Raw genomic sequence first — 113,195 nt, forward strand, 5'->3', positions numbered from 1 at the left:
CACCATTGAACATGGTTCAAGCTTTAAAACCTTTTTTCCAACCAAATGTTCATAATAATATCCCTAAGAGATTTACAAGAATAAAAGCAAATTAAAAATAAAGAACTGAACATTATGCTGAAAAATAATATATTTTTCTTTGATATCTATGAGTAGTGTATGAGCAGACCTTCATTCAGTACTTTTTTGTTCAATTAAAGAAGCAGCTCTTTCCTTTTTTTAAAAATTTTCCTCAACTACTGTCATCTTTCACGATGTTTCACGTTTTTAGTTCCTAGCAGATAAACTTTTGTTATCTGATCACGAGAATAATATTCTATCCATGCAACAAATGTAAACTAGACCTCGTCTGCAAATACTCCGTCAACCGTGTTACGACAATACTGTGACCCTTGGGTGACAACAACAAAACTGTGCAATAGACTAGACTTTAACCCTCTAAAGAATCTCAGTTGCTAATCCGGATTTAACCTAATTTAGATCGAACAGACCCTTCTTACAAAACCAGATGAAGATTAAGAATATTTCTCTTTTTCCTAAATTTATACATTTTTTTAAAGTCTTCTTGTTTCCCGAGAAGGGGCGTTCTTCATCTCTCCTGTCAGCGTTCACAACCATATTACAGTTCTTAACTTCCTTAGAGTCTAACTGGAATCCAACGTCTCCTTCTGATCAAAGTGATCATGGCAAAAATTTACGAACCCATCTCCCCCCCCCCTATAGAGTTCAAATCAATTCAATCGACAGACTGTGAGAGTATATCTGGGAAATTAGCTTTTATTTCTAAGTAAGTTTCGTTGATCCCACAGCCAAATTTGATATATATATTCCAATGACTACATTTGACCTCCTCTCTCCTCTAAAGAGGAAAAACAGGTCCTAAGTTCTTGAAAAAAACTAGGATGATCACTGCTACTTCTCAATTCGGGGTGAGATTGAAGGATCACTGTTGGTAATTGCTGAGACGACAAGATTTTATGGATCTCTAAATGAGATCCAATAGCTTGTTTTTGGCAGATCTAATGCTGAACAGACATTAGCCCCCCCTTCCTCAACAAGGATTGGGTTAGTTACGGACATCAAAAGATAAGACAAGCATACTCTCGATTTCAACCAAGTTAGTTTCAGTGTCAGCTGTTTCTTGTAGAAGTCATTAGGGCCCAAGAATTTGGGCTCTCGCTGGCATAAATGTTGGATTGCATCCAGATATCAATTAGCGCAACAGGGACGATAGCTGTTACTTCCTACCAACTTTGGCTGGGATTCAATGTCCTTTTTCAGTCGAAGTGCTGACAACAAGAGCTGAAGGAGCCCTATTTTCTGCACGCAAAGAGGTCATAACAGACGCAGACTCCCAAAGGTCCCAATTAGGGAAACCAGTTCTTACTCCCCGTTGAGATTTGTTAAGATCGACGATCTTTTTAGGAAAATATCTGCAACGGTCCCTGACTTTAATTAAATTAAAAAAAAACAATTTTTTTAGCTGAAAGTAAGGAGCGGCATTAAAACTTAAAACGAACAGAAATTACTCCGTATATGAAATGGGTTGTCCCCTCCGCAATCCCTCGCTCTTTATGCTAAAGCTTTTAATTGTTTTAAAAAGTAGAATTGTGGCAAAGAGTCAAACTTTAGCGTAAAGAGCGAGGAATTGCGGAGGGGACAACCCATTTCATATACGGAGTAATTTCTGTTCGTTTTAAGTTTTAATGTCGCTCCTTATTTTCAGCTAAAAAGTGTTTTTTTTTTTAATTTAATTTCTGAACGTTTTTGATTTAATGCATGTTTGGTTTTGGCTCTCCGCACATAAATTATTAAAATGAAATTTTTATATTAATTCTTTTTTTGGCTAAATGGCTTTCTCTTAGTTTTGATCAGACGATTTTGAGAAATAAGGGGTGGGGAAGGAGGCCTAGTTGCCCTCCAATTTTTCGGTTACTTAAAAAGGCAACTAGAACTTTTAATTATTAACGAACATTTTTATTAGTAAAAAATATACGTAACTTAAGAATTAACTTACGTAACAAACTTTCATAATCTTACATTTTTATTATGTATACGAAGGGATTTGTACCCTCGTTAATACCTCGCTCTTTACACTAAATCGTAAGCTTTCTCCCAATTCTTTAAGAATGACCCCCTGAATCAGAAAGGCCTTAGAATAAATAGTTGAAATTACTAAAAATACTTTAGCATAAAGAGCGAGGTATTTATCTCCTCCTAAATACCTCGCTCTTTATGCTAGAGTATTTTTAGAACCCCTCATATGCGTAATAATCTCTGTTCGTTTTAAGTTTCAATGCTACTCCTTCCTTTCATTTGAAAAAACGTTTTCATGTTTATTTTTCATTGTTTTCTTATAGTAATGCTAGAAAATCCTGAGCCCTTTTCATTGAATTTTTCTTCCCCCATGACAGATTCCTCCAAGGAAAGATCCTCCAACATAGCCCCCTCCCCTCAGCCCCACACCCAAACAAAATAAAATCCCCCTGAAAACGTCTGTACACTTCCCAATAACCATTACTATATGTGAACACTAGTCAAAGTTTGTAACTTGTAGCCTCTCCCCCAGGGATTGTGGGGGAGTAAGTCATCCCCAAAGACACAGTTATTATGGTTTTTGACTATGCTGAGCAAAATGGCTATCTCAAAATTTGGATCCATTGACTTTGGGAAAAAAATGAGCGTGGGAGGGGGCCTAGATACCCTCCAATTTTTTTGGTCACTTAAAAAGGGCACTAGAACTTTTCATTTCCGTTAGAATGATCCCTCTTGCGACACTCTAGGACCACTTGGTCGATACGATGACCCCTGGGAAAAAGAAAAAACAAACAAATAAACACGCACCCGTGATTTGTCTTCTGGAAAAAAATACAAAATTCCACATTTTTGTAGATAGGAGCTTGAAACTTCTTCAGTAGGGTTCTCTGATACGCTGAATCTGATGGTGAAGGTTTTCGTTTGATGGTTTTCGTTAAGATTCTACGACTTTAGGGGGTGTTTCGCCCTATTTTCTTAAATAAGACAAATTTTCTCAGGCTCGTAACTTTTGATGGGTAAGACTAAACTTGATGAAACTTATATATTTAAAATCAGCATTAAAATGTAATTCTTTTGATGTAGCTATTGATATCAAAATTCAATTTTTTAGAGTTTTGGTTACTATTGAGCCGGGTCGCTCCTTACTACAGTTCGTTACCACGAACTGTTTGAAAGGCAGACTTATGGTATCAAACGTATATCAGGTAAATTCTCTGTTATTGTTCTAATAGCATAAATTCAGACAACCCTCTTTCTTAGCTCCATACAGTTTGGATTCGGTTGTTACCCACAGGAAGTATAACTAGGACATTATCTCTAAATATGCCGATAACAAGTATTTAGGGAGCCCCTAACCCCCCCCCCACTAGCATGGTTAGGTGTACACTCCCAATAGGCGGAAGTAGAACATTTACTCTTACTTCAAATAAGCTTGGTTGAGACCCAGCAATCCATTGTAACAGATAACGTGACGACAAAAACTTTAGAGACCCTTTCCCGCACATAATGGATATGTCCAGCAACCTGAAAAATCAACCTAGTGCACTTGCTCTCACCTCCCTAAATATTTGAGATCTAATAATCCTTCTCCGGAAACCATTAACCCAAAGAGACAGGATAAGGTGTCCAACAACTTTTTCTGTTGAATTTCGTAACGACAAGAATTCATTGACTAGAACACTAGCTTTTACTTGCTATCAAGTTTTGTTGAGACCGTGCCATCCCCGTCTGGTAAAAGTGTAAATGGCAAGGTGCAAACATATTACAGCAAAATATAATTTATTAAATATGAAAATTCTACGACGAATAAAAAAAACGATATAAGCACGTTACATATTTTGGATAATAATATTTTCATGTAAAAGCTTGTGATCACAGATGTTTTAATTCAGCGAAAAAAAAGGATAGAGAATGGCGTGACAGCCCTTGACAAACTAGAGGTAAAAATAATGTTCTTCTTAAGCAGTTGCATGCACGGAACTTTTCCCTTATCACGTTTATGAAGCGTTTTTAGAAATATGGAACAAGGGAAAGGTATTAAGAAAATAACAGTTTTTTTTTACAAAATAGGGTTTTTACGGGAAGAACAGGGATAGAAACAGAAAACATTTTATCTTTAAACTATCAACAAATTTATCAATGCATAACAAAGGAAGAAGAGAAGAAAAGTATATATATACACAAACATTATAAAATTGTTATTATGTCAAAAGAATGAAACAATGAATGACGAAAAAAAGAGCTAGGTTATAACTTGTGACAAGGAGAAGCTCTTAATCAAAGGGTAGAATCCATCTGCATACTCTTGTAGTGAAGCTAAGACTGATGTTAATAGTACCCTTCTGATCGTTGTTAGTTTATTACTATTTAAAAAAAAGATTTTAATTCTGAAACATGTTGATTTTTTCAGATGAGTTTCAGAAGAGAGTGCGGTTATACAGCTTTTTCTGTAACAAGCCATGTTTCACAACGGCTGTTACAACAAAGAGAAAAAGAAAATGACTAGCTGGTAGATTTTGAAGAAATAATTTTTTTTTTAACAAGGGTGGTATCTAAATACATTCTAGAGAGGGAGAGAATTTGGATTGAGAAGCTTAATTGTGAGAAGCTTAAGTGTAATTCTTTACACTAAAACTTGAATTTTCTCTTAATTCTTTAAGAATGACCCCTGAATCACAAAGGCCGTAAAATAAATAGTTGAAATGACTAGGAGTACTTTAGCGCGAAGAGCCAGGTATTGAGAAAGAGACAAACACACTTATATACGAAATAATTTCTGCTTGTTTTGAGTTTTAATGCTGCTCCTTACTTTCAGTTGAAAAAATTTTTCCTATTTATTTTTTCATTGTTTTTGTTTTAAATAATAGTAGAAAACCGTGTGCCCCATTCATGCAAATTCTCTTCCCCCATAAAAAATTCCTCAATTGAAAGATCCTGCCTCGTAACTCCTTCCCTCACCCCTACCCCCAACCAAAAAAATCCTCTGAAAACGTATGTATGCTTCCCAATAATCATTACTATAGGTAAACACTGGTTCCCCATTCGTCCCCAAAGACATAGTGATTAGGTTTTTCGATTACGCTGAACAAAATGACTATCTCAAAATTTTGATCAGTTGACTTTGGAAAAAAAAACCAGCGTGAGAGGGGCCCTGGGCGTCCGTTAGAATGAGCCCTCTCGCGACATTCTAGTACCACTGGGTCGATACGATCACCTCTGGGAAAAAAAAATAAAATAAAAAAAAACACGCACCCGTGATCAGTCTTCTGGCAAAAAATAAAAAATTCCACATCTTTGTAGATAAGAGCTCGAAACCTCTTCGAGGGCTCTCTGATAAGCTGAATACGACGGTGTGATTTTCGTTAAAATTCTATGAGTTTTAGGGGAGTGTTTTCCCCTATTTTCCAAAATAAGGCAAATACTCTCAGGCTCGTAACTTTTGATGTGTAAGATAAAATTTGATGAAACTTATATACTTAAAATCAGCATAAAAAATCCGATTTTTTAATGTAACTATTGGTATCAGAATTCCGTTTTTAGAGTTTCGTTTACTGTTATTACCACGAACTATTTGATCCTGTGTGGTTTGGCGGTTGATATAAAAGAACACAGCTTTTTGATATGATACGCATTTTTTTAATTAACCACCAATGAATTCAAAATAATTAAGTTTAACACAAAAATGGGCAAAGCCTTTTCCGATACTAACTACTCTAAACGAGATAGAGCAATGTTTATCTTATAGTTCGTTATTGTCATATGTATGCACGCTGTTTCGGTGGAGGCACACTCCACAAAAGAAAATAAAGTAAACTTTTTCGCATACTGACCAATGGTCTGCATTGCGCAGGTACCGGTCTCCTCATTCACTGCCTTCGGTCGGAAGTGCAATGCGTGGTTGGAGCAAATCACCCGACGCTTCCCATGTTTTCCCCAGGTACCCATTTAGAGCCGGGTTGCTGAGCTTACAGAGTCATGCCTCTGATCCTTGGTCCAAACCAAATAACCAGCGATACCATGACTGGAGCCCCTGTCATCAGGATTTCACGTCCTGTGCGCTAACCACTCGGCTAAAAGATAAGCTTTCACCGTTATTCCCTCCACCACATACCCTCAAAATAACTTCCTGCTTACCGACCCAATTAACATACTGTTTTTCGGCTCAGGCAAGACTCCATCAAGATAGATATAAGCGCGAAAATCACTCTAATATCAAAACAAGCAGACAAAGAATATTATAGCAGTTAGTTGACAGAGAGGAGACTCGAAACAATTTATTTAAGAGAGAGATACTTAATTTGAGCTGTAGCCGTGTTCCACTATTTATCCGTCACCTAGTCATGCATTTTTGTTTAAAAACAAAATTCTGCATTATTCTTAACATACGTACGATAATTTAATTATTATAGCCATTTTGTACCTAATAAAGGAGTTGTAAATGTCGCAATACATCTGCCGATCAAGCGTTTATTCAACAATCACAATAAAAATGTAGGAAAAATTAGAAACCTAGCACCCGTATCGTTAAAACTAAATGAAAACTAACCCAACTAAACTCAAAAATCAACAATAAAATTCAACAATAAGAACTTCACATCACTGGCCTTTTGACAATTTAAACATTCACTCTTAATAAGGCACAAAACAAAGAAGAAAATGCCGGAAACTAATGACCCTCCAGAGCCTAAGCGCACAAGAGCGCAAGCAAAACTTGAGCCAAAATAAGTCTTGGTGTCAAAGAGTATGGGTAAATTATAAAAGTGGAAACTGGCACTAGAGTCAACAAGAAAAAACTATTAACGCCATCTAACGATTGACGATATTTCACGTTTGTCACAAGCTTGGTGAGATTAGACATTTATTACTGTACTAAATTTATTAATTACACTAATTAGATTAATTATTTTATCATTATACTGAAAAAATGGCAAGCGTTGCCAAACGCTAGATGGCGCCGATATTTGTTTTTGTACAAACTAGAGCCAATTCCCATTCTTGTACGTTACTCATAGGCCTACTCTTTGACTGGGGCCTTCTCTTTTTTATTAGCCATCTGTTCAAGAACTTTTGTTTTTTCTTAGGAAATTTTTACCCTTGAAAATTTTTTCAAAAGTCGAACTCAGACAATGCAAAACTATGCATTGTCAAATTTATGTCCAAATGTAGATTATCCTTACTAGAATATTCACAGCCGTTATGGTTCTTTCACACTATACTGTAGAACCTTTCCCGTTATCATAATGCTTTCTATTACATTGTGAGCACATTTTACAAGTAACGTGAGCAACGCTAAGTAGTCACGCTCTCTGTAGAATTTTATTGTGCACAAAGCTTATGCGCAACGGAGGTTCAATGTAACAGCAACAAAATTTAATTTCCGATAGAGCAAATAACGAACTTTTTAAATAAATTGATATACTTTTCTGAAAAAGCCTGTCACGGTTGATCAGAGCTTGAATCTTCGCTTCCATTCCACCTGTTTAATTTTTGAATCGTTTGTTAATGATAATTATGACAATTTTAGTTGATGATTATTATGGGTGTATGGAATTTTAGTTAACCTAGTTTGAAAGGACTTAATTGTCAAGATTTATACTTAAGGCAACGCAAATTAAAAACTTGGAATAAAAAATCCCGTGTGTAGTACGATAGCCACTTTAACCGTTAATTTCGTGATTTTACATCGGTGATTTACATATTTCTTCCTTGAGCAAAACTAAAATAACACTTTGAAGAGAATACAAAAAACGAAAGTGTTTGACAAAACGATAAACGAACTTCGATACAATAGAAACCAAAAACTTAATATTGCCATAAATTAAAAAAGCAATTCAACGTAGTAGACTACTTGATAAACGTAGAAATTCTCTAACTTTATTTTAAAGTAAAATCATGCTCCAGTTAAGAATATCAAAAAGAAACTGAATTTTGCTTCGATCTAAAAAGTATTCATCTTCTTTTTTCTACTTCAGATAAAAATAATCGCCTTTTATCTTTAAATAAAAAGAAAAAAAGGGAAGAATAAGTTGCCTAATCGTTACTTTAACTTGTTTTGTCATTCCCACTCATAAAAATATTTCCCCTTTAAAAAAGATTAACCAGCCAAAAAACTCCACTCATCAAAGTGATAAAAGTGTATTTACATTCAAATAATCAGAGCAACTAAAAAAAAAAAAAAAAAATAAACACGGTATTAGATATTGAACCAAATTTAAAAAAAAGAACGCACAGTTAGTTCCCGACAGAGGAAAAAAAGCAATCACCTTTAATAAGAAGAAGACGTATATAACAACCAAAGAATCCAACGAATGCCGCAAGCAGTCACGTGATTATTAGGATCTGTTGACGAGTAGAAAACAAATGATTTAAAATTTATTATTAGTCACTAAAGGAAATGTGGCTATCGCTTCAGTATTACACTAACTCAGTTAGTTTCCCAGAACTGATTGAAGATGAAACAGTTTGAGCGAGTCAAATTACAATTCAAAAAATCGTGGAGTACATTTTTAGAAGAAACATTTACTTAAATATCTCGCTAAATTTTCCTATCCCAATGGGCATAAAATAAAATTTAAACGGGCACGTTAAAAGTTTATATGAACATTTATCCGATTTCCAATAATAATATAAATATGCCTATTTAAATGTTCTCCCAACTTAATTCCCTTGGTACCTTGCTTAATTTCAGATCCACACATAAATTATTTAATACGTGTAGCCCCAATTTTTAAGGAAAATGCAATGCAAAACTTTGTGCTGATTCTAAATATAAAATTTTCTTTTATCAGGCTTGAACTTGCATATGGACAGCAGTTTATTTAGAAATTTTACATTTAATAGAAAAATCGTAACATGAACAGGTAGCAACTAAAATCATGTATACCTTAAAACAGCAATTTAATGGAATATAGAATCATGGATGGATTTTAACCTCGCGATTCCGTTTATAACAGTTCCTCATGGAAGGATTTGTAATCAATATAAATCCTAAGTTGTTACACATCTGAAGTTTAGGGTGGGGCAAGCAGGAGGGCAAAAAAAACGAAAAAAATAAATTTTCAGGACAGAAATTATATATTTTTCCACGTGGTGGAGTCCTTCGAACGAACCTTGCGAAAAAACTGAAATTGAAAATGGCAGAGCCTGAGGGCTAACATTTCCATGCGTTTTTATCACAGTAATGTAAAAAAATAATAACAAAAAAAATCATAAATGGCACTGGTAAGAAACTGGATTAAGTCGGGACTGGGACAATTACGTGATAGCATTGGGCAACAACATAATCTTAATAAGAAAACACACTTAACGCACCATTCCTAGATTCAGTTTTACAGGGTCTCGGAAGTATGCACTTTGGCACATATTTCATTTTATTGACGTATACATCCTTGTTTTTAGTTCAATTGAAGTCAAATGACCAGCGATTGAGTATTGTGATGTCCAACAAATAGATTTGCCTAGTAGGCGAGGCACACACTGAGCCACTTCTCAACATCTTCAACGGACATCTTTTTACGGGTGGCATAATCAATAACCTGAAGGAAAAACAGACAATGAGTTAACTGACAATTTCAACTACTTATGGATATCCATCATTATAATACAATACATTCATCTTACTAACAAGAAACCCCAGCCCTTTGGCCATATGAATTGATTTCCTTAATTTTACTGAGATAAAAGAACAAGAAAAGAGCATGGTATGAGCTCTAGACGGTTACCCTTGTCCGAGAAACCCACGACTTCACTACAACAAATCATTAGTTTTACACTTGAATATTTAATGGTGTGAGTGTAAATGCTGAAAAATGAGAACCATGAAAGAAATTATTGTTTTGTCGTTGTTTATTTATATACAGTTAAGTGTTGGATATTAAATTTGGCCTAACGAACCTTAATTTGTTTAATTCGCATGTAAAAAAATTATACTCCTGGGGAAAAAAAGAAAAGAAAATACAGTTTATAGAAATATAACAACATACTATCCAACCTCTTTGTTTCGAACTTAAAGAATTTAAATTAAAGAATTTTTCTTAGGAAATGAAAAAGTGAAGGTTTAAAGATGCCATGGTACCTAACAGTCTTTTTTGGCTATTTGCTGAACATGTGAGTTTTCTGTATGATAGGTGGGCTGTCATGAGCCACAGAAGCCTCTTAGAAAACAAGATTTTACAACTTATTCTTCTTCCTTATGGAGCTGTTGACAAAGCGGTTTGCAAAATTCATCCAAGAAACTGCAATAAGCTTAAGGAAAAAACTGGTGATGTTCTGAATCCAGTTACTCACGATATTCTCAGAAAAAAAATTCATGAATAACGTACCGTAAAGACACTCGAGTATTTGACTCATGAGAGGAGAAGGGAAGCATTATTTAGCATATTTAGCATAGCATATCATTATCAGGTTGCAACGTAAAATAAAAGAGACTACTATATAAAAGACACAGCAAGAATTTGAGCTGTGACCAATAATACGAATAATAATACGAATATAATACTATAATAATAATACTATATAATAAACATAATATAATATAATATAATAATATAGTATTATATTAATATTATATATATTATTATATTATATATTACTATATATTATATATATATATATATATATATATATATATATATATATATATATATATATATATATATATATATATATATATATATATATATATATATTATATATTATATGTTATATATATTATATATTATTATTATATTATTATATATATAATATTATTATATTATATGTAATAATATAATATAAATATAATATAATAATATATAATAATAAGACGAATAATAATAAACCCTGTGACCAAATAAATACGAATTCGCCAAATTTATATTAAATTTTCACCCTACTGGTTCGGGTTGCAACATAAAATAAAAGAGACTACGTTATAAGAGACAATTTGAGCTTGATAATATTTTAATCTATCGGGGAATTTAAAGAAAACTGATTTTGCTTATGAGTTTATCACCAAACAGCATTTCCTAGTTTTACTAGAAAAGTATAAAGAGCGAATAAATTAAAAAGATAGCAAACGCTCACCTGATCCTTTTTAATTTTACCAACAGCGAAGTAGCTTGATTTAGGATGAGAAAAATACAACCCTGAAACGGAAGCTGCCGGCTCCATAGCTAAAGATTCACTAAGGCGAATACCCGTCCTTGGCTCTGCTTGCATCAGTCTCCACATTGTGAGCTTCTCGGTGTGGTCCGGTTGACTGGGATAACCAGGGGCCGGCCTTATTCCCTATAGCGAAAATAAAATATAAACAGAAGAAGATTTGAAAATGCTGATACACCAATCCATATCTTCTTTTTCCTAAGAGTTTCTCTTTTAGTGATGTTCCAGAACTAGTTAACCAAAGTCTTGCAATATGTTAGTTTGTCTCTTATTTTTTCCGTGAGGTTTCTTGGTACCTGTCATGTTATGGCAAGATATTGCACACGTCATTTTTTCTTTTTTTTTCTTTCTCGGCGTTGAATGGATATCTCGTTTTTTAGATATAGCACCTTTTTTCTTTCCGAGTTCAACAGGATTTTAAGCCTTGTCAAAAACGAACTTTTTAGAGTGCAGCTGAGGCCTTCCCTTACGCTTTGGATAGGTTCATGCCATGGTAATATCCCACATGGGCGATTTCTGGTTCATTTTTGGGATTCTGTAAAGGGATAAACGGCAAGCCTAGGATGTAGCCTAGTAAGAAAATATGCTGACTTCCCTAGTTACTACTTAGAAAGAGAAATAAAATAAATGCAACATTTTGGGAAAATACACATTAGTCTTTTATTACCAACAGACTAGATATTATTGCCTATAGAGGGAGGGTGGACAAGGACTTGATCCTGTGCATCTTTTTTGTCACGGAAAAATGATACAGTGTCTGAAGTACACCATTTATTTGATAACCTCCTTCTAAATTTAAAAAAAAGGTCCATCATTGCTGTTTGGAAAATTAGCCATTATGACAGAAAATATACACATTTTTGTTTTGAGGAGGGGTACAAATTTCTTGTAGGTCATCTTGGCACGATGCCCCCCTCTCCATTTTCGGGACGGTGTTTTTGTTATAGTTGCCTACGGACATGATAACAGAGAAGGTGCCTTTTTTGTCGCTACTGCACCTGTTAAATAATCTATGCCCGTTTCCAAATTTAGACTTCAAAAAAGAATTTTCAATTCAGATTTTTTTTTTATTATTATTATTATTATTATTTATTACATTTATCAAATCAAGTGCAAACGATTCCTGAGTTTTTACATCTACTTTATTAGAATTCCAAGTTTATGCCCATGCAGATATCAAAATCTGTAGATACGTATTTCTCTGAAAATTAAATAACATTTTACAACGGATACCTAAAGCCATCCTACCCTAAGAGTATTTCCTGTGACTCAGTCAGTAAGAGATCGTTCCTCACAGTAGTAAATGCTAGGTTCTGCTACTCGTATCCGACAGGCTTTTCTGCTAGTAGAATATTTAAGAACAATAAAAAAATGATACAATTTAAATATACAAATTTGATTGAAAATGACTTCACATATTATGAGACGAATGGCCCTTAACAATGAACAAGTACGTAAGAGGATACAAGTCAAGCTGCAAAAAAAAGAATAATGTTAAATTCCTTTTTAAGAAGCTAATTATAGAAGACAATGAGAAGCAAGCAACAAAACTATGCATATTCTTATTAGCCTTCAAAAACTTGCACAAAAAAAACAACAAATCTTAAAACAGTGATTTACAACTAAGAATCTAATAAAAATAAATAAAGTAGAATAGAATTGTCTGGCCCACTTTGTTATGCTTAGCAATAATCTTCTTAATTCGAAAATATACTTAAAGATCCTCGTATTTTCAGCATATACTTTCCATTCGATTAGAAAACAGCAGGAAACGCTCCTAATTCGTCCCAGTCTATTCAAAGCTCAGCTTTTTCTCTCTCATATGAAGTTCTGATTTCTTTTAAATCCCTTCTTATGAGTTCTTCTCACTTCATTCTGGGACTACCTACTTATTGTTTAACCTCAGTTGAATGACCAAAAAGTCCAATATGTGGCAAAACTATCATTCTTCCCCCGTAAGAAATGGCATAGCCATCATAACCTTCCTTTCACTATCACCCTAAAAAGTAAGATCAAGCCACAATTTTCAGCATATTGTTTAATATAGTTGAATATGGTTTAATATTGTTTAATATAGGGTCAGTCAAACGAGAAACTAAAACTATCCTTAGGCAAGTCTACTGGACAACATTTGACAATTATAAGCTAAGTTTTAGTTATTTAGAACCTAGACAACTATTAAAATACAAGTTGTTATTAGTTGTCGTTTATCAGAAATCATAAAACATACGACTTACTTGATATTTGATTTTCAGTAAGTCAGCAGGATTTAAATCTTCATTTTTACTGTAGCCCCAGTGTTTCAATCGAACATCCCGATGGAGTTTCTCGGCAAAAGCTTCTGCCAATCGATCAGCCAAGGCTTTTACCAAAATTGAGTTGTAATCATCAGATTCTTTTTCGTATCTGAAACAAGGACCTCAGAGGAAATGGCAAAAGATTTTGAACATTTTTGCGGACACATTGCACTAATTCATGTTTTTCAAAGAAACTATTTAATGACGTCACTAATAACTTCAGAACATGTAATACTAGAGTTTTAATATTTTAAAAACAGCCTGCTTTTTTACAACTAACTAAGGAAATTAAATTACAGGTTAATGGAAAATATATGGAAACTTAATTACAACTTAATGGCAACTTAATTATGTTACATTGCAACTCCAACTTTATTTCTCTTCATTTCTTCATTCTACTAGCGACATCTTAATTAGATTAACTTATAACTAAATAAGGGAATCAAATTACAATTTAATGGAAATACATGGCAACTTAGATAGAACTTAATGGAACTAATGGTAACTTAAATTATAACTTAATTAAATTACATTACAACTACAACTTTATTTCTCTTCATTCTGCTAGCTACATCTTAATTAAATTACATTACAACTAAAAAGGGAATTAAATTACAACTTAATGGAAAATATAAGGCAACTTAACTACACCTTAATGGAAAATATATGAAAACTTAATGGAGTTAATGGCAAGATAAAGAATCAACTGAGATAAACATGAAGATTAGAAACTTTTCTTAAAACTAAAAAAAGTTGATTGGCTGCCAAGCGTTCACTGGGCTCAAAGCAGAACATATACAGAAACTTTCTAAGAATTGTTTCTTATTCTACTATTCTTTAGGCATGAAAGTTGAAAGAAAAAGGATGCAACTAAAAACTAAAGTAATAATCGTTGACTATGATAATCATTCGCTGCATATTTTTGTGTGTATAAAACAGTCCGTCATATTTAGTCTTGACCAGACTTTAATGTGTTTTTCAAATCTTTATCGTAGTAAATAGCCCTTTCGATTATAGACGTTACGGCCTCGTACGCTCCAAGGCAAAACGTGAATAAGGCAAGGCATTACTTTCACATATACCCAATTTCAAGGATCTGAAACATCTGAATTAGAATTACCCTCAACAATCAGTCGAACCTTAGTCTAAGAAAAATTTACGAACTTAAGCCTCAAATGCATCTTTTTCTATTTTGAACCCTCCTCCCCTTAAAGTCTACTGGTACCAATTTTTCCCCAAACAATTTATATGAAAACGCAGCGGACAAAGATAAAGAAGCGAGAACACCTCAAATAATAGTTTTCGTTTTCTACCCCCCCCCCCCCGAGAAAATACCCGATACACGATTCCCTTGCAAAAAGAATAAAAAAGGTGGGAATGGGTGAATAACAAATGCAATATACTTAGTAGAAAGCTCCAAGGCTCCAAAACCACAGGATACCCCAAAAATTCCAATATAGTCGTTAACTTCAGATTCTACAGGAGCTATAAAGTCAGATATACAGAGATAAGGATCATCTGGTGCCACATCCTTCTCGGCCTGCTGTCTCAGTCCATGGAATGTAGCAATTGACTCACCGCGAGGGAAATAATCCTCGTCAGGGTCATAAACCTGAAATTTGCAAACACTTTAGATGTTTTTATCCATTAGACATAGGTCATCCAATATGCGAAAATATTGCAATAACAAGATAAATCTATAAAGATGATCTAGAAGCTTATAAAAAATATTGAGAAAAAAACAAACGATAAATAAGCGTAAATACTTGTGACTTTATGCTGCTTATTGTTTTGCTATATTTCCGCTCTTCCCAAATCTTTCAAAATAAATGGAATACTAATACAAATCAAATCCCATGTTAGGAGGCCATTAACTTCTCGTTGCTTTTTTTTTTGTTTTGTTATATATATATATATATATATATATATATATATATATATATATATATATATATATATATATATATATATATATATTGCATTATCGACTATTGTAATAATTGGCAGGAAAAGGGGTTTATTTGACAGACAGTTTGGCCACAAAGCATAGTTCTACAGCAAGAAGTATATAATATTCACACTTTTGACCAAAGTTTTCGGATTGGTGGAACCAACTCACTGGTTGTGATTTTCTTCGCCGTATTCAAATTACAATCAACCAACAGTTACCTGTTTTAGGCTTGTTTATTTTCAAACACAAAAAGTTTTGCTCACAACTGTATGCGGCCCCAAGAAGTGACTAAAGTTTGTACTTCTTCTGTATTTCTTGTTAAGCGAAAATTGAGTCACGAAGGAAACTCTCCAACAAATTGACAATGATATACCGATAAATATAATCAAATAGAAAAAATAAGCTTGACGTAAAATCGCAACACGCAAGTCGATATTTCTCTTCGACCAAATAACAGGCTCTATCTAGGGGTTTACCAGCCCCTTGAAACTTAAACCATTTGCTCCAAAACCAAGAGGAAAAAAAGCAGAAAATTATGCTTGAACAAAAACGTCACGAGGAACGTTGGAAAGAGTCTTAGTTCAAATCTAATATGGGTGGTCTAATATGATGAAAATATGAGTATATAGAAATTCAGTAAAAGACAAGCTTTACTAAATACTGGCAATAATTTATATTTATCAGAAGCTTATAGGATATACACAAATGGGCTCAGGCCGATATATAAAAAAAGTAAATAAACAAAAACAATCCTATTGATAAATCTTCATAAGTTCTCTTTTTGGTTTTATCCAAATTTGAGCTAGATTAAATAACCCTTCAACTTTAAAAGCGATATATGAAGATAAGGCAATTTATCTCCTCATAAACAAAAAATTAGGAAAAAACATAATATATTGAATGTTAAAAAAAGTTATAAAAAAAATGATAAAGACAACGAGCACTTAAAATTAACAGTACCATAGAAAAGATAGGAAAAATTACCAAAATATCATCGCCACTTCGACTACAAGGGTAAAATGCAAGAACACCTTTTGGTTCTAACAATCTCTCTGCAATGATTTTTGTCAACATTTCTTGAGCGTCGTCGAAAAGTTTCTTCGCTTCCTCGCCTAACAACAAAAACACACTTGAAGTATTAGTCTAAGAAACAAACATTCAAGACATAACGAAAGAATTAGTCTGCTTATCCCCCCCTCACCTTTTCATTACAGCAGTGCAAGAAAAGTTATAATTACAAGGCTGCCAACCGTTCTCGTCCTACATAAGACAGTTTCCTGGTACGATTTAAAACAAAATCACACTATTTTGTCACGCGAAACAAGAAAAAGGAAAAGAAATTGAAAAGAGAATTAATAACAAAATAACTGTTGATGTTTTTGACGAAAATTTGACATGCCATTTTCGAAACACTGACACTTTCAGGAGTAAGATCGATTACGAAGTTTCTTCCAATCAATGCAATGTTAATTATATAAATTGTAGAATTAATTCAGATCTAAATATAGATTTTTTTACTTTTGTATTCCTATTTTTGTTCAATTTTTATTACTTTATTCCTATTTTTTAGATTTTTTATTCCTTTGTTTACTTTTTATTACCTAGAACTCTCCTATCCTTCATCTATGTTTCGCTGTTTAAACTTTCTTTTTATAAAAATAAAACAGACTAATTTACAAACACAATCTTAAATCTTTTTAAAAACTTTATTTTGAACGCAACAATAAGTGATCGAAGCTTCAAATATTGAACAAGTAATCAACTTTAAAAAAAGAAGGCACTTCATTTAACAATCAGACGTCTCTACTGCAGCAGCATATTATAATTTTCGCCAATACGTCAACAGCACACTATAATTTCCGCAGGTACTTCAGCAGCACACTATAATTTTCGCAGATACATCAACAGCACACTATAATTTTGGCAGAAGTTCTTATTGAAATCCTCAAACAAAAAGCGGATACCCTAAAAAGCTCAAAGACCTCATTCACAAAACTCGAAAATATGAGTTATAATTTTCATTTTGGGCCCGAGAACAAATAGAATGTTACCAGCATGAGTGGTAAACCTGAAACATCTTGGTAAGCTATCAAAATTATTAAATGTCATTTGAAAATGAGCCAATTTCAAATAAATTTATGTATATATTATATATAAAGGTAAAGGATAAAGAATACGGCATTAGACTTTACAGTCCGTACCGGCGGTGCTGATCTCCGTTTCTTGGCCCTTCAGCCAGAAAGTGCAATGGGGGGTTGGGGGCCAGCCATCCTGTGCTTTTGCACACCCTTCCTGTTTACCTTCCCCAGATTTCTCCAGGTACCCATTTAAAGCTGGGTTAACTCTGGCTAAGCTTACAGAGTCACGCCACTGACCCCCGTCCCAAACTGAAGAATTGGGTACACTGGGATTCGAACCCGCGTCCTCTCAGACGAAGGATCCCGAATCCAGCGCACCAACCCACTCGGCCAGGACGACTAAAAGGTAAAGGATACGGCATTAGACTTTACAGTCCCTACCGGCGGTGCTGATCTCCGTTTCTTGGCCCTTCAGCCAGGAAGTGCAATGATGGGTTGGGGGCCAACCATCCTGTGCTTTCGCACACCCTTCCTGTTCACCTTCCCCAGATTTCTCCAGGTACCCATTTAAAGCTGGGTCGACTCTGGCTAAGCTTACAGAGTCACGCCACTGACTCCCGTCCCAAACTGAACATTATATTATATACATATATATATATATATATATATATATATATATATATATATATATATATATATATATATATATATATATATATATAATAAATATATGTGTGAAATGTTGGTGTATACAGGGTCTTTGGTTTGTCATTCTAATCGATTTGGAAACCTTGAAAAAAAAACGAAGAACATTTTTTCAACTTCTATATAGAAATATACAGTTAAAAGCGAACAAATTCATCTTTGAAATATGAAACAGACCAGAAAGTGACAACACATAACTTGTCACCCCAGTACAACACTAGTTCTGGAACACAAAAATTTTGAACATATTTGCTTAGCATAAAAAGAAAAAAAAAGTTATTACTCTTATACTTGAAATCCTATGCGAATACTAGTGATTTGTTCTCTTGTTTTTTTACAATTCCAAACTAGATCTTAGATTTAAACTGACGCTGACTAATACAAAAATTTATAGCAAATTCATTTGTTTCTGCTTGTTTCATTTTTTAAGTTAATAAAAATCATATTTAACTGCAGCAAATTTATTATTCTAGATTATTTAGATAGTACTGCGCACATTAAGAATCAAGGAATAGAAAAAGGATAATTCATACCAACAGTTTTATCATTGAAAATCTTCGGATAATTCCTATTTGGATATTTTCCTCTTAATTGCCAAGTATCGAAAAACGGCTTCCAGTCAATATAAGGTATTAAATCCTCCAAATTCTCACTTATAACTTTGATCCCCAAAAACTCAGGTCTTTTAGGTGTTAAATCGTTGACAAATGTGCATTGAAGAGCTCTTTTCCTCGCTTGATCCAATGAAAGATAGCGCCTATCTTTAAGACTTGCATAGTGATCTTGACGAATATTTGCGTAGTCTTCTAGAAGATCTTCAAAGAAATCATCGCGACCAGATGAATCTAACAGGTTTGATGTCTGCAAAAACAAAAATGTAGTATGTGAAAAATTAAATCAAAACTAAAGATGTACCATAGGAAGCAACGTGTTACAGTTACAGACCACAAGCTCTGCTAGTGTCAGAGCATTTGTACAGACAATGGAAAAGTATATTCTAAGAGCCACCTTCAGAAATTTTCTTACACTGTCAACCAACATATCACTTAAGACATGATAGTTGGCAATTTGATTGTTCTTAGGTAAGACATGGCTTTTCCATTCAAAAAACTATGCTAGAATTTTTCTAAATTTTTACGACCTTTTCTCCTCTTTCTCTTTCTCTCTCTCCCTCTCTTTGTCTTTCTCTTTTTTTTTAACCAACTGACTCAGTATTGAATGTCGATGACATATTTGAAGCTAGATTGTAATGTAGATGTATTTTGTTTTCTTGTCAGATACATATGAATTTATTTAAAAACCTTTCCCAAGCCAAGGCCACCCCACCCCCTAGTCCCCTGGCTCTGTCGCTGCTAAAAAGGGGCCACTTAACATATGCAACATCAAAGTTCAATGTTCAATTTTTTGAAAACAATTTTTTAAAATTTTAAATACCTTCAATTATATCCCGCTTTCTACCAATTGAGCATTACTATACAGATTTTCATGATTTCTTCATAAAGCTCATATAAGTTTTTTCTTCTTTTTTTTGGGGGGGGGGGGAGACGACAATCGTTATCTCTACTTGGGGGGACGACAAAGATTATCTCCACTTTGGGATAATCGTCAGGAGCCTTGTTTGGCTCCTGACAATTCATTTAGTAAATTATATACATTATTTATCTTGTGTTGTGTCGAGAGTATTTTCGATATATTTTGATCTTATGATGTGTTTTTTGTGCATTATAGAATACTGCTTGTATGGCCTTGTTTAACTTATAGTGAAAATATTTACATCTTAGAATATTTACATCTTAGATAGATCCGTATCAAATCCGTAAGGGATTCACGCACAAAATGTAGCAAATTATACAAAAATTGTAAAAGCCTTAAATTTAAGTGGCGAGTATCTCAGCCCGAAGCCTCCTTTTTCTATATACCTGCCTCGCTACACCATCTAACTTTAAATCACTGCGACACAGGCATACATTTTGCTTTGTGTCTTGAAAAAAGCAGATGAAATATAAAAGGAATTCGCCCGACGCTTGGAATATGGAGACATTTTTGCTTCAAAAAAAAAAAAAAACAAAAAAAAAAAAAACATTTTGCTTTGTGTCTTGAAAAAAGCAGATGAAATATAAAAGGAATACGCCCGACGCTTGTAATATGGAGAACATTTTGCTTCAAAAAAAAAAAAAAAAAAAAAAAAAAAAAAAAAAAAAAAAAAAAAAACGATAACTGTGTTTATGCTAGGATTTACTTATGTTAAAACGAATTGTCATTCATTCTTATTATTACCTTCCCTAATAACAGGGGTCATCAAAGAATTTGAAGCTGACGACTAAAAACCATGGTACATGGGACAAAAATAATGGGATTTCAAAATCCATAGCTCTTTAAGAAATGAATTGGTTTTTATACCCTCCTTTATGTCCTTCTTTGTCAAATGGTAAAATGCAAGCAGATAAGTTGTCTCTCATTATTTTTTCCCCTTATGTGTAATAGGCAATAAACTTTTATAGCGAAATTATTTTGCTTGAATATTATCAGTTTCCACATTGATCAGTGTGAAAAACGACTGAATTTTATGAAGCCGTTGACCGTTTTATTTTTAACCATATATCTATTTGACGAGACAGTTACTTCTACATCAAAATGACCCATATAAAGAGGGATAGAACACAACCCTAATTAACTCCTGATTTAATACAAAACCAGTTGCTAACCTTATTTCCTACTTTAACCGCAGCAGTATTATTCTCGTACATAGCACAAATCACTTTAATGTATTTTTCTGGTATACCATATAAGGATAAGACCTTTGCAAACACTCTTCTATCAACAGAATCGAAAGCTTGCTCATAATCGATAAAACTGAGGACCGAAGGTGTTTGACAACGAAGGGACTTCTCACTTATTAACCTAAGAGTGAAAACTTGGTCGACACGACCTCTACCTTTTCTAAAACCGCATTGTTCTTCCCTTAAAACTTTGTCTACAACATCTCTCAGTCTAAAAAGTATCATATTACTCAGTAATTTACTACCTACAGAGACCAGACTAATGCCTCGACAATTACGACACTCACTCTTGTCACCTTTCTTATACAGTGGTTTAATTAAGGTTTTCCTAAAATCATTGGGTACTTCCCCTTTTTCAAAAATCATGTTCATAATCTTCAGTAGCTTATTTCTAACCTCATAGCCACCATACTTAAGAAACTCATTAATCACACTATCAACACCTGGGGCCTTATTATTTTTTAATCCTTTTAGTACTGTCGCTAATTCTTCCTCACTAAACAAATCTTCCTTCACATCCAAGGTATCACAAACTTTTTCATTTTCATCTATATCTTTTCCTGTAACTGTGCCTCGGTTTAGCACATTCTCAAAATGTTCCGTCCATCTTTCTTTAACTTTTTCTTATCACTAATTATGGCCCCATTTCTATCTTTAACTGGGACTAGTCCGGATTGGCTACTCCCTTTCAATTTATTAACATGCCAGTATAATATTTTACTATTATGCCGTCTAGCCGCATCTTCCAGATCCTCAGCAATTTTATCCATGGCCTCCACTTCACATCTCCTTAGTTCATATTTTAATGCTTTTTCCACTTTCTTTACATTCCTTTTGTTTTCATACGACCTATCACTCAGATAATTCTTATACAAACCCCTTCTACTCTCTATTAAACCTAAAGCTTTTTCACTAATATTCCTAGTTCCAGTCTTAGCACTCTTTTCTAAGACACTATCAGCAACTTCACAAATTGTTTTTCTGAAATTATTCCATCCATCTTCCACATTCTCAAATTTTAAACACTCAAGTTTAGTATTCAACTGTTCCTGGAAGTTTTTTCTCAAATTTTCATCCTGGAGTCTAAAAACATCATAACTTTCCGGGAGGTAGTTACCCTTCCGAATTTTCAGCTTTAAATTAACCTTAGACACTACTAGATGGTGATCTTTACTTTTAACATCAAACACCCTGGGGAATATAAGGTTTTTATAGAAAGAGTGGTCACATACACTTCGTTCCGGGCTCATCGGATTGGTAATCAGAAGTTCAAGTCCCTTTTTATAAAAATCAAAGTGATCGGAAGGCAGTTACCCCCCCCCCACACACACACACGTCGTATTTTCCTGTAATGCATCCAAAATAAATTTCGAGGTTGCAAATTTATTCAAAATAGTTCAATGATGATATAACAAGGCTTTAGGGGTTAAAACAAACCCATAGATCCTGAGGGCAGGGGTTGTAAGTTATGCCCCGGGGTAATTAAGTTTTTTATAGAAGGGGTGGCTGTATATGATTTAGAGGAGGTTCATTTGGTTGAAAATTAGAAGTTCTAGTTCCTTTTAAAGAGTCGACAGTGATGGAAGGCAACTACCCCCTCTCCGCCCTACTACCACTCTTTTCACCAAAAGAGTGGAAATTGTGAGATAGTCATTCTGTTCAAAACAGTCCTAATAACATATACCAATGTATCCAGGGTTGAAACAACCCCCTAGAGTCTTGGAGTAAGGACTGTCAGTTATGCTCTGGGGGAATATAAGGTTTTTATGGAATGGGTGGCCGCATAAATTTCCAATGGGGCTTTAGCGTCCTTTTAATGAATCAAAGCGACTTGAGAGCAACCAGCCTCCCCCCCCTCCAGTTCCATCATTTCTCAAAACAAGAACCGAAACAAAGTTTTGAGACATCTATTTTTTCAGAATTGTTGGAAGTTTCAGTAATCATACGTTTGGGGATGTCAACCCCCCACTCAAGGTCTCAGGACAAGGGCTGTAAATTAGACAATTCGTTCATTGTTCACATATAGTATGTATTATTGAGAAAAAGTAAGCATTTTTGACTTCTACTTTCCCAAAATACGAAAGGCATTAAGGTGAGTCTTTCAGGAAATGTTGAGGGAAGTGTTGAACTAAAAACAACATGTTATGTGCATATGGATTGCCAAAAGGGTGTAATTCAGAAATGACTGAGTATATTAATTTGGAAACTTCAGGATATGATCAGAGAGATGGCCAATTGACCAAAAAGGCAACATTTGCACGCTACTACTATTACAATTACCACTGCTTCTACTGCTATCGCAGCTACTACTCCTACTACCACTACCACCACTATTACTAAAACTACTACTTATGTAACGAGTAATAGTAAGGCTGAGGATATTGAAACAGACATCTGAAAATATGATAAGGGGAAAGTTAAACTAAATCAAGATATAGTATTTGCATACCGATTGCTGATGCGGGCATATCAGCAATATTTTTGGAACACTTATCGTATCAAGAAGAAACTTCAGGGGGATCATGAGTGGGATGTTCAGCTGACCGAAAGGCAAAATGTACTTGCTACTACCTCTACTACTGCTACTACCTTTAATAATAATGTACTATTACTGATCAATTGACAAAAAAGTAATATATATACCAACTCTACTACCAGTGCCACTTTTACTAATACTACTGCTGCTACTAAACTACTTCCATTGCAACACCTAGTGAGGCTTAGAGTATTAAGGTCAAGGGAGTCAAAAGAGGGCCAAAATTGCACATCAGCAATATTTTTAGAACAGCTTATCATTTCAAGTTGAAACTTCCAGGGCGTCATGAAAGAAATATTCAATTGACCAAAAGATAAGATGTACATGCTACTACCGCTATTAATGCTGCTGATACTAATGTTACTCCTATTACGAATACAACGCTAAACCTGCAACTACTTCTGCTACCACCAAAACTGCTATGATACTTGTGCTTTTAATAATATATTTTTAAAGTCTATGAAGATAAATTTGAGAGAAAACTGAAGGCAAATTCGAACTAAAAGAAGACACTATGTGGATTTAGATTGTCAAAATAGCGTATCTTAAGAATTGATTTATGTATTAAGTTGGAAGTCACAGAGAATACTTAAAGGGAAAGATCAATTGACCAAAAGGCAATATGTGCACACAGCTACTAGTATTACTACCACTGCTACATTTACTAGTTCTACTACTACTATTACTATTGCTCCAGCTAAAACATTTATTGCAACTACTTGTAAGGCTAAGAGCATTTCGTTGAAAATTTCAAGAAGCCTATGAATATACCAGCTATCAACAGACGCATCAACAGTGTCATAGCAATGGTTCAATGTATTAAGTTAAGGACTAATACTACTGATGTGACTGCTGTTACAACTATAGCTAAGGATATGAAGGTGAAATTTTCCGACATTTTTAGGGGGGAGAGGTAAACTGAATCACAACCAGTCATCCGTATGCAGGTTGTTAAAACTGCATATAAGCAATATTAGGAACAGTTTTGAGCGTGAAAATAAAATTTACGAGGCTTGTTGTAGGGGATGTTTAACTAACCAAAAGACAATATTAACATCATAATACTACTGCTTCTACTTCTACGACTAGTACCACTGCTGTTATTACTATTACTGCTGCTACTACTAAAGTTAAGGCTACTACTATTAATTCTATTGCTACTACTGCTATTACTATGGCTACTGGTGCTACTACTACTGCTACTAAAGCTAAGGGTATGAAGGTAAAAATTTTGGGCAATATTGAAACTGTATTGAATTAAATCGAAACATACTATGCCCACATAGGTTGTCAAGAGGACGTACCAGAAACTCTTCAGGAACAGTTGATGGTATTAAGTAGAGACTTCCATCGTTTGTTGAAAGAGATGTTGAAAAAAATACACATATGCTATGTGCATACTGCTACTTCTGCTACTACAACTATTGCTACTACACAAGCCAAGGGTATTAAGGTGAAACTTTCAAGGAGAATTTAGAGGATTTTGAACTAAATAAAAACGAACTATGAACACGTAGGTTGTCAATAGGGTGACAAAGCAATATCACAATAACGGCTTACATTATTAAGTTAGACCTTTCGGGGTAAGTTGTGGCAGATTTTGAATTAGCCAGAAGACACTGTGTGTATACATTTACTACTGCTTCTGTGACTACTGCAACTAACGACACTAACGACATTAAGTTGAAACTTTAAGGGAATATTTCGGAGGAGTTTCAATTAAACAAAAAACTATATGTATGCAGATATTAAAAGGGCATATGAGCAATATAGGACATATAAGGACATAGACAGCACTGCTTTATCATAGCTAGTAATATCATTGATATTTTAAAGGAGCTAATTTGATTGGAAATTAAAAGCCCTCTTTACAAGTTAAAAGTGAATGGAGGGAAATCAGCCCTTCTCTTTAGCTCACAATTTTCAAGACACTTCCAATAAAAATTTCAGGACAGCCATTTTGTTCAGCATAGCTGAGCCGTCTAGAAACTATATCTCTAGGATTGTTGGGTAGATGTTCAACCCCCCACATGCTATGGAATTCGCCCATTATGCTTCAAACCTAATGCTGCGTTAAAATTAAATCATAACGCACTGTGTGTATGCTGGTTGCCATTAAGATATTTTAGCAATATACCAAGAACGACTGACGGTATTAGGTTCAAACTTTTGGGGCTAATATTTTATTTATATATATATAATATAATATTATAATAATATAATATTATATAATATTATATTTAATATAATATTATATTTAATTAATATTATATTATATTTATATAATATAATATTATATTATAATATTATATATAGCTAATATATATTATATTTAATTACTACGTCTGTTCTTAAAACTTAAACTAATAAAAAGAGTGGAAGTATTTCCAGATTGTCAAAGGGCATAGATATAATTTATTGGGAATGGTATCAAGTTTTATTTATCAGGTCAACTAGAAGATTTATCCGACTAAATTAAACACTACTATGTGTATCAAGATTTTCAAAAGGGTGTGTTGCAAATCGTAAAAAAAAAGTTTCTCCACCATACAAACAGCAAGCCAAACTATAAATTCTTACGACAAACCGGAAAGATTTAAACTATTATTTTCTTTTTCCCTAAAAAAGACTAGGTGAATATAAATGAACAGAAATTAATTAAAATATCTCTTTCCACAAAGTAAGTTTTTCAAAAAGTACAGAACTCCCAACCAATATGAGCAAAAATAGAATCAAATAATCTACCAAGCGTATAACTACCACAAATCAGCATCGATAAATAAATGACACCGAAAAAAACAGAAATTACAATAAATAACCGAGTCCACCTCAAAACGAGCAGAAATTAACATCAGTAAGACTCAAAACCCCCTATGTTTTCTAAAAACCAAAACATAATTTCCACTTTACTCAGGAAAAAGTTTAAGTTTTTTTAACTAAGATTTTAAGGAATAAATATCAGCATATGTATATTAAACTAACAATGAACATTCATTTCTATTTTTTTCAGTAAAGTGCAAATTATGTTCTGGTTAGATTATTTGATTCTATTTTTGTTCATTTTTAGTTCAATAGTGTTCTTTACTTTTTTTTTGAAAAACTTATTTTGTGGGAAATTTTATTTTTTAAATCAATGTACACTAGAAACCAAATGTGCTACTAGTGAGAAGCCTACCGATAAGTTCAACACAAAACTACTAGCCCAGTAGTTACTTAGGTTTTACACTTAAACATACATTCAGGAAGAAATAAACTTAGCTGAACACTCTTAAAATAAAAACATAAAACAAGAGAATTATACTAAATTATCAGCTGCAAAAAAAGAAGATAATAGATTAACCAATTTTGAAATTCTAGAACTCATTCTAAAAAATGCCTCATTTAATAAAAAAAACCTTCAAACTTGCTATACTTGTGATAAGTTACTATTTAAATTTTAAATAAGTAAACATCTTTAAAATTAAGAATTACAAAATTTGGAAATTAGTTGCAGGAAAAAAAAAATGAACGAAAGAATAGTCCTAATATTAGAGACTTCAGACACTTGTTTTGCTCCCTGGCCACATTAATGGAAAAATGTATTTGAAAAAAAAAAACTTACAACAACAACACTTTTAGAAGCATCTAAGACGTGAACAACGGGAGCGCTATAACAAGGTGCAATTTTAACAGCAGTGTGAGCTCGAGATGTCGTTGCTCCACCAATAAGAAGGGGCACTTTCAATCCGAGACGTTCCATTTCTTTTGCCACGTGCACCATTTCGTCCAAAGATGGTGTTATAAGTCCAGAGAGGCCAATAACATCTAAGAATTTATAAGCACATCTTAATAAAAAACAAGAACTGAATTTGAGCGAAGGCAATGCTATGAGTGGAACATAGACACTATTTTAGCTTGTGATACACAAGAGTTGAGTTGATTCGAATCAGGTTTGTAGTCTCAATCCAACTAGATTTATTGATTTAATTTTCTCCTGTGATTTCTTTTCCTTGATTTCTAGCGTTAGTCCTGCAATGTTTGTCGAATGAATAATTGGACTAACTCAAGAATTTGCGTTCCAAAAAAATGTTTTTAGGTTTGTTAGGCAAAAGGGTTAAACTTGAAACTACTCATAAGATAAAAAATTAAACTTTTAAATAGGGCAGATACTGAAAAATAAAAATCCGAAAAATTCTAAAACGAAAATCCGTTCCTTTAAACAAGTTTTGCCACTTAAACGCAGGGCGATATTACAATCTCAAAACGAACATAAATTCCCTGTGTATGAGGGAATACTACCCCCGCAATGTCCCCCTCTTTACGGTGTAGTTTAAATTACGTTTTTATAGCATTACTACGAATCAAACTGTCATGAGTTTTCGATGTACAAGGGCACGAATATCTTTGAAGGCAATAGTTAAAAGGAACCTTTCTACTACTCAATTAACTGTGTCTTTCAAATTCTTTCAGATGCAAAGTTTTTAGTAAAATGTAAGTTATTTGTCATTCACCCACAACTCAAATGATCTCTGTGTATAAACAAGGACTTGAACTTAGCAAAAATGTTTAGCCTAGCTCTGATTCTGCTATTTTATCATCTGGGCAAACATAACTGGACTACACGGATTAGCAAGTTATGAAATGAATTGAACTCGTTTCAGGTTGAATTATTCAATTCAGGATTGCCATGAGTAGATAAAGAGAGCTTAATTGAAGCGCTCTTAAATTGAAGCGGCCCATCCGGAGCATTAACATTCACGTCTTTTCATTTAAACTTTTTACTTGAGAGAAGAGCTTGACACCATCAATTTACTTAGTCAAAAGAATCAAAAGTACTTTGAAAACCTTCAAAATAATAAAATCATATTTTCGCAAATTACCCAAATGCAAACGGTAAATTTGTAGATACATGCCTGGTATTAGAATGGCGTCCCCTTACACTAAGGGTCAGAAAGCTGGAAGGACAGTTTTTTGGAAGGAAAATTTGCAGACACATGTATGGCATTAGAATGGCGTCCTTACCCTAAGGGTCAGAAAGTTGGAAGGAAAGATTTTTGGAAGGAAAATTTGTAGATATATGTCTGGTATTAGAATGGCGTCCTTACACTAAGGGTCAGAAAGCTGGAAGGAAAGTTTTTTGGAGGGAAAAATATGCAGGTACATGTCTGGTACTAGAATGGTATCCTTACACTAAGGGTAAGAAAGCTGGAGGGAAAGTTTTTTGGAAGAAAAATCTGTAGATAAGTGTCTGTCATTAGAATGACATCCTTACACTAAGGGTAAGAAAGCTGGAGGGAAAGTATTTTGGAGGGAAAATTTGTAGATGCATATCTGGTACTAGAATGGCGTCCTTACACTAAGGGTCAGAAAGTTGGAAGGAAAGTTTTTTTCTTCTTTTAATAAAACTACAAATAAAGGAAAAGACGAATTCTTAACATAAAACAGAAGGAGACTTAAATTTATTTATTTCAGGGATGATGGATATGAAGCAGGCTTAGCAACTAGCGATACCGGTCGTACTTGCAGCTTTAAGATCGGTGTCACCAATTTTGCTTTTCTTTATTAAACTAAATGAATTACAATCCAAGCAACAGTAAGCAATAATATTGAAATAAATAACGAAACCAGTAGGGGGGGATAGCGCTAAACCAAAAACAATAAAATTAGCACTAGAACTTTGTTTTCGCTTAAAAACCGGTAACTAAATAGATAAGATACAATGAATAGATAAAGGCGTAAGTACCTGCTTTTACAGCTATGGCCTTTTCTAATATATTATCACATGGAACCATAACGCCAATATCGATAACTCTGTAGTTATTACAACCCAAAACTACGGCAACGATGTTCTTTCCAATGTCATGAACATCTCCTTTAACTGTAGCAAGAAGAACAGTGCCATTGTACATATCCTACAATAAAAGAAGTTAAGCTGATTTTTATATAGGTTTGAATAGAATGATACCAAATGGGCAGTTTGGAAGCCAAAGCCACTTTTCCTTCACACTTTTTATTAGAGTATGATTTTTATTATAGATTCTTATTAGAGAATAAGTTTTCGTATTCACGAAAACATATTTCACTGAGACTTGTGCGAGGTTTTGCCAAAGAAATTTGACCCTATTTAACTCTTCTGAACATGATACTCAGAAAATTTTGTCAAAGGTACAGTAAAATAAACAATTGTATATAACTCAGGAGAAAAAGAGGAACTCCATATTTGTAAAACAAAAAAAAATTCTCTTGGACGACATATGCCACCGTAATTACGTACTCGTATTTGTTTATTATACTGTTTTAAAACTTCAATCTAGAGTTCATTTAAACCAAATATTGAAAAGCTCAACATCACTGTTAAATTTGAAAAATTCTCAGCAGTTCATTCGGCAACCAAAAAGAAAGGCTCAGCAATTTGTTCCTTTTGGCAATTTTTCAGTAAATTTGAGAGAGGAATCGAAACGGCTTTTACTGACTTTAGTTCACTTGTGTTTTTTTTTTTTTTTTTGAAGTGTCAGAGTACTACTAGGGGAACTCTCATTTTTATAGATTCATAAGGAAGTCCCACATATATTTCTGTCAATGCCCAAAAGTGACAAAAATTTCACATAAATTTGTCGAGAACATCCTACTAAATCAATCCAATCTGAGCATGAATTCTTAGAAGAGATCTCCGAGATTAATGCGCGTTAAATGAAGAAGAACCTTGAAAAACCTGGACTCGAGGAAGTACTGTTTTCGGGGTGCAACACCAGCTAAGCTAGCAGTTGAACGTTCACAGGGAATAAGTGTAATCATTCCTTTCCTGATAGTTTAATTTTCCTGGTTTAATTCAAATATCCCCAAACACATATCCCCTAAAGAATTTGTGGATCTCACACATACTTCCATAAATTCGTTCTCTGCACATTTTAGAATATTGACTTTTCCTACAACGATTTATATTACGCTACCTTTACATTACTCTTTATTCTTTTATTAAAGACTAAACTGATCCAAAAGTGTTTCCATTTGCATTCAGGCTTAAGTACTACTCATTACAGTACATAATACCTATAATTGACAATTGGAAGCAAGCCTTTGGAAGCTAAGGGCTCACATATCGAAACTATCTTGCTGATATTAAAAAAACATTTGATAATCTGAACTGCCGAATAGTTGTTCCTGAAGATAATAAATTAAGGGTATGTAAGTCTATACGGAGAGGTTTTACTATGAATTCTAATTCCTAATGGGGAAAAATTCAATTTTTCATTTATATTTTGCGGGACTCCTCAAGGTACAAAGGAGTTGTTCGTCTTGCCTTTATCATCGCTTTATAGTCTTTATGGGATATTACAATAAGCTTAAAATTCGCTCGTGACTTAACTTTCTTTGACCTCCGAATGACAGCTATCAGGAAAAATATTTCCCTCAATAAAAGCATTACCAAAAATGACCTTGATAATATTTACCTTACCTCTCTTTATGCACAGCTAAAAACACTTTAATGTCCTTTAGCTTTCTACGCAATAGTCTCATGGTGGACGGTGCTCGTGAGTGAAATCTACCATTACTTTCAAGATCCTCGGTTTATTGTTCGATGACGATATAACGTGGTGGTCCTATGTTCCAAGCTTGTTTAAATCAGATAAAGTTTAGGCATAAATATTTACAACTTAAAGGTAACCTATGCTTATCATGTTCACTCTGGTCTTGAAGTAAATATATCTACTCTTGGCACCCTTCTTTAACGAAAACTAATGTTTAGCCTTGACATGATTCAAAAGAGAGCTATTGAAATTATCCTTGGACCTCACTTTTCTAGTTACGACTATTTTACTAATTTGACTATTTTAGAGACGGAATAGACGAAAGGCTCTTGAAACCCGCTCGGGAAAACCCGAGCTGATTGCCTATCCAACTATAAAACTCCCAGGTTCTCAGCTCGATTGTGTTATGTTTTCAAAAAAATTAGACATTAAATGTCTTTTTTTTTATTAATTGTCATGCTCTATGTTACCCATCTATTTTTGCTGGGTATTTGTTCCATTAGTGTTTTGGGTTACATGAATAATTCAACAATAGCTTAACAGATGTGTTCTATTCTGTTTTGACTTACTTGTATTAGCTTACTAGCTTTTGTAGTTAATAAAGCTACATTTAACTCTATTATAAGCGTGTTTTCTCTCTCTCTCTAAAAAAATATCAAATAAAATGACTAAATTCGTAGGAAATGTAGGTCTCAATATTCTCTGCAAAAGATAAGAACAACTAAAAATAGAAAAACAAAGATATTACAGACTAGCCCCCACCCCGAAAAAAGATTAGGTGCGGATACATTTTATTTCAATCTGTCAATATTTATTTTAAAGTACTTGAAACTTACGATCTGCTAGTAACGTAATGAAGGAGTCACTCGCTGTGATTGTTGATACTTTTGTTTCTCAAACTGGCATGCTTTATTAACCAAAATTTTAATCAAATAAAAAAAGAGCATTCAAGTCTAATTTTGAAGTTCCTCAAAAATGGTTAGATTTCCCCATTATTTAAATTCTATTTATATTTTCTTTAATCCAGCGTTTCCACTTTTTCACTAAATAAGATGCTAGAAACAAACGCAGAAAACTGAATGCTACTACTAAACACATATTCAAAATACTGTAAAACTTACAATTTATAGAAGTGAATAATTGAGAACCATTTTATGATTTTTTTTTCTCCTGTAATCAGCCCTGAAAAACTGTAAATCAAATGCAAAAATTAAAAAGATAAAAAATATTACTCCTTCAGGACTATCACTAGCAAGCCTCTCAGCCTCCATATATGGAATTAGATGGGCCACTGCTTTTTTCATCACACGAGCGGATTTGATAACCTAGAATAAAATTACAATAGCCACACTATTATAAAGGATTTTTAAAATTACAGTTTAAAGACGCAGGGACCTTAGTAGTCAAGAAGCGTCTTTAATCTGATACAATACAATACGCAGATGAAAAGGTATAGTGTTGTTTGCAAAGAGCAAACAGTATGGTATTGCTCGTTTTTTTTTATATATAATGTGTTCTGTCACCATAAAGAAGAGAAACAGCCCTGCAAATATAATTATAGCGTTCTGTGATAAGAAACTAATAAACTAATTAAACTGATCAGTTCATATTCAAACCCAGATTGAAGTATATATATATATATATATATATATATATATATATATATATATATATATATATATATATATATATATATATATATATATATATATATATATATATATATATATATATATATATATATATTGTCTTTATGAACGAGTAATAATTGTTTATTTATTTATTTGCGTATGTAGGCATTTTTTCTCAAAATTGACTCAATATTTTTTCAGGAAAATTGGCATCTTCGGATATTTTGGCCTAAAATAACGATCTAGATAGATCAGAAGTTTGAAAAAATTCGTTAAGAGCCTTAATTTCAAAGAAAAGTAATTATGTGAGTGACATCATTTTTATATGCATCAGTATGACAACAACGTTGTCAAGCTTGTCACACTTATGTGGAGAAATCGAAGATTTTCATGTATGGAGACATTTATATTAAATTGCTTAAGAGGAAAAAACTGATAATTGCAAAAATATTTGCATATATTTTGACAAGGAATTACAACAATTCAAAAACCTTAAAAAAGAAAATTTTTTTGAACGCAACCAGGTATATAATGTCAGTAGGAAGGCCCAAAAAACGAAAATTTGCAATTATTACAAAAGACGATTCTCTATTTTGACAAGAGATTACAACAATTCAAAGACCTTAAAAGATCGAACCAAAAGTTTGAAGCTTAGTACATATCGTTTTTGGAAATCAGACAAGCTTCAATAATTAAATATCTTTGAAGAGATCAGAGTATGAAAACACATCAAATTGCATAAAAACCTAAAAATTGGTAATTGTATTTACTTTAACAAGGGATTACAACAATTCAAAAAACTTAAAGAAAACCAAAAGTTTGAAAATTAGTAGAAATCGTTGTTAAAATTTAGACTTGCTTTAATAATCAAACATCTTTGAAAAGAACAGTATGAAAAGATATTGCTACAACAATTCAAAAATCTTAAAAATAAAAGTTGAAGCTTAGTAAAAAGCGTTGTTAGAAATCGAAATTACTTTAATAATCAAATATCTTTGAAAGAAATATCTTTTCAGTATGAAAAGACAGCAAATTGTCTGCGGTTAGAAGACAAGCAACAGTGAGAATCTATATATGTAGAACCCAGCCAAGTGCCGGGCTCCGGTGGCTGATAATTAAAAAATATTTGTATATATTTTAATAAGGGATTACAAAAATTGAAAAACCTAAAAAAAGAAAACCGAAGTTCGAAGCTTAGTAGATATCGTTGTTAGAAATCAGACTTGCTTTAATAATCAAATATCTTTGAAAACTCTGCAATATGAAAACCCAGCAAATTGTCTCAAATTGTCTACAGTTAGAAAACAAGAAACAATGAAAATCCATACATAGAAGCCTACCAAGTGCCGAATGCTGGGGCTCAGCGGCAAAGCCACCATATACATATATATATATATATATATATATATATATATATATATATATATATATATATATATATATATATATATATATATATATATATATATATATGTATATAAATATATATATATATATATATATATATATCTATATATATATATATATATATATATATATATATATATATATATATATATATATATATATATATATATATATATATATATATATATATATCAACAAATGGCAACAAAAACGTACAAATTAATTATTAGAACTATATACGGGTCCGTCAAGAAACGGGGGGGTGTACATTGTCAGGACAACGACTATTATATTGAAAAAGGACATAAAACAAAGACCACAATGGTATTAATTTAAAATCTGAAGCGCATCTAAATGTAACCAATAATACATACGGACAAACAGAACAACAATTTGGTTGGTATCGGATAAATATTTGAATTTCACAATGACTGATTAATGAATCTTGGATTCTGTCTGTTTTTTTTAAAACAACATAGACTATTCATACCTGAGGCAAAAACATTTTTCCAGCTCCAAAAAGATCACCAACAACACTCATACCCTTCATCAGAGGACCTTCAATAATGTTTAACGGTCTGGGATACTTGTCTTTCTGAAGCCGGGCTTCCTCTGCGTCCTCAACAGCGTACTTATCAATGCCCTTAAAAGGTAGAATATTTGATGTATGATTAGTGTCATCAATTCTTAACCTAACACGGCTTTGATTCACGTCAAGGCCAAACTTATTTCAAATTTGAGGAAGCGGTGGTGTTCGCGGGCATTTACTTCAGAAGGATGAGGAACGGCAGAGAGCGGCTATTTTACTATAAAAACATCGATTATATGCAAATGAAAATTACATGCAAATATAGTACTAATAAAAACTAAGAGATCCTAGTTGGGCCAAGGCCACTCTCCTACTCCCCTATGCATGCATCAAAAATAGTTATAAAAATAAACTCCTGCAATCCAGTTTGAATTTTTTCCTTTCTAGAATACTTGTCCTTCCTTTTCATCTATATATCTGATATACCTCAAGAAGACTTATTTCAGAAACCTGGAGCTCTTTATGATTATTCAGAAAAGATCTGAGAAACGATGGAGTAGAAATTTGTCTCAAAATATGGATACATTACAATTTGATTTCAACCCGACTGACGGTACCTTTCTCTAAAAATAAAACAGTGTTTGTAATAAAAAAATGAAAATATCTGTGCACATTGTTTGTAAAACAAGCAACAATAGATGCAACAATAGACATTGAATTATCTATAAATGAAGAGCTTGGCAGCCAAGAAATACAATTTCATATGTATCTGAGGTTATATCTTAGCTTGGATTTAACATAAAACCAAATTATAATTAGTTTTCAATTACGTCTAGGTTAGACCTCACTAGTCTAGACCCCGCTTGTGGAGGCGCTGATTTCAGTATCGCTGAGCTCCGGCCCCCTTAATATTTACATTTTCGACAACAAACTCTATTAATTTTTTAAACCACGGCCCCACCCCATGACACTTATTTTACTACCTGGGTGAAGAACAAAACTGAGTAGACACCACCAGGGTAGATACCTACTCCAGCAACTCGCATACACTCTAGCATTTGGTGTACCTGACTTGTCTGAAAACATTTAATATGAGAAAAGAAGAATATTAACAATAAAACGAGATTAATTGACGGTTAAAATGGCACAACTGAAAATACAAATTCTAGCTTATCAGGTGTAACAAGCGAGCCGTTGGAAAGCCAAGTACGTGGAAACCCTTTTTATGCTTATTTTTCAATTTAATATGAAAACATCTTGACCGATTCTCAATTTCGTACGTTAATAAACAGTTCATGTACGGTTTCATACAAAAAACTAGAAATACGACAAAAGAATAAAAATCTAACAAAGAGATTTTAACCATGTAGTAGTAGTAGTAGTAGTAGAACAATTTTATTAGAAATAAACATTTCTTAATCAATAGCACAACATAAGCGAAGCTTGCGAGGCTGTGCTAAATTCAAAGAAAATAAAGAGACAATATGGAGAATAAGAAAATATGGAGAATGAGACCATATACCGAAATAAACAAAAAATTTGCAATGCAAACTGTTTTTAAGATGATTTGACCGAGTTCATAGCAGCACGCGCTTAGATAAATTTTCTGCACTCAAACCCAAAAGTAAAAATCACACCGAACCTGAACGTTTTTTTTTACTATACAATTGTTTGTATTAAAATCAGTACCCCTCTCATGTTTCAACGTTCTCTAGTTTACTTCCTTCCTTGTTTCCTTTTCAATATCTTACTTCATAAGCTTAATTGATTTCACTTTTGAACAGGTTAAACCTATTTTTGACAGATTTTCACAGACAGACATTCTTTTAGATTCTACGGTTTCCTGTGAATGAGCACTGTTCAAATGAACTCATTTAACTGAACTATAGGTTAAGTCAGCCCCCCTTTAACTCAACCTGGTTTAGCTCCAACCCATTCAACTCAATCCCCAACAACTCGAACACCATTGAACTGATTACCATCTAACTCAACCCCCATGCAGCATAGCTTCATGTAACTCAACCTCCAATGGGCTAAGAATTTGAATCAATCCCCCTCCCATTAAACCTAATGTGGCAACCATGAAATTCAAGTGTGTTCGGGCCCTGGGAATGAAGAGCTTTTCTAGTTTCAAATGTATGACAGAAGGGTAAATTGCTCTTTTTTAGAGGGGAGAGGAATAGTTTTCCATTGTAGTTGCATAAAAAAAAAAAAAAAAAAAAAAAAAAAAAAAAAAAAAAAAAAAAAAAAAAAAAAAAAAAAACAATGAATAAATACCATTTAATTTGACTCAACTTTTATCACTTCCAAGAAAGCGGGCTGAATTATAAGTTCTAGGTATAGTGTTGATTTAAGAAGAGTCGGGCTGAATAGTGCTGACACAGTGGTTGGGCTAGACGGGGGTTAATTTACATGAGGGTTGAATTGAACGGAGGTTTATTTGAACGGGGATGAATTAAAATTGATTGAGCTACACGAGGGTCCAAATTAATGGATCCAATCAAACGAGGGTTCAACTGCAAGGGCACAATTTATTTTAACTTAGACGTAAACACCCATTTTTCGTCATTTCCTTTTCTTGACAAATAAAAGAAAATACTAGAGTAATTCAGTTAATGATACATAATTCCTTTCCTTGCAGAAAAATGTGATAGAGCCTCTCCCAATGCCATACGACCATTGGTTCAATACGACGATTCCTAGGGAAAACAAAGGCAGCAAGTAAATTAACACCGATACCTGAACACATACGGAGGGATTCAACCTCATCTCCAAATATCCTTTCTAATACATATACCTCCTTCCCATAAGTAAGATTAGCAATACAGCAGAATTCAAGTATCAGGGGAAAATAAAATGTTAAAGTTGTTAAATTTAATTCCCTTTGATAATGGTTTTGAACAAGTTTTTGGAAACTTCATTCGTCATTGGAACATGTAACTGATGAACCAATAGATTTAAGCACCTGTACGTTATCTTCCATTCTACGCATCCAACAAAACACTCTTGTTTTTACTTTTAATAAAATAAGATGTAACAAAACAAGATGAACTCTTATTAGATCATAAATATTCTGATAATTATTATGATTAAAGCCAATGCCAATAAAAGTTACCATTACGAAAAGAAAACTCACCTGGGTAATGAATAAAACCGCATCAAGATTACAAAAAAGAAACAAGTACTCCTTTCTATGCCCTTATACTGTGGTGGCCTTATCCATGTCTTTGAAACAAATGAGGATAAAAAAAGTTATCTGCTTCAGCCAACTTACTTTTATGAGTGAATGTTCAAGGCGTTCTTCTACTGGCCTTGTACGCCATTCATCAGTAACAACAGCAGCAGATGCAGTCTTGCCGTGTTTCTGAGCATATTCCAAAAGTTTTTCAGTAGCATTTGGGTCTCTATTCCACATAATATCTTCAGCTAATTTCAACAGCTTTGGATCAATATCATCATACACGGGAAGAGCCCCAGCATTGACAATACCCATATCCATTCCAGCCTTTAAAAGAAATCATTTTAGCTCAACTTATTTAGAGCGTAAATGCAAGATAAAAAACTTGAGCTGACTTGAGCACCTCTTGTGATTAATGAGATTAATAAATACAAAAAAAAGAACACTCGTTGCGTTGTACATACAGAATCATTGTAAAATTTAAGAGCCTTGTATTAAGAAATTATCTTCACTATACATTTTTTTGGCACATTATCTTTCTGCAGTTCTGCAGCTTTGGTATTTCAACGTAACACCAAAATTATGCTATAGGTCAGTAGCTGAGAATCAGTTTTGTTCACCAATAAAGTATTTTTTTAAATTTGCTTTCCATTTTCTTTTTTAGACTGAAAATATGTCAAAATGACGTTAAAACACGAAAATTTTGCTATAGTTCAGTAGCTGAGAATCAGTTTTGTTCACCAATAGAAATATATTTTTGAAATTTGCTTTGCATTTTCTTTTTTAGACTGAAAACTACGTTAAAATGACGTGAAAACATGAATAAACACGTAAATTTTCCTATTTTTAAAAAGATTTAGTTCATTTTCAAAACAAAATCAAAATAAGACCATAATTCCGGCATGTTCCACAGATATATGTGGAGCTAATTGATCTAAAGATAGAAATATCTTCTCATTTCGGTACAAGTTAGAGCTCTTGACTCGTCACGAAATCAAATGCATTACAGGGAACATGCAGCTTAATGGAATCTTTCCAAAACAGAGCCAGTTCGAGCTGCGTACCCCTTTATTTGTCTGTAATTTAGAGTTTTTACTCTCATTTAATATAAAATATAAAACACTCAGAATTTAAATTTTAATTTTTCAAATCCACTAACTATAATTAATGAAAATGAGTTCCGACCGCAAAACTATAAATGATTATAATTAAATTAAAGGTTTAAAATAATCAGACGATCATTATAAGTAGTTACAGGCGTATATTGCAGCTTAGGGTAAATTTAAAGTTAAAAATAACCTAAATTTAAATCAACAACAATCAACAAATTTCTTCTCGTAATATGGCTTACTTGTGTCGTTGTGCAATTACGCACTGCTTCATTATTTTTCAGCTAACGGCAAAGCTTGTCAAACAACAAACACAAAAAAATTGTAGCGTACATATTTCTGTTAAGACCGGAGATTTTTTTTTCCCACCCTTCTGACACCAAATTCGAAATCACCACTTACCCCCTCCTCCTAACGAAACTGTCACTGAAAGTCACAACTTGATCTCCATGCCAAGAACAAAACAGGGAAGACATAACTTTTTAAATGCTCACTTACGAAGAGAAAAGATATTTTATCCTTTAATCAAATCCCTTATCTATTTGCACGCCTAAAATGTCTAATATCATTTTTTCATAAAACTAAAATTTTAGCCGAAAAAGCAATATCCTCTATATTTGACTTATTTACTGACGGAAAAAAAAGCTTAAAACCGGACTCAAGCCCGTAACCTCAAATATTGAGGTTTTTAATGCTCTACTATCCGAACTAGCGAGGCTTGGTAATTGGTTTTACATTTTTTATAAATTAGTTTATTGGAATAACGGGTTTTCTACTAACTGGTTTTATCTAGAGTAACTGACACTTACCAATTATATAAAGTACGGTCAATCTAATCTTCCTTATCCTTGCAATGAAAAATTAGTTTACAATATAGCATAAATATTACAATAAAAATTACTATGAAAAAAAAGCAATTCAACAACAACGGGAATAACTAGATAAGTTTCATTGAGCTTGACAAGAATATTTGATTTCGTGTCTGTTATTCTTGCTTCCATCTAAAACTACCGAATAAAATGAGAATTTATGGAAGCAGGTATAAACAAGCTTGCCAAGCCTAAATATTACCAATAATCATCAGAAAGAAAAGATATACGCGACCCAAAAATATTGGAAATTCTCAAAATATAAGCTCGAATTATCTACTGTCCTAACAAAACTGTTAGCTAACAGTTTAAGCCTATAATACCATATGGATCCATTAAGAATCATTCGAGTAACCAAAGCACAAATTTAAGGATTTCCTTATCAGAATTTTTTCCGAATACCCCCGAAGTTGTGCAATAAATTGGCTAAAATTTCAAACAAATTCCGCAAGTCTCGTAAAAGCTAGCACTCCCTTTTCATTTATTAGTTACTTTCATATATCCGCTAGCATCCCATTTAGAACTGGCTTCGACTTATTAAACCAGTCTAAATAAAATTCTAATTACAACATAAGAAAGAAAAAAAAAAGCTACTAGATTTTTAGATACTATAACAAATATTCATTTTAATGAAAACAGACACTAAAACGTTTGTGTAAAATAACCCCTAAGCTACCTCCGATCTTGCTAATGAAACAATATATTAATAGACAGTCATCAATGGGTTCAGTCCGGGTTAAAAACTGAAGGGCTCCCGAAAGGGCTCCAAACCTGAAGCTGTTATTTGATTATTTATTCATAACAATATGGATTTGATTAAGCATGGGCACTGTTTCTGTTTTTATTTCTGTTCCTGTTTCTGCCAAAAAAAAAAAAAAACAACAGAAACAGGACATATGTTTTTGTCGGACCTGTTTCTGTTCTATTTTTTGTTAGCCTGTTTTATTCCGTTTCTGTTTCTTTTCGTTTAACAAAGTATTTGCAGTGACGCTATTGTTAAGGCTTACTAATTTGGGGGGATTGAAAAGTCTTCATGCTATGATCGCCTCCTTCAATTTGTGTAACCAATGAGCAAGAGATAGATGCAGACAAAGACGATCTATCCGACGTCATAGATGGGGATATTGCTAACACCGCGTCTGATATGGACTACCCTCACAAGTTGGATGAAGAAAGTGTATGTGATGAGTGGGCTGAAACTACATCTGACTATGGAGGCAGCACTAGAGACGTATTTTTTACTTTATTTAGCTAGCTCTTGTAACTAATGCTTTTTCAGCTAAGAAGAAGCTCTAGTCCAAGAACAATACATCCTCCGGAGATTGAGAACACGTAGCTTAATATGAACTTTAAAGCTGGTCAAAAGCAGAGCCAGAAGTTTGCAGTAGTGTTACCTTAGATCTTAGAACAAAATAGAAAAGGTTGAACAGTTTGAAAAGAAGTGGAAAGGCTTTATAGTGCAAGTCGATAGAAAAGGCTCTAGTGATTTATCAGTGTTTGTATTCAACGAATTTTAGACACTATGGATACATCAGTAGCTGCAATCTAGTAAAGAGCAAATCTCAGCCTATAGTAACCAGAAATTTTAAAAAAATGAGTTTTTAGAAAAAAACATTCTATGCAAAAATTATTTGATACTGACTCAGCAATGTTGATTGCCTCCATTAAACTTCAATATTAAGACTAGCACACAAAAAAGATTTTCCTTAATTTAGAAAGAAAAGCTCAAAATCTCTCAAAAATGGTATTCGACCGAAATAAGACACCACAGAAACTGCCACGGGCAAAAACCCTGACCGGAGGTGCAAAGTCTCCGCCCCAAAAACCAAAGAAATTCCAATTTTAGCATGGACAGTGCAAGCAATCCAATGTGCAATAACAACTGATGGAACACTCGAAACAAGAATGTTTCTAAGTGACAAGTTCAAAGCTTGAACTTCAGTTTGTTTTCCATGTTATTCAAAGCTCTTGTGCTTTTGTATTTAAAAGAAAAAATTATTCCTTTTATTTCATACTCTGTTGTTCAACATCTTGAGGTGGCAAGAACGAAATCCTGCTAAGCCCAGGTCCTCTAATAGGTTTTAGAATCGCCTGTGCAGTCGGGGTTGCATTCTTTGCGCATGCAGAAGATTAAAAATAAGGTGGATTAGTGGATTTGGGATATGACATATGACTCGCTAAGATAGATGACAGGATGCAACATCTTAAAAAAGAGGAAGACAAACGAAAAAACAGCTGTTAAAGCAGCTGTTTTTTATAAAAACAGCTGTTTCCTGTTTTTGCAAAAAAACAGAAAAGAAAGTAAAAACAGGTCACCTGTTTTTGACGGACCTGTTTCTAATCTGTTTTTTTTTTTTTTTTTTTTTCGTTTGACAGTGCCGATGCTTCGATTTGATACGGGTTAGTTCAAAAGGCCATATTCCATATATCTAAAGAAATACATAGAAAATAAAATTCTACTTTTAATCTAATATGTTTTACCTTAATAGCATGATAGAGGAAAACTGAATGCATTGCTTCTCGGACAGCTTCCATGCCTCGAAAACTAAAAGATATGTTGGAAACGCCTCCACTTATGCGACATCCCGGACAAACTTCCTGAAAAGAAATAGCATGAAACAGCGAAAAGGAATAATAAAAATGAAACATTAAACAAATCCCAAAATGTAATTCACCACCGAATTATTAATAGCAGTAAAAATATAATTTCGTCAAAGAATTTTGTTAACTTTTACTTATGACAATTATCGTTAACTAGGTCAAAAGCCTGTTGGACGACAGGCATATAAAAATAACATAAAATCGTAGCGTATACTCTTCTGTGAGAATTACGAAAAATAGGTGTGTCCCTTCCCCCAAGACCAAATCTAAAGTCTCGCTACACCCACAGCCCCACCCATAAAAATACTTTGTTTGAAAGTTTCAGGTCGATCTCAAGCCAAAAATCAGTAATCATTTTTGTAGTTACTATCTCTCCTTACCACCACCCCCCTCTAAAAAAATCCTAAGTTTCAGCTAGCTCCCCAGCCATGCGATAAATGTGGTGTACTCTGGGGGAAATAATGTATAAGATTCATCACGATTTAATGAAACCTACTGACAGTGAGATGATAAATGGTTGTTTGGCTTTGGGCTTGAGGTATCGCTGCAAAACATCAAACGATTGTTTCCAGATTTGAAGATCAGTGATATAGGCACTTATATAGATGGACATATTTCGAGCTATTCTGGGCAATAATAGTATCAGTGAGTTCTGAGTCTTTCTTTAACAATAAATGTTGTTATTCTTCACTCCTATTTTTGAGCACAATCTAACCATAAAGGATTCATGGCTAGTTCAATTTTTACTCTGACGAGGGCCAGATCATAATAAAAATCTAAATTTAATAACAAATAATAAAAATAAGATAACTGTTTCCAATGATTCACTTTCTAATCGCTGGGAAAATCATGAAACATGGAGCTGCAGGGCTATGCTTGGAAAAAATAATCCCGAATCTTTTAGTTGGACTACTAGTTCAAACTTAAAATTCTGACGAGGGATATAAGATAATAAAGATAAAACAGAGAAGATGTATAGCTTTTCACTACTGAAAATTTTCAAGACAAAGAATTATTATTAACATTGTATCTGTAACCGTCAAAATGTTGATTTTGGAACCTAAGTTTTCCAAATATTTCAAAAGAGGTCTTTCTGAATAAACCTTTATCTCTATGGAGTTGACGCATATAAGGATTTAGGATTCTATTATTTTCGGTTATAATTTGTATTCTTTTTTAATGTGTTCTTTTCTTCCTAATACTTTACGGTGTGAACATACTTACACAAAAAACATACAGATATAGGAAGCAGAACTTCTTCTAAAGTTTTCAGGGAAACAAATATTCGCAGTGACCAAGTTATTTTTTTACAACTCAATATACAGTTTTCAAAATCTACATTCTCCCCCGGAGGGTTTCTTTTAGATCTTAAAAATTTAATGAACTTAAAATCATTAATCCTCTAAAAAAGGTAATAATGGATAAAACAATTTATGCCTTAATCGGCGTATATTAAATCTACATTATAATAATAATTTATTTCAACCCTATTTACATACATGAAATGCACTTAGAAGAGGACAAACACACGGAAAAATAAAATAAAATGGAAACAATAAATTAAAGGAAATAAAAAAAAAATAACATCTCAGCTTCTTAGGCAACATACTTCAGCTATACAGTTAAGTAGAAAGTGGACAATATTTTCTCAGCACTTACGGAACCTGTCCACAAGCTGGTCTATTTTTGAAGAAATATAAGAAATGCCAAAAACGCCAATTATGTGTCATACAAGCCTGGCCTCAATTCTTCCTCGAATTCGAAGGAATATTTCACATTGTCATTTTAAAAGAAATTGCCAAGTAAAAATCCGCTATAGCTTACCTTTATTCGTTTGGTCGCTTCAATAAAATTGATAGCATATTCATTATGTTCTTCCATTCCTGTTGCAATTGTCAAAATATTAGGGTCAAATATAATATCCTTCGGGTTAAAACCAACTTTTTCAACTAGGATATCATATGAGCGTTTACATATCTCCACTTTTCGCTCGGTATCTGCTGCCTGTGAAAGAAAATTTGAAAACGTCATAAAATAAATCATTCAGCTTTAATATATTACTAAATTAGGCTTTAATATATTACGTTAAATATTTTGTTGTCACATAACGTGAGTAAAAGAAAATCGTAAAATAAAATGATATTAAGAATAAATAAACAGCAAAATGATAGGCCAGTTAAAAGGAGAACAACAAAAATGAGAAAAGAAGAATAGGAAATTGAATACTAAAGTTATTCGTAAAGTCTGGAACGAAGAAGCTGATGAGCCTGTCAATTGATGTGGCCGGACGGTCAAACAGCTCGAGTTCTATAGCCCTTGTGATACTGAGTCGTCCATGAATATTTGCGACTACCTGTAGGGGCAAAAGATCCACTACGGAATTCGAAGTCAATAAAGTTTAATGCAAGGGTCATAGTCAATTGTTGATGTTTCTATAACCCTTTTCTAAACTGAGTCGTGTCCTATGACTGTTTTACGACTACCTATAGGGGCATAAGATCCACTGCGAAATTCAAAGTCAATAAAATAAAAAGCAAAGGCCATAGTTAATTGTTGGTGTTTCTATAGCCCTTTTCATACTGAGTCTTGTCCCATGAATATTTTACGATTACCTTTAGGGGCAAAGATCCACTGCAGAATTCAAAGCCAATAAAGTTTAATTCAAGGGTCATAGTCAATTGTTGATGTTTCTATAGCCATTTTTATAGTGAGTCGTGTCCCATAAATATTTTACAAAGATTTTCTATATGGGCAGTAGATCCACAGTGGAATTTCAAGTCAAGAAGAATCATAGTCAATGGATGATGTCTCATGCCTACGGGATTTGAGTTTAACTGACCAACTATCCTTCCACATTTTTATATTTTCAAAGTACAATTAGTTGCGCTCTGCACCCAATAAGGGATCAAAATAATGTTCCATACTTCGTTTTACTAGCAGGGCTTAAAGCAAACTAGTTTACTTGAATTTTTTGAGCAACCAACTGAACGGACAGAAAATGCATTTTTTTTAAACTTAGGGCGTCTAGTATCCAACTGAAAACAAAATTGGACATGGCTTCGAAATGGAAATTGGACATGGCTTCAAGGCAGGTGCGCGCCCCATTATATTGTTGAATTTTAATACCTTCAAAGGCTTTATAAAAGTTTTATTTGACAATTTAAAACGTTTTCTTCACGAATGAAATAGTTGACATGAACGTAAAAACAGGATTCAAGTAATGCCAAATTGACTTCATTGTCAATTTTCTTTACGCTACACCGTAAACGGCGTTAGTAATCCTGATTCTACACCGTAGCCCCTGCTACATTCTATTGATAGCTATAGGAAAACGCTACTTAATACAAGATCAATTAGAAGACCTATGCCTCCAGAAAGTTCCTTTTTCTCCGTTTAGATATCATTAATATACTTTAAATACATGCTTCGGTAAAATTTACTATTTTACCAAATTGACTTCAATTCTACTTGAAAAAAAGCGTTTTACTAAATACAAGGCAGCTTTCCCATTTAGCCGAATTCATCCTTAGTGTCCGAGCAATAACACTAACGATGAGTATAGCTGTTATAAACTGGCTTAGAGATGATCGCACGGAGTGATGCATAAAACGAGAATAAAACATAACAAGAACAAAAACAAAGACTTATATTGAAAAAGCAAAAAGAAGAAGACAGCACTGGACCAGCATGCTTGACTTCATTGGCATTCTGAAACACATACGTCACTTTTAAACGTGCGTGCCACGTGCCAAGTCCCATAAGAACTGCAACAAATCACATTTTTTTTTATTTACTGAAATTTGACATTCAACTTCATTCTATTTATATTTTCTTTGCATCTTCCCCCATCTCGCTCAAAAGAATACCTTTTTTAGTAATCTCCACTTCCCTGAGAAAATGACAACAAACTTCCCTAATAAAATTATTCCCTTTGCGGATATGTACATTACGTCCCCCATTTTTAGTCTTCAAGAACTACGAGATATTTATAATATTTTACAGTTTGCAATAAATAAAGAGAAGAAATTTATACTGCAGTAGTATAGATTTTATAATGAAAGGCCCTTGCAGAAATGGCGTAAAAAACAAGCCATTGGGCACTATTATTTTTACTGCAGTTTGATTAATTTATACGAAATTTCGATGCACATATGCCATAACATAATGCTATGTTAATAGACACTTTTTCAACATTTGATATTTACTACAGTTTTACCAATTTTACTGGAGTTATATCGGCTTTTAATGAAGGGTTTCAGCAGATGGCATTAAGAAGCATCCCAATAGGAATCGATACCTTCTTTTAGTATTCGATATTGACTACAGTCTTACCAATTTTACTGCAGTTAGATCGACTTTTAAGGACAAACCTTTGCAGAAATGACATAAAAAGTAACCCAATAAGAATCGATGCCTTCTTTTAATCTTCGATATCTACTATAGTTTTATAAATTTTTTCTGCAGTTCTAGCAGTTTTATCCATCAATATTCGATTTCCTTGTGGTTATGTCCCCCATTTTTAGCCGTCGAGAATAACGAAATATTGATAATATCCTACAGTTTGCAGCAAATAAAGACAAGAAATTTTTCTTGCAGTAAAAAAAATATAGACTCTTTAATTTCTTCGCAAGATTTCTCTTTTAACAACAGAATGAATGATAAAGCCTCTGAGTAGGATGAAAAACAAATTCGTACATTTAAAAAAAAAAGACACAGCCTATAAAAAATTTCAAAGCAAACATTTAAAATTTTAAAAGATATTAAAGAGCCTGTCTATAATATAGAAACATAAAAAAACATGAGATTATATCCACCAAATCGATAAAAAAATATGCTAAATACCTACATTGGCTTTAGAATATTTTCTTAAAATTCCAAGGACAACAAAAATGGAATCTAATTGTTTGAGGTGGTTAAGTGAAAACTTACACAGTCACATACATTTAAAAATAGGACTGAACGGGAATTTAATTTTTAATAAGACCTCAAAATCCAGTTATACGATTTTTGGTAGTAAAGACGCAACATTAGAAAAAAAAGCGAAAAATCAGAAAAAAAAACTGAAAACACGCGACAGACTCGTATCCAAAATTTTTTTTCGTGGAAAGGGGTTATTTTTTCGGCGCAAAAAAAATCGTTGCAAAATGCATCAAAAATTTGTTTATATGCATTTCTGTTGATTTTTTGTAGGTTGAATGAAATTTTTCATTCAATCTACAAAGGGTCCTAACTGAGCACCCCCCCCCCCGGATACAGCCTTATATGGCAGAAAACAAATTTAAGAAGGCGTTGCTTACCGTTTAAGGTTCAGTTGTATTTAAGAATCAACGGACTGCTAACGTTCAAATTTTAAGGGTATTTAAATAATCTTTTGTTTATCAAATAGGTTATCTGTTTTAAATCCATACACAGACGAAAGACCGTTCGCTAAAAGCTGACATAGTTATTTAAGGTAGACAATGGAAAACTGATCTCAGTTCCCCCATGCCGATTTTCATAGCCTGAAAAGTTACTGCAAGGCTTTATGTAGTTTGTATCTCAATAACTCATATTATTTAAAGACTTTGAACAACGTAACCCCCCACCTGAAATCCATGTTTCCAAGTATTCATTGCTTTTAAAACATTTAAGCATGAATAAGTATACTCACTTGACCAACTTCATCAAAGGCCATAACTACGACTGCTGCTCCATGTTTCTTTACATATCTGGCCTTTTGAAGAAAGTCTTGCTCACCTTCCTTTAAACTAATAGAGTTGACAATGCTCTTTCCTTGACAACATTTTAAGCCAGCTTCTATGACCTGTAACAATAACAAACATACAAAGTGTAATAATAATATATATCGTTGCGTTGCAATAATAACATGCAATGTTTTTATTAAATAATAAAGTTGATAATACCCTTTCCTTGACAGTATTTTAAGCCAGCTTCTGTGTCCTGATAAAATAAAAAAAAAACGTAATAATAATACATATATTGTGCTACAACAATATCGCGGAAACTGGAAAGGTGCAATAATGAACATATATATATATATATATATATATATATATATATATATATATATATATATATATATATATATATATATATATATATATATATATATATATATATATATATATATGAATTTTTTACCAATTCTGAATTATCTGTATCGTTAGAAAGTATAGGAAAAACTGGTAAATAAGAAGAAAATTAGAAAAGTTTTTCTTTTTTAAGTAGCCTACACATGTGCTTACATATGTGTTTTCTTAGAGCGACACAAGCGAAAAAGAAAAAAAAAGGTGAAATGAACAAGGAAAATAAATTTTCAATCTCTAGTTCTCTAGTGGTTTCTAGCTTCTACTATTACAATCCTTAATTAAGGAAACATGTGCATATAGAAGCGCCTTAAATTAAATACAGTTCGATTAGTAAATATCTTTGCTATTAAATATAGATATTAAAGAGCCTGTCTATAATATAGAAACATAAAAAAACATGAGATTATATCCACCAAATCGATAAAAAAATATGCTAAATACCTACATTGGCTTTAGAATATTTTCTTAAAATTCCAAGGACAACAAAAATGGAATCTAATTGTTTGAGGTGGTTAAGTGAAAACTTACACAGTCACATACATTTAAAAATAGGACTGAACGGGAATTTAATTTTTAATAAGACCTCAAAATGCAGTTATACGATTTTTGGTAGTAAAGACGCAACATTAGAAAAAAAAAGCGAAAAATCAGAAAAAAAAACTGAAAACACGCGACAGACTCGTATCCAAAATTTTTTTTCGTGGAAAGGGGTTATTTTTTCGGCGCAAAAAAAAATCGTTGCAAAATGCATCAAAAATTTGTTTATATGCATTTCTGTTGATTTTTTGTAGGTTGAATGAAATTTTTCATTCAATCTACAAAGGGTCCTAACTGAGTACCCCCCCCCCCGGATACAGCCTTATATGGCAGAATATAATGCTGTTTCTGGTTTCTAGCTTCTACTATTCTGTAGTCTACTAAATCTGTAGTGGTTTCTAGCTTCTACTATTACAATCCTTAATTAAGGAAACATGTGCATATAGAAGCGCCTTAAATTAAATACAGTTCGATTAGTAAATATCTTTGCTGTTGACAGGATATTAAAATGAAGCAAACAGGTTACTCTGCCTTCCTTGACAAAGTCTCGGGTTGTCACCTTTGGTCTTCAATGCTACACTTGCCCAATCAGCTGCCCAAATCAAAAAGCACCAAGTACATTCCGTTCAAAACAACATCATTTTTTTTCTATTCAATTGACATTTTAAGTCAAACCTTTTGATGTCAATTATCTAGCCTTATAGTGCTTGTACTTATAAAAATTAAGCTGAAACTCTACAAGAGATTATCTAAAATATCCAAAATAGCACAAACAGATTTCCAAATTATGATAAAGAGGCGTTCAGGTGCATTTTAAAGCAAGATCAAGCCAGGGTACATTTTCGAACATCTATCCGCGTTACAACGTTTATTTCCAGGGAGACGAGTTACAGTCAAGAATTCAGTTCAAAAGCCTTAATCTCATCCAGACAATCAGGTACTGTGTTTACTCCTATCATCAAATTTTATTTTGTTAAGCCGTGTGCAGATACATGTCGAACTAGACTTCAATGCCTAGATAGGGTTATCAGACCAGATATACACCTGGGCCTGAGAGTATAGCTAGATATCATAGTGAAAGTTACTTATAAAAACGAAGAAAATCAAAATAAATACGAAATGAAGAATGCTTGTGACTCCAAACCAACAGTAGATTTTAAAATCATAATCTCTAAAATATAGAGTCAAAAAAGTGTGACAAGTTCCCTATTTACACACCAACAATAGAGGCTATCCAAAAGATTGATAAATTAAGTAAACATAGTAAAACTAACTTACTGAGAAATTGCTCGAATCGATGCATATGGGTACTTTTGAGATATCTGGTTCGCTAGAAATGAGATTCAAAAAGCGAGTCATGGCGGCAACGCCATCTAACATGCCTTCGTCCATATTTACGTCTATGACTTGGGCTCCATTCTCTACCTGAGTCTTAGCAATTTGAAGAGCTCGCTAAATAAAAAGAAGTAATTTAATGTATAACTTAGTAAAATTACTGAGGCAGAAACAATGTTTCTGTCTCAATAGTATCAAAAACCTTAGTAGAAATACACTTTACACAAACAGTAGGCATGTCGGATACTATTGTGGCTTCTGTGGCTTAGCTGAGACCTTGAAAGTTCATTTAAAAAAAAAGAATATGTCCTGCAAGATTTCAAGTTTCTAGCTTGAATAGTTTAACCGACACAAATGCTTCCACTTGATTCGATGTATGTTTATTAACTAGCTGAAATCTCCAAAAACTACCTCACACCTCTACTCATCACTCTTCGAATCAGATCAATGCCTCGCATCTGATTCTCAGCCCTATTTTAATAAAGATTTGATAACAATATTTGATTCTAAAAAATATTTGGACTATTTGATTGCCATTCTTAAATATGATCGCACCAGAAACACGTAAAAGGAACTTCTCTACTTGTTCTTAACTGTCTGCTTTCTCTTCCCCTCTTTTCCCTCTTTCTTCTTTCCCTTTCTTTCCTCTCTTTCCCCTTCTTTCTTCTCACTCCCTTCATATGATTGCACCACAAATACGTAAAAGGAACTTCTCTACTTGTTCTTAACTGTCTGTTTTCTCTTTCCCTTCTTTCTTCTTTCTATTCCCCAGCTTCAATACAAATATTAATCAAAATCAATTCTAAATGTGAGCTAATCATTGGCAAAAATGTTCTTGAAGCAAATGAAAATTGCAAGTACCCCTAGATTCAGGTTGAAAGCCGTCAGGAGTAACGATTTTAGCCAAATTCATAATGAGATTTTACCAGCCCTAAGATTAATCAAACTCAGAAATCCGTTCCTACCTGATTGTATTAACCAGATAGCTTTTAACTAAATTTCAAAATAGAATGTGCCATAATTTCTTATTTTGATTTCGAAGATACAAGCTAATCATAAAAAATAGAGGAATATTCCGTTTCGTCAGCGTTAACAAGTTCGGATCAACTGACGTTTGATTTTGATTAAACCTAGATGAGGGAGGTATCACTGGGTTTGGATTCAACTGGCTCCAGAAATTAGGTCTAGCTGAATCTTTTTGCTACTAAAAATTTTCCTGTAAATGGGCCTTTATATTATGTCAAGCGCTATTGGCTCCAAAGCTAGCAACAACTTTAATTTCTTTCTCTCGTCTTCTAGTTACATCAATTTGGCATTTTAATTATTAACAAGATTTAAATAAAATGATTTAACCTTTTCCTTTATGTATATCCGATCGTGCTATATTCACCCTTCTGGTGGCCATGGAAATTTAGCTTGCTCTGTATTTAAATTCATCATTGACATCTTCGTCTTAAAAACAAAATATTTCAAAAATGGATGGAACAAAATATTCTTGGAATACTTCAATTTTGGTTTCCATAAACATCCAAATAGGCCGGTAAATGGCATACGATTGGAAGCTCAAAAGATACTAGGAATAGTAGATAATAACAAATAAGGATGAAAGGCAACTTTTATTGTACTTTTTAATATTTAAAGGGATAAATTCAATATGTATTCGCTAAAGACCTGCAGTTTGGAAATAATGGCAAGCATTTTCAGGGAAATAAGATACTATTCGCTTAATTATTCCAAAAGATGGTAATTCCTACTAAAAGATGGCACTACATGCATGTTTCAGTCTTAAAGCAAAATATAAAAAGAACTGTGAAAGTGTAAGATCCCAAATTTATGGTAACAGTAGTTCTACTGCTTGTCATTGCTTCAAGGTTTTTAAGAATAGCTAATTTACTGTTGAGCTCAACCGAAGACCTTGGCGTATTATAGACACCAAGCGTACCTACCCAAAGGGATCCCAATGCGTCTTTTCTTTATAGGCAGAATGCACCCTACATAGATTACCAACCTTAAAAGAGAGAAGGACGACATTTTACCCATATAGCCAATCTTGTACATTTCGCTCAAAGGGAATTTTAAATAACTCATCTTGGCTACGTAATTTCACTCCCAGTCGAACGTTTATTTTACAAAAAAAAACAACATGATGAATGGGTCTTGGCGTTTATCCAACAGAAAATACCCCCCTCCCCCATATGGACAATTTCTCCGCATGCAAAATTCAACAGCCAAAGAGAAAGTACACAATAGGTACCTCAAAACGTCAATCAGATGTCCTAAGGGGTAACAAAAGAATCAGATGTCAAAAATAGTTATAGGACCGGAACCGGTTGGTTTCCAATCGCTTTCGACTTATAAAAAAGGACTAAAAATCCCAGTTCCGGATCAAATTTGCATCCTCCGAAGTTTGTACGACATGAGGCGGAGGTGGGGATGAGGAAGGGGCAGTCCCCCTCCCTATATGGAATAAATTCTACTCAATTTATTAGTGACAATTTTTAGTGCTCACAATATTGAAAACTATTATTTACGAGTAAGCCAGAATTTCTTTAATGAGTCTTTAGTTTATTATGAAATGATTTAACCTTTTCGTTTATGTGTATCCAATCGTGCTCTCTCCAACTGTATTGTATCACCGAATCCTTTAAGACCTAACAAATATTTTCGATTACTTGAGTCAGAATTTAGGACGATTAAATAAAACTGAAAGTTATTAAATAACTGAAAGTTAGGAGCAACATTAAAATTTAAAACGAACAGAAATTACTACATGTACGAAGGGAGGTGCCCCCTCCTCAGTGCCTCGCTCTTTACGCTGAATTTTTTAGTACTTTTAAAAAAGTTTATTGTTCTAATTAAACGACCGTTCTGTTTCAGGAGTCATCTTTAAAGAATCGGGACAAAATTTAGACTTTAGCGTAAAGAGCAAGGTGTTGAGGAAGGGGTGGCCCCCTTCATATGCGTAATAATTTCTGCTCGTTTTAATTTCTAATGTTGCTCCTTACTTTCAGTTGAATTTTTTTTAACCTTTTTTTTAAAAAATGCCAGAAAATCTGGCCCCACCTCCGTGGAAAATCCTCCTCCCCACGGAAATATCCTCTAGATAATTGAATCCCGGTGAAAATTTACATCGGACAATTATCCTTGACAACTCCACGCGTAAAATTGAGACGGAAAAGTGAAAGCAAGACATAAAAAAAGGAATTGTATAGGAATTCTGTCAAATTCCCCCAGTGTATAATTTACTTGACTTTTTCGCCCCCTGGAAACTTCCCTTCCCATAGAAAATCCCCCCTTGGAGAAACCTCCAGTAGAAAATTCGTCCCCACCACCCACCTGAAAATGTATGCAGACTCCCCAGTAACAAATACTATGCGTAAACAATGGGTAAATTTTATAACTTAAAGACCTTGGTGAGGGGGAGAGGGGGGATATGTTATATCCAAAGGCATAGTTATTGATTCTTTCAACTATGATGAACAAAACGGCTATTTCAAAATTCTGATCAGACGATTTTGGGAAGAAAGGAGCGGGGGAGGAGGCCCAGTTGCCCTCCAATCTTTTGGTCACTTAAAGCACGGCACTAGAACTTTCAATTTCCGTTCAAACGAGCCTTCTCACGATGTTCTACGACCAATGGATCGATATAATCACACCTGGGAAAAAAACCAAAAAGAAACACGCATCCGTGATCTTTCTTCTGGCAAAAAATACAAAATTCGCATTTTTGCCAATAGGTTTGAAACCTCTACAGTAGGGTTCTCTGACGTGCTGAATCTGACGGTGTGATTTTTATTTAGATTTTATGACTTTTAGGGGGTGTTTTCCCCTTTTTTTGAAAAGCAGGCAATTTTCTCAGGCTCGTAGCCTTTAATGGGTAAAATTAAGCTTAATGAAATTTATATATTTGAAATCAGCATAACAATTCGACTTTTTTGATGTATCTATGGGTATCAAAATTCCGTTTTTTAGAGTTTAGGTTACTATTGAGCCAAGTCACTCCTTACTTACAGTTCGTTACCACAAACTGTTTGATTAAAGACGTTACATGACTGGTGATCTAAAACGTATTGCATAAATTATTACCGGTACTGCAAATTTCTTTTATATCTATCTCGTTCTTACCGGAATACAAAACTGGTTAAAAAGTATTATGCGACAAATATTACTGGTGTTTTCGAAAAATTACCTGTCAAGCTAGCTATTGAAGCGCTTTATAGGCTAGGATGTTTTCATCGCCTTGTCCGTCATTTTTTCTCTATGTGATTAAATTTATTTCTTGTTTTACTTTTGCAGTTTTTCTTTTGTATTTACTCCACTTAACCTCTGTTTTGGGAAGTTGGTGACAAACAAATTATTATTATTATTATTATTATTATTATTATTAGAATCATTATTGCTCCTTAAGTCCCAACCATTGCAAATTTTACTATTATACCAATTTATATTTTAACTCTGACTGAATTTTTTTGGTTTACCATATTCAAAATAATATTATGGCATTTTTTTTTTACATCACATCTGATCCCTGATCTATTTCTGACGATATTGCAATAGCTTCTGCTAAGTTTGTAAATGTCCATGCATCATATACATAACTGATATTGAAAATTTCAATAAATTTATAGGAGTAGACACCATTCATGTAAATATACAAGTAAAAATCAAGGACAAAGATCCTCCAGTCACTGATGGCACACAAGGCGTCGGCAATTGTATGAGTAAACGTCATTCGTGTACATATACAAGTAAAAAACAAAGGCGAATATCTTCCAGAGCCATAGATGGCACACAGGGTATCGGCAATTATCAATGTTTCAGTTGCGAGGTCGTTCTAGCAGAGATACTTAGCAAGCTTGACGACCGACTACGCGACAATTAGCATCGAAGTCCGTATTGCCTAGCAGAGATCAATCTACTACGGTACGACAGGATAGATATACATGTGAATTAACATACAATCTTGCTATAATTCTGACATCCACATTTGACTTAAAAGTGTTTACGAAGAGGTTTATGTTTTCTTTCTTTTTAGTAATGGATGCTAAAAGTACTTATTTTAATTCCGGAATTTGGTTTCCAGAAACGTCTTACCGATTAAATTTTGATAAAAATCCACAATAAATAAATTGTATATGTTTGTTGTAGATATGCACAACAAGGATGTTGGATAAAAATCCAACAAAACAAAAATAATTATAAATAAACAAAATAGGGGGAGAAAGGGCATTCCAAAACACGGCCCAGGCCACCTTTGAATACAGCCTACCAAGCAAGTTGGGGTAGTTACATATCGGCCGTCAAGCTACTAGTGCCTTTCTCTTGCATTTTTCAAAGAAAAAGAAATTTAAAAAAAGTAACAAAGGAAGGATTTTTATTTCGTCAATGAACTATTGTCTGAATTATTGGGCATTATTCTTTTTTTGCTGTTAGTAAACTCATTTCCTCAAAAAAAAAGTACTTATTTTAATTCAGGTATTTGGGTTCCAGGGACATCTTCCCAATAAAATTTTGAAACAGAACTGACGTCTAAATAACAATTCACCTTAAAACTACTTGACAATAATATTGAAAGAAAGCATAAAAGCACAGAAAATGATTTTCTCTTAATATTTTAGTCTTTATAATAAAAAATAAGGAAAGTGTTGCAAGATGACCTTTTTTTTCTTTGTTTAGCACCCTACTGCAAGGGTAGTTAACTCTTGCATATCCAAGCATCCGATATTTGATTAAGACTATGGCACTATCCAAATTGAATCCTTACATAAAACAGTACATCATGATATAATTCCTAGTCTTATTTTCACGAGTCTTTAGTTTTCAGTGGCCTACAGAGTATACTTGATATAATTATCATTACTTGTGTAAACTTAAAATTGGACCAAGTAATTACGAAAGAGCCGGGTATATCTAAGATTTATTTTTTGAGACAGTTAGTACACAGACATATGCTGTCATAAGTATTACTCAAATTAGTTATGGTGAAATAGGAAATAAGAAAATTAAAGCAATTTACCTCATAATTTCCTTCTTTAATCAAACGAGCAAATAGTCTGGAGCCAGCAACATTACACCTCTCACCAATGTTGACAAATCGACTAGTTTTATCTAAAATATATTGAAAAACGTAATTAAAGAGAAAACACAACATGAAAAAAAAAGTTACTCGGTGCAATTTTAAACATGAGAAAACAAGAGAAACAAGAGAAATGAGAAACATGAAACATGAGAAAACATGAAAAAAAGTTACTCGGTGCAATTTTACTGACATATTCCTGTAAAAATATAACTAGAAATTATTTTTAGAACAACAAAGAACTGTTTGAACAGAAACAATATACTTGGAGAGTAAATATTTAAAGATCTTTCAACGAAGCATACACAATTATGAGATAAAATTTCCTACTATCCCTCCACTTTTGAAATTATGTTTGGTTAACCTTTTAGGGAAATTTTATGTGTTAATACATAGCAAATTTTTGCTTACAAAAGTGAATTTAGAAAAAAAGCTTTACCATGTTAAAAATTGTTGATTAAGAAATATATTTCAAAAGCGCTTATGGATAAGATTAGACCCCATTTTCCAGAATTTTCCGCCTAAATAAATGATTCTAGGGATAACAAGTATTACATTTTTTTTCTCAACAGCAAGCTAGGGAACGCTCAAGGTGGATTGATTTAGAGAATATTTATGCTATGTTATCAAAAACTACTTTGCATTCTTGTTTTTCTCTTGGTTTATTAGAGATCATTATTTTTTTTTTTTTTTTTAATTCTAAAATGTAAATCTCGTCTACTTACTCTTCATTGCTAATATTTTCATTTATAAATGACTAAACTCCATTTCAACTCTAATTTGTATAGAAACGAGTCAGTTTTGGCACCTTAGCTTTTTTATTATAGGACACAAACGAAGCGGCAACACAAAATCTATATCGAAATATCTTAACACAATAATGTAAAAGTTAGACAAGCTTTCCTCTAAAAATAAAAGATATTTTTATTCTACAGAAATATTTTTTCATATATATGTTACCATGAATGTCCGAAATTGGTGAATGTCGACATTCCCCGCTGAATTTTCGAAATGCCTTTTTTCTCCTTGGATTTAGTCAGCGTTGCCAGTTACCTTTTTCACTTTATTGCAAGATTTGATGATGACAGGTTAGGTTAGACTAGGTTAGCTTAGCATATATAACCCATTTCTGTTATTTATAACAAAATTTAACCTATCCTAACAGAATCTAGCCTAACCTAACTTTAACTTTTACCATCATAGCTTGCATAAGACTGGAAACGCTGACTCGCATACCTAATTGAATCCAGGCAGAGAAAAAGAAATTTCAGGTATTCATCGGTGAATGTCGACATTAACCAGATTTCGGAGATTCACGGTAACATATATAAATCATAGATCTGATCTGACAAAGACCACTACTGTCTTGCGAAAATAACACAAGACACTTCGTTACACAAAAAAAAACCATTAGGCTGAATAAAAATTACCAAAGTGCAATTCTATATTTGACCTTTTCCCATCTAAATATTAAACTCGGATCAGATAAAAGATTCCACCTGTGGCCTTTTTTTAGTTTTGAAGCTACAAAATACATATCGACTAGAATACTTAGTCTAGCCGGTGCGAAAAAATCTTGCCAAAATCCAAAACCCTTTCAGGAAAAATCACCATAGCGAAATAAAAGAATCACTAGAACTAGAGATAAATCACAAAGAATCAAAGCCTGTAACCAGCAGGAAGGAAAAAACATTATATAATTATCATTCTACAAATAAATTATTAACAGTTACACCCGTTGCTGAACATTCTTTGACATAATTATCGAAAATTAACCAGCTAGTAAGTTAACAATAGGTTCACTATTTCTTATTTTACAAAATATTTAATCGAAACAATGCCATTTACTGTTAATACAACATTGGAAATAGGTCTAAAATATCCGAAAGACTACAAAAGGCTTTTAACTTCTTATGAACGCAAGCAAAATTGAATATAAAGTTTAATAATTTTTTAAATCAGCATATAACAATATTTTTAAGAATGAACAAAAAATAACAAACTAAAGACTAAAAAATTAATCTAAACTATGAGTTATTTGAACACTAGCTATACCAAATCAAAATGACTTTTATTATTTCAAATGAAGGCAAATGGTAAATGAAATTAACAGCACTATTTCACCGATAAACTTTCATTTTTGAATCAATTAACAAAAATAATTGAACTTTCTCTCTTCATTTTTTTAGCGACATAATATAAATGGAATATAATTTCAGGATTTTTTTTCTACTATAATATAAACAAAATTCAATATCGAGCCAAAACGTCATATTCAAAGTTAACTTACCTATTCTAAACGGTTCCAATCCTGACAAAAGTGTGGCATCTCCAAAAGGGCTTTCGGGGGGCACACGCGGTCTGTACTGACTTACGACATGGGCTATTTGTCTGATATGATCTGGTGTTGTCCCACAACAGCCACCCACAACATTCACAAGACAATCTTCAGCAAAACCGCGTAGATTTTCTCCAGTTATTTCTGGCGTTTCATCGTAGCCTCCAAATGTATTGGGAAGACCTGCAAGCAGAGACAGCAAATAAAAATTCAGTTTGAGAGATATCTTTTCACATGGAGTCGAGTTACATAAAACTAATACACTAGCGCGGACAAAGTGTAGAAGCTCTGTTAACCTCCTTCCCCTTGCATGCGGGCCTATGATAGTCAACCTATGAATGTGTGAAACATACGCTTAAATGGAAAATTTAATAGCCATACATAATAAGGTTATCAAAAATTAGTGATATTTACAGGTAGTAAAATAAATTTAAGACAGCATCAAGAAATAATTTAAGGTTCTGATACAACAGAAGTGGAAAAAAAATTATTTTGAACCTAACTGCTTTCTTGTCCGTATCCCAAAAAGTCAAGTTTGGTTTTTATACCTCTGACTTGCATAAACCTTAAAACTTGGTATACATGAAACTTTAAAAAAAAAGAACATCAAGAAGAAACTTAGTCAAAGGTTAGCTTGACAAAAAAAATTCAAGCCAAAAAATGCCGGATATTTCTACTAAAATATTACCAAATATATTTTGCACGAGAAACAGAGATGGAGGGGGTGGTAGAGAAAATAAAAATAAAATTTATTAACAGTCGTTATCTAACATGTTTTTTGTTTCCTCTAGCTATTACCACTTGTTTTATAGTTATTTGCACATAATATAATTGTTGCTTGTGATGAGCATGAGGTAACTTTATTTTGACACAAAATATTGATTTGAAAAATAAACCATCACGTTCCTTATAGTAAATATCCTCTGTATATATTTTATTAGCTTTTTTACCTTTTCGGTTAGAAAGTAGCAAAAGCTACAATCAAAAATAAATACAAATTCAAAACAAAGCAGGCACTAAAATGAAGTTCAGGCCCGAACTTGTACACTGAATATATTAATAAGGCTAGGCCTACTTTAGAAGGAAGCAGAAAATTGAAGTTTTCAGTAAATTTTGAAGTCCCGGTATAGAAACCTGAAAAACATATAATATTTGAACCCTGTGACGATCTTGAAATGTTCATCATTTGCATAGAATTTCGTAAAACAAAACAGAGTGATATTACAAAAGCTATTTATCGCCAAAGTAAAAAAAAAAAAATATGAAAATAAATTATGCATAAATGGAGCTTTTCTGGCAACTTGGTTGAAATACAAGTTTTACAGATTGTGTAATGCCATGAGAACCTTCTAGGGTAGGCAGTATATTTTTGGCAGCATAGGTTTCCCATACTTGTGCTGTATATTGTAAAAACGTATTATTTACAAGGTAGAAGAACTATAACAGTACTGTATTCTGAAATTTGATTTGTTTATATTTTTAAACGGAAACTGCATTGAATCTAGCCTAGGAGCTACTCAAAGAAGTTCCTGTGATAGGCGTCTCGCGCACAAACTAAATTATTTCCGAGATTAGCAAATTTTCAAGCTAATGCTCATTTGTTAGAAAGATACTTCCTTTTTGATTTGAAGAAAAGATAATTGAAAAGAAAGAAAATAAATTACCAGCGTTGGGATAACAGATTACTTTCGCAGTTGTTGCTTTTCCAATGGCTTCAATGAATGGTCTCATTTCAACAGCCCCGAGTGCACAATTTAGCCCAATGCACATCGGATTTGCATGACTAACACTTATGACAAAGGCTTCACCAGTTTGTCCAGAAAGGGTTCTACCACTTCTGTCAACAATTGTTCCGGAAATCTAAAAAAATAAATAAATAATAGAATAATAGAATAAATAATAATATAATAAAATACAACATAATAATACAAAAACATATCAAAAATAAATTTTGCTTAAGTTTAACACATTGTCGCTAGTCCATATTTGTTTAATAGCAAACTTTGTACCGCGTGATTGATTTTGGAAATGATTGCCTCAATGTTGCACGTAAATTCGGCTGTACAATCTTCATGCATACATTAATTCAAAAACGTCCAGAAATTAAACAAAAAAAAAGTGTTTTTAAATGAAAGCAAGGAGCAACATTAAAACTTAAAACGAACAGAAATTACTCCGTATATGAAAGGGGCTTTTCCTCCTCAAAGCCCCGCTCTTTACGCTAAAGTTTGAATCTTTCTCTTAACTCTGCATTTTAAAACAGTAAAAAACTTTAGCGTAAAGAGCGGGGCGTTGAGGAGGAAAAGCCCCTTTCGCATACGGAGTAATTTCTGTTCGTTTTAAGTTTTAATTTTAAGTTTTAATGTTGCTCCTTACTTCCATTTAAAAAGAAAGTTTTTTTTGTTTAATTTCTGGATGTTTTTGAATTAATGCATGTTTTGATCTTGGCTCTCCGCACACAAATAATTAAAACGAAATTTGCGTATTGCGTATGCGTATTTGAATATCGTATGAGGGCCATCATATGCGTAATAATTTCTGTTCGTTTTAAGTTTTAATGCTTCTCCTTACTTTCAGTTGAATAAACTTTTTCATATTTATTTTTTCATTGTTTTTTTTTTAAATAATGCTAGAAAATCCTGCGCTCCCTTCATGAAAATTTTCTTCCCCCACGACAAATTCCTCCAAGGAAAGTTCCTCCAATATATCTCTTTCTTCTCAACCCTCCTTCCCCCAATCTAAAATTCCCCTGAAAACGTCTGTACACTTCCAAATAACCATTACTATATGTAAGCACTGGTCAAAGTTTGTAACTTGCAACCCCTTCCACGGGGACTGTGGGGGAATACGTCGCCCCCAAAGACATAGTTATAAGGTTTTTCGACTACAGTGAACAAAATGGCTATCTCAGAATTTTGATCCGATGACTTTGAGAAAATAATCGGCGTGGGAGCGACCAATTTAAGTGACCAAAAAATTTTTTTGGTCACTTAAAAAGGGCACTAGAACTTTTCATTTCCGTTAGAATGAGCCTTCTCGCAAGATCCTATGACCACTGGGTCGATACGATCATCCCTGGGAAAAAAAACAACAAAAAAACAAACAAATAAACACGCATCCGTGATCTGTATTCTGGCAAAAAATGCTAAATTCCACATTTTTTTAGATAGGGGCTTGAAACTTCTACAATAAGCTTCTCCAATATGCTAAATCTGATGGTGTGATTTTCGTTTAGATTCTACGACCTTTAGGGGGCGTTTCCTCCTATTTTCGAAAATGAGGTAAATTTTCTCAGGCTCGTAACTTTTGATGAGTCGATCTAATCTTGATGAAACCTATATATTTGAATGCAGCATTAAAATGCAATTCTTTTGATGTAACTATTGGTATCAAAATTCCATTTTTAGAGTTTCGGTTACTATTGAGCCGGGTCGCTCCTTACTAAAGTTCGTTACCACGAACTGTTTGATATATATATATATATATATATAGTTTTTTTAGTTTTTCAGCTTTTTTATTTTTTTTATTAGTTTTTAGTTTTTTTTTGTAGTTTTTGCCTTTTTTTAGTTTTTTCAGTTTTGACGTCACCTGATCCAGTTTTTTCAGGTGACGTCACCTGATCCATCCACAGACAGACAGACAACTTATTTTTATATATATAATAGATATATATATATATATATATATATATATATATATATATATATATATATATATATATATATATATATATATATATATATATATATATATATATATATATATATATATATATATATATATATATATATATATATATACATATTAATAAAGAATAAATAAAATAAGAATAGATAAAAGAAAAAATAGATTTCACAATAAGTACGAAATTTTCTATGCTAAGTGTATAAGTTACTTTACGTTGGGCCTTTTACACTTAAAAAAGTCCTTTCACAACAAGCCAACATAAAAAAAAACCATAACCATCCTAATTAAGGCCGTGATTTATTGAACTGATGGAACTCGAAAATCCCATTACCCAAGTACTCATTGGCGGAAGATATCGCTTTTAATATAAGGCCGCAGCTTCTTGAAGATGCTATAAAATGTTTGCTAGGATTTTGCTCTATTTCCTCTGATTACTTGGAAATCTTAGAAAATGTCTAGCTCTTTTTCACAAGTGTACTCTATGAAGGATATTGCTATTAGAACAAAATCAGTACTATCATGAGCTGAAGACAATAACCTGTAAGACGATTGCAACCATTTTTCGATATATTTCCTGTTTTTGAACAGTCCCATAGAATTTTTCAGCTACCTGAAATTTTTACAAGTTTTTTGCCAGAAAGAATCGTTTCAGATCCCCCTAGAGATCAAATTGACAAGCCGGTATAATTAACCTGATATTTCCGCCAATGAATAGGTGCTATTTGAAGGGTTTTTGACAATCAACGGTTTCTAGAGAATTGAGAGACAGAAGGCTATCATAACTTCAATTTTGAAGTTCGATGTTTTCAAGTTCACTTAATCACGGCCTTAACGCCAAGCATCAATACGATCATCAAAAAACAAGGAACGGACGTGGAGATTCAAGCCCTTCCCAGCTTACACAAAAGACTTTCTAGAGAAACTGTATTAGCTTGTAGTCGAGACATCTCATTCTGTTTCTACTATGTTGACTTTCCCGAAACGTACCATAAACTTACGTAGCACAAATTTCTAAGTAGAGCTCACGTTAAGGATAAATTTTTCCCATAATATAGGCTAATAAGACTTAACGTTAAGTTTTAAGTTATGCTACTACGAATGATTTCACGGGTCACGTGAAAAAAATATAGCAAGATAATACTTTCAAGAAAATTAAATAAAAAGATCGAATAGAGCAGGGAAGGAACGAAAAACACAGGGGACTGAAGGTAAGCACCAAACAAATGGATGTAATTTTGAAAAGGACAGCTATTACTCGCATCTGAGTCTAAATAAAGTCAAAACAAATACAAAAATAAATAACTGAAATTTAAGCTACAGTTTAGAACAAAAAGTTGCAAATAACTTTTGCTGAAGAAGAACCACAAATTATTTTATTGCTTTTCTTTTTCCTTTCCTGTCTATTTCTTATAACTTTCTCTGGTCCTCTTTATGATACTTTTTTTTTATTTATAGTCAAATTTGTCTTCCAATATTAATCGTAAATCAGAATAATACAAATAATCGTAATAAAAATCTTTGATTAGGATAGCCTGTAACTATATGTTAATGTAATAGAATAATATATAATATATCATTGACCTCTACAGGATCTGTATTTAAAATGCTCCAAAAATACTATGCCAACTGCTTCATGACATTAGGCAATATTTTACCTTCTTACTTTGAAGCTGTGTTTCGTTGTTTTAAGAGTTTTTGTTGATTGTTTGTCTTTTTTATTGTTTTTTTATGCAACTTTTTACGTTTTACGTATAGGTCAAGTCGACTTGGCACTGCCTACGTTACGAGCAAAATTTGTTACGTAAGATTACACAAAGTAACGCAAGGTCTAAATTCCTGCTAGTGGTGAAGGTTCTACAACGTATTGCAAAAAGACGTAAGTAAGAAAATGTCTACTTTCAGGAGAATTGAGTAAAGAGGTTGAATAGTGCAGAGAAGGAGCTAAAAGTACAGGGGATTGTAGGCAATTAACCCAGACTGTGGGCATGGGTATAATTTAGTTTTAGGCAATTTTTACTTACATTTAAGTTTAAATAGAAGTTATTGAATGTTTTAAAATTAGAAAGCAATTAAAAAAAGGATCACAGTCTCGAATAAAGTTGCTGAAAAAAGGAGCATGCGTTACCTTATTTCTTTATATGCTATTTCAAACCCATTTCTTTTTACTTACTCTGATGTTTATTCCTGATGATTTTTTTTACTATGAGTCAAATTCATCTTCTGATGTTAATGGTAGGCCATTATTACACGCTGTTGTAATAAATTTTGTTAATTAGCAAAGCCTGTAAGCATTTGTGGATGTAAAAGAATTAATAGACAAGTTATTTTTGCAATTCACGCTTGAGTTGATAATTTTAATTCATATTTTATACGACAGAGAAGAAAATTTCCTTCTCAGACAAAAATTCGTTGCTCTATCAGACCCAAATTTGCAGATGTTAATGTCAACTGTCTAAATAAATGACCAGCGGCATAACAACCTATTTACCTTGCTTTTGACAACATTAATTACGTTATCCAAAAGACCTTTGAAGGCAAGGGGGGAAGAGTTACTCTCCCTACTGAACTTGCTCAACCTTTCTTTCACTAGACGTGGAAACCCAACCCCTTTTAGCGCCAAATTTGAATCTTAAAACATAATTGGGAAATGCAATTTAGCAACCTCCTCAAAAGGAACTGTTTTGAGGTGGTTTTATTGTGGCTCTCCTAGTTAAAAAAAATTGAGTTTTTTAAACTAGGAAAGCCACAATAAAACCACCTCAGAACAGTTTCTTTATCCGAGGAGGTTGCTAAATTGCATTCCCTATTACGTTTAGATAAATTTGAGGGATTTTGAAAAAGAAGACACTTATAACAAAGGCAAAGAACTTTTAATTACAGTTTCACATTAGTTGAAATTGAAGCCCTTCAACAGTTGACGGTTCAGAATAATATAAAATAAACCAGTAAAAAAAAAGAAAAAAAAAGAAGTTTACAGCTACTTTGGACCATATTTACCTTCAATCTTCAGTCCCTTATAAAAAAAATATCAGTTTTAGAACAAAAAAAAACATGTCTTTTGATTCAGATATTAATACAGACATGAAGGGGATGACAATCAACTGAATTTACGATGGATTTTAAAGATGTTGATTTTGTGTTTTATTCCAAACATAAGACAATCAACTAGCAATTTTTTTATTAGGAAACGTCCAAGTAGAAAGCAATCGACGTTTCCTACCACGAAAATTAAGTCACGCTGATAGTGTTTTCTTTCATTAGTTTTTGCTGTGGATATTTCGATATAGTCATGTTTTCTTTTTCAAAATACAGCCCATAATTGTACATGTGCTTAATTTCCTAACATTAATAGCCCTGACAATTACAAGCGTCTAAGAACAAGCAATAATTAAGAATTTTGCTAAAATGGGAAGATATTCTATTAATATTCTAGTTCTGATCTCGTAAAAAATTACATAAAAATCTCGCAAAAGATTTCGATAATTTTTTTTTTTTTAAATTAGCCTATTAAGATATATGGGTTAATAAAGAAACGCCGAGTTTCTAGGGAAAAAAGATAACTGCATTAACAACGGTTTGAGAGTTGGATTGAGCAGAAACACAGAAACGGATACTCACTCATTCTAGAACTGATTTAACGATTAAAAAGTGGGGGCTTCAATTATTGCAGAAATTATTTGTACTTTAACCACCAATATACAGCAGAAACACGAAGCATATTAGATACGTACTTACATCAAAATGCAGACGCGCCAGTAAAAACGTATAAATGACTTATTGAATAAAATTTAATCGTGTAAGGAAAATCGGGACGAAACTATGGCACATACTTTTTTTTATACATATTAGTTTTCCTGTGACAAACAAAAATTATCGTATTTACAGCAGATCGAGATTTGAATCGAGCTTACAGGAGAAACGGATATTCACTAGTTCTAAAACTACTACTACTACAACTACGAGCTCGCTGCAGCACCAAGCTGTCTGAGGCCAACACAGCAACAAACGCTCCTCCTTAATTCAAACCCTCCCTCTTTACATCCTCCCAAAAAGTTCCCATTTTCCTTAGATCTTTTCTTACAAAATCCTTCGACTCCATTGGGGGACGACCTGCTTTTCGTTTTGCCCAAGACAACTGGCCAACAAGGATAATCGTTGGCAATCTGTCATCTTTCCTCCACAGAACGTGTCCAAGGCTTTTCATCCTTTCTCATATTACCGAGGAGTTCGTGGTAACGAACTGTAGTAAGGAGCGACCCGGCTCAATAGTAACCAAAACTCTAAAAAATTTAATTTTGATATCAATAGCTACATCAAAAGAATCGCATTTTAATGCTGATTTTAAATATATAAGTTTCATCAAGTTTAGTCTTACCCATCAAAAGTTACGAGCCTGAGAAAATTTTCCTTATTTAGGAAAATAGGGGGAAACACCCCCTAAAAGTCGTAGGATCTTAACGAAAATGACACTATCAGATTCAGCGTATCAGAGAACCCTACTGTAGAAGTTTCCAGCTCCTATCTACAAAAATGTGGAATTTTGTATTTTTCGCCAGAAGACAAATCACGGGTGCGTGTTTATTTGTTTGTTTTTTTTCCCCAGGGGTCATCGTATCGACCAAGTGGTCCTAGAATGTCGCAAGAGGGCTCATTCCAACGGAAATGAAAAGTTCTAGTGCCCTTTTTAAGTGACCAAAAAAATTGGAGGGCATTTAGGCCCCCTCCCACGCTCATTTTTTCCCAAAGTCAACGAATCAAAATTTTGAGATAGCCATTTTGTTCAGCATAGTCGAAAACCATAATAACTATGTCTTTGAGGATGACTTAATCCCCCACAGTCCCCGGAGGAAGGGCTGCAAGTTACAAACTTCGACCAGTGTTTACATATAATAATGGTTATTGGGAAGTGTACAGACGTTTTCAGGGGGATTTTTTTGGTTTTGGGGGTAGGGTTGAGGGAAGAGGGCTATGTGGGAGGATCTTTCCTTGGAGAAATATGTCATGGGGGAAGAAAAATTCAATGAAAAGGGCGCAGGGCGCAGGACGCAGGACGAATCTGGTCACGTTAGAAAAAAAAAACGTCAAATTCAGAGCTTAATATACAATGCTGGGTGTTCGGAGCCTCTCTATTATGGAGTATAATTTGAAAATGAAACAACTATACGAGCGATAAAACATATATACCACAACCATAACTCAACTAACGAAAGAACTGCTAAGAGATAACACAACTATAAAGCGAAAACAGGTGAAAACTAACGGGAAAATAAACGAACTAAGAGGTGGAAGGGGCCCAAAGAAAAAATATAATCCTTTTCCAATTTTGAGCCTAACTTCCGCAAAGGAGTAATAATGTCAGAACCCCCGAAATACCGAATTATTTTCTTTTCAAACAGTTCGTGGTAACGAACTGTAGTAAGGAGCGACCCGGCTCAATAGAAACCAAAACTCTAAAAAATGGAATTCTGATACCAATAGCTACATCAAAAGAATCGGATTTTAATGCTTATTTTAAATATATAAGTTTCATCAAGTTTAGTCTTACGCATCAAAAGTTACGAGCCTGAGAAAATTTGCGTTATTTTAGAAAATAGGGCGATACTCCCCCTAAAAGTCATAGAATCTTAACGAAAATTACACCATCAGATTCAGCGTATCAGAAAACCCTACTGTAGAAGTTTCAAGCTCCTATCTACAAAAATGTAGAATTTTGTATTTTTTGCCAGAAGGCAGATCACGGATGCGTGTTTATTTGTTTGTTTTTTTTTCCCAGGGGTGATCGTATCGACCCAGTTGTCCTAGAATGTTGCGAGAGGGCTCATTCTAACGGAAATGAAAAGTTCTAAAAAAAAATTGGAGGGCACCTAGGCCCCCTCCGACGCTAATTATTTTCCCAAAGTCAACGGATCAAAATTCTGAGATAGCTATTTTATTCAGCGTAGTCGAAAAACCTTATAACTATGTCTTTGGAGACGACTTACTCCTCCACAGTCCCCATGGGAGGGGCTACAAGTTACAAACTTTGACCAGTGCTTACATATAGTAATGGTTATTGGGAAGTGTACAGGCGTTTTCGGGAGGATATTTGGTTGGGGGAGGGGTTGAGAAGAGGGGGATATACTGGGGGAACTTTCCTTCGAGGAATTTGTCATGGGGGAAGAAAATCTCCATGAAGGGAGCACAGGATTTACTAGCATTATTTAAAAAAAAAACAATGAAAAAATAAATATGAAAAAGTTTTTCAGCTGGAAGTAAGGAGCAGCATCAAAACTTAAAACGAACAGAAATTATTACCCATATGAGGGGCTCACTTCCTCCTAATACCTCGCTCTCTACGCTGAAGTATTTTTAGTAATGTCAACTATTTATTCTACGGCTTTTGTGATTCAGGAGTCATTCTTAATGAATTGGGACAAAATTTAAGATTTGGTGTAAAGAGAGGTACTGACGAGGGTGCGAACCCTCTCATATGTGTAATAAAAACATGAGAATAAAAAATTCTTTACGTAAGCTAATTTATAAGTTACGTATATCTTTTACTAATAAAAAGATTCGTAAAAAATTAAAAGTTCTAGTTGCCTTTTTAATTAACCAAAAAATTGGAGGGCAACTAGGCTTCCTCCCCGCTCTTTTTTTCTCAAAATCATTCGATCAAAATTATGAGAAAGCCATTTAGCCAAAAAAAAAAAAAAAATATGCAAATTCCTCTGCGGAGAACCAAAATCAAAACATGTATTGATTCAAAAACGTTCAGAAATTAAATAAAAAAAAACAAGTTTTTTCAACTGAAAGTAAGGAGCGACATTAAAACTTAAAACGAACAGAAATTACTTCGTACATGAAAGGGGTTGCTTCCTCATCAACGCCCCGCTCTTTATCCGTAAGCACTTTCTATGGAAAAACCTAGCAAACCCTCCTCCGTTTTTCGGAGTGTCCATGCTTCAGATCCAGACTTGACCATTGTGATCACTGTAGCTTCCAATATTGTAATTTTGGTTCGCAGACTTATCTCCTATTCTTCAAAACCTTTTAAACTATGAAAAAACACCCTGGACCTTGGCTATTCTCCTTTAGCATCTTCAATGCACCCAGCGCATTTACTAATAATGCTGCCGATGTAAGTGAAGCTGTCCATTTGACTAATCTTCTCAATAACCAACATCACCTCTTCACCTTCAACTTAGCAACTTAGTATTCTTGACATTAATTTTCAAACCTACTATTGCACCTTGAACTCGAAAATCTTCCAAAGTTCATTCATTTTGCTGATATTTTTAACCAAGATGCTTAAATCGTCAGGATATTCGAAGTCTAGAGAAGTTTTATTTCCCCATTTGATTCCATGTTTTCCCATTGCCTTACAGCACTTTTGAAGACAAAAACAAAAAAACAGTAATAACTAGATCTACGTTGCATGGGCAACGTGAGGTGTTGTGATAACCTTTGTTCGGATTCGCCAAGTAAAATGTCGCGAGAACAACACTTTGGTTTTGTTTTCTCGCTTCGATTAAACGCTGAAGTTATTAATCTATAAGGATCTCAAAATAAATACTAGGTACACCAACTAGCAAAAGTTGCAAACCCCTCATCGCTAAAGATGATTGTAGCCTAACAGCCGGTTATTATTTACAAGTCCCCTACATGTCTTACCACTGGAACCAAATTGGTCTTACCCTCAAATACACCGGAAATAAATAAAAGGTACAACAACTAGCGAAAATTGCCAACCCATCATTGCCGAAGATAATTATGAGCTAACAGCCGACTATTGCTTAAAAATCCCCTAAATGTCTCACAATTGGTATAAACCTATTTTTGGTTCCAGTGTATACCTTACTACTGAAATTGTCAAACCCTTTAAACTTTCAAACTGGTATATTTCATGAAGGAATTTTTCTATCAAAAAATGGATGACATGTACTTTGATCAGCTCATCACTGTTGAAAAAAAAAAATCTATCTGTCTTAGTTCAACAGTTGACTTTTTTACCGTAGGCCAAGTTTCTAACGTCATGACTCAGAAAGGAGCAAAGGATAAACTATAATTTGTTTAGCAATGAAAGAACTTTTAAAGTTTAATAGGCACATCTGATACCATTTTGGTATCGGCCTATTTTTGGTTTCAGTGTGTACCTCACTACTAAAGTTGTCCACCCCTTTAAGCTTTCAAACTGATATATCTCATGAAGGAATTTTGCTAAGAAAAAAAAATGGATGATATATGCTTTGATAAGCTCATCAAGAGCTATCGACTGTTGTCGAAAAAAAAATCTATCTGTCTTAGTTCAACTGTTGACTTTTTTGCTGCAGGCCAAGTTGCTAACGTCATCACTTAGAAAGGAGCAAAGGATAAACTCTGATTTCTCTAGCAATGGGAGAACTTTTAAAGTTTAAGAGGCACATCTGATACCATTTCTCTACCGCAATCCCAAATATGAAGAACCGAAATGATAAACTCATCTGAAATCACGAAAAGAAACGGGTAGAAACAACAGATTTTTGGCCCCTGGCATGAATTCTACGAAGCTTTCCAAAATGCAAAGTCATATTCATCAATACAGCCTAAGGTCCACACTTTCCACAAAAACCGCAGAGGTTAGACCCTTACCACTTTCTAAGAATAAGCTAAAATCGGAGTGCTAGGGGAAAAAAACACGACAAAACCGAAGTGTTGCTCTCGCAACACAATAGTAATAACAAAACAAAAGTAGTAAGGAGAAGAAAAGCCTTACAGCACTTTGGAAGACAAAAACAATAATAATAATAAGACAGAAGTAATAAGGAGAAGAAAAGCCTTACAGCACTTTGGATCCCTTTGCAATTTATTTTTCTTTTACAATATATTTTACTTTTTGATTTAATACTTTATTTGAGTGAAAGATAAATAGGTTTCTATATCATTTGAAGAAAATACTAAAATATTCCTTACATCAAAGTATAGAATAACTATTAGCCTAGACTAAGCAATATTGACTTTATGCCACCTATTTTGAAACCATGGGTGGAACGGCATTTTGAAACCACAGACAAGAAGTGTATGATACAGATACGTAAGTTTATCATACAGATCCCTATCTCTCAATGTTAAAAAAGGATCGGGTATCCGGATGCCTTTTGGCTATATAGGATGGCGTTACTGCGTGCTAGGAGTCTGAGATACTAATGATAAACAAGCGCAAGCACTAAACTGATTGGTATCAAAAAATTATTTCTGTTGGACATCTGTATTGCATACATTGTGTCTGTGATGTAGACGCTCAAACAGATAGAAAAACTTACAAATAAAGGGACTGGTTGATACTCTCCTTCAAAAAGACTTTGTATGGCAAATAGAGCAGCTTTAGCATTGGCGGTATCAAAAATGGTCTCTACCAATAACAGATCAACTCCTCCATCTAAAAGCCCTTTCGTTTGTTCTCTGTAGGCAGATACCAGCTCATCAAATGCTGGAAAAAAAGAACAAATTGTAACAGACCCATATTAATGTTCATGGTAAGAACAATAATATAAAGGGGGAGGTACCATCCTATAGTTTTTGCCCCCCCTCCAAATATTTTTCGTGAATTGACACCACTGAAAGGGAGGTACTCCTAACAAGAGCCCCAGTCCATAAAAAAAAAAGAAATAAATAACATGTGACCTAAAACTGCCCTTTCTAAGACACGGAATCCCCAGATTGTGTAGTCATACAAAAAAAGGTTACAACACGATCTTAGATGTTAATTTCTCAAAATCATATGTAAATAAAGACGCCCCAAAATTCTGGAGTTAGTAAATCTTGACCTGAAACTCGTTCGAACAAATCTGACACTAGCTCAAAACTTTTAACGATGATTAAAGAAAATTGGGAGTCATTATTTTTTAATTCTGAAAATTATCCCCCCCCCCAAAAAAAAAATTAAATTTTCGGACGTTCGAACTGGTAGAAATATTAGCAATAATCTTAAATTATAAGCTTTTTTCTAAAAATCCATAATAAGCAAAAAACAGGTAGGAAAAATCCAGGACAAAAACAGATAAAGCCCGAGACAATCAATAAAGAGACCGGAAATTTAAACATACCCTAGATCCTTAGAAACGCCTGCACTTGAGCAAAAAATGACAATCACCAAATTGAATAATCTGCAACTCTACTGGACTCTATGTATTACTGTGCCCAGAGAAATTGATTACTAAAGTCAAACTACTGAAAAAAATAGGAACATCAAATTCCTATACTTCTTTCCAATGACCATTTTTTGTAGCCAGCACAAGACATACTCACTAATACACGTGTAGAGCATTCAGGGTCCACGACACTCTAGTTAGTAGTAACATTACATTTCATTTGTCAAAAGAAGCAGAGGCGTCATTTGAAAAAAGTGTAAGAGACTATGGTCCTTTCCTGATTTTCAAGCAATGGCAGCAGCATCTTGAAAACAATGGAGCCCAGGCATGGGCTTTGATTTTCCCTTTTCCTGAGATTGGTAAAAAGATCGATCTTCCTCTGGAAAAGCTGTGGCCTAAAATCGCGATTTTCACAACCCCTCCCCAAAAATAATTTCCGGACACCCCCTCCCCACATGTTGGCTGCATAGACACCTGAATAAATAATGGTAGGCTAAAGAAGATTTCTAGAAGGAGATTTTTCCAAGGCATGATAGCTTCCATTTTTCTACAACATAGTTTTGATAAAATGGTATAGCTTGCAAAGAGCTGGGCAGAAATATATAACAAAAATTAGTCACATCAGCTTATAAACAAAAACTCCAATAACTTTTTAAGTCGCGCAGCATATGAACATAACATTTAGCAACGAGATTTTTACGGCTGCTAAATGTTCCAATAAGCATGATTCTAGATTTAGTGAACAGTGCTTAGCATGTACTAACGTGACTCAAATAAAAAAAATAAATAATAAATGTAAGATCTCAATAAAAAAAAACAAGTTTTTTTTTAAATTAAAGAGCAACTGAAATTAAGGAGCAACGTTAAAACTTAAAGAAAAGAAAATATTACGTATATGAGGGGGTTCACCCCTTCGTTAATACCTCGCTCTGTGCTCTAGTCCGACTTTGTTCCAATTCTTTAAGAATGACCTCTGAATCACAAAACCCGTTTAATTAGAATAGATAACTCTTTTGAAAGTACTAAAAAAAACTTTATCATAAAGAGCGAAGTACTGACGTTTTTAGTTTTAATGTTGCTCTTTACTTTCAGTTGAAAAAACTTGAAAGAGGCTCGAATGTACCCACACCCAAGACCCCCCTCCACCAGAAAAAAAACCTGAAAACGTGGAATGCTTCGCAATTACCAATACTATATGCAAACAATTGGCAATGTTCACAACTTTTAGCCCTTCCCTCGGGGACTGTGGGGGATTAAGTCATCCTCAAAGGCATAGTTATTAGATTTTTCACTAAGCTGAACAAAATGGCTAGCTCAAAATTTTGAACAGGTAACTTTTGGGGAAAAATGAGCGGGGGAGGGGGGCTAGTTGCCCTCCAATTTTTTGGTCACTTAAAAAGGGCACTAGAGCTTCTAATTTCTAATCGAATGAGTCCTAAATTCTAGGACTACTGGGTCGACACGATTACTCCGAGGGAAAACAAAAAACAAACAAAAAAATAAATAAATAAAATAAAATAAACACGCATCCGTGATCTTTCTTCTGGCAAAAAATACAAAATTCCACATTTTGCAGATAGGAGCTTGAAACCTCTACAATAGGGTTCTCTGATACGCTGAATCTGACAGTATGATTTTTATTAGGATTATGTGACTTTTAGGGGATTTTTCCATCTTTTTTCGAAAATAAGACACATTCATTTTCACACATTTTCTCAGGCTTGTAACTTTTGATAGGTAAGACTAAACTTGATGAAAATTTATATATTTGCAATCAGCATAAAAAACAAAATATTTTTATATACCTATTGGTATCAAGATATCGTTTTTTAGAGTTTTGGTTACTATGGAGCCGGGTCGCTCCTTACTTACCGTTCGTTACCACGAAGTGTTTGAAATAAGCACTGGCCAAGTAATTGGAAGTCGAAAATATATAGCACATATATGCTTATAGTGAGAGTTGAAATAATCTATTGTCAATTACACCAGATTAACCCTGAACATAATTTTTGTCAGGATTCAATGATTGACACAATGAATAGGACTTTGATAGTGTCAACTGTCAAACGTAGATATGCACAGGTCTCAGCCGTAAGAGGGGTGGATCAGAAGATTCTTCAAAAGGCAAGGTCATCCTTGCGGGCAATAACCATCCCCATATGTGTAGGCATAAGTGTCAGAGATTCCTAGTACTTAAGAGATTAGGTTCAGTTTTTCAGATTAAAAAATACCTACTTATATTCCTAAAATCCGGGCGCTCCACAGAAGGCGAGATTGAGAGAGTTCTATTGGTTGGCCCTAGGGCTCCTGCTACCCACTTTGTCTTCCCAGTCCGTTTCTCAAAATCCTCAGCAACTTTCTTAGCTATTTTCGCAGAATCATAATTCAAGCGGTAGGCGAGGCTTTCTAAGCCATAGTCAGATTGAGCTACCCAAGTAGCTGAAAATGTATTTGTTTCAATAATATCTGCACCACTCTCAAAGTATTTCTATAAAAGAAAAATGTATATATTTAATTTAGATAATAATATGAATTATGAATGTAAATAAATGTAAAACTAGCTTTAAAACCCCACTCTGGGGTTTTAAACCCTGTAAAGGGCTCACTCAATCCTCACAAGCACCAACTTGCTTAGAAGACTTGTAATTCCAGCCATCTTCAACGTTAGAGCTTGGGACTTTTAAGTCCAGAGCTTGGTTTGTGTAAGCGAATCATGTTAAGAATACTTGGTAATTTCAAACTAATAACGAATGATTTCATTCTGAAGGTTTAAATAAAATATTTAACGGTCAAAACAGACAGGTTGTTTTTAAATACATTTACCATTATTAGAGGACTTGCCAATACAACGAAAAATATTTGATAAAAATCTTTCAAACTGCAATTTTTTAGTTAATTGAATTTGAAAATATTAATGTGTTAGAGACAAAATTGTGCTTACAGCGACTCTTAAAGCAGTAATACAAAAAAATATTCAAGGGTTTTTCAGAATATATATGGTAGGACGAAGATCAGAATAGCTTCCCTCAGTGTTGCCAGAACTTTTGCGAGTACACAGATAAGGCTTATTTTGGCTGTTCTAAACGCAGTACATTAAAAAAAAAAAAAGAAAAAACAACTCGTAAATCTGGTACATTCACTAAACTCTGTACATTCTCTATTTCTATTAGAGTAATTATCTAGAATGAATTTAAGCTGGTTATCTCAGTTGACAGAATGAGTTAAGCCCAACATTCCAGAGCGTTCATCTGTGTATAATTTGACTTATATGCCTTCAACCTTACTACGCTTCCCTCGCTGTTATTGTAAATATACAAGCAAATCGCAGGTCATCTTTCTTGCTACTGACTTATTTATACCATAATGTCAGGAATTCATTCGCTTTTACAAATAATGGAGAAAGAAAAATTATTTCAACATGGTGGAATAAAATTTTTCTTAAATTTGTGGACCCAACTCAGCAAGTAATTTTGGCCTTTGTGCTTCAAAGTAACCACAATGTTTAAGTTCGAATTACCCAGGATTTTATGAAAATGACACCCCCTGTTTGCAAGGCCATATCCAGGAGAAGGGGGTATTAGTGTTTGACCCCCCTCTCCTCCCAAGATTTTGTCCAACTCGTATAAAACCTAACATAAATACATGCACATGATCAAATTTTATGTGCTCTTAAACCTTTTCTGTGCCCCCCTTCCCCCAAACAAAAATCCTTGACACGGCCTTGCCTGTTTGCATTATGCTAATCCTACTTTTGTCAAGGGAGTATTTGCAATATCAATAATACTTGCAGATGAAAAAATAATCATACTATAAAATTGGAGAACTAAATAATTCTTATTGTATTATCCTTAGCATAAAAATAAACAGAGAATAAATGACAGAGGACTAAAACTTTCTAGCATGAATATTCAAAAACAAAACAAAACGAAAAATAAAAAAAGGTCGCATAACATTTAGCAGTATTTTTTAAATGTGTCATCAGGAATCCTACAACCTGGATTAAGCAACAAAAGTAAAGAGGTCTTAAACGAGATATGTTTCAGCAAACAGTCTGAAACCAAGAAAGATTCAACTGTACGAGACACTAGACATAGCCTAGAAGGTTTGTTCTCTTATCCTGCCCCTTGAACTTGAAACTAGTGATGAGACAATTAATCGGAATGGGAAGTCATGATTCTCAAATAATTGGCGAAGGAATCGATAGAAATTCTCGATTCTTAAAATAATTCCACCATGAACAATTTTTTACTCTACTGAAATAAAATTATACCTTCTATTTGTATGCATGATAGGAATAAACTCGTTACTTGCACTTTGGGTGTAGGTCTTATTGAAAATTAAAAAAAAAACAAGTTTTTTTAAATGAAAGTAAGGAGCAACATTAAAATTTAAAACGAACAGAAATTACTCCGTATATGAAAGGGGCTTTTCCTCCTCAACCCCTCGCTCTTTACGTTAAAGTTTGACTCTTTCTCTTAACTCTATTTTTAAAACAGTAAGAAACTTTAGCGTAAAAAGCGGGGCGTTGAGGAGGAAAAGCCCCTTTCATATACGGAGTAATTTCTGTTCATTTAAGTTTTAATGTTGCTCCTTACTTTCATTTTAAAAAACTTGTTTTTTTTATTTAATTTCTGGATGTTTTTGAATTAATGCATGTTTTGATCTTGGCTCTCCGCACATAAATAATTAAAACAAAATTTGCAAATTAATTAATTGCAATTAATCGGAAGATTTTGAGAAAAAGGAGCGAGGGAGGAGGCCTAGTTGCCCTCCAATTTTTGGATTACTTAAAAAAGCAACTGAAACTTTTAATTTTTTACAAACGTTTTCATTGGTAAAAAAATATACGTAACTTACGAAATAACTTGCGTAACGAACTTCTATATTCGTATGTTTTTATTACGTTTATGACGGGGTTCAACCGTCGTCAATACCTCGCTCTTTACATTAAAGCTGAAATTTTGTCCAAATTCCTTAAGAATGACCTCTGAATCACAAAGGCCGTATAATAAATAGTTGAAATTACTAAAAATACTTTAGCGTAAAGAATCAGGTATAACGAGGAGGTAAACCCCTCATATGCGTAATAATTTTTGTTCGTTTTAAGTTTTAATGCTGCTCCTTACTTTCAGTAGAAAAAAACTTTTCATATTTTTTCCCCTTGTTTTTTTCAAATAATGCTAGAAAATCCTGCGCCCCCTTCATTGAAATTCTCTTCCCCCATGAGAAGTGTCTCCATGGAAATATCCTCCCACGTACCCCCCCCCCCAAATCAAAAAATCCCCATGAAAACGTCTGTACACTTCCCAGTAATCATTACTATATGTAAACACAGATCATAGTTTGTAACTTGCAGCCCCTCCCACGGGGACTGCAGGGGAGTAAGTCGTCCCTAAAGACATAGTTATTAGGTTTTTCGACTATGGTGAATAAAATGGCAATCTCAGAATCTTGATCCGGTGACTTTTGGAAAAAAATGAGCGTGGGAGGGGGCCTAGGTGCCCTCCAATTTTTTGGCCACTTAAAAAGGGCACTAGAACTTTTCGTTTCCGTTGGAATGAGCCCTTTCGCGACATTCTAGGGCCACTCTGTCGATAGGATCACCCCAGGGAAAAAAAACAACAAAAAACAAATAAACACACATTCGTGACATGTCTTCTGGCAAAAAATGCGAAATTCCAATTTTTGTAGATAGGAGCTTGACTCCTATCTTCTACAATAAGGTTCTCTGATACGCTGAATCTGATGGTGTGATTTTCATTAAAATTGTATGACTTTTAGGGGGTGTTTCCCCCTATTTTCAAAATGAGGCATATTTTCTCAGGCTCGTAACTTTTGATAGGTATAACTGATCTTGATGAAACTTATATATTTAAAATCAGCATTAAAATGCAATTGTTTTGATGTAATTATTGGTATCAAAATTCCATTTTTTAGAGTTTTGGTTACTATTGAGCCGGGTCGCTCCTTACTACAGTTCGTTACCACGAACTGTTTGATACGCTAATTTTAATAAAATGTTCATACAATGTTAATAGTGCCTTTATAAATAGGCTGTCAATCCTGACTGAATTATCACAATAATATTTCATTTACACGAAATGTTATCCCCATAAGTATTAATCAGATAGTTTTCACTTTTTCCTGCTCCTCCAGCTCCTACTCTGTTCCTCTTGCTCCTGAATATTTTTCTTCGTACCTGTATCCCCTCCTTCCCCCCCCCCTTTTTCCTCCCTTGCTTTACTTTTGTCTTCAATTCCTACAAAATAAAACTGGTAATGTTCTTAAACGCTATCAAGCAGTTAAGGATTAAAAACGGTTAAAAACAGAACGAAAATTCAAACTGATACTAAATATGAGGGTTAAACACGAAATTGGGGTATACATTTTTTAAATGAAATTTTTATTCAGAAACCATAAAAATAAACATAAATTAAATAGACTAAATAACCAATTATTAAATATAATTAAATATTGACTACATTTAAAACAACCAAGAATCAAATTTTAAGAGGTGGGGGGCTATCACACCTCGGTCTCCAAATGATAATATACAGAATAAATTGATCATGTAGCATAACCAATCAGGGCTGACTCTGAATTGGATATCTTAAATACATTCCGAGATCACACAATTGGCAAGACAAGACAATTGGGTATCTTAACACAATCAGGTTGGAATCAGAATCGTGGAAAGTTTTGGCATCCTACCATAACTATTTAAGATGATTCACACCATGTAAACATAGAGCTCCATTTTCATGGCCCGAGTTCTGGAACTTTCGGTATAAATTCTGCAGGCCATATTGGATGGAAAATGGCAAGTACAATTTTAGAATGTCTTCAAGCTTCATGAAGTACACAAAGAAGTCTACAAGCATCTTCCAATAGGTCCTGGATAACTACAAACCCAGAAAAAAAGTCCATAGCTTCTTAGACTCCATTCCCCTCTAATCTATAGTTAAAACGAAATGAAGATACTCAAAACAGCAAAAATTACTACCCAATTTTAATATTACTCATTTCATTTCATTCATATAAAAAAAGAATAGATAAATAGTTGTTGTTTTATGATGTAATGAATGAAAAAGAACTTACTTGGTGAATTTCTGCAATTATTTTCGGTTGAGTAATGGATAGAAGGTCATTATTGCCTTGTAGGTTTTTATCATGGTCCTTAAATTCTTCACCTCTGTAATCAGACTCTTCCAATCTATATTGCTGAATCATTGTGCCCATGGCACCGTCAATCACAAGAATCCGCTCAGATAGTGCATTCTCCAAGTTCTTGGCTTTACCTTTAAAGAAAACATAATCTGAACTAAAATTTCCCCAAATATAGGTAGATGTAGCCAATTAGTTTCAAATTATCTTGGCTTTACCTGATCAAAGACTTCATTATTTCAATATTTATTATATCCTAAACATAAAACAAAGATTTAAAACGAATAATATCTGCTCATTTTAATTAAATGTCGTCACTAACTACTTTGGTCAATATACAGAATTAATGGGACCAGTGGCAGCGTCAATTGGAAGAGAAAGCAGGTGTTATTGCACCTCTGGATTTATCGCCACCCCTCAGATTTTGGAAAATGCCTTTCTTGAGGACATTTTTATAGAAATTGCCTTTCATTCGGTTTTTTTAATAGGAAAAATTGAAAAAAGACAAATTTACAACCCCCCTAGATTTAGAAAAGAATTAATTTGCCCCCTCCCCCTCCCCCAAAAAAATGTGAATTGACGAGACTGAATGAGACAAGTAATTTCAAATGGAATAAAAAAAAAACTGCGTAAATTCGTTAACTGGAGTAGGAATCAGAATTTCACAATTATGAAAATGATTCTATCAAGTTTAATTTCTGTAATAAACGAAAATTATATCTTAGGTTTCCATTTATTATGCAAGCATAACCTCATCCTTGCTTCTTCATTATGAAGGAGATAAACCGAGACTAATTTATTATAATTTTATGCATTTGTGGTCTTTAGTCCAAAAGAATTAGTGCCAAATTGATCATTCAAAATCTTTAGCGCCAAATAGATCATTTCCGTTAGGATTTGCGCACGATTTATTAGTTGAACCTGTAAGTTATATTTTTTTTCTAAGGTAACATTTATTGCATGGTCTGGAAAGTTCAATCTCTGAACTAATAACAAAAGTAGAAGAATACTTAGCTATATCTGCTTAAACCTTGTTTCCTTAATTCTTTAAAAATAGAAAGTGAAGTTCATTTTGTATTAAATATGTACATAGCACCAAGTATATGTACACCAATGTATTTTGAGGAGAGGTAAGTTAGTCAAAACCCTAAGAAAACGAATGAAAGTTACGGAAAATTGGGGTAAATTGGAGGAATCTGGCAAAATCCAAAGATATATCAATGGCCTGTCTGATAATGAAATTTTCTTTTCCTCTTGTGGGAATCACAAAAACAACCACAAATTCTATGAAAAATTCCATTTCAAATTAAAATAAAGCGGTATTAAACTTAAAACAAACTTAAACTTAAATAATGCTTGATTAAACTTATGAAAACTGGTCGAAGTAATCCAAACTCAGTAATACAACATATTAGACACTCTTTAACTTAACTAGTAGATGAATTTTAGCTTCTATGCAATATTAGTTTAGCTTTATTCGGCTCAACATCTCTCTACCCACATTAGAACAGCAGGCAAACCTGGACATAAAATTATGCCCGAACCATACATGAATAAAAGACAAAAGGTAAATGTATTCAAATGCAGATTATTAAAAGGAAAAGGGATATAAATCAAAGTGAAGAAAATATAATCAACCTGTCCATCCAGTGTGCCTGATAGTGCATTCTTCATTCTTTAATTGGGGCGCCATCACAAATCTGAAACCAAAAACAGCAATTAAAACTTTTTCACTTAATTTTCAGAAAAATTTGATTTCCTAAGAGATGAACTTCATCAAAAATTCTACTTCTAAAGCACTTAAAGCGCCCAACAAAGTAAGATATGACGTCTTGAGAAAATTCAATCAAAACTATTACTAAAACAGATTACAAGATTCATTCACTAAACAAGACCTGTACCATAAGTTAATGCTGACAGTGGGAAATAAAATGAAGAGCTTGAATTTGTCTTTTCTGATGCTGATTAAATATGACGACAAAAAATATTTCTTGAAAATACCAGTTTTATCAACCATTGAAAATCTTTTGGCATTAGAAAAAAATACAACAGAAATTAGCATCAGCCAACCTATATATCAGCTAAACTCAAGTTGTATTTTTACAGCATTTTGCATTGTTTTTTGGAAAAACGGTCTCCGACGAAGCTCCAACCCTCATCCAGAATAGACCACTCTGGAGCCGACTAACGGTACTGATTTCTGGTTCCCTCTACACTGGCAACACTACCGAGAAAGAGCTATGAGTCAAGTAAGTCACGTCAATAGCTAGAATCTTAATTTTCACATGCATATATTCAAGGCTGCAATCTTTTCAGGAGTAGGTTAATAGTCCTTACTTTTGATTCGAACCGAAGAATGAGCCAGAGAATTCGAATGGAAGCGGGGGGCCATATTTGGCCTTGAACCTCATGTAAAGTGGACCTCAAATTCTAACTTGGAGGAAGGCGCAAAGATACATCAAAAGAAACTAGGGGTATCCATACCATCAAACGAGAAAAAATAAACTATCCTTAAGGGTATGAGAGATATATAGCATAAAGAACATTTAGACTGATGACAGACACGTTTAGAAGCGTGAGCGAGGTGACAGTCATCCAATAATCGCACAGTTCATTTGTTAAAATGTTTCCATTTTGAATTAAATTTTTACTAGTATAGTTTATCATTCGTGCTTTTTTATTACCTTTTCCACACTATTTTCATTGTTACTATTCTTTTTTCTGAGGGGGGAAGGGGGAATTCAATTATTTTTAACATTTATTTTGACCTGTTTTTTCCTCATTGATGAGATTCAAGTGTAATTCTGAGATTTCCTATTTCTATTATTAATTCAGAGCTTCTTCGAAAACGTTCTTATGTTGCCACCACAAGTAAGTTCAAGTGTGTTCCTTTGTCTTTGCTCACAGAATTACCACTTAACTACGGGAAATTTTGATGTTCAGCATTTAATTCGGAAATCATAATTTTAATTATATATAGTTTTAAGTAAGAATGTGAATGTTTCTCTAGTAACCTTGATGATCTCTAATGAAATTTTATTCTGGAGATGTCATTTGCGTGTTTGAAAATAATCCTTTCGATGCTGTAAGCACTGTAAATACTTCTGTGGGTCACACTCATAAAAATCCGCTTAACCTAAACATCCTTAGTAAATAGTAAATATGTGTCAAACTTGAGGGGTGAGGAGGTCACCAAATGAATCTTACACTAGTTAAACTTACCATTCGGGGTCTCTCCTCATCAATAGATCATTTAAGACAGACTATTTCTAGTGGATAAAACGACAATATTGGGTTGCGTGACATGTTTTTGGCTTCTGCCAATGAAATGCTATTGAATATTCAGGGTTAAAAGATGGAGCGAATAAACAATAGAAGATAGCTAAAGGCTGTGTTACTGTAAACATATCTTGCATTTCACAGCATTGGGATTATTTTTTAAGAAATTACGAAGGTGTCTTTGAGTCAGTGTTTATTGAAATTAATCTAAAAAACTTTTTCCACAAAACAAGTTTTTCAAAAAAAAAGGTAATGAGCTCCATTAAGCCAAAAATGTCCAGAAATAATGTTAAATAATATTCCAAGCGTAAAACTAGCACAAATCACTATCAACAAATAAGTAAAACTCAAAACCAACAGAAATTACAATAAATAGCTGAGTCAAACTCAAAACGAGCAAAAATTTATATGAGTAGGGCTGATACCCCCCATATCTTCTCACCAGAACATAATCTGCACTCTCCTGAAAAAAAATACCATAGATTGTCAGTTTAATTGACATTTATTGATATTTATTCTTAAATTTTTGATCATTTTTTATTTATGAAAGTAAAAAAAAGGTAAAAACATTTAAAACATACTAGTAATAGTATTGAATAGCGGTAGTACTATTAGCAACAGTAGTATTAACATATTGCTTTTTGGTCAGTAGAACATCCCTCTCATCAAGTCCTGGAAGTTTCAACTTTATACAATTAGCCATTGCTGGTATGTCCTTTTGATAACTTGTATTTCATATACTTTTTGAAATTTCCATCTGTATGCTCTTAGCCTTATAAGTAGTTACAATAGAAGTAGCAGTAGTAGTAGTAGTAAATGTAGCAGTAACAGTAGTATTAGCAGTAGTGTGCACATAATGTCTTTTTGTGAGAAGATCTTTCCCTTTAAGCATTATCTGAAAGTTCCAACTTAATACCCAAATAATTTTTGAGATATACTATTTTGACAATGGGTATGCACATTGTATTTTTTGATTTAGCCCAAATTTCCCCTCAATACTATAAATAGAATAGTGTGTTAGTAGTCGTAATACTGGTAGCATGCAAATATCGCCCTTTTGATCATCTCTCTTATCATTTCTTGAATTTTCCAAATAAATATATTCAGTTATTCCTGTTACACCCTTTTGACAATTCATATACACATAACGTGTTTTGATTTAGTTTAACACTCCCCTCAACATTCTTTGAAAGGCTGACCTGAATGCTTTTTGTCTTCCTGGAAAATAAAGTTCAAACATGAATACCATTCTCAATAACATATACTACATGTAAACAATGGACAAATTGCCCCACATCACCTGACATCCCCAAAGACATCATTACTGGACCTTTCAACAAGGCTCAACAAAATAACTCTCTTAAAATTTCTATCGGATGTGTTTTGGGGAATGATACTTGTTGGCAAGGGGCTGATTGCCCTCCATTCACTTTTGACTCTTAAAAAGGGCAATAAAACTTCCAACTTCCAATCAAATCAGCTCAACCAAGTCCAAAGTTTATATGACCACCCGTTCCATAAAAGCCTTATATGCCCCACCCCTAAAGACATTGTTGTTTGATTTGATTTTTGGACTATTGCTAACAAAATGGTGATCCCAAAATTTTAAATGAATGCATTTTTGGGAAAAGAAGATATCAGGGAGGGAGGAGCGCTATTATGCTGCCTATGATTAAACCTCATGATATTAATTAAATTACAGATAAAATTCATCATTATCCTAGTGGCTCAGTCTAGTTATTTATTCAAATTTTTGATGAAATGTTTTATATAATACTTGAATATATGAGTCCGATAACAATACAGGGGGGTTTTAACATAAATTTGATGGACTCAAAGTCTTCAGATTAGTCGATTTTCTTTCAACCTACAGGATTTTCTTTCATGCTGCAGGAACTCTACCAACTGCATCCATCATTAACCAAGTAACTACTGCTACAGCATCAGCAATTGACAATACATTTTCTAAGTTTAGCTTGGTGCAGAACTCAATTTTAGTTATGGACATTTATGATCATTTCTTTCAGCTTTTGATTCCTATTCTTTCAGCTTTTGTGAGAAAGGGTCAAAACTGCCCAAGAATTAATGTAACATTTTTTTACAATGACATTATTTTGTCTTGTTTATTTGACTTGGTTAATGGAAGGGGATATTCTTAATGTGTAAGATGTCACCTTTCAATCACAGGTTTAAATCCCTAAGCCTCTTAGTATCCTGCCGTCTTTTACCTCAGATCCAATTGTCATCTCTGTAATTTAAATCATATTCAAATTCCTTTTATCCATCTGTAAGGTCTGACAACAATCCTGTAACAGCAAGTAATATTGTGAAATACAATTCGAAACCCAAGGGACTTCAAATTCCGGGAAGGAGCTAAACAATTTTCGTCTCTGATCCATCGAAAGATGTTTGCACTATAAGCTCCTGTGGGACTTTATAATCTATCCATAGTTGAGCAGCAAAGTAAACCTGTTGCCAGGTCACCAAAATGCTGTATCTGTAATATCACTGTAAAAGCTTGGGGTATTTTAAACTTCGTATACCGAGAAAGCCTTCATATTTAATATACCTTCATATTTCCAGATTTAAAATGAGTGCATTCCCTGTGCTTGGCCAGAATAATCTCGAAAAGCTTTTCAAGCATTTCAGATATTGATTGGAATAATCTTGTTGATAATATAGATGATATTAGTTTTCAATGACTCACTGATTTCGGTTTTGAGTAAAACTTGTATTGAGGATTGGACATGGTCAAGAAAAAAGGTACACAAAAAGCCGTGGTTGTCACCTAGTTTCCCCTGGTGTATCAATACAAAAGATAAATTATATATAAATTCAGTAAGACATGAAAATGATCCAGTTTGCACACGAACTTAAAAAAAAAATACAGAAATGCTGTTAACAAACTCCTGAGATGTGCTGAGAAAAAATATTCTGAAAGTAAGTTTAAAGAAGCTTGCGGTAACCCAGCTAAATCACCGAAAATTATTAAAAATGTTAAATCTTCATAAGATTCTGTTTTGTCCAATCAGGTTATTACTCTCGATGGGTCAGCTTTGAGTGAGCCAGAAGATGTCTGTAAAGTCATGTTGGAGCATTTTTCAACTGTTGGGGCTTGACTTTCTTGCATTACAGCAGCTTCTGATGTTGATGTTCCCCTTGAGACTTTTATGGGGACTCCTGTAGATGTATCAATGTATCTAAGACCTGTTACACAAGATGAAATTCGTAAGATAATCTTCGAGATGAAAATTACTTTGGCTGGGAGTGATTACATTAATCTTCTTGTTTTAAAAACAGTGTTTCCAATAATTTCAAAAATATTTACTTTCCTTATTAATGCTTGCCTGAAACAGGGTAAGTTTCCTAATTGTCTTAAATTGCAAGAATAACCCCTATTTTTAAAGGTGGTAATAAGAATGATCTGGGGAATTATCGACCAATTTCGTTATTTCCTGTTATTTCCCGTGTTCTAGAAAAATGTCTTAATTGTAGAATATATGAGCATCTGGAACGACATAAACTTTTACATCCAAATCAATTCGGTTTCAGGAAAGGTAGAACAACAAAAATGGCGATTTCGTTTATTACTTCGGTAATTAATGAAGTGCTTGATAAGAGACTTAGGGTAGCTGGTGTATTCTTGGATTTGGTTAAGGCGTCTGACACTGTTGGAGCATGCAAAGCTTGTGAAGGTAGCAAGTCAACGGAATCACTTTGACGTCCCTGTTGAGACGAACCCACCACTGAGGTGAGTGTTGCTGCCTAATTTCTGTAGGGGGATCACGAGATGATGACTGGGTATTGTCTCAAGGTCATGGTATCTGTGGCAACCATTCTAGGATGGAAGTGGGATTTGTGACGAGTCTTGAGTTGTGTATGGGGGCCAAAGTCATGCCATCTGAAAAATAATTTGACATTAGATTGCTAACTTGTATTGTTCATCAATATGGCTTGGTACTTTTCCCTTGTTACTTTGTCCAATCTGTGTAATCCAGAATAGTGCTATCCAAGTTTTTTGTGGTGTGGGGAACCGGGAGTCCATGAGGTTGGTGTACAGTGAAATAAATATAATGCCTGCAGCCAGATTGCGTGATTTTTATACTTTGATTTGTATATATAAGTATCATAATGAGGGCATTTCAGGTTGCTTTACAGGTTTACTTTGTGAGAGGTCAGATGTTCATCAACACAATACTCAGATGTGAGGAAATAATGAGGTTCCTCAACTTGCTTCTAGTAGGACTTCTTATTCTCTTGTCTATAGAGCTTCCAAGCTTTGGAACAAACTTAGTAATGATATTAAGGATAATGGTGATTTTAACCGGTTTAAACCTGATTTATGCATGTATGCTGAGGCATGCTTTCAAAACAGATTAACTATATTTTCGGTGGTTTATTTTTCTGTATTTTCTATGTGTTGTTTAGGGGTTTTATATTGTATTGGTTTGTTGTTTATTTTATTTTGGTTCCAGTAAATGGTCTCATGCCCTATACTCTTTTTCTTTTCTTATTTTAGCATATCCTTGCAAGTTCTATTTTATTGTGCTATTACATAAGAAATGATTATTTTCAATAAAATTATTCTACTACTACTATTATCAAGTTGAAAATTTCAGAGACTGGTGAGGAGGGATAAGGAGACATTGAACAATGACTTAGGAGAGATAGCATGGCAAAGTCAAACTAAAAGACAACCTAGGTTACCAAAATAGCATATCTGCAACGACTTGGGGGATAGAGTTGCAACTTTTAGGTTGTGTTGGAGAAGATTGCACTTAAGGATTTGAGTTAGAAAAGGGCTAAATATATTTTTCTCTGATCAGCATAAACTTTTTTGCACTACAAGCCACAATGGGACTTAGAATCTATTTACATTTTAGTAACAAGGTAAATCAAAAGATCCTGGGTGTTGTCAGTTGATCAAAACAGCATATTTTCAGTGATGAAATTCACAAAATTTAAGAGGGTGGGGGGCAAGATCTATGTTTCAAAACCTACTGGGAAGAGGTAAATTCACTGATTTTCAATGGAGACGTCTAAAAAGCAATTTAAATGACCCCCCCCCCCAAAAAAAAAAAGAAGGTATATTTCAAGACCTAGATAGAGGGAAAGGGAGCAAAAAATATAATACAAGGAGGATATAGTCCCTCAATTATTGCCACTGTATCTGCAGTTTCTGGGAAACAGCTTGAGAGATCAAGTTGAAACCATTAGATTTTTGGAGGGGAGGTGGGGGTTGGCAGAGGGGACAGATAAGAGATAAACCTATTTTGTCTCAGATTAGCTGAAAGGTACTAGAAATATTTAATTGTGTTTATTTACAAGTCTTGTCCCAAATTCAAGATACCAACTTTTGACAAGAGATTTGGTATTATATAATGAAAATTAAAAACAAATTGTCTCAAGTTGTACCAAAACTCTTTACTTTTTGCAACTCTTGTAATCATTTCTCACCCATTTTAGTCCTAATGATTTTTTTTTAATTACTCCTGGTGTTATTTCATATATATATATATATATATATATATATATATATATATATATATATATATATATATATATATATATATATATATATATATATATAAGACATTTCTTAACTTTTTGGGCCTAACCTTTCATTGGGCAAAAAAAAACAGTTTAAACACAAATTAGGACCATATATATTCATGTTTGAATTCAGGCACCTACAAATTTTGCATAGACAGACCAAGTATAATAAAAGCTTTAAAAAATATTTTCAATTGTACAGCTGGCTATGAAAATTTACTTTAATACTGTACTTATGTTTTTTTATAATTTCCAAAGAATTTATATTTGTGCTTAACAAAACCTATTTACTAGGATGGATACTTCTGTCATTTTCCCTCCTGACATTTTCATTTCTCATCCTGAGAGCTTTTCTATTCTGAATTTTTCTTTTCATTTCTATGCAGAAATTGTGTGTCATGAGCTGGGAAAATAAATGGAAATTTACTTTAGATTGGAAAGACATATGTTGGCCCCTTAGCACCCATGACCTCTAAAAGATTAACTGAGATGGTTTTTTTGAATCTAACTAAACTATTATCAATCATGCCTTAGTGTAAAGTTATGAGGAGCAATCTTAAGATTTGTCTACTTTGCTTCTTTATATTCCCTTTTCTTAGTTTAAAGCAGCAAAAGTTTTAATAGTTCTTCAGTTTCCAGATATATGATGAAAAAAAACTTAACCAGATTCTAGCTAATTGAATGTTATAAAGTGAACAATAAAGAATTCTATTGTAGGATCTCTTGGTTTCCTTATCTACCCATTAGCTCATTTTAGTTGTTTCTCCAACTTGCTATGGCTGGAAAGATCCAATTGGCAAAAATATTTGAAACAAGCATCAAGGATTGTAAATTAGAACATCTGAGGCCCAGTTTAGAAAACATTTTTAAACAAAAGACAGTTAAAAATGGATCAGCTAAACCAGACTTTACTAATATTATAAAAAAAAAAATGGTAGGCTACAATACAGATGAGACCTTAATGCAATTCAACCCTGAAATATTTCTGAGTAAAAAGTTTAGCCTAAAACAGACAGAAGCAATGTTCTATAAATAGTTTCTAATGAAAAATAGATTCATTCCTATCTAGATTTTCAGTTTATTAGAGTGAAATGGATTGGGTGAAACAGTCTTCAAGAAATATGGCTTATTTCCATTGAATTTGGAGACCAAGAATTGTACTATACCTAGAGAGACATGGGATCTATATTTCAAAAGGTTTAACTCAAAGAAAACAATAAACCAAAAAAATTCTTAGACTACTTTATAATATACAGCATGTTTATATTAATCAGAACATCATATTTCTTTCTATTTTAATCCACTTTTTAAAAACATATAAATATTGCAAACAATCTCACACAAACTACATTGCACCAAGTCAATACCACCAAAAACTCATTTCAGCAAAGAATCTATGACATATGATAATATTTGGTAAAGGTCTAGATTAGGGGCTATTGAGAAGGAAACATGTATAGAGGAGTTGTACTTGAAACCTGTTAGATATTCATAGAATTATTCTATGACACTAAAATTCTAGTTAATTGACTTCTCACTATCTCAAAAAGGGTTTAGGTTAGGAAAATGAAACTTTTAGGGATGGATCTACAGACTAAAGTATGTCCCAGGAAGGTATTTTAAAGTACCCAACTCTACTCCTTCTCTCTCTAGAGGGCCCTGAAATTTGCCTTCATGACAGGTCTATATCTATTGAAATTTTGACAAAACAACATTTAACCTTAATTTTCAATTACTAGTTTCTTTTCCTCTGCTTTTAGTTCTGAAAAATGCAATTCCTGTTATTTGAGTAGAGTTTTGAACCATATCAATTTATTTTTTTCAAAATTTAGGAAATGTATTTGCATATCTTTAAAACCTTATAAAATGGAACTGAGCAAAGTTATGAAGCTGAAAACAATTTTGTTGTACTTCAATTAAGCAGACAATCTATTTTGGAAGGTTTCACTATTATAACACACATATTTTTAAAGGTCATCAAAGGTCAGGGCCCTCTAGAGGGAGAAGAAGTGGAGGTAGTTACTTCAAAATACCTTCCTGGGACATACTTTATTCTGTAGATTCGTCCCTGAAAGTATCATTTTCCTAACCTAAACCCTTTCCGAGATAGCAAGAAGTCAATTAACTAGAATTTTACACAAGAAATATATTATTAGAGCCATATATAAGAACATTGGGGGTGGAGATACATTGTGAGAAAAACAGCAATGATAGCCTATTGGGATATAAGGAATCTAATGCAGCATTATATAAGATATATCATGGTAGCCTACTAATTTTACCTATGTAGCATGATTCCTTCAGAAGAAGCCAACAACTTTATATTTACCTTTTATAACGTTTTCTTTAGTAGTGTTCTTGAACAAGAATGAGACCAAGATATTCCCTCAAAGGAGGTCTGAGCTATTGCATAATATGCCTAGCCTAAATATAAAGAGGGAATCACCTTGGACTTTGGAGAAAAAACAACGAGACGGTGGGTTACTTCAAATGAAATGATAGGACTACGACAAATAATTTCTGTACAGCTGTAGCTTGTAATCTAATCGTAATTATCTAAAGCAGTTATTCGGGTCTTCGCTTCTTAGTTGTGAACTCAAATCAAGCTTTGGACAATAGGAAATGTCAATGACATAATCTGCAGAACCAAGGAATGCATAATAAATGTCATAGATGGCTCATGCGCATTAGATGGTGCTCTTACTAGAGTTTTCCGAGTTCAAAATAGCAAACACTAATAATAAAATTAAATAGTTAAAATATTAACGTTAAAAACAGCATTTCTTGCAAAAATTTGATGCTCTTAATTTAAGAATATCTTATTATTTTTCTTCAGCATCATCAAAATGGCCCAAGCAGTAAAGGCTATAGTAAACTATTTTACTACTACCACTACTAACAGCCAACCTCAGCCCCAAGCTGCCTGAGGCCAAAACAACTACGCACGCTACTCCTCTATCCCAATCTATTTCAAGCCTCCCTCTTTACACCCTCCCAGGAACTTCCCACTCTCCTTAAATCTTTCCCTATGACATCATCCCACCCAAACCGCGGACGAACTGCTTTCCGTTTAGCCCCAGACGGCTGGCCAAAGAGGACAGTCTTCGGTAATATATAATCCTTCATCCGCAGAGCATTCCCTGGCCATCTCAACTTGTACCTAAGGGTACTACGCACAGTCGTGTACGTAAAAATTTCAGTAGGCAATTTCTCCGGAAACATCTAAGAAACCTTCCTCCGTTTTTCAGAGCGCCCATGCTTCAGGATCATTTTTGACCTCTGTCATCACTGTAACTTACAATATTCTAATCTTGGTTAGCGTACTTTTCTTTCTGTTTTTCCAAACTTTTTTCAACTGTTAAAAAAAGGTTCTAGACGTTTACCCCTTGGAAAACACCCCCCCCCCCAGAAAGTACCCCTGGAAAATCCTCCACTGTGGAAAATACAACCCCTCTCCCCGCGGAATATACCTCCCTAAAATACCACCCTCCGGAAAATACCCTCTGGAAAATGCCCCTTCCTCGGAGAAAGTAAGGTTTTCCAGATTTGAGAATTTTATTTTAGTTTTTTTTTTTATTTCGTTGAGAAGTGCGATGGAAAGGGATCTTAAAAACTTAGAAAATCCATTTTTGTTGAAAAGACTTTCATATGAACTTCTGCAATATTTGGCAGCAGCGGGTGCCAAATTAAAAACAAAAAGGAAGAAGAAAAAATGTGGGCGAAAAATCATCAAAATTAAGCTTAAAATATATAGTACCAAAATTTTTTAAGAGGGTTAGCTTTACTTTGAAAGGATAGCTGGTACTTGAAACTAACAAATCTTATTGCAAAAGTTCTTATGGACGAAACAAGGAATTAAATGCGAAAGTAAAACTCTCCTATGTTTAGATTATGCTAATGATTTAAGTGTCCTAGATGGAAGTATTAGTAAAATAAATGAACTTTCAGAGATTTTGCAGGTTCAGAATGCAAGTTCATAAGTGAAGATGAAGAGCCTACGTTGGGTGGCGAAAAGACTGATCAGATGGATAGCTCCACTTCCCTTGGTAATATTATTAGTGAAGACGGTGGGGGTAGTGAAGAAGTTAAAAGTAGAATAGCCGAGGCCCAGTTAAAAAAAAAAGTTTGAAAGAATAGGAAGATAAGTCTGCAAACCAAGGTTATAATATTGGAAGCTGCAATGATGACGGGGTTCAAATATGTTTCTGATGCATAGATGCTCTAAAAAACGGATGAGCATTTGTTAGATGTTTTCCAGATAAATTACCAACGGATTGTTTTGGGTAACCGGCTGGCTGTCTGTATTTCAAACAGTAAGCTGTACGAAAACTGTGGTTCAGTACCACTTTCTATAACGCGGGAAAGGTTGAGATGGGTTGAACACATTCTAAGGATGAAAGATTATACCCCCCATTTGAATCTCTTTTTAGTTTTTTTTTAAGGTTATCCTTTTTAGCCAACCGTCTAGGGCTAAACAGAAAACAGGTAGTTCTCGGTTGGGGTGGGAAATGTCGTAAGGAAAGATTTAAGGCAAACAGGAACTTCCTGGGAGGGTGTTAAGAGGGAGGCTTTGAACAGATTTGGATGGAGGAGGAGCGTGCGTAGTTGGGTTGACTTGCCTTTTCCCTTATTACCTTTATTGTTCCTTTTTTCCTTACACTTCCCTATATTCTTCTTATACTCCTTTATTTCCTTTATTAATATACACGTCGTTGATAAACCTTGTGCAAATTTGTCGCCGTTTTTCAGGCATTTACTTAAAAACGGAAATCACCCTCCTGAAGTCGGTTTTCATTTCATTATGAATCGATTTATCAAAATAGAATTTCATTTTAATCACAATCATTTTGGGTCTCTCTGTCGAATATAATAGTTGAATCAGCTGTGACTCTATAATATCCATATATTATTAAAGCCCTGTGATGCTTGTTGCCAAACGTCTTCTAACCACAGATCTCAATGTGCTTCATTTTATTTATCATTATCTCAAGTATTTTTTCCATGCCTTTTGCTTTAGCTATTCAGATTCATTCATCATCGTGTATAATTTCGTATAACGTCATAGATACCAAAAAAGCCCTTTTCCGGGTATTCCCAGTATCTAAATTCTCACTTTAGTTACGTTGTTATATAATTCAGTAACATCTAGACACCTTCCATTGCATACCCCTCTGAAATATCTAAATTACGCATTAGCATCATTTTCGTGTTTTTCTTTATTTTTAAGTAATAGGGTAGCAAATCTACACTTACAAAACCCCCTAAGCCCCCTGGAAACGGCATATATATATATATATATATATATATATATATATATATATATATATATATATATATATATATATATAAATATATATATATATATATATATATATATATATATATATATATATATATAATATATATATATATATATATATATATATATATATATATATATATATATATATATATATATATATATATATATATATATATATATATATATATATATATATATATATATATACATATATTTATATATATATATATATATATATATATATATATATATATATATATATATATATATATATATATATATATATATATATATATATATATATATATATATATATATATATATATATATATATGACTGTGAATTTACTTCCTCCGTCCTGTTTATTCTTTACAGACTCTAAAATAACACGTTTCTTCATTTCATTTTAATATCGATTTGCCTTCTATCCACAGTTTTTGTTGGGCAACATTTTCATTTACAATTCAATACGATTCTCGCTGTGCTTCATTATCACTCATCATTAAATCATACATTTTTTCATGCAATTTGCTTCAGCTGTTTGGATCTATTCATCATCTTGTTTAATTTTGCATGTCATCATAGAAACCAAAAAGACTTTATTTCTAACTTCTCCTCTGTAACTATATTTGTATCTTTCATTTTGATGCTATATAATTCAGGAACAACTAGACATGTTCGATTGCATATACTCTCTGGAATATCTAAAGAAATCTTCGTCACCAACAATAACCTGAAACTTATGATTCCATCCTAAAATCGTTTCTGAGGTATTGCATATAAGGTCCTTTGATAACTTGGATGCACCTAATACTTTTATATTTAACTTATACCTTCTTCCTCAAGTGATAGTTCATTTTCCACTTGCCTATAACCAAAAAATCTCTCGGAATTTTAACTTGATACCCTAAAATATTTTTACGATACCGCAGATACATCATTTTGATAGCCCTGAATAACATAGTGCTTTTCGATTTACCTCGCTAATTAAGTCCAGAGAGATTACAATTCCTATTGGCTTATATTATTAAAAAAAATGACTTGATAAAAGATTTATTTCGTCCGCCAGAGTGTAATTTCTTGGTAGCACTGACATCTAGATGGAACAATCCAATGTTGCATCGTGTAAATTGAAAACGGTATGTATAAAGGATGAACATCCTCATTGACGGCACATAGGGGGTCAGATGGACGTTTTAGTAACTGGGTCTTTTTTTACGGGGGCAGGTAGCAGGGCTATTGCCCACCCTTGTGGCAGTGGGAATTGAGTGCTGGATATCGTATTGCCAGGCAAAGCAAGAATGGACTGTTGTACCTCAGAAGAAATTCAAAATGAATAGAAAATTAATCATGAAATTGAAAAAAAAAATCGAAGAAAATTAAGCAGCCATAATAAAACCAAAGACGACCAGCAGAAATAGTCATATCATAATTTAAGAATAAAACGAATAGAAAGTATTAGCTGGAGATAGTTTGAGGTAGTCATAATTGTGAAATAGTCAAATTTGGTCAAAAAGCAATGGTTGAGGGAGGTATCAGCCCTTCTCCTAGGCCACTGGTAGTAGTAGGATTAAAAGTAGTGGTAGCAGTAGGAGTAGTAGTAGTAGGAGTAGTAGTAGTAATAGTAGTAGTAGTAGTAGTGGTACTCCTCCTACTACTACTACTACTACTACTACTACTACTACTACTACTACTACACTTACTACTACTACTGCTACACCTACTACTATTACTGCTACACCTACTACTGCTACTACTACTACTACTACTACTACTACTACTACTATTGCTACTACTACTACTACTGTTACTACTACTACTACTACTACTACTACTACTACTACTACTACTACTACTACTACTACTACTACTACTACTACTACTACTACTACTACTACTACTACTACTACTACTACTACTACTACTACTACTACTACTACTACCACTACAAAACCCGAAGTAGAAGTTAGAATATGGGATCTAAGAATTCTTGCTTTAAATACGTTGACAGTATTTTAGATGCTAGATTATTGACTTTGGTAGAATATGAGTGTACTAACAGGACAATATCCCACTCGTTTACGATCAAGGCTCTATCAGTATTGTTATTGAAAAACTTTTTACTTGAGGATTATTTGCGTTGTAAAGTCATTTCAATGTCTACTAGATTCAGGTTCTGAAGCAATTATTCCTCAAAACTTGCTTTTTGCATGTAATGCATTTTGATTCTGTAGTGTCACTCTATGTTTTCACTTTAATGTGATATTTCAAATTTTTATTTTTTTAAGGCAGACCACACAAAATTGATAACGGTTTTGAATTTTTACATATGTACAGCCTTGGGAATGCCAATCGTAAATATACTAGAAACAAGATATTAATCTTCTTCTGTGTCGCTATAAGCTGTTCTGTTCCTATAATTATGGAATATAAGGCGTTCAATCTCTTTTTAAAAGCAGATTATCAATTCTTTAAAAATCGAATCTATTATTCTACTGCTCCCAAAACGTTTAAAAAAATGACAGGTTTGATATTCCAGAATAAACATCAAAAGGATGCCTCTAATAGATCTGGAATTACTCCAACACATTGTCCTTGACATCCCAGGTCGATTTGAAAAACACATGTTCTACATCTTCTCAAACTAGTTATTATTGTGAGAAGATACATGAAGAAATGAATATATAATCGCTCTTCATTAAAGTTCCAACTCTTATCTATGCGCCATCAGATTCAATTACGTATTTTTACATCCAACTTGAGTTGGGAACAAAATAAGTCTGCATAAGATTTATATATATTTTTTTTGAACTTGTGTCAGATTTTATTATATAAGCAAATTATATTACTAAGAGTTGAAAAGGATACATATTTACCATGGGGGAGCAGTTTGAATCCTTCTCCATTGGCACCATAAGTGCGTTATCTTTCCTTAGAGTAATAAATAAAAAAAAACTTTTTTTTTCAACTGAAAATAAGGAGCGACATGAAAATTTAAGACGAAGATATATTATTCCGCATATAAAAGAGGTAGTCCCCTCCTTGACGCCAGGCTCTTCACGCTAAAGTTTGACTCTTCCTCACAACTCTACTATTTAAAACAATAAAAAACTTTATCGGAAAGAGCGAGTCGTTGAGGAGGGTACAACCCCTTCCATATGCGGAATTTTATCTATTCGTTATAAGTTTTAGTGTCACTCCTTACTTTCAGTTGAAAAACTTGTTCTTTTTTATTTAATTTCTGAGCGTTTTTGAATTAATGCATGTTTTGATTTTGGCTCACCGTGCATGAATAATCAAAACAAGATTTGTATTTTTCTTTTTGGCTAAATGGGCTTCTCATACTTTTGATTGGACGTTTCTGATAAAAAAAGGGGTGGGGGAGGAGGCCAAGTTACCCTTCAAGTTAGGATTAGTTGCCCTGGGACTGTGGGGGATTAAGTCGTCCCCAAAGATATAATTAGCAGGTTTTCGACTATATTGAACAAAAAGGCTATCTCAAAATTTTGATCTTGGGACTTTGGAAAAAAAAGAGTGTGGGAGGAGGCCTAGGTTCCCTCCCATTTTTTGGTCACTTATAAAGGGAACTAGAACTTCTAATTTCCGTTAGAATGAGCCCTCTTGCGATATTCTAGGACCACTGGGTCGATACGATCCATCCTGGGAAAAAAACAAATAAAAATAAACACGCATCCGTGATCTGGCTTCTGGTAAAAAAAAAAAAAAAAAAAAAAAAAAAAAAAAAAAAAAAAAAAAAAAAAAAAAAATTCCACATTTTTGTATATAGAAGCTTGAAACTTTTACAACAGGGTTTTCCGATACGCTGAATCTGATGGTGTGATAGGAACACTAATTCACTAAAATAAAAGGGGTCAAAAATCTAATTTCTAAAATTTAGGGGGAAGGGGTAATTTTTGGTTTTTTCGTTTTTTTCAATGACAATACGAAAGACGTATTTTTGACAATCTTAGGGGAGATAAAAATATAAGGAATAATTGCCCCCTGTCCTTCCCAATTGGTACTTCCGTATATGGCATATGTTGATAAAAGAGATTAAACTGCACTCCACCGTTTCACAGTATATCAAAACACGATAGTTGTCTTTAGACATTTCTGATAATCAGTCTGCTTCTTTTTCTCTCCTGCCTCTAAAACACTGTTTATTACCGCTATCACCCTCTCTCTCTCTCCTTGTCTGCATTTTCCCACCCCTTCTCTATTCCTCTGTCATTTAAAATATATTTTACTTTGATTGGATTTATCGTTAGCGTATATATTAAATAAAAAATTATTCTTTTAACTGAAAGTAAGGAGCAACATTGAATCTTTAAAATCTGGCCTTAAAACGAAACAGAACACTAAAATTTTTACGTGCACTAAAAAAGATTTTATTCCAATTAAATGGGCCTTGTTTTCAAGCAGTGGTTCTTAAGGAATTGGGACAAACAGCCAAACTTTAGCGTTAAGAGTGAGGGAGCGGAGGGGCATAGCTCGCCTTATATACGGAATAATTTCTGTTTGTTTTAAGTTTTAATGCTGCTCCTTACTTTCAGTAATAAATACTTGTTTTTTATAATTTAATTAAATAAATATTTTTCTTAACTATAGCAAGGAGTGATAATACGTCTTCAGCAGAGTAAAAAAAAAATATTTGGCATTATAATTTACAGTCAACTAAAAGTTAAAAGAAGCAAGTTAAAAAAATGAAACCAATGATGAACTTATAAGTTACTAAAGCAAAACTAATATTCCACTCAAACTCAAAACGAATAGAAATTAATAAATAATTGAATGAAGAAGTTATCTGTCTTGTTGCCCAGTCGAAACAGTTTAAGAGGTAAAACAGTTACAAGAAACTGATATTAGACGTAATAGTAAAATAAAACCAGTAATGAACTTAGAATGTACTCAAAATAAAATGGATATTCTAATCAAACTCAAAACGAACAGGAACTATTACATGAAGTGGGAAATTTCCCCCTTGCACTCCAATCAGCGCAATTATTATTCGCAATTTGCTGAAAGTAATATATATTTTAAGTAATGTTTCTTTTATTATTATAACAATCAAAAATAAATTGAGTAGTGAAAGTTCTCGAATTTGTTCCGATTACAGTTTCTAAATATCAACTATCAACTAATATTACTAGATATAGAAAGTGGGAAATTTTTACCCTTGCACTCCAATCAGCGTGAATGTTATTCGCACTTTACTGAAATCAGTATATATTTTAAGTAATTTGTCTTTTACTGTCCTGTGGTGGCGCAGTGGATTTGACCTTAGCTTGGTAATACGGGACCCAGAGATCGAATCACGCTGCAGGAATGCACTAAAGGGCCGACGCAGGGACTTTAGTAGTCAAGAAGCGTCGTTAATTCTTAAATAATAATAATAATAATTTGTCTTCTATTATTGTAACATTGAAAAATAAGTAGATCAGTAAAAGTTCTCAAATTTGTTACGATTACATTTTCTAATATTAATGTAGTTCCATCAGACTGATATGCGCTAAATTCCATTAATATTTCTTGGTTCCCAAAATATTTATATAAAATGCATAAAAGAACCGAATAGATTTGTTATTGCAAAACTTTACTGAAAAGAATAGAACAGATTTCTTCAAAAAATTAAACTAATTATATTCTAAATGTAATTGAGGCACTATTGCTCTAAATATTTAAAAGGAATAAAACTGAAAGATAAATATTGACATAAAGCCGTTGCTTTTAACTCAAAAATTTTCTTTGATGAGTTCTGGATCTACTACTACTACTACTAATAACTCACTGCAGCACCAAGCCGCCTGAGGCCAACACAGCTACGCACGCTCCTCCTCCAACCTAATCTATTTAAAGCCTCCCTCTTTACACCCTCCCAGGAAGTTCCCATTTCCTTTAAATCCTTATTTATGACATCCTCCCAACCCAGAAAAGGACGACCTGCTTTCCGTGTAGCCCCAGACGGTTGGCCAAAAAGGACAATCTTCGGTTTCGCTATTGGAATTTCAGTTTTGATTATTACATGTTCCATTAAAAAAAATAATAAAATAAATTTAGTTTAATCTGTTATAACATTAACCACAACGCACCAAAGAAAAATGACGTCCCATGACTAATAAATTTTTACAAAAAAAAAAATGGTGCTTTCTTTCACTTCTCTTTCAAACAGTTCGTGGTAATGAACTGTAGTAAGGAGCGACCCGGCTCAATAGTAACCAAAACTCTAAAAAATTGAATTTTGATATCAATAGCTACATCAAAAGGATCGCATTTTAATGCTGATTTTAAATATATAAGTTTCATCAAGTTTAGTCTTACCCATCAAAAGTTAAGAGCCTGAGAAAATTTGCCTTATTTAGGAAAATAGGGGGAAACACCCCCTAAAAGTCGTAGGATCTTAACGAAAATGACACCATCAGATTCAGCGTATCAGAGAACCCTACTGAAGAAGTTTCAAGCTCCTATCTACAAAAATGTGGAATTTTGTATTTTTTGCCAGAAGACAAATCACGGGTGCGTGTTTATTTGTTTGTTTTTTTGTTTTTTGTTTTTTTTCCCAGGGGTCATCGTATCGACCAAGTGGTCCTAGAATGTCGCAAGAGGGCTCATTCTAACGGAAATAAAAAGTTCTAGTTCCCTTTTTAAGTGACCAAAAAAATTGGAGGGCATCTAGGCCCCCTCCCACGCTCATTTTTTTCCCAAAGTCAACAGATCAAAATTTTGAGATAGCCATTTTGTTCAACATAGTCGAAAACCATAATAACTATGTCTTTGGGGATGACTTACTCCCCCAAAATCCCTGGGGGAGGGGCTGCAAGTTACAAATTTTGACCAGTGTTTACATATAGTAATGGTTATTGGGAAGTGTACAGACGTTTTCAGGGGGATTTTATTTTGTTTGGGGGTGGGGCTGAGGAGAGGGGGCTATGCTGGAGGATCTTTCCTTGGAGGAATCTGTCATGGGGGAAGAAGAATTAAATGAAAAGGGCGCAGGATTCTCTAGCATTACTATAAGAAAACAATGAAAAATAAACATGAAAACGTTTTTTCAAATGAAAGGAAGAAGTAGCATTGAAACTTAAAATGAACAGAGATTATTACGCATATGAGGGGTTCTAAAAATACTTTAGCATAAAGAGCGAGGTATTTAGGAGGAGATAAATACCTTGCTCTTTATGCTAAAGTATTTTTAGTAATTTCAACTATTTATTCTACGGCCTTTCTGATTCAGGGGTCATTCTTAAAGAATTGGGACAAAACTTACGATTTAGTGTAAAGAGCGAGGTATTAACGAGGGTACAAACCCCCTCGTATACATAATAAAAATATAAGGCTATGAAAGTTTGTTACGTAAGTTAATTCTTAAGTTACGCATATTTTTTACTAATAAAAACGTTCGTTAAAATTAAAAGTTCTAGTTGCCTTTTTAAGTAACCGAAAAATTACAGGGCAACTAGGCCTCCTTCCTCACCCCTTATTTCTCAAAATCGTCTGATCAAAACTAAGAGAAAGCCATTTAGCCAAAAAAGGAATTAATATGCAAATTTCATTTTAATAATTTATGTGCGGAGAGCCAAAACCAAACATGCATTATTTCAAAAACGTTCAGAAATTAAATAAAAAAAAACTAATTTTTTTAGCTGAAAGTAAGGAGCGACATTAAAACTTAAAACGAACAGAAATTACTCTGTATATGAAATGGGTTGTCCCCTCTGCAATCCCTCGCTCTTTACGCTAAAGCTTTTAATTGTTTTAAAAAGTAGAATTGTGGTAAAAAGTCAAACTTTAGCGTAAAGAGCGAGGGATTGCAGAGGGGACAACCCATTTCATATACGGAGTAATTTCTGTTCGTTTTAAGTTTTAATGTCGCTCCTTACTTTCAGCTAAAAAAATTAGTTTTTTTTTATTTAATCGTTTTACAAAATCAAAACTATATTTCATTGAAAACAATATGTATTTTGAACAGTTTAGTTTTGTATGGCTATATCTAGGATTATTTTTGGGGCAGAGGCTATGATTTTTGAGGGAGTGTTAAAAAAAAACTATAGAGAGCGTATCAAAATTAATTTATATGTATTTTTGTAACCATTTTGTTTTGTGAGTAAAATTTAACCTTTGAGTGATGGGGGGGGCTGAGACTCAATAACACCCATCACTTTGGATGCGTTGTTTTGTTTTGTTGTTTTTTCTTCTTCTTTTTTAGGAAGCTTACAAAAAAAGCTTAACAAAATACATGAACATTAGTTATTTGCATGTTTGTAGCTTCTTACGAGTAGAATTTAACCTTCGGGTGATGGAGTGGGAAAATGAGCTGCAGGCAACCACTTTACTCTTGATACGGCCTTGATTTTTTATTTGACAAAAAGTCCATTTTTATTTCTCTCTCGCTTTGAAATTGCTTCATATATATATATATATATATATATATATATATATTACTTTCTGTAAAGTACGAATAACAATCGCACTGATTGGAGTGCAAGGGGGGAAATTTCCCACTTCATAAATCTAGTAGTTTCTGTTAATTTTGAGTTTGATTAGAATATCAATTTTATTTTGGGTACATTGCAAGTTCATTATTGGTTTTATGTTTTTATTACGCCGAATATCTGTTTCTTTTAATTGTTTCATCTCTTATAATAACTGCTTAAAAAAATATAATTGGGCTACAACAGAGACAACTTACTCGTTCAATTATTTAGTAATTTCTGTACGTTTTGTTTTTAAGCCGAATATTAATATTATTATTTTTTTGTAACTTTTAAGTCTATTATTGCTTTCAATCTTATTGTTTCTTTTAACTTTTAGTTGGTTATTCATTATAATGTTAATTAATTTTTTTTTCATCTGCTGAAGATTTATTTTTGTTCTTTACTTTTGTAAAAACACGCATTTTTAAAATACAAATTATCTTTGTTTTTATTCATTTTAATAAGAAAGGAAAAAAATAAGAAAACAAAATTCACACCAAATAAATTGAAACTTAAATTATTTTCATTAAAGCTGATATTTAAATTAGCCATGAATTTTTAACTAGTAAAACAAAACTAGTTCTTACAATCCGAATGACAGGTTAGGAGGCACTATTGGTTTGTGAGGGGTGGGGGGGGGGTTCTTTCAAGAACGAAAGCTCCCATAGGCCCTTATTGAATGAGCAATTGAAATTGTCGTTTCTAAGGGACCAAATTAAAAATTGATTAATAATTTCGCATTGATTCAATGAACATTTTGAAGATTTTTTCCGGTATCTTCGTTAACAAAAATACGAGAAAAGCAAACCTTCTTATTTTTGTATTTTTCCAAATTGGCTTCCACTGCCTGCAGAAGTGTTAAACATTAAAATCCTAAATAGCCGCAGTTGAAATTTCCTAAGATCCCCCAAACTATAAAAGCTTCCTGTTAATCAGGTGTAGACAGCGCTAATTCAATGGATATTTCAAATTGAGCTGTAAGTATACGGAGGAAACCAAAACAAGTTCTTTCTGTAACCTCGTTTTAAACAAAAGCTCTTTGAATTTCATTTATCAAAACATTGCACTGTCCCAAAGAAATTTTTATCGAATAAATTTCAACTTGGATTGTTTTGGAAAACAGTCGGAATCTCTTTGTTTGTATTGAAAGAAGGTAAGTTTTCTATCTCAGTTTACGTTTTACAATGGCCTAAATATCCTTATAAGAATGGGATCAAAAGAACTTAGAATTATTTATTAGTTTTCATAACTAGTTAGTAGGTTAGTAATTAATTGCATAAATAATTAGCAATTATTTCTCTTTTTTCACAAACCTATCTTAGATTACACTCATATGTAAATACATTCTCTAAGTATTTATAACAGTTATTTGAAAGTTCAGTTTTTGGTTTGTAACGCAATATATTATCACTGTTGCCACTATGTATCAAACAGTTCGTAGTAACGAACTGTAGTAAGGAGCGACCCGGCTCAATATTAACCAAAACTCTAAAAAATAGAATTTTGATACCAATAGCTACATCAAAAGAATCGCATTTTAATGCTAATTTTAAATATATAAGTTTCATCAAGTTTAATATTACCCATCAAAAGTTACGAGCCTGAAAAAATTTGCCTTATTTTAGAAAATAGGGGGAACACCTCTTAAAAGTCATAGAATCTTAAGGAAAATCACACTATCAGATTCAGTGTATCAGATAAACCTGTTGTAGAAGTTTCAACCTCCTATCTACAAAAATGTGGAATTTTGTATTTTTTGCCAGAAGGCAGAACACGGATCCATGTTTATTTGTTTGTTCGTTTTTTTTACCCAGGGGTGATCTTATCGACCCAGTGGTCCTAGAATGTTGCGAGAGGGCTCATTCTCATTCTCGCAGAGAGAAGTTTTAGTTCCCTTTTTAAGTGACCAAAAAATGGGAGGGCATATAGACCCCTCCCCAGCTAAGTATTTTTCCAATTTCAACGGATCAAAATTCTGAGATAGCCATTTTATTCAACGTAGTCGAAAAACCCTATAACTATGTCTTTGGGGACCACTTACTCCCTCAAAGTCCCCTTGGGAGGGGTTACAAGTTACAAACTTTGACCAGTAGGCTACTTACATATAGTAATGGTTATTGGGAAGAGCACAGACGTTTTCAGGGGGATTTTTTGTTTGGGGGGAGGGAGTAAGAAGAGGGGGATATGTCGGGGGATATGTCGGTGGATATGTTTGGGCAGCCTTCCATCGAGGAATTTGTCATGGGGAAGAAAATTTCCATGAAGTGAGCGCAGGACTTTCAAGCATTATTAAAAAAAAACACAATGCAAAAATGAATATGAAAATTTTTTCAACTGGAAGTAAGGAGCAGCATTAAAACTTAAAAAGAACAGAAGTTATCACGCATATGAGGGGCTCACCTCCTCCTAATATTTCACTCTTTACGCTAAAGTATTTCTAGTAATTTCAACTATTTATAATACGGCTTTTGTGATTCAGGGGTCATTCTTAATGAATTGGGACAAAATTTAAGCTTTAGTGTGAAGAGCGAGGTATTGACGAGGGGTGAACCCCTCATATATGTAATAAAAACATGAGAATACAAAAGTTCGTTACGTAAGCTAATTTATAAGTTACTTATATCTTTTACTAACAAAAACATTCGTAAAAAAATAAAAGTTCTAGTTTCCATTTTAAGTTAAAAATCGGAGGGCAACTAGGCTTCCTCCTCCACTCCTTTTTTTCTCGAAATCATTCCATCAAAACTATAAGAAAGCCATCTAGCCAAAAAAAATGCAAATTTGGTTTTAATTATTCCTCTGCGGAGAGCCAAAATCAAAACATGCATTTATTCAAAAACGTTCAGAAATTAAATATATAAAAAAAGCAAGTTTTTTTTAACTGAAAGTAAGGAGCGACATTAAACCTTAAAACGAATAGAAATTACTTCGTACATAAAAGCGGCTGCTTCCTCATCAACGTCCTGCTCTTTACGCTAAAGTTTTTTTTACTGTTTTAAAAAGTGGAGTTAGAGAAAGAGCCAAACTTTAGCGTAAAGAGTAGGACGTTGATGAGGAAGCAGCCCCATTCATATACGAAGTAATTTCTGTTCGTTTTAAGTTTTAATGTCACTCCTTACTTTTGGTTAAAAAAACTTTTTTTTTTTATTTAATACCATTCAAGAAATTTTTTGGTGTGTAATGCACTTAGGTATTTCCATGTAATTCAAGCATTTGCACATTAGGGCTTTAATCGTCTACGATGGTGTTCCACGGGGATATTTTCTGGGAGGGTATAAACGCGGGCTTCTATCCATATGATCGCTAATATCCCTTTTTATCCGTTCAAAACTATGTATTAGAAATATTAATAAGGACTTGTTAAACAAAAATCTTTTTCATCGCGAATTTTTTTGAATGTATATTCAAATTTGTCAAAAATTTTAAATTAGATAACTGGTATCTGATATAATACTAGATAACTGATATAAAATTAGGCATAAGATTGATAACTGAAAATTGAAAACTGAGATACAAAATTAGACAACTGATATAATTATCAGTTATTAAGCTTATCTGAAAACAAACTTAACGTGTCGTGTGTTGCTTGAGCAAAAATGTCTGTTTAGCGTTCACTTTCTCGATGAAGACTCAAAAGCCTTTCTAATCCCTTTATCCTACGAAATTAAACGACAAAATACACTTAAAATGTTTTAAATTCTTTAACTTTAATAAACAATTATTTTAAACTTTAAAACTTACTGATACTTTAAGGAATCCATATCAGTGTATGTATACTAAATTGGCAATCCACAATTATATTTTTTCAGTAAATTGCAAATTGTATTCTGGTCTTGAACACAATTTCAAAAACAAACTTTCCAAACCTTTCAACTATGCTGAACAAAGTGGTTATCTTAAAATGTTGATTAGATTGTTTTGGGAATTAACGAGTGTTTGGTTAGGGAATTTTTCCCATACAATCACTTTCGAATAAAAAAAAGCATTAGTTTTTTCGATTTCCAATTGAATGAGCCTTTTTTGAAGTTTTTACGACAACAAATGACCATCTCAAAATTTCCATCAGATGCATTTTGGGAAAATGAGAAGAGTGGAGGGTATCCACCCATAGATCTCTCTCAATCTTAAAAAGGACATTAGAACTTTTCTGATTACCACGTCAATGAGCCCCTCTCCGAAGTTTATACGATCACCCTGTTTATATAAACCTTATATACCCCCAGGGCGTAACTTACAACCCTTTCCCTATGTATTTTGGGGGGTTTTGTCATCCTCAAAGACATAATTTTTGGACTTTTCAATTAGCTTGAACAAAATAGCTATCTCAAAATTTTGATTGGATGTCTTTGGGGATATAGTGGGTTTCGGAGGGGGTTTAGTTGCCCTCCAAACACTTTCGACAATTAAAAAGGACACCAGGCCTTTCAATTTCCAGTCGAATGAGATCTTTTCAAAGTTTTTATTGGGGAAATCTCAAAATTTCTATCGGATGCATTTCGGGAAAATACGAGGTGGGGAGGGGACATAAGCCCTCCGATCACTCTAAATCTCAGAAAGGGTAGTAGAATTTCTCATAACCAATCCAATGAGCCCCATCTGAAGTTTATACGACCACTTTTTCTATATATACCTTATATGCCCTCAAGGCATAAATTATAGCCTTTGCCCTGTTGGCGCTGGGGGTTGTAACCCTAAAAGATATAATTTCCAGACCTTTCAATGACATTGAATGAAATGGCTATCTTAGAATTTTTATCAGGTGTGTTTGGGGAAATGGTGGGTATGGGAGAAGAAGTTAGTTACCCTTCAATTTTCAATCGAGTGAGCCTTTTTTGAATTTTCTACGACAACAAATGGCTATCTCAAAATTTGTATTAGATGCACTTTGGGAAAATACAATGTGTGGGGGGGGGGTATCCGCCCTTCGATCACTCCCAATCTTAAAATAGACACAAGAACTTGTGAGTACCAGTGCAAAACGCCCTTTCCGAAGTTTTTACGATCACCCTTTCTATCTAAACCTTATATGACCAAAGGGAATAATTTACAACCCTTGCCCTGAGTAATGTCGAGGGGGGGGGTGTCATCCTCAAAGACATAATTTCTTGACGTTTCAATTATGTTGAACAAAATGTCTATCTCAAAATTTTGATTGGATGTGTTTGGGGAAATAGTGGGCATGGGAGGGGTTTAGTTGCCCTCCAAATACCTTCGACTATTAAAAAGGGCACCAGCCTTTCAATTTTCAATAGAATGAGATGTCTTCAAAGCTTCTATGACAACAACTGGTAATCAAAAAATTTCTATCAGATGCATCTCAGGAAAATACAAGGTATGGGGGGAATCCACCCTCCAATCACTCTCAATCTTAAAAAAGGCACTAGAGCTTCCGATTACAAATCCAATAGACCCCCCCAAAGTTTATACTATCACTCTTCCTATGTATACCTTATATGCCACCTAGACATAAATTGTAACCCTTGCCCTGAGGGCTCTGGGGGATGTCATCCTCTAAGACATAATTTCAAGACCTTTCAATTGTGATGAACAGAATGGCTATCTCAAAATTTTGATTGGATGTGTTTGGGGAAATACTTAGCGTGGGAAGGGGTTAGTTGCCCTCCAGTCACTTTTGACAATTAAAAAAGGTACTAGCTTTTTCAATTTCCAATCGAATGAGCCGTTTTGAAATTTCTACAATAACAAACAGCCATCTAAAAATTTCTAATACGAAAATACGAGGTCTGGTGTAGGTTATGCACCCTCTCCTCAGTTCGGATCTCAAAAATAGCACTACACCTTCTGATTAGTAATCCATTGAGCCCCCTCAGAGGTTTATACGATCACTCTTTCTATATTAAATAAAAAAAACAAGTTTTTTGAAGTGAAAGTAAGGAGAGACATTAAAACTTAAAACGAACAGAAATTACTCCGTATATGAAAGGGGCTTTTCCTCCTCGACACCCCGCTCCTTACGCTAAAGTTTTTTATTGTTTTAAAAAGTAGAGTTGCGAGAAAGAATCAAACTTTAGCGCAAGGAGCGGGGTGTCGAGGAGGAAAAGCCCCTTTCATATACGGAGTAATTTCTGTTCGTTTTAAGTTTTAATGTTGCTCCTTACTTTCATTTCAAAAAACTTGTTTTTTTTGTTTAATTCCTGAAAGTTTTTGAATTAATGCATGTCTGATTTTGGCTCTCCGTACATAAATTATTAAAATGAAATTTGCATATTAATTCTTTTTTTGGCTAAATGACTTTCTCTTAGTTTTGATCAGACGATTTTGAGAAATAAGGGGTGGGGAAGGAGGCCTGGTTGCCCTCCGATTTTTCGGTTACTTAAAAAGGCAACTAGATCTTTTAATTTTTAACGAACGTTTTTATTAGTAATCAAAATACGTAACTAAAGAATTAACTTACGTAACAAACTTTTATATTCTTATATTTTGATTATATTTATGAGAGGGTTGGTCCCCTCGTTAATACCTTGCTCTTCACACTAAATCTTGTTTCGTCCCAATTCTTTAAGAATGACCCCTGAATCAGAAAGGCCGTAGACTAAATAGTTGAAATTACTTAAATTTTTTTTTAGCATAAAGAGCGAAGTATTTATCTCTTCCTAAATACCTCGCTCTTTATGCTAAAGTATTTTTAGAACCCCTCATATGCGTAATAATCTCTGTTTGTTTTAAGTTTTAATGCTTCTCCTTACTTTCAATTGAAAAAACTTTTTCATGTTTATATTTTCATTGTTTTTTTATAGTAATACTAGAAAGTCCTGCGCCCTTTTCATTGAATTTCTCTTCCCCCATGAAATATTCCTCCAGGGAAAGATCCTCCCATATAGCCCTCCCCTGAACCCCACACCCAAACCAAAAAAATGCCCTTGATAACGTCGGTACACTTCCCAGTAACTATTACTGTATGTAAACATTGGTCAAAGTTTGTAATTTGCAGCCCCTCCTCCAGGGACTGTGGGGGGTGAGTCATCCCCAAAGACATAGTTATTATGGTTTTCGACTATGTGGAACAAAATGGCTATCTCAAAATTTTGATCCGTTGACTTTGGGAAAAAATGAGCGTGGGAGGGGGCCTAGGTGCCCTCCAATTTTTTTGGTCACTTAAAAAGGGCACTAGAACTTTTTATTTACGTTAGAATGAGCCCTCTTGCAACACTCTAGGACCACTTGGTCGATACGATGACCCCTGGAAAAAAAAACAAAAAACAAAACAAATAAACACGCACCCGTGATTTGTCTTCTGGCAAAAAAAACGAAATTCCACATTTTTGTATATTGGACCTTGAAATTTTTTCTATAGGGTTCTCTGATACGCTGAATGCGATGGTGCGATTTTCGTTAAGATCCTATGACTTTTAGAGGGTGTTACCCCCTATTTTCCAAAATAAGGCAAATTTTCTCAGGCTCGTAACTTTTGATGACAAAGACTAAATTTGATGAAACGTATATATTTAAAATCAGCATAAAAATCCAATTCTTTTGATATATCTTTTAGCATCGAAATTCCGTTTTTTAGAGTTTCGTTTACTATTGAGCCGGGTCGCTCCTTACTACAGTTTGTTACCACGAACTATTTGATTCCCATATTCGGTTAAGTTTCACTCTAATTGTTATGGGAATATTCCAACCCGCTTGGAAGTGCGTCAAGGTGGTTCTCTTTCACCGTATCTTTTCAGTATTTGTATCCGCAGTGTGTTATACAAATTTATGCCCTTTCTTTTTTGTAATTTGGTAAATGTCTCTTGTATTGCATATGCGGATGATATACTTCTAGATCTAGCCTCTCGAATTCCGTATCATCTATTTCAAAACATTTCAAAACTGTTGGTCTGTCATTGAATATTGATAAGTGTGAGTACCTAGTCTTTAATGCAAAGTCTATGCCCATTTGAAATCCGCGTTCTAACTTCTCCATCCATTGTGTCTCTGATTTGCGGCGGTCAAGCATTCATATTTATTGGAATCTACTAGCTTTTAGGATCAATATTGTACGGCATATTAAAGAAAACTTTAAGCGAGTAATGGTAAAATAGTAGCTAATCATGGTCATTATTATCGAAAAGCGCTTGCATTGCTATACACTAGTTTTTGCAACCATTCAATACTTTTCCTATCTGGTATTTCACCTATCCTGAAAAAAAGACAAGATCTGGCTGAATTGTGTATATTATATTTCCGCTATTGTAAGTTTCTGTTTCATTTACCCCGGTCTTATAGGAAAAAGAAAATAATTCGGTATTTCGGGGCTTCTGACATTATTTCTCCTTTGCAGAAGTTAGGCTCAAAATTGGAAAAGGATTATATTTTTTCTCTGAGCCCCTTCCACCTCTTAGTTCGTTTATTTTCCCGTTAGTTTTCACCTATTTTCGCTTTATAGTTGTGTTATCTCTTAGCAGTTCTTTCGTTACTTGAGTTATGGTTGTGGTATATATGTTTTATCGCTCGTATAGTTGTGTTATTTTCAAATTATACTCCATAATAGAGAGACTCCCAACACCCAGCATTGTATATTAAGCTCTGAATTTGACGTTTTTTTCTAACGTGACCAGATTCGTCCCGCGCCCTGCACCCTTTTCATTGAATTTTTCTTTCCCCCATGACATATTTCTCCAAGGAAAGATCCTCTCACATAGCCCCCTCCCCTCAACCCTACCCCCAAAACCAAAAAAATCCCCCTGAAAATGTCTGTACACTTCCCAATAACCATTATTATATGTGAACACTGGTCGAAGTTTGTAACTTGCAGCCCCTCCCCCAGGGACTAAGGGGGAGTAAGTCATCCCCAAAGACATAGTTGTTATGGTTTTCGTCTATGCTGAACAAAATGGCTATCTCAAAATTTTGATTCGTTGAATTTGGGAAAAAATGAGTGTGGGAGGGGGCCTAGATGCCCTCCAATTTTTGTGGTCACTTAAAAAGGGAACTAGAACTTTTCATTTCCGTTAGAATGAGTCCTCTTGCGACATTCTAGGACCACTTGGTTGATACGATGACCCCTGGGGAAAAGAAAAAAAAAATAATAAAAATAAAAAATAAACACGCACCCGTGATTTGTCTTCTGGCAAAAAATACAAAATTCCACATTTTTGTAGATAGGAGCTTGAAACTTCTATAGTAGGGTTCTCTGATACGCTGAATCTGATGGTGTCATTTTCATTAAGATCCCACGACTTTTAGGGGTGTTTCCCCCTATTTTCCTAAATAAGGCAAATTTTCTCAGGCTCGTAACTTTTGATGGGTAAGACTAAACTTGATGAAACTTATATATTTAAAGTCAGCATTAAAATGCGATTCTTTTGATGTAGCTATTGATATCAAAGTTCAATTTTTTAGAGTTTTGGTTACTATTGAGCCGGATCGCTCCTTACTACAGTTCGTAACCACGAACTGTTTGAAACCTGATATACCCCCAGGACACAACTTACAACCCTTGGCTTGAGGGTTGTAAGTAGTATCCCGACAGTAATTTTAAGCGGATCCATACCCACTGCTCATTTCTTCCTTTAAAGACTTAAGCGGAACAGCGACCCCCTCAAGACATAGCTGCATGTTACGTCATAGGGAATTTTTTCTAAGAGATGTAGGTGCGTGTTATGTTATTGGAGCTCAGAGCTACGCAATCTTGCGTGACTTAGTAGAATTATTGGGAGTTATGTAATCTATAGTGACATGCTAGACTTCAAGAGCCCGTGGGGAAGTCTCGGTTGTAACTCATGGAGGCAAAGACAAGGGTGTTCCGTAATGACATCGCACACGTGTGTGCTATATAATACTTCAAGAGATTTCACTTTATTCAAGATTTTTTCTTTTCAAAGCGTTTTTTTTTTTCAGGATTTCATTTTCTTTCATGGCATTTTTCTCAAGGAGCCTTTGTATTCTAAAGATTTTACGTCCGCATTGGGATTTGAAAGGGCCATTTCTGTCCAATAAAACTGTGCCTTGGACATTTGGACCCTGAAATCCTTTCTAGTATATTGAATCGGTTAATACATTCTACGTGATAGCATGTTCAAATCATGGAGAAATCTCTGTCTGGCCTACTAGAAGGATTAAATGTATGCAATAATTAAAATGCAATAACTGACATGCAGAGTGAAAAAATTGGTTACTGAAATTTGATTACATTTGAAGTGCACCAACTTGATGGGTACCAACTTTAGAGATTATTAACCGATAATATTGCGGGTTGCTCCTAGCGCATTTTTAATAATACAGTCTTTTTACACATACGGCATTTTTCGACCCTTTTCTCAGGTATTTTCTGCAAAATGTTCGTTTGCACTCATTTAAAGCGAATAAAAAATATCCATTAGCGTTTCTTCTGGCGACTCCTAGCTAATGAGGCCAACGTGGCACTATGTACCAGATCCTCCCCCCTAATGACACCCTTCTGGCGCAAATTATCACACCTAAGGGCTTTTCAAGCTTTCTCCCTAAAAATAAATTTATAAACTAAAAAATTACCTTTGTTTCTTATTTTAGCAGTGAAAACTTCCCAATTAATTGCTAGATTGCGATGTTCCATGGCATTTCTAAGCCCATGACACTCAATGCTCTAGAATGCATTAGTGGACATTTGAAATTTTTCAGACATTTTCCTGCAAAATATTCTTATACGCTAGAATCGATCGTTTAAACTGAATGAAAAGAAATCTCACTGACGTTTTTTCTGATGATGTGACAATTGAGGCCAACATGGAACAATTCATAAGCCCCCTAAGACATTCTTATGACACACAACATCAGACCTAAGTATTTGTTCAACATTTCCTCTCAAAAAAATTTATAAGCAAAAAATGACAATTGTTTTTAACTTCAAAACCGGAAACTTTTCCTACAATAGCAATGTTTCATGACAATTCCAATCCCATAACACTCAATTGCTT

The 113,195-nt window shown here is 33.7% G+C and overlaps 1 protein-coding gene across 1 annotated transcript; it reads right to left on the minus strand.

The window, feature by feature from the left end:
• Positions 1-6,490: 6,490 nt before the first annotated feature.
• On the minus strand, positions 6,491-91,148 carry LOC136029039 (methionine synthase-like). Its single transcript, XM_065707073.1, has 23 exons — positions 90,968-91,148; positions 81,328-81,389; positions 79,624-79,823; positions 74,761-75,013; positions 71,698-71,864; positions 60,397-60,592; positions 58,685-58,915; positions 56,335-56,426; positions 50,262-50,435; positions 48,008-48,160; positions 44,182-44,361; positions 42,238-42,354; positions 37,875-38,105; positions 34,562-34,714; positions 32,266-32,358; positions 29,248-29,416; positions 27,127-27,329; positions 18,743-19,070; positions 16,411-16,538; positions 14,879-15,087; positions 13,416-13,584; positions 11,101-11,304; positions 6,491-9,572 (listed from the first exon to the last, which is right to left on the minus strand). Exons 2-23 carry the CDS (start codon positions 81,380-81,382, stop codon positions 9,495-9,497), a joined length of 3,783 nt encoding a protein of 1,260 aa, XP_065563145.1. The 5' UTR covers positions 81,383-81,389; positions 90,968-91,148; the 3' UTR covers positions 6,491-9,494.
• Between the last annotated feature and the right edge of the window lie 22,047 nt (positions 91,149-113,195).

Source organism: Artemia franciscana, chromosome 7 (genome assembly GCF_032884065.1).
Source record: "Artemia franciscana chromosome 7, ASM3288406v1, whole genome shotgun sequence".
Classification (NCBI taxonomy): Eukaryota; Metazoa; Arthropoda; class Branchiopoda; order Anostraca; family Artemiidae; genus Artemia; species Artemia franciscana.

Bases quoted from the DNA above. Each gene is read 5' to 3' on its own strand.
- LOC136029039 (XM_065707073.1), bottom strand. From the start codon at position 81,382: ATGGCGCCCCAATTAAAGAATGAAGAATGCACTATCAGGCACACTGGA. The intron at 44,362-48,007 runs GTGAGTATACTT...TTTCTTTCACAG, and splicing joins CCTTTGATGAAGTTGGTCAA to GCAGCAGATACCGAGCGAAA. The intron at 13,585-14,878 runs GTATATTGCATT...TCCTTGTTTCAG, and splicing joins GCCTTGGAGCTTTCTACTAA to ATACGAAAAAGAATCTGATG.